Source organism: Leptosomus discolor, chromosome 19, assembly GCF_034619465.1.
Source record: "Leptosomus discolor isolate bLepDis1 chromosome 19, bLepDis1.hap2, whole genome shotgun sequence".
NCBI lineage: Eukaryota > Metazoa > Chordata > Aves > Leptosomiformes > Leptosomidae > Leptosomus > Leptosomus discolor.
The window spans coordinates 11,822,091-11,930,601 of record NC_141409.1 but is presented as its reverse complement, the minus strand read 5'-3'; the positions used below and the strand labels follow the sequence as shown (position 1 = coordinate 11,930,601).

General features: G+C 41.7%; 3 protein-coding genes across 4 annotated transcripts; 2 read left to right on the top strand and 1 right to left on the bottom strand.

Moving 5' to 3' along the window:
• Window positions 1–14,609: 14,609 nt before the first annotated feature.
• On the top strand, window positions 14,610–23,005 carry RAB14 (RAB14, member RAS oncogene family). The gene is made up of 8 exons (XM_009959325.2): window positions 14,610–14,633; window positions 16,213–16,271; window positions 17,562–17,615; window positions 18,990–19,167; window positions 20,339–20,405; window positions 21,311–21,398; window positions 21,726–21,756; window positions 22,618–23,005. The coding sequence occupies exons 2-8, from the start codon at window positions 16,220–16,222 to the stop codon at window positions 22,793–22,795; spliced, it is 648 nt and encodes a 215-aa protein (XP_009957627.1). The 5' UTR covers window positions 14,610–14,633; window positions 16,213–16,219; the 3' UTR covers window positions 22,796–23,005.
• Window positions 23,006–26,436: 3,431 nt separating this feature from the next.
• On the bottom strand, window positions 26,437–60,165 carry CNTRL (centriolin). The gene is made up of 42 exons (XM_086475908.1): window positions 59,943–60,165; window positions 59,377–59,510; window positions 58,701–58,831; window positions 57,234–57,375; window positions 56,214–56,400; window positions 55,922–56,115; window positions 54,051–54,170; window positions 52,958–53,183; window positions 52,364–52,473; window positions 51,013–51,207; window positions 48,275–48,428; window positions 47,383–47,603; window positions 46,579–46,755; window positions 45,495–45,629; window positions 44,417–44,562; window positions 43,781–43,961; window positions 42,641–42,820; window positions 42,164–42,343; window positions 41,473–41,589; window positions 40,919–41,060; window positions 39,988–40,127; window positions 39,315–39,501; window positions 38,703–39,010; window positions 38,176–38,384; window positions 37,802–37,994; window positions 37,294–37,424; window positions 37,019–37,159; window positions 36,777–36,903; window positions 36,130–36,294; window positions 35,213–35,372; window positions 34,392–34,507; window positions 33,489–33,706; window positions 32,918–33,075; window positions 32,587–32,660; window positions 31,725–31,913; window positions 30,138–30,363; window positions 29,620–29,825; window positions 29,225–29,365; window positions 27,809–28,084; window positions 27,636–27,698; window positions 26,847–27,050; window positions 26,437–26,535 (listed from the first exon to the last, which is right to left on the bottom strand). Exons 1-42 carry the CDS (start codon window positions 60,163–60,165, stop codon window positions 26,437–26,439), a joined length of 7,026 nt encoding a protein of 2,341 aa, XP_086332034.1.
• Window positions 60,166–63,610: 3,445 nt separating this feature from the next.
• On the top strand, window positions 63,611–91,139 carry C5 (complement C5). 2 transcript variants are annotated; one of them, XM_009950584.2, is made up of 41 exons: window positions 63,611–63,675; window positions 64,680–64,872; window positions 65,789–65,951; window positions 66,556–66,626; window positions 67,233–67,324; window positions 69,201–69,283; window positions 69,742–69,832; window positions 70,156–70,261; window positions 70,948–71,074; window positions 71,439–71,554; window positions 71,778–71,978; window positions 72,568–72,771; window positions 73,251–73,460; window positions 73,628–73,777; window positions 74,625–74,754; window positions 75,058–75,123; window positions 75,715–75,915; window positions 76,526–76,616; window positions 77,022–77,098; window positions 77,732–77,871; window positions 78,553–78,774; window positions 79,316–79,376; window positions 79,985–80,074; window positions 80,337–80,549; window positions 80,699–80,774; window positions 81,646–81,805; window positions 82,288–82,383; window positions 82,658–82,829; window positions 83,449–83,654; window positions 84,430–84,582; window positions 84,939–85,001; window positions 85,823–85,904; window positions 86,629–86,680; window positions 87,385–87,487; window positions 88,188–88,262; window positions 88,359–88,464; window positions 88,672–88,758; window positions 89,142–89,231; window positions 89,746–89,829; window positions 90,599–90,737; window positions 91,010–91,139. In XM_009950584.2, exons 1-41 carry the CDS (start codon window positions 63,611–63,613, stop codon window positions 91,137–91,139), a joined length of 5,037 nt encoding a protein of 1,678 aa, XP_009948886.2. The 2 variants fall into 2 exon arrangements, with proteins under 2 accessions (XP_009948886.2, XP_086331718.1); XM_086475592.1 differs by having other exon boundaries at window positions 86,623–86,680.
• The last annotated feature ends 17,372 nt before the right edge of the window (window positions 91,140–108,511 follow it).

Sequence of the window (108,511 nt, the reverse complement as noted above, 5' to 3'; positions counted from 1 at the left end):
TGCAGTGGAGGGAGGCAGGACCGGCAGTACTGGTGGGACCAGCACTGGCGATTGCCTTGGAGGCCAACAACAGCTTCCTTCCTGTCAGCTTTTTATAGAACCCCCCTCCCTCCAGCCTGCTCTCCAGGACACGGTGCATGTGCATGCACAGATACGTGTGTGTGTACCTGGAGATGTCTTTTGGGCCCTCAGCCATGGGCAGATGATGTTTGATGCTTGCTGACTGCCAGGTACCTCAGAATGTCTTTGCAAGAGTGAGTGCCCCTGGGCATAGCTCGTATATGAATCTGGTAAACAAACTGTGATGACACGGGTAACAGAAGTTATAATTATTGATTAGATATCCCATTTAAGCTCCTAAGAAATTTAACGTAATGTTTAATTTCCAAAGTCTATCAGCCACAGATGGGTTATAGCAGTACACCCACAAAGACATGGACTTTATGGCTGGTGGGCTTGGTATCTGTCACCTAGAGCAGCTTCCTTCCTCCTGTCTGTATGTTTGAAGCTCTAGAAAGGAACAGGATCCTTAAAATCCATGTACTATTAACCGGTTTTTGTGTAGCATTATATGCAGTAACACATCTGAGAACTAGTAATGTATTTTCAACATCACTCAGAAACAACTGAAATTCCTAACTTCTTGCACTTTTAATGCAGTTTTTCCTAGATACTACAAGGGCGTTGTGGTAAGTCTGCGACAGGCAGGCAGGCCACAGGCGGCTGTTGTTTTTCTTTCTCTTTCTACATCATGTAATCAGAGAACTGTCTTGTGTTCTTGAGAGCAGCATTGTACCGAGGCAGTGCCACCCTGGTGTGGGCTTTGACAAAAACAGTTTCTATGCCGTCAACAATGCCTTCAGCTGCTGCTGGAATTGCACAGACGTGTAACAATGACATGGTTAATGACAAAAGCCCCTGGTCAGTATTTCTCCTTTGTCATCACTGTAACTGAAGAGGATTGCTGTTACCCTTTTGTTTTACGGGAACATTATTATCCAGAATATTTCAGAAGGACTAAAAGCTATCTGTCGTTTGGATTCTGTGTTCTGGTAGAACTGTGCATAACCAGGGCAGTGGTAGGGCTTTCATTCAGTCAGGAACGTACATCACAAAGAGGTTACACAGTCACACGGATTCTGTTTTCACAACTTGAATTATCTGCTTGATGTTCTGCATCACGTTCATATCAAGCAAAGGTGCTATTCAGAGCTGCGAGGGGACTGGCTCCTCGTTAAAGCTAATAACTACGGGAAATTCTGCTCTTTCAAAATGCGCTTTCATTCCAAATGTAAATGTTTAATTCTGTTCTTAGTTAAAAATAGAGACAAATTACAATGCATAATACGACCTGCCTTTCTAACATGATCGTTGCACAGCTAAACTGAAAAGTCTTTAACTGTCAATCAAATATGATTAACATAAAATAATTCAACCTTTTGAAACGGCTCTGTTCTATTTATTTGGTTATTTCTTGAAAGTATTGTTAAAACTGTAATGTTTCCTTGGAAACATTAGGTCCCAGTTTCCACAACAAACCTATTCAACTGGAAATGCAGCTACAGCTGTGGTGTTGACCGTATTAAAAAGCGAGCCTGGCGTGCTGAAACAGTTGAGAGAGTTTCAGGAGGAACCGTCTCTCGCCACAGAGAGAGTGGGGTGTGCAGTTACGTCTGTATCCAAGGCAGAATCGAGACAACGCGTTGATGTGGGGAAGAGCCTCTGGATTCACTGTGAATAGGAAGGGTGGAAACTTTTCGAGGCAAACTGTTGTGCTGTGCCAGCCTTACGTTCTGCACTTGCAAAGTACTGCTAATCCCTGTCCTTCGGCTAGAAAATATCTGGAAATTGTGCCCAAATATCTAAAGGTATCGATTGTTCACTTCAAGCATTTCTTTCTGTTCACGAGAAGCTCTGCATGGGTGTTGACTTGCGCAAGGCGATGGGCTCATACCTTCTTTCACCACATTTAAGATTTGGTCTATTAGTATGTTGTCATATCACCCAGGAAAACCACACAACCCATGTCTTTCAAAGGCTGATGCTGGTATTTTGCAGACAGTTCTATTGCTGTAACCATTTTTTTTTGGTGCTAAAATCTGAGCTGCTGGCTAATGATGCATCCACATTGAATGCCGCATGGAAGATTAAGCTACAGGAGACGTGAACCAGACGTCAGAGTTGAAATGTGATCTCCAAAATAAGTCAAATAAACCCAGTGCAGCTCAGCTTTATCTTTAGTCAGGATAAAAGGAGTCGTGCTGAGCACTGACCCCGTCAGCTGGAGTTGGTGCTACGTGTGCTGGAAAGCCATGCTTGAAAGGTGGTGTCGGCAGGCAGGCAGGCAAAGGGCCGTACTTCCCGTTTGTGCTCCCGTTCCTGGCCTTCAGTGAAGTATAAAGTTAACAGAGAATCTAGCTGAGCTGTATGTACCCACCCCAGAGTTACTGTTGGCCCAATTTTTCTTACATTAAGTTTAATTTGAAGCTTTGAGGTTGTGTAAGTGCCAATGAAAACATGATTTTGGGCTACCTATTTCACAAGAGATGAAGGAACTAAAAACAGATAAAGAAGGAACTAAAAAATAAGTTGACCACAGGGACATTTCTACAGACACCACAAAAATGAAATGAGAAGATGTGAAAGAAGAACCTAGCAACTCAGAATTAAAATACGAGACCGATTAGTCACATCAGACCAATCCAGTGTTGCACGATCAGCCCTCTCACGGAAGTATAGTTCAAAATAAGTCTTGAAAAATCCCACACTTCTTGCCTACGTACACGCAAACAAAGCCAGAAAAAGATGTTGGGGTTCAGGGGAAGCAGACAGACAGACAAACCAATCTGGACAAGCGTACTGTACTTTAGGTACCTTCTATTGACTGTGTTGTGATGTGACAGTTTAAATTCTGGCAATCTGGTCATTGCTGCTGCTGGGTAGCTCAGATTTTCCTAACCGTTGCTAATTACTGCTTCCACGTTGCCTTGTGTTCTGTAGCTGCGCTTTATGGGTCATTTCCAGCGTAACAAGGTTTCTGCTGCACTGTAGGAAGAGGCATCTCCCGTAGGATAAGCAAACCTGTGGTGGTGGTAGCGATAGCGAGAACTGTGCTGTGACCTCGCTGTTTGACACTTGCTTGCACTCTGAGCTGCTGGGCTGCTCTGCCACACACTGCTCCCTGGTTTTTCCATGGATGCAGCGGGCTGGCAGGCCCACGGCCTCTGTGATCTCCAGTGTGTTTTGGGACTTGGTTGTTTCTCCACTTCTGTGGTGTTGTCACCTCTTAGCATTTTCAGATGCTGATGGGCGTGTGAAAATTTCTGGGTTGCAAGGGAAAGACGAATGCTCACCAGCTGAATGGAGCCTCCCTCGCTGTTCCTCGTGAAGGAATTGTAGGTCTGTAGATCTGCGAAGTAGCTGAGTAAATTAGCCACCTCTCAGGGGCATTAAAAGATCTTTATCATGGAGTGCCTCAAGCTTCTTCTGTGAACAATGTTATCGATGCTTGTGATGTTTTTATTTTTTTTTTCAGTTTTCTTTGTGAAATTCTATTTGAATAAGGAAACTAAAAATTGACTGAGACGCAACGATTTGTTTAAAGCGACAGTCCCACCGAAGTCGGAGTGTAGCCACAGTTTGAACAGGGATTTGGGAGTCGGAGAGCCTGGCTCATTTTTCTGTCTTCTTGGTGTGTTTGTGTCCTAGGGCAAGGCCCCCAGCCAAACCGTTCTTCGGATTTTGTAGTTGTAGCATGAGGATTAGAATACTTCCCTTCACAGGAATGCTGGGAGGATTATGTTTTGGTTTGTTTTGAAAGCACTTACTTGGAGTTATATAATAATAAAAACCTATTACTGACAAAACTATTAATCATAGGTAGATCAGATACATTTCATTACACTGAAGGTAGAGAATTGTGACAATATAAGAAGTAATATTATGTTTTCAGAGAGTGTCTGGAACAATACTAGGAAAGGAGGCTGTTGTAGGATTGCAATAGTGCAGCGTTGGCAGGTTTTACCAGTAGGGATACGAAATGCCAAAGAGTCTAGCTAAAAGGAATTGGGTGGTTAGAGTATTTTAAGGCAGCTCGTTGCAGAGGGGTCCCTGAGTGTTTCTCTTAGGAGCAGCTATAAAGCTGATATTCATTTTTCATTGCCCACTAGTCCTTGGGCTGAGCTACAATAAAAGTCCTGGAGAGGTTCAGTGACTCTTCTCCTCCAGTCTCAGAAACACGTGTGCCAAGGGAGCTGGGCCAGGAATCCTGGGGCCAGGAATTGAGAGAGCTGCATTTTGCCCCCCGGTGACTTTGGGGGTAGCAGGATCGTGCGGAGGTCGCTGACAGCAGACCTTGGCAAGGACGGAACAGATTGGAGGAGGACCAAAACTTCCCAGCCTGGAGGTGTCTCTGCCCCAGTGGAGCTGTTAAAGCAAGCGTTCTTACTGCCGTCTTCGGTAAAAAGAAAGTGTTTTGGATAAAAACTGACTGTAACTTTGTGTACTGTTCAGTCCCGCGTTCTTCACAAATGCTGACGTGTAACTTAATCATTATTTTAAAAGTACTTTACAAGGATGCGTTCTAAAACAGGGAAGCAGATATTATAGATCATTGTATGTAATTTATTTGAAAAGAACAGAATCCTCAAACCTTCTATCAACTGTATTAACTCCAAGTCTTTACTTTCCCTGGGGTTTGTGGTAAAAATATAAACCCAAGAGCAATGCTCATGTGACCAGATAATGTGGCTGCCGTTCGTTCTTGACAGAGACTTCAGAAAGAGACACATAGCAAAGGCTTTTCAAGAGCAGGCGGTATTGACCCAGCAGCAATCCACAAAGAAGGGTGGGACGACAGGCAGTACTCCATCTCGAGCAATTTGGTATTGTTACCCATTTAGTGGGTTTTAATTACTGTTGTTAGGTTCTGCACAGATGTTCAGAATGAATAGGCTGAAGTCAGCCTTTTCTCAATAACTGTTGTTGAAAAACTGCTGCAGGCTTCGAAGCACTCACAAGAATGGAAGAATCAAAGAAGAAATGTAGATGCCATTGCTCAATCTTCTGTCTTGTTCACATCTTTTGTGTAAACTTTATAGGAATAGTTGGTAAAAGCACACAAAACGATTCAAAGCCAGAACCTTTAAAGCAAATCTGTTTTGCCTTTTACCTCATCTGAGAAATGAAGACAGTTTTATATAAAATAGGTTTGGGAGTTTCAGATTAAAAAGACTGATCTTACTCATAGTTAGCTAATGGCTTCTAACTTTGTTGCCGATAAGAAATACAGTAATTATATTCCAAAACTACTTTTGATTTCTGTTCAGGATTAAAATACGCTCTCCACAACTCAGAGTTCTGATTAAAGTGATTCTGAGAGTTGTTGAGTATCCTGAAGATGTGTGTGGCCACTGGAGGGGAGAATTCCTGTCCTGTTGGGGTCAGCGGAGAGGGGCACTGTTCTGCTCTGTATTAGGGGCAATTCCTGAAGCCGGTGGGAAGGCCAGCGGCAGCGTGGGGGCTTGCAGAGTGGAAGGGCCAGGGCTGCGCTGAACGCTCTCTGGAAGGGCAGACCCAGCGCCGAGCGGCTGCGTACGCCCTTGGCAGGCTGTGCGCTTTGCCACCCTTCCCAGGGCATCCCGGCGGTGATCACCTGTCGGGAATTCCAGCCTGTGGAAACAGGGAAGTTAACGCCGTTTGGCTAACGCTAACAACACTAAACCATAAATAGAAAAGTAGTCAGGGGATTTTTGTGTGATTTTTTTTGAATTTTAAAACCTGTTAAGCGAATGTTATAGTGTCCGTGTTAATAGAATAATATTTGGAGAAATACCAAGTGCTTAAAGGAACTGTATTTTTTTTTAAAGACAGTAAACCAGGGTGTAACTGGGTCAAAATAGTCAGATCATTTTCCGTTTAAAGACTCCCTCTTGTGGAAATCATTCTTAGTGACTTGTTTTGACCTATTTTTCTAGTAAAAGTCACTCCATATAAGGGATTGCAAAACTTGAAACCGGTTCTGTGGCGCGGCGTTATCCGTTTGAAAGTCAGGACCCTGACAGTAACTGACAGTAGTCGTACAGCTGGAGTAGACTGCTAGCAGATTTTGTATGTCTGCTGAGTCCTTGCTTTTTATTATTCAGGTATTTATTTATTTATTATGTAGATGAAAAAAAAATCTAATTGTCTTTCATCTGTGCTTTTCACCCTGTGTAAGAGACTTCTGCTCAGATGACGTGGAGTGCAGCATCCAGTGCCTCCCTGGTAGGGGCTGAGCAATAATGAGGGGGATGGAGAGCAGTCACTGCTGAAAGCAGCGGATTCCCTGTACATTGCTACACTAAGAAAATGGAATTAGTAATGTCATAGTAACGGGAATGGAAGATGCCCATTCTCAAGAGTTGTTTCCGTAGGAATGTTAGTGTCAGTGGCATGCTGCCCTATGGGAAAGGGCAATCTGAGCCTTGGACACTGATGCACAACAGAATTTGTTGCTTCCATAACGTGTGGGACTGAAATAAAATCCTTATTTTCCTCTAGTAGTCTGTTAGGAGAGGAAATCACATTATTTAGATTCAATGTCTAATACGTATTTGGGCAGGAAGAACCATTAGCTCTTTTCAATCACACTTAAGCCCTAATCAGCTCTCAATTCTAAAATAAGTAGAATCCCTCCACTTGCTTTAATGGTAGCTCTTGGCACCACAGCTGACAGAGCATCCTGTTCCTTCTCGGCAGCAGCAGGCACCCACTGCGAACACGCTGTGCGGCTGCCCTCTAGCAGCTCCTCGGGTAATTTCTCTTTAAATAGAGCTGTAACTACCCTTAAATTGTCGTAGGCCCTAAAGCTTCCAAAAAGACAATCTCAAAGGAGTTGCGGTTAAAGACAGTATGAAACAGAAAATCTGAATATTAACCTCAATACCAGGAGTCATGATTTTTAACGTCTGGACTCATTAACTGTATTATAGTATATGATACAGTATATATAATATATAATAATATAATATATAATACAGTATATATAAGTATATAACACTATAATTTCTGCATTCATGTAAGGAAAGTTTGTATGTTGAGCTGAGAATCTGGGTAAGCTTATTGAATTGGAGAAGCCTTCATAATGTTACTTTTATCACATTTTTTTCATCTCTTGAACCACTGAATTATTTTTTTTTAATCTCATGAGCTGTGAGATTCATGCAGCATCTTGCATTTTTAGGTCTTTAGTTCTGCCTGCCACAAGTGTTTAAAAAGCCTATTTAAAAAAGTCAAAGCCAAAATTAACCAACTGGTTAGCGTTTCACAGGACATTGTAAAAGACATGAAATACGTTAATTTTACTGGAAACAGAAAAACAGAGCTCTCTACCGTTCCTTAAGAGATTCTGGATATTGGGCTACGCTGGAGCACAAATGCCCTGAGTGCCTGTACCTTGCCGGGCTGTTCCTGTTCGTATCTTCTCCAGAACAAATAATTGTCCCTCAGGAATGATGAGATTTCGTCGTTCCAACCGGGAAAACCCGAGATTTTCTCCAGCGTTAACGCCCCCCCCCCCCCCCCGCGCTCCGCCGGGAGCCGCCGCGGGCCCCTGAGGCGCGAGCACGGCGCCGCCTGAGGGGGCGCGCGCCGAGGGGCGGGCGGGAAAGCGGTGGGCGGGGCGGGCGCTCCCGCCCCGCCCACCGCTTTCCCGCCCGCCCCTCGGCGCGCGCCCAAGCCACGGGGAGCGCGGGCGCGCGGCCGCCTCACGCCCTTCCCTTCCCCGCCCCTCCCGGCCAGACCCCGCCCCCGCACGCCGGCTGGGAGGCGGGGCGGCTCCGTGGAGCGGCCTCCGCGATTGGTTCCGGCCCGGCCTCTCGCGCCCACCTTTGTGCAGCCCCGGCGCCCGTCGAGAGTGGGAGGGGAAACCCCGTGCGAGGGGCGCCGCCATCTTGGATAAGGAGGGGGGTGATGGGGGCGCAGTGGAGCCAGCGGAGCCGAGCCTGAGGGAGCCCCGGAGAGAGGCGGAGACCCGGCCCGGTCGTTGCCTAGCCTGAAGCAGAGCGCTTACAGTGCCCGCAGGGGGGGGGAACCGGGCTGCCGCCGACAGAGCCACGCTGCACAGCCAACCGCTCCCCGAGCCCAGGTACGGAGGGGGCCGGGGAGGGGCGACCCTCCGCCCGGCTGGGCCTAGAGCACTAGGCCCCGCGCCGGTGCCCGGCCGCCGGTGGGCTCCGCTCGGGCAGGTGCGCCGCCCTCTCGCCGGCAGGCCGGGGTAGGCTCACGGCCGCTACCCAGCCGGGGTGGCGACGCTTCCTTCTCCTGCTGCTGCTGCCCGGAGCCGGGGCCTAGTCGGGACCGCGCTCCTCGGCAGTGTGCCGCTGCCCACCTCCGAGGCCGGTGCGGGCTGGCCCCCAGCCTCGGCGGGTCTGGCCGCTCTCGCTCCTGGCGGCGGGCAGAAAGAGGAGGGGGCCGCTAGTCCGCTGAGGCTGAGGAGGGTGAGGCTGGCTGAGCAGGAGCTAGGCCGCTGCTGCACTGTTTGTCGCCACCGCCTCCCGTTCCTCCTCTGCACTGCTCACTCCCTGTGTAACACGCCACCACCGAGTAATGTCGATGTGCCCCTTACTAGTTGTTGCAGTTGCATGTCGGGTGTTTACTGTATGTATATATTTTACTCTGTGTGTGTGGCTGATGTGCAGTGTTATGTGTCCTTTTGATTCTTACGTTGGCCTGTGCTGTCATGAACTTCGATAGAAAAATAACTTTCATGAGGGCTGAGGGACGGGCCGCTTCCTAGTGGAGAAAGTGACAAAAGTTCTAGACTTGTTCTCTGCTTTCTCTTGTTTATCCGGGCTGAAGAGAAGAATGAAGTTCTGTTCTTTCACATCCTCGTATATTGCCCGTTTGCGGTACATGCTTAAGGTTTCTGTAACATCTGTGGACAGCTTTGTCCTGAATTAGAATGGTACTGAGCTACCCTTGCAGAAAAGCCAGGAAAAGGTGTTTGTCTGCATTGGGACCTCTCTGGCAACAGCTCTATTGCTCTGGAGATTACTTGATGTAGACTTTGTTTTCTAGGCCTCTGAAGCAGAGCGGATCTGTGTTGTGTGACATTTTTTTGCAGAGGTAAAAGTACCCCTTTGTGAGCGGGATTTACTCAGGCAGTCTGTATCCCACATCACTTCAAACCCCAAGTCAGAAGTCTTCACTTTTCTGTATCTAGATGTTATCATATGGAATGCATTGGGTTTGGGGTTGATTTCTATCGTGGTTTGGATCGAGGGCCTCTCGTGCTTGGGCATTACTCAGGAATGGGAAGAAAATCCCAACCTTGAGGGGGGGACTTAATAACTAAATATCATATAGCTTAATATGGATCAAAAAGGAATTTGGTAGCTTCCTGTAGGAATTTGAAAGTGTTATAAATCTGAGTGGAAGGAAAGAAGCTCATATTTTCCTCTTCCATTTTATGAATAAAAAAAGTTATTGTGAAGGGCGGCAGCAGTTTGAAAGCAAACCTGTTATGCTGGAGGTACTAGGATTTAAAATGTAAATAGGTGTTTTAAAATTACTTGCTTGCTCCTGTGCGTCTAATGGAATGTGCTTATGATTGGTTCTTTGCTGTACCTTTCTGAAACAAAGGAGGTAGACCTTACTTAATTTTGTTCAGAAATGCGTTTGTGACTTGTATCTTCCAAGATGATGACTCCAGACAGTTACATATTGTTCTGATTTATTAGACTGACAACAAAACTCTGCTGGCTTCTGTATATATTGTCCCTAAACTTATCTGATACCTCTGGAACTTGGTTTTCTGGCTACAAATGCAGACACATGCTACAGGTTAGACTCTTGCAGGAAGAGGAAGATAGGATAAATGATAATATAAAACAGATAAAGAACTATGGCTGAGGGAGTGGGCATCAGAGAAAGTGCTGTTACTGATGAGGACAGGTATGCAATATTTAATGTAGCTATGGTGCTAGGGTGTGGTTAGTAAGAAGTGAGGTGTGTACATACACATGCAGGAAGTTTAGGAAACAAAATGGAGGAGCTTAATGGAGCAGGATGTGAAGCCATTAAAAGGCTAACCAGCACTGTGTGTGTGCCTGGATTGCTGTTGAGGAACATCAGAAAGTGAAGATAGTATGGTACGTAGTCTTGACTTGAAAATAAGTTCTCGTATAGAAAGAGAAGTGGAGGCCTATGAATTCTTTAGAAATACTACCTGGGCCTTGGGCTGAGTTAAGGTGTTTTATGTGATTAAAGGATATAGCAAGTGCATTTCTTCAAGAACAGGCTGAAATGGGGCCCTGCACGGCTGAAGCCTGTTAGTCTGAGCCCAGAAGCGTGCAGGCCTTGTGTGCTTTCAGAGAAAGAGTAACTGGACATGGAAACAGTAAGGAAGTGCAAAGTGATCTTCAACAGCAGATCAGGAGAAGCTTGCTGGGCTGCCATCTGATCAAAGATCTGTTCAGTCAAATTTACTGCCTTGTGCTAATGAGATGCTTTAATGAAATCCAAATGGGGAAAGCTAGAGAGGATGACTCTAGAAGAGCTGAAGAATAAGGAACTGGCCAGCAACAAGTAATGTTGTCAGACAGATGTGAAAGTACTGGGCTGCTAGCAAGCTGCTAATGAGACTCCTCAGGGATCAGTCTCGGAAGAGGGCTTTTTAAAGGCAAGCTTGCAAAAATAAACAAACAGTCCAGGGATGCTGTGGGGCTATCAGCTTAAGGAGGACTGAGATGTTTATGTGTTTAGGAAGACCTCAATGTCCTTGATGTGTGGAAGTCACAGAACCACAATGGAACTTCATTGGAATAGACCTCAGAGCTTGCTGTGGACAGCAGACTTAGGGGAACTCACTGCTTGGGTGTATTAATTGGTAACAAATCTGTTGTTACCTTCCAGTATGGTGTGATTTTTACAGAAGACCACAACTGAAGCAATTAGACTGTATTTCCAGCAGCCTTCTAAAGTAAGGTACCAGTTAGACTGTCATTTGGTGTGCTTGACAAAAGCCTTCATCAGGGGAATAGTGCAATTATGGACTGAAACAATTCTACCTCTCCCCAGTTCTTTCCCTACTTACTGATCTCTCTTCTCAGTGTTCACTGTTAACTAACATCTAAGTGAATATGCAGGGAAGAGAAGCAAGATTGTGTCCTCAGAAAGAGGGTAACTATCTATTCATTTTGTGTGGAGATTTAGAAGCTGTTCTAAATAATCGTTACTGGTTGCATACAGTTCCTCTTGTACACAGCTAATGTTTACTTCCAAATGGGGAAAAATCCTCTTTAAAAGCTGTTTCAGTTTATGAAAGGAATGATATGATGGCATTCCCTTTTATAGAAGGGAACTGGACTTCAACTGTGAGATCCTTTCCTGTTGCGTATCCTTGGGGAATGACCGCAAGAACACCTGGATGGCCAGATGACACACAAAATGCCTCTTGCTTCACCCTAACTAAACAGTGTCCTCTGGCTGCGGAGTGGTATGTGTTTAGGAGGAACCTGTAATAATTAGACACTCCTGTCTTTGAAGCTGATGGCTGTTTTCAGAGGTACCACCTCTGTGGATAGGCCAGCGGATGGCATTAACCACATGCAGCGTCTAATGAAGCCTGTGCATGCAGGTTCCAGGCTCTTCTGATAACTGCCTGCTTCGTGCCGAGCACAGAGGTATGAAATTTCTCTATGCAAATGGTATCCAGTGAAGAATTAAAATTGACTTATGTCCTTGGGCTGAGCTAGAAGGAGCTGCGTAGGTCTCAGGAAAGTTGGGATGGGTATGATGTTTACAGTTGTGTTATTCTGATACAGAATGTTTCGGCAGTGTGCCTAGAACAACCTTATCTCAGTTTGTACAGATGTATGCTGATACTTGAAATAAGGCTTCAGTCAGATGTCAAAATACCGGTGTAGGGCTTGTTGATTAGAGGAGGAAATGTAGGTGTACTATTATCTCATTATGGTAATCTTTAACTTTTTATAAATTAAAAAAAAAAAAAAGCCTCTAAGGGAGAAGTTGATACATGGAAAATGGATTATGGTGACACTCTTCACTATAAAATTTCTGCTCCTGATTGTAATACAGAAATTAGTTGTACAGGCTTTGAAAGCAGCAGTAATCTGTGTACAGTGAAGCATGATCCTCTGGCTAGTTGCCATTCTGAAATAATGCTCTAAACTCTGGGGAAGTGTTACCTCTGAAAAAGGAGCCAAAACTTGTTCAAAGTTGGCAGGCTTTCCTAGAAGAAAGATGTCAGGTAGACCAAGCTTCCAGACTGAACTACTTTTACTATCTCTTAACTGTAAGTTCACAGTTGGTTAACTTTGGTGTCACATTGTATAATAGCAGCAGTGACTGAAGGTAAGTTGCGTATACGTGTAGGCAGCTTTCTCAGTCCTGCAGTTCTTCCCCCAAGAGGAAAAGCACAGCCCCCCATATGGGGATTATTAAGGTTCATGTGCCTGGAACAGGGCCGTGAAGTGGAGGCAGAACTTGTTTCTGCAGATGGGTGATGCTGTCAATGTGTATTAACCCCTTGCCTTAACCCCTTGCATTAACAGGCAGCTGATGTTTTTGTTTATCGAATCCTGTTGTGCCCCATTCCTGTCTAGACTGCCTTCTTTCGTCTGTAGTAAATGCTGAGAATGTCCGTTTTCTAAGGCTGAATTCTCACCATGGCTTCTGTGTTTAGTTTGTTGCGTTTATTTTTCCCCTTCAGCACAGAGTCTTTCTAGAATATTGATTTTATTCTGAGATCTGAGTACAGTTTGAATTCCTGCTAATCCTTACTGGAATTCGAGTGTTTAAAAGTTTGGGGTTTGGTTGTGGTTTTTTCTTCTTTTTTTAAAAGTCATCTGTTCTCCAGGAAAGATTCCTGACCTTTAGTAATAATTCGGAGTATTTCAGAATCTTTCTGTAACATGACCCTTGGAATAAATGTACCAAAGTGTTGCTTTATTTTTTCAGTTTAACTCCAGAAACTGTGTTTAGTACCTGTGTTTCTGCAAGCTTTCAGTAGATGTCTGTCAGTCACAACGACTTCTCAGCAACTCTGGGATTTGAGAGGTCTAGACTCACCATGTGGCTGAATTTCTGTGTTGGTATTGCTATTAATAATCTGTTTCTTTAAGCTGTGGAGAGCGTGTGCATGCTAGGTCTGGCTGTATGCAGGGGGGTGTGTGGTATCTCACCTTTAGGGGCCTGATGTCGCTGTACGAATGAGGGTGAAGTTTTAGCAATGAGATGAGGCTTGAAGTTAGTCCTCCCGTCCCGCCTATTTCTTAACAAGCTGTTGCTAAGCACAGAATTTGGTTTTCTAACTCTCACTTTGAAGTGGGAACCAGTTTTGATGCGTACGTTGCAAAGCAGTGACAGTTTCTTCTATATAGAAATAGGATAGTTAGACTGCTTTATGTGGAGTATCATGAAAATTGACATATCTTAGCGAGTAAAAACAGTCTGTCAAATAAACAGATGTAAGTTTAGCAGTAAAGGTTCTAGTTAAGAGACTCATTTCAAATTCAGTTTGTGATGTAGCCTCCACAGAGTTCCTAGTTTGTCCATTCTTTAAAAAAGTTCTTCCTCACCCCCCAGTGACGCTGCTTGGATAGTAGGACGTGTTCCCCTCACTGGTTGTGTACAGCAATATTGGGAAGTCAGGTGCTCGGAAACGTGAAACTTCTTTGAGTAATTCTGAGTACTTGGGGTTCCTTAGCCAGCTGGTGTGGTGGAGGGAGAGAGGGCCACCTAGGCTTTGCAGGACAGATTTCGTGGTAGCACAGATGGTTCCCTATCTTGCAGTTTACAATGCTGAAATTTTTTAAAACCAGTGTGAGTTACTAGATAGTACCATCCTCAGGGCGCACTGTAGGTCTTCCAAAGTAGATGTGCTATTGCTCTCGGTGTCTTCACCTTTCTTCATTGTGGCTGTAGCACCCATTCTTTTCTGTGGGAAATAGCGCAGTTGATGCTATCCTCCTGAAGTACTTGCACGTATAAATTGGCCTTTTCAAGCTTTTTTTTTTGTACTTCCATTTACATACCTCGTAATCCTCCAGTTTAGCCTTGCCTGCTATCAAACTGAACTGAGCTGTGAACGTAGTCCTCCTGGCTGTACTCGGAAAGGAAGTGGCAAGTTAAGTCTCCTGTAAAAACAAGTGCATTGGATCAAAAGATGCTCAGTTTGAATGTTACTGCTTTGGGGATGTGTATGAGAAGAACAACACATTGTCTGAATGCCTCTTTGTACATTATCGAGTATTGGACATTTCCACAGTGACACATTAATTTTGAACTCTGTATGGAGCAGTTACTTGTCTTTATTTGCTGGTGTTGAAAATAATCAGTGCACATGTTGAAGCTGATGCTGTAACTCTGGGATCTTCCGCTTCCAGGGAATAAAGCAGTGAAGCTGCTGGCTTGCTTGGTGAAGAGCAGTGCATTTTCAGCCCCAGATGTGAGTTCTTGCCCAGTACAGCCGTAAGAAGGGGTCTGTCCACTGAGCGGTTATTTGCCGGAGATTGAGGACGACAAAAGGGGTGGGGGATGGCTGCGTGAGATCTCTCTGAACTACGGCAGAAGTTTCCTCTCAGACTTGCGTGATTGACCTGGCTGTTCTTGGAACCTGTGCAGCGCTTGGTGTGAGTTCTGTTGTGCCAACACATACAGGAATTACTGTCCAAAATGGTCTTTTGATTACTGTCTTGAGTTAAACTTGGTTTACTAGAACAGTGGGGGTGTGTATGTGTAGGACCTAGTGTGGATGCTTTGTGTGCTGCTCGGGATAGAAGGACTTGAGAGTTTCCGTATCCTGAGCCAAGCACGAAGGAAAGGCGAGGTGCTGATCAGCGGCTGGCACGCAGTAAACCCTTCTTAACGGCCCGTGGAGTTGTTCTCCCTCCAAGGTCTAGATAAGAGCGTTTGCTTTAAAGCTCTGCCATGTGAAGCAGTGGCTGTTGGCCGTGTGCTGTGAATGAGATTTGCTGTCAGGCACCTTCTTTCTTATGACTGCAGCTCACTATTAAGGAGTTACTGTGGTTGAGGAAACAATACTTTGCTTTTGAAAAAGTTACAGGCTTGCAAGCTTTCCTGTGTTTTTATTTGTTCACAGTACTGGTTCGTTTGTCATGTGGATGACACATGACTGAATGAAAATCTTTCTAGGCTGGAGCAATGTACTTCATAAAAAGTACCATGTTCTTCTAACGGCTGGCTGGCTGCCATGCAGGAGCAGGAAAGGAAATAGTGAATTCCTAGCAGAAATTTTCCACTTGCTTAACTGATCACACTTTATGTAGTTTAACTTAAAACCTGGGACAAAAGCAGGCGTTTTGCATCCTGTATGTTAACTGTCAGTATCTGGCCTGTATAGACCTGTAATCCCAGTTAACTGGTGTATTAGTTGGTAAGTCAGCTGTTGCTCCTTGCAGGTTCACACAGCTGAATCCAGCTTTCATTCCTCTTGCATCTAGGAAAGCACAGGAAAACTCTGGAATATTGGAAATACTTACCCCGATCTAATTTTGACTGTCGCTTAAAAAAGAGAAATTGCTAAGCCTTGCTGTACCGCTGCTGTGCTGACAAAGCCGCAGAGATGTTAACTCACTTCCTGAACATCTGATTTGTGGCTCGTACCGCTTTTCTGACATGGGCATGTAGCAGTCCAGACCCCAGTTCAGGCTCTGCACCCATTGTTCAAGTGATTCGTAGCTGTTTGATGCAAGTTGCCTCGACTCCTTTGTTCCTGTTGCAAGTCTCAAAAGTGTGAGGTAATAGTTACAGATTTTTGGTTTTGTTAAACCTCTTTAGATTTTTCTTTTGGGTCAGATTTTACTTTCATTTCATGTATCAGCTGTTTGGTGAGTGAGTGCTGGTCCACACAGTGACTCTCTACAAAGCAAGAAGCTACTGGAGCCTTTCAACAGCTTTAAGTCTTTCTGGATAAAATCGAAAGGGTATCAATACTGCACAGAGCACGGTTCTACTTGGGGACCTTCCTGACGGGTTCAGAGCAAACGATGGGGGAGTTTTGTTGCATGTCTGTGGCCCTCATTCAGTGCCTTGGGGAAGCACGCAGCCTTCAACTGTGGATGGAAGGGTAGCTGGGGGGAGAGGAAGGGATTTTGTTTGCTTGTGTAAACTAAATTGGATGAATTGGGTTGAGTTTGGTGAACAAGTAGCAGTTCTGATGTCTTCTGTTTTTGTGTTTTTTTGTTTCAGTGCCACAATGGCAACTGCACCTTACAACTATTCCTACATCTTTAAGTACATCATCATCGGTGAGTATCGCGGGGCCTGCGCCTGCCTGTGTCGGTGCGTGGGTGCGTGACGGCCTGCCCCCAGCCCTCGGGCTCTGTGGCCGTTGGCTTCTCTTGCACGCTGCTTGCCGTACAGTGGGGGTTCTTCTGGTAGTTCCTCATCCAGCCTCAGTCCCTCGCAGATCACCCCACTTGCTCTAAAGCTGTAGCAGCTGACAGCATAAAGGGACAGGTCTTTGCATGCCTCAGAGCGAGAGCGGTGGGAGTTGGGGCAAGTACCAGTGCCTGCGTTGAGCTCGCTGTGTGGCTGAGTTACTGTTAAAAATAACTGTTCTTCTCGAAATACGTGTTTGGGTATTCTTGAACGTCTTCACTGTTAGGGCCAAAATGCTCAGCCCTCTGCGTGGCACTGGGGAAAAAAAAAAGGCATTGTAAAGACACGTGCAAGTGTTCCCTTTCTCCCCAAATCAAGTTTATATTTAGAAATCCATTGGAAATGGCGGAAAAACTTAATGGGAGTCAACACAATGGGGGTGTGTAGATTCAGGTTTGCGGCAGCACTTTGCATCACTAGTCTCAAAGGTTTTAGAACTGATGTTGATGCACAAGTGCTAATTGGGATCCGTTGCTTCAGCCAGGCTTATAAACCTCTGTCGGGCTGTGGTTTTGGGTTTAAACGTTGCTTTTGGCTGCAGCTTTCTTGGCTGTTCAGAGTCAGGGCCTTGATTGCATTACTGTCCTGGGAGAACTGGTCTTGCTGTTAATTGTTCAATTCTTAATGACCTTGTGTAGGTGTAGGTGATCTGTGATCTTATTGTCATGGTTTGTCAGTCAGGCTGCTGCGACAGCCTCAGCCTGTGGAAAAGGTAGTTCTTGAAAGATCTTGCTATTTCTCGCTGTTGGCATTGTGTAAGTGACTCAGTGGGAGTGAAGCAATTTCTTGGTGTGTTCTGGTTGGTTGTCTGCATTTTTGATGCCCTTACCGGGACTTGCAAGTAAGACAGGAGGAGGGCAAACACTCAAAAGGTTTCTTGCAGGTCTGCTTCTCAGCCTTGTGAAATACCATTGTCAAATCAGTCATACAGGTTAACTTCTCTCTTGGGTTTTCTGCTCCATCCTTGCTTGCAACCCTGTTGCCAGAACTGTGGTGCAAAAGTTGATGCACTTAAGGACTGGCCAGTACAGAACACTGCCCGCTAGACCTGAGAAAGGAGCGGCTGCCAGTCGTGTGCCATTGTTGGGTGGGATGAAGAAAACGTGCTTGTTGCAACAGTGATGTGGTGTCAGCCTTAACTCTTCTTTCTGTAACAGGGGACATGGGTGTAGGAAAGTCCTGTTTGCTTCATCAGTTTACAGAAAAGAAGTGTGAGTATTTCAGTTCACAATATTTACTCACTGGTATACTTCATCCCTCTTTCCTGCCTTTTTGCTTCTGTCATGCATGAGCTCCATGTGTCAGTCTCAATCTACGGGTTTGGGTTGTACTTCAGATTCCGAGGAATGCTGGTACAGAACAAAGTGAAATTTCTTGCCTGAAATTTGCATGTTTTCAATATTGGTGTAACTTGAAACAAGCAGTTGGAGGCTTTCAGTGCTGTTAAGGACTTCAAAAAAAAAAAATTCATTTTTCTTTAGCTCTTTGCAGACATAAGTAGCATTGTCACTTTCTGTAGCTCCTGTGACTCGTGACACTTGGATTGCCCCGTGCGATGGTGTTTAAGGCTTACTGCAGTCTAGCTCAACACTTTTCCATGTATGCTGTCATGACTAATTAAGAATTAGCTTCAGTTCTGCTTAATGTGTGTTGCCCTGGAGTTTGCAGTGGCTGTTGGCTCCAACTTTCCACGTAGCTCACACCCAGTGGCGAAGTCCGTAGGTGTGTGTTAGTACAGACTTAGTCTTCACCGTGTGCCGCTTGAGATGTGGCAATAAGCAGGTAGGAGCCACCGTTAAAAATATTCCTATTTTCTAATAGAAATAGGATTTTTTTAGCTGTTGCTTTTAATTAAAATCCAGTATCAGCCAGTTATTTCAATGCTACTTTGCATACAGTCGAATTCTTGATGAGGCCGTGGCTTGTTCTTAGTCTGTCAGTGTTAAGGTGAAGCAGTACAACCCAACTAACATGCCAAACACCTCTGCTGTAGATAGCTTGAATAGGTACTCACCCTTTCTGTATTTTCTTGGTCTTTCTTAAAGATGAGCTGATTAAGATGAGTTTGTTATAACTACAAGACGCCTTTTTGGTTCTGATTTGCTGTGTCGACAGCTGCTTATGAAACTGCCTTTTTTCCTGTGGACAGTCATGTTATTACCCTGTCTGAAACAACCTCGGTACTTGTTTTTGAAGCTGTGTTACAGACTTTTAACTGTATCTTGGCAATTCCCTAAAAGTTATCTTTTCCTACTGCGTTAAAATAGTTAACCGTTTCTGCAAGGATAGACTGAGAATCAGCTGACTTGATACCTTCTGATATATACGGCCAAACAGCATCAGTGTACATGCATCAGAGAAGGCAAGGAATTTTACAACTGTTTTTAGAACTAACAGCAGTTCAGGAAAGTCTTCATTTTATTTCTGGTTAAGTGATACAGTTTGGGTGCTGTAACTGTAAAAATGCTTTCTTAGAGACTGAAGATCTGGTAGAGATAACTGAAAACTTGTGATAGTAATATCTTTGTAGGAAGGAGACCTTGTACTAGAAAGATCTGATCTTTACTCTTATTTTTTTGTGGCAGTTATGGCAGACTGTCCCCACACAATTGGTGTTGAATTTGGCACAAGAATAATTGAAGTTAGTGGCCAAAAAATTAAACTACAGATTTGGGATACAGCAGGACAAGAGAGATTCAGGGCTGTCACACGAAGCTACTACAGAGGCGCAGCAGGAGCTCTCATGGTCTACGACATTACCAGGTAAGGCGCTGCTGGCGGGTGCACCCCGTGTCATCTCTTTGAGTGGTTTGGGTGCCGCAGCCTTGCATGTAGGGTCTTGTCTGTCCCCTTGGCTTGGATCAAGGGGACTGTGTCTCTGGATGGATGGATTTGTGCCCTCTTGTGTGCAGCTTACCATGCTTTATCGAAATACTTTAAGCATTTAAAGAGCTGCAGATGAAGCGTAGGGATCTCCAGAGGTCCCTCCAAGCCCCGCCATGCTGCGGCTCTGTAATTGTGAGCTGCTTTTCTTGGAAAACGTCGCTGCCGACGGGCCTGAGGATTGTGCCCTTTCAGGCCTTGACTGCCTCTGGTGAGGCTGTTCAAAGAACTGACTTTGTCCTTAAAATCTGCTCTTTGGTACGTGGATTTTTTTTTCTTCCTGGGAGGCAATGGCTACTGCTGCTTACCTGGCAGGAATGGGCACGGGACAGAATATTACCTCCGTGGCAGTGGGCTACGTAAACGTGCCTAACGACTGCGTGTAGGTGAGAGCGTTGCCGAAGGCTGACTTCTGGGCCTCTTCACGGGCTGGTCCTCCAACGAAATGAGACTGCATAGCGGCTACCCTGTCTCCCTTTTATAGGTGAAAATTAAAGGTGCTGCTAAAAGAGTAATTAACCAGATGTGCAACACGAAATACTTACGCTTTCACGTGTCTCTCGTCCTCCTCTGGGGCTGTTCTTGATACTCTTCAGTCACCTCTTTTGTGGTGGGTTTTTTTTTGTGTGCATATATAGATACCTTTCCTGTTTGCTTAGATCTTGAGTAAAACATAATCTTGTGTCCTGTTTGTTGCCGAAGAGCTGTTCCACTGTACGCTGTTCTGTAAGAGTGTTCAGCAGGAAAGCCTTTAATGTGTTCTGTGCAAAACCAGGTAAATGTTGTCCTTGTGAAGCCGGTAACGCTACCACCTACTGGAAGTGTGAGCTGGTCTCTGTTGCCACCTGTGGAGTTGTGCTGGGGGTTTAAAGTTGACTTGTTGAAATCCTGGTCTGAGTCCAAACAAGATGCTGCTGCTTTGTCTTTCTTGAGGTTGGGGAGAAGAGCAGGGCTGGCAGACGCCCGTGGGTTTAATGGGTGCTGACTGTTGGCACTTGGGTGGTTTAAAAAAACGCGGTAGCTAAAACCGTACTCGCTTGATTCTTTGCAGAAGAAGTACATATAATCACTTAAGCAGCTGGCTGACAGATGCAAGGAACCTCACCAATCCAAATACTGTAAGTTGGACTTTATTTAGCTTGAAAGCGAGAGTGCTTATCTCTGAGCAAGAGGTGGAAGGCTTAGGCCAAAGCATCTGCAGTGTTCTCTTAAATAAGCTGCCTGTGTCTTCTCAGCTGCTTAGCTCCGAGTTATCCTTGTTGTCCCCGCTTGCAGTACCCCCGTGACTCTTCCCTTGCTGCAGCTGGAGCAAAGGCGGGGGCTCCTGTGCAGGAAAGCGGGGGTTTCTTCTCGCGGTCTGGTGCTGCCCATCTTGCAGGGGCCTGCTTTCAGCACTTGGAGACAAAATGGTGATTAACTCTGGACAAACCTTAACTTCTGTTACTAGGGCTGCTTGCTTTGTGGTTACAGTAATGGGGTGGACGCGCTCTCATCTGGGGTTGGAATATAAATTGGATCTTCAGCAAAAGCTGCCCGGATCTGGAGGGGTGGGGGGAGAAGGTTCTGCTGTGTCTCTTTGACCATACCACAAAACTGGTGTCCTTCAGTCTTTTTCTGGGTGCCCTTAGAATACCCAGAATAGAATGCCCCAAGCTCAGGGGAAGACTCTGCTGGGATGAAAGAAAACTGATTTTTTAAGATTTTGGCTGGATTAGCAGATGATGAAACAAATACAGGAAGTGGTTTGGAGCATATGTGCAGTAACTCTCGTGAACAAAGAGCAGGACTGCTGCTTTTTAGGAGTTCATCTGACGGGAACAGCCTAAAAAAGGGACAGCCGGAGGTGTTACCCCTGACTTCACGGGGGGTGCTGCTAGAGCAGTGTGTTCCTGAAGATGGGGGGGCTTCTGCGGTTGAACTTTTCTGCTTATTTCCTTTCAGGTGTTTTGTCTCACAATGACAAGGGTGGTAGTAAAAAGCTAATAAGCTTTTTCCCAGACTAATTTTCTCTCTTCTGAACTAGGTGATAATCCTCATAGGAAATAAAGCAGACCTGGAAGCACAGAGGGATGTTACATATGAAGAAGCCAAACAATTTGCTGAAGAAAATGGTGTGTTTTTTCTCTTGAGCTGTTGCATTTCCTACAAGATAGCGATGTTAAAGTGCACCCTCAGCATTGATAGCTGCAAGCTTACACTTCTGAAGTAACGTAATTATACGTACAGACTTCTGCTGTGCCTCAGTCTGGCTTAACTCTAAAGCTGTGCTTAGAAATCAGCTCTAGGAATCAGCTTCTGTGGTGATGCCTTGACTTGGTCATAAAGGACCATTTAGTACCAAAATAGTGTCTTGCATGTGATCTGAAGGTCATAATGGGACTGACTTGGGGCTATGTGAAGTACACTGCATTGACCACTAACCCTCTGTTTCTGAACAGGTTTATTGTTCCTTGAAGCAAGTGCAAAAACGTAAGTTACTTTTGTCTGAAGTCATGATTCCAATGTGATCTGTTTAAGGGGAATAGCTTGGTTATGACTAAGTACAGCCACAGAGTTCAGGTATAGTAGGGTTTTAGAAGAGAGGGGGAAAAAAAAAAACATTTTTGAGTTCTCTTGGAGTGTAAGGTATGTATTGGCAGTTTCAATCATGTCAGCTTTGACTTGAAGGTAAGTTGGGAATCAGACCTCTCGCTACCTCTCGGGCAAATGAGCTGAATTGGTTTTAAGGCATCACCTGAGCTTAGAACGTGTGTGAGGGGCTCTGAGATGTCCCTTCCGTGGACGGTTTGAGCTGTGAGCAGGTTCTGTAGCGAACAGCCACTCCCTTCAGTGGCTGAGGGAAGTCACCGCACCGTATTTGTGGTCATCTCTGCTGGCTGGGGAGCCTCTCAGAACGCAGGGGATCAGACTTCCAGTGTCACCAGTAAACGTGGTTCCAACTGGCACCTGGCCTAGTGGAACTCTTTAACAGCAGGGTTGTGGTTGATAGTGGCTCCCCTGTCTTTAAGCCTCTGTCAGAACCGCTCAGCGCACGTGGCTCAACGCTTTAGCTTATTTCTGCAGCGTTTTGGCACGTATTTCTTATTCCTGGTCAGTCCTGGTGGGTTTAGTGGCTGGGGAGCGAAGTGCCCTGTCAAAGGCTGTCCCGAGGTCACCCAACTTCGTGACATGGCCGCTTTAAGCACTCAAGTGCAAGAAAAGCTGAAAGCAGCAACTGCTCCTGCTCGGTGACCTGTCAAATCCCAGTGAGGGGGTCCAGCCAGCCGCCTCCATCGCCTGCGTTGCTTTGCTGAAACGTAGCCTAAGTAACTCCTGCTGCTCTCTTCGTAGTGGGGAGAACGTTGAGGATGCGTTCCTGGAGGCTGCCAAGAAAATCTACCAGAATATCCAAGACGGAAGCCTGGATCTGAACGCTGCAGAGTCGGGTGTACAGCACAAACCGTCAGCTCCGCAGGGCGGGCGACTAACCAGTGAACCCCAGCCCCAGAGAGAAGGCTGTGGCTGCTAGTGACCTCTGTTTCATGGCTCCATTTCTGACCTTTCACCTCTGTCTGTTGGAAGCGATGCTTTTGACTGCTTCCCTGTCTTCTGTACATCTTCTTGGGTTTAATTAAAACTCTGAGACAAGTTTAACACAGTACTAAACTGCTAAACAACTTTAGATGTAATCAGGTTATCAAAGGCAAGTAGAGTAATAAAACCTCTCCTGCATGGTAAATCTAGAAGTTTTTTTTCCTTGATTGTCCTTGTGATAGTGTCACGGATACATAATTTAAACTGAGCACTGATGCCGGACTCATGATTTTACACTTTTGCAGGGCTTTGTCTTGTACGGTTTAATTTTATGGTTCTTTGGCCTTTCTTCCCCACCTCTGATGTCTAGAGCTGTCCCTAGTAAAGGAGAAGTTTTTGCTGTGAGATGAATTCCGATGGTAGCGAGGGGCTCTGTAACGATGTGCTTTTGTGGAAAGAATTCCCCGTGGTGTGTGTGGTGGGGGGCGGGGCGGGCTGGCGCAGGAGCGTGCGACTTGCACAGGGAAACAATCCACTCCTTCTTGTGCTCATAGCTTTAACGTCATTTTTTGGCCACTTTTATCCTTTACATTTGTTAACAGAACGTAAATATGTATAAAATCTGAAGGAACTGAGCTAACCGTTAAATACATCCTGTGTATATGATTTTAATGAAGAAAATGATTACTGGCATTAGGACAGTATGTAAGAAAATACCCGTTTGTACAGTCTGACCCGGAGGTGACCGCGCTGCCCCGCTGGCCCAGACCTCGCTGTGATGCCGAGCGCTACCCTCGGCTTAACTCCGTGGCGTGTGTCAGCAGTGGACCTCGGGCGGGGGATGCCGCTCCCGGGGCAGACGTTAACACTACCGGGACCGGTCTCCCTTGCGCTGGGGTTATGCCCCTGCCCCGTCCCTAACCCCGTCCCGCGCAGCGGCAGCGCTAACCCGCTTTGCCTTCTTGAGCTTCATCACCCGCCTCGCAGCGCCTACAAAGGCTGGTTCTCTTGCACATCTTGCGCTTTTCTACCTGTAACTTGTTGAATGGTCAGAGGCTGAACTGGACAGTCAGAATGCCACCTGTGCTCTCTAGGGATTTTTGAACTACTGTTGTATTTTTTTTAACAGCCCCGTGCAAGGGTTTCTCTTAAGACTTGGGCTTTTTCGTCAAGCCTTCGAGTGCATCCCTCAGGGGGGTGACACAGCCTGTAACGCTCGTGCGAAGGGGGCGTCCGAGCGGGGACGTGCACCCACGGGGGTGTTGCTGAACCACGGGTGGGCTTTGCTGTGGCGTCGGGCGGGATGTGGAGCTCTACGTGCGGCATGGCTGTACCTCAGGCAAAGCTGCACGCAGAAAACACCACGTGTGGTTTAAAAATGGAAGGGGGCGGGTGCTTAACCGTGACGAAATGTCCAACTTGTCTTACTGCGGTTTTTAAAATACAAAGTAGTCTTAAAATCCCTCTCTAGACACTAAAACTATACCATGTAAGTAAACAGTGGTACCAGAGTATTGTACAGTCAATGTTAAATAAAAGCCAAAACTGGAATGTGCAGACAATAGGATTTGGGTAACTTGTGCACTGTCCCTTTGTTTTGTCTGGTTAGTCCTTTTTTAACTGATACTCTTACGTAGATGGGTATGTTCACGATCTACAGCTCATGCACCCTGCTTAAACCGAGGTTGCACCGCAGAGGGTTTGCCCAGGGACCAGGACCTGCTGCTGACGCGAAGTACGTGTTGTAACGACTACAGCTTGTTGAGGTGCAATACCCGTGCTCCCGGAGTAAGTTACAGTTGGTCTTATTGTTTCTGTCACAGAAAGGATTTGTTTGGGCTGCTGTACTCCTCATTTGATGTAACAATGCTATTAATCTAAATATTTGTAAATAAAGTACCTGTATCTAGATAAGCTCCTGTGGCTTGTGTTCTTTGCTCTGGCCTTCTCTGCTGGGGTGAATTCCCAGTGCCCTTGGAGCTCCCCTCCTCACCCCAGATGGCTGGGGCTGCTGCTCTCCTGCTCCCTGGCCTTTGGTTCTTGAGAGAAATACCTGGTTAAATGGGTGGAAGAGGACTGTGACTGCTACCCCAGACTGCAGGAATTCCTGGGGGGGGGGGGGGGGGGGGTGTGCTTTAACTGCTCCTGTTCAACCTTGAAGAGGTAAAAACCTCAGGAGGAGGCTGCCAGGCTGGGCCAGGGCCTGGGCCAGAACAGCTGCCCAGGGCTGGGTTGTGCTTTTTGCTACCAGGGAAATGTGATGTTGTTGCACAGAGAAGGCTCAGTAGTGATAACGGGGAGGGGAAGGGGGAAGACTGAGTGATTCCAAAGCCAGGCTGGAGGGAGGGAGTAGGGAGGGCTGGGAGAGATCCCCCCCAGGCATCTTTCCTGCCCTAGGGTGCAGATGGTTCTGCAGGGCAGGGCTGGGCGCTGTGATGGGACCTCTGACTCTTCAGGGGAAGAAGCCTTCCTCTTCAGCGCGGTTGTTCCACCCCTGATTAAGAGCAAACTGCTCGGCGCTTGTTGCAGAACCATTAGCCAGAGGCTGCTGAACGGTGCTGCAGCCCAGCCTCAGAGGGGTGGGGGCCAGTCCCAGGTACCCAAGTGCCACCTCCTGCCGGTAGGAGCCAGCAGCACCTGGGATGTCCTTGAGAGCAACTTCAAACTAAATAAAAACAACAAAACACAACCAGCCAAAGCACAGATAGAAACAAGCATTAACCCCTGAAGTTTATTTGAAGGAGGTACTAAAAAAATCACCACATTTAAACCAGCCCTGTGTTTGACAGCAGGTGAAGGGACAGCTCAGTCCTTGGGACAAGTTTTCTTTGAAGTGGAAGTTACAAATACCTACCCTTAAATAGGAGAAATTTTTTTGGACACATTTAAATCCACATTTTAAAAAACCCCAAACACTTATATACATAAAGCTCAACTATTCAATCGTACAAAACCTTCACAGTGCAGAGCAGGCTCTGAGCCGCTGTGCGGTGGCAAACGCCTGTTTAGACGAGGCCTGCGCAGCGGTGAGGTAGAGGTCTGCGGCGGCGGTACCGGCACTGGCTGGCACACAGGGGAGGAGGCCGGCGTTGCCTGGAAGAGAGCGGAGGTGAGTGGTTCTGCCCCGCGACAAGGGACCGTGGGGTGCTGGGGCCCGTTCTGGCAGCGTTTACAGCCCCACGGCCCAGCCCAGGCTGGCTGGGGCTTCCTGGAGCAGCTGTCGCTGCGCTTAAAGCTTTACTGCTCACGTAGGGCAGCTCCTGCCGTCCTGAATCTTCAACTTAAACGATTACAAAACAGCACTGATGTACCTGGTGCTGTAACCAACACTGTACGTTTATTAAGGCGTTACTGGAAGATGAGGGACGGCAGGAGCTTAACACTTACGTTGGTCCCCACAGTAATTTCTGTGTCATGAGAGTTCACAAGCAGCTCTCACCCAGAGTTCGTTCGAAAACTCACATTGAAGAGCCAGAACAGCATCATGCGTGAGGACACCCCAGGGCTGCTCCTGCTGGAAAGGGCCAACACCCTCCCCGAAGCCACCCCTGGGCTACCGCCGCCTACGAGCCTCAACCTCCCGCTCCTGCCTCAGCGAAGCTCCGTGGGGCTGGCGCCGCGTCTCACCTCTGGGCTTTACTGAGAAACTCCTCGCGAGCAGGAACGCGGCGGCTGCGACCCCACGGGGACAGCGGGCGGCCGGCCGGGGACCTGCGCCGAGCCCGTCAGAGCGGCCTGCAAAAAGCAGCAGAAGACAGCCTGAGCAACACCTGCACGTCCTCAGTTTGCAGAGACACATTAATCTTTAAAAGCCAAAAATACAAATTTTAAAGAATAAAAGGTAAGACAAAGTAAAAAACCAACCCAACCCTTTGAGGAAATCCGACCCTTTCCAAACGTGCTACCTCCTGCCAGCGTAACTACGTACCGCACGAGCGCCCTGCCCTGCCGCTCCCATGGCGAGCAGAGGGCTGAAGTAGGCTACCAGTGAGCTAAAAATTAAAACCAACCCAAATCCAGAATTCCTGTAGACAGCAGAGCATTACCCGTCGTTTTGTTAACTTCCCAGTGTCGTGAAGAGATACTAGACTTGAGCTGTGGGCCAGAAACAGCGAATCTGAAGCCGTGCTGCTGACTAGGTCATCCAGTGCATCCACCTGTCGCTTCAAGCTGTGAAGGGTGCCTTCTGTTTGCTGTTTTCCTCTGATTAACACTTCCACTTGCTTGGACATGCACTGCCGGAGCCGAGCCTAAATAAATCATTAGCTCTATTTATATCCAGCCAGCGTCACCTTCGAGACTGTATTTAAAAACTCTGATGACCTTAAAGTCAAGCCGTAGGGGACGTGCTGTTGGAAAGTCTCAAACCATGCGCAGATGGCAACGGGTTTGCAAATTATTTTTAAATAATAAACCCCTCCCAAGTCAGAAATAAGCTGCTTTCATGGCCTTGAGCATGAACTTGCTGAAGGGAGAGCAGCAGACAGGCTCTAACTGAACTTGGCCACCACCCGGACCTACAGTGGTCACGGGTGCTCCTCAACTGCCATTGGTCACGTTGCTGATACACCACAGTATGATGTAAATGAGGGGGTCTGACTGGAATACTCAAAAAATCCCAGTAACTGTTAATTACAATTATTCATCTTGATACAACACGCAGCTGGCTGGGCTTTCTTTTACTGTCCCCACCCAAAGACACTCTGTAGCCCCTCTCACTGTGCCCAGTATGGCCAGGCCGGAGCTGGAGAAGGGTCCCCCACGCCCCTGGGTTTAGATGATTTCTAGAAGGGACCCAGCGGCTGCACTGGTGTGACCAGAACAAGATGTGCCACCTTCAGCCGATCCTCATGATGCTGCAGTTTCTCTCGGAGAGCCTCTCCACGCCACTGTTCGTCCTTCTGGAAACAAAAGCACAGGCAGCAACTGAGCGTTACAGCCGAAGGGACCGACAACCGACCGGCTCGGCTGCGGCACGAGCAGCAGCAGCTTTTCAAAAGCTTTTTACCATTAAGAAAACTTTAGAAAAGTTCAACTTTTCTTCCCATGAGAGGAGTCTCTTGGCAGCAGCAGCAAACGGATCAGCCTCCTCCAGGTTATCCGAGTCACACTGCAGCCTTCCCTTGACTTCAGACGACGCTTCCCAATCTTCCGACAGTTCTAGAGAAGATGTGCTCGAAGACTGAAATCCCATCCTGATTCCATCCTCTACCTCCAGCTTAAGCAACGTTGCTGCGTTCTCCATTTCCCTTTGCCACGTCTCCCATTCTTCGTGAGTTTTGACCTGCACCACAGAACAGTCTCACCCCGGGGCCGCCCGGTTAAAAATGCAGCATCAGTCCCGAGGGATTTAACGGCCCAAGGCTTATTTCTGCAACGCTCACCCCGGGACTACTGCGGTCGGGAACTGCAGGACCTCCGAACAGACCAGCCCCAATTCTGACACGAACTGTGCCCCGGCAGCCGCTCGGAGGGTCCGAGAGGCAACTCGAGTTACCAGGACACAACCTGTTAACTTGAACCTGTGCATGCTCTGATCCTGCACGGTCTCCCTTGGATGCTTTCTAGTTGCCAACAGCGTTCCTCTCTGAAGGACCTGATTTTTAAAGGACTTAGAAACAACTTACAAAGGATTTATTAAAGGACCAGCAGGAGTCGGGCCGTGCGGAATCACCTTTTAATTTAAAGTCAGTCTCAAAGGAACAACGTGCTGGCCCAGGTTGGCACTAACAAGTTGTTAAGGGCCTAGTGAGTAGCTCTGAACCTCGATTACAGAGATCTGCATTAATTCTGACTCTAATTATGCCAAGTTCCTAGTGCCAAATCGTAACGTTAACAGGAGCCCGAGGCCTAATTCTGGACTGAAGCACTGCCTGAAGTGAGCCGACAGCAAGCGTCTTGGTGCATTTGCTGTACCCTGGGAGCATCCAAATGCAGTTACTCGTAACAAAAAGCAAGGACTGGACCCTCAGCCCCCCTCCCCAGAACACCGTCTCTTTTGCAGGCACCGTTTTACCGGGACAAGGGGGGTTTGATCCATTAGAACTGGCCTAAACAGCACCTGGAAGTCTCCACCACGGGATGGGGAGGCAACCGTGCGGCTCTGCCAGGGCCTTCAAGATTTGAGGACTGAAGTGCTGCTTCAGAGCCTGGCAGCCCTGCGCCGAGGACTCCGCACGCGACTGAGTGGCTGGAGTTGGTTTGTTCATTTCTAAACCAGGATTACCGAGCTGCCTGGTCCTACCGACGGTTAACGACGCTTAACTTCTCCCAGACTGGGGAAAATCGCACGGCGCTTTTAAGTAGGTCTATGTCCAACTGTGATAAGGCAGAGAGGAGGAGATGCCAAACCAAGACAGCGTCCGCTTGCCTGGAAGACCCGGCTGCCCCTCCAGCCCGCCTGCCCCCGGCCACTCTGTCGTACCTGGGTTTGGAGATCCCTGGAGTCCTGTTGGATCTGGCCAAGGTCCTTCACAAGGCACTTGGCTCGTTCGTGGTTACTGCGTGCTACTTGTTCAGCGGTTGCTGTATCGTTCTGCAAACAGTTATTTGCATGCTTTTGTTCCTAGGAAAAGGCAGAAATGCCCGTTACTGTGAGCATCCGCTGCAGAAAACCCCATCAAGAGAGCACAGGTAACCATTTCCTCAAGGCAAAAGGCAGAAACAGCATTAAACAGGAGCAACTAGAGGTGTTTGCAGCACAACCTAGACGTACCAGAGTCTGGTTGCCTCAAGTTCTGTCTAGTCATGAAGTTAATGCATTACTTTGTTTAAAAATACCCCAAATCCCCAAACGTTCTCCCCTCAGCCAGGACTTACGCGCAGTTTTCTTTCAAGCTGGATCCTTTGCTTTTCCATCGTTTCTTTCAAACTCAAGATTTGTTTTTCTGCCTTCTTCCTCTCTGATGCCATCTGACCTTGGACATGGTTTAGCTCGGACTTGGAGGCTTCCAGTTCTTTTTGAAGAGACAGTATTTCTCCGTTTTTCTGTTGTAATTGTAATTCTTTTTCTGAGAGCTGATGTTCTGTAATCAACATTTTTTAAGAACAATTCCGATTAGCAGAAACATGAAGCCTCCTGGCACTTTTCATACACATTAGGTATTTTTCAAATGCATTAATCTGCTGAGCAATGGTTTGTAAAAACACCGACACGAGGCGAGAGGGGACGGAACACCAGTTGGCTTTAGAATTTCAGTTCTTTGAGGAAGACAATGATTGAGAGTCAATCCCTGGTGCTGCATTAGAAACCAAGTGAGATTGACCAAAATATTTGGTGGTTTCATTAGACTTAGAACCCACAGACGGTAACAACTGATCCGTGCAAGGAATCTTACTGCTTTTCCTGACAGTTTCTTCAAGCGCTGCACATCGGGACTCCTCCTTTTCCAGATTCCTGAGGTTTTCTTCTGCCAGCCTTACTTTTGCTACTGCCTGCTCCAGCTTCTTTTGTTGATCTGTCAGTTCCTTTTCCAATAGTATTTTCTCATCTTTCACTTTAGCAGTACATTCTTCCAGTTTTTTTCCTTCACGCTCTGAATTTTGCTTGAGGCGATGAAGAATCTGCCAAAAACCCACCACTTCAAGCTTTAACTAGTACCAACTCACTGAGAACAAGCACCATCACCAAAAGACAACATGGAAGTTAACGCAGCGCAAATTCAAAAGAACTGTTGTCTCATACTCCCTACTGACAAAAAAAAAAGGTTCATGACTTTTTCTTGCCTCTCCGTTTCAGTCCAGCTCCCTCAGTTTTTCTTTTGGTTCACACTTTGCTGAAACTGCTCAGCCAACATAAGTTAACTTTACTACAGGAGAATATGATTAAGCCCCGATTTTCATGAACAGCTGGTGGGCTTTGCACAGAAACACCGTAGAAGAGAAGACCAAAAGCTAGCTGCCAGTAGTGGTCCACTCAAAATCAAAAGGAAACCTCAGGATAAAAAAGCCCTGAGATTGTTAAAAACTGTTAAATCCAATTTAGTCTCTGTACCTATCTGTGTGTGTGTTTGTGTGTACGATTTGATTTAGGAAGCTATCATCTATCTCGTGTAAATCCGGCCATTCTCCAGTCTTTAACCAAGCTGCCTTGTTGATTGCAGTAAACTTTGTAAAATCACCCTAATAATTGTCTAACAGTGTTGTTAAAATCGCGCAATTTAATCCAGCGACTTGCCATAACGACGTTAACAAATCCTGAATTACTGTTGTGTAGGATCCCCCTATTCCCTCACCCCTTCCACCTCCAACCCCTCCACAAATCATCCTGACTCCAGTGTAGTGCAATTCTCCCATGTCCTTCTTCCAAGGAGTAGTTAATACGGTGAACCTTGCCATCAAATTGAACCTTTGTAAGTCTCTGCTAAACTTAGTTAAATTCCATCAAATTCATTGAACTCTGTCAAATTAGCACTCCATCTCAACAAAACACATTCTGCTCCGAGCGAGGCGCGTTCCGCTCGTGCTGCGCAAGCAGGATCCTCCATCAGGATTCCGCGACAAGCGCCTGAAGTCATTTAAACCACTCGGCCACGACCGGCAGCTGACAAAACAGAATGGCCGGGCAGGATCTAGTCCATCATCTCCCCTGTCAGCTACACCAGCGGCCAGGACACGGCACTGCACGGCGGCGCCTCCCGCTAACCAGCCCCTCTCACCCTCGGCCGCCGATTTCACAGCGGTTTAGTTACCAGTTCAGCGTGGCCCTGCCAAGGAGGCAGACACAGTCCTTTGTGGTGACACGCGAGTTTTCACTAAAACATAAGGGAATGTTGGAGCTTTTTGTTCACTACTATTCCTCTCAAATGAGGCTTCATGTTTCCTACAGCACCGGTACGTTATTTGTAAACTTGCACCCAAAACTTCTCGGCCTGCGTTATTTCTAGAGGACAGGAGAAAGTGAGGCAAGCCGGCCGGCTCCTTACCGCTTCTTGTTTGGCCAGTTCTGCTTCCTTCTTGTCAATCTCCCTCTGGAGCTGCTGCAGTCGGTTCTCCCGCTTTTTCTGTCTCTCTTGGCAATCCTTACGTTTCTTTAAATACCGCAGGATATCTTCTTTCAGGGTCGCCTGCTCTCTAAGCAGCTCATCCTGGTGCCTTGTATTATTTTTCAAATCCTGCAATAGGAAACAAAATCAAGTGACATCACCAGCTGGTGAGAGTAACGGCTCCCTGGCTGAAAGGCTCGCGTATGAAAGGACGTAACCGGTCAGCCCTAATCACACTGAAGATTATCCTTCCATTTGACCCAGCCACTGAGTGAATCAACACAGTAGGAACCAAGAGAAAAAGCTAAAAGATGCCCTTTTTTTTAAAAAAAAAAAAAAAAAAAAAAAAATCTTCTTCCTAAAACCCCAATAAAACAGGGTGATTTTGTCTCTGTGTCTGGATTGTTTTCTAGGAAGAAGATAAATCCCAAACCAAACAAATCCACAAAAAAACGCTCCAAACCCCCACCAAACCGAACAACCCAAGACCAGAACAGCCACACGCTCCAAGCTGGGAAGAACAATCCGACTGGGAGACCACCGCAGTTGCCACTTCAGAAAAGCCAGACCAGAACTCTCACTCGGTTGGGTACCTACTGCGATCCAACCACCCCCAACTCGGCAAGAGCGAGGCCATAAACCCGCCGTTGGTTATGAGCTCTGCGAGGGGCTGGTTTCGAGCTCCTGTGCCTCGCTGAAACGGGCGATGGTCCGTCCGCTGCTGTGACAAGGGACACCCCTCATTGCTGTGCCACCATCTACTCACTGCGTGAAAGCAAGTACGGATTTCACCAAAACTGACCTGTTCTACCAGCTGAAGCTGTTGCCTGGAGTCATTTAATTCTCCTTTCAGCATTTCTAGTTCTTCCTTTTTTTCTAGAAAAATATTTGGCAACAGAGAGAGATTTTCAATCAGCAATCTGAAACACCTATACAAATAAATTACCTCTTTTCATAAATGAAGAATAAACAATAGAAAAACAGTTTCTAAACTTTCCATCTTTTCAACATGTCAGATACCTTCTGCCTGTAGATATCTGAGCACGTTGAGTATTTAATATCACCCAGTGTGTCTTTTAACACCACTTCTCTTAAAATTTATTACAGTTTAAAACCAAAAAATGACTTTTTACCTTGAAGATCCTTCTGTACAACAGTGATGTCTCCATTCAGTGATTTTTTTTGTTTGTTCAGTACATCGACCTCCTGCTGAAGGCTTTTAACATCCAGTTCCATTTTTTCTACATTGGACAATGCGGTTCTGCTGCTCTCCTCAGTCGCAGTTAAGTCTCTGTAAAACGGGAACACAGACCCTCGGTTTGTTGGCGGTACCTGCGGAGGGCTCTAAAAACCAGCTGCATTTCAGTAAAAGTTGTCTCAGCTCAAGGGGATGCTGCCGAGCAGTCGTGAGAGCAGGACAGCCGTCCTGCTCCGAGACTTTAACGTTCTGCTTTGCACAACACTTCTCACTGCATTGCCACGATATAACAAACGCTGTTGCATTCATCAGCTTCATTGCTGAGTATTTTCTCTGAGTCTGCTGTAGATGTGCTTAAAATAAAGCCTCCAAGGATGTAAGAAACAGCATATTCTGTATAATTAGCCACCTCAAAGTTATAGCTGTATTTTTAATTACAGTAAACAGACATTCAAGGCACTTCCCATCACTTCTGATCTTTGCAGAAAACAACATTCCCCCCCCACCTTCTGGTTTGTGACAACTTCTTTTCCAAACTCTGACAGTCTTCTTCAAGCTTTTCCTTTTCCTTATTCAGAGCGTCGATATTATTTTGCAGCGTGCGCATTTGAGAAACCAGATGTTCGTTTTCCCGACGGTCTTTCTCCAGTAGTTGTTCCTGCCAATCCACTTCCCCTTGCTGACACTGAAATAATCTCTGAATATTCTCCAATTTTAACTTCTCCTATGAAAGAAGGCATTGTGAACAACACAATTACACGGTCAAGAAGCAGAACAAGTTACTAACATCTTTAGCTGCAGCCATTTAAAACCCTTTTCATTCACAGAGAGCACATGCAGGCTAGAGCAGCCCACGGAGCTGCTGCGTTACGACGGGAAGAACTGCTTCAAGTGCCAGATTAATCTCAGAGTATTTATGATGAAGGTTATGATGAGTGTGAGCATGAGGACTGGAAGACTGGGGTGCAATTCTTTGTTTCATCATAGTCCAACCCCCATTTTCCCCCCATCTGTAAGAGCAGCACATCGCTTCATCGCAGGGATGTTAAGGGAATGGCCGCTTTACGGGCTGTGAGGTGCGCAGGTGGTGTAGGAAGGTGGCCAGTTTAGGGGTGGTAGCAGAAAGGCACCAGGCGTATCGACTCTGGAAGCTAACGCTAAGAAAACAGTATTCATCGCTCCGCAGCCACAGGAGAGCCTTCTGTCTTTCTGCCCTCTCTCCCTCACTTGTGCCAAAAAACCCCCAGTCTTTAAAAGGCGGAAGCAGACGGAAGACTTTTCTGTGACAAGCTGAAATCAGACTCCAAACGGATTGATTTGGAAGTGTGGGGACTCGGATCTTAACAGAACCGCAGGATGTGCAGGTCTCTTACTCCAGTTACTGTGTCAGCTACAGAAGAAATACTTACTTCTAGAATTGCAACCCGAGCCTTTTCTAGCTCATTGACCTTCTGGTCATGTTGTAGTTTCAAGCTTTGAAGTTCATTATTTTCAAGCTCCAGCATTTCCAGAACATGTTTCAGTTCTAGTAAGAGGAAAGAAAGAAAAGGTTATTACAAGCACATCAACGTATTCTATTTGCAGGAAAAAAAAAAGCACTAAGGAAAAATCTGAGAGGCACTATACTGACGTCATCCCTGTAAGAACTCTTTCACCTGCTGCATCAGACACACCAGGTATCACCCCTGATGCTGTCCTACCAGCAAGCTGCAGGTCCCTCGGGAGTCAGCCTGGGACAGAGCATCTGACCGATAAACAACAAAATAAAATATTTCAGGAAACGTACAAAACTTGCAAACTGCTGCTGTTTGTACTTCCCACAAGCTGACGGGACGTGACCGCTTGGGAGGCGATTCCTCCACCTCCCCACACATCCCGGTGTCGAATTCTTCTCCTGTGAATGCGGCGCCAGTCGCGGATGTCTCCTGACCCCACGGGGCTCGAGCGTGAACTCAACCCATCAGCCCTGACAGCGGGTTTGTTCACGTTTCTCTCCGGCATGAAACGCTCCCGTCCCAGCTACAAAGCAGCGCGAAGCACCTGCCTCAGCTTCAGCAACGGGTGTCTGTCAGCTCGGTGTGAACTACGAGAGTTACAGGAACTCCAGCTCTGCAGTCAGTCACAGTATTGTGAAAGCAGCGAGGAACAGAAGACTGCAGCAACGTACAACAAAGAGCTCAAAGTGTTCTTCTTTCCCATCTGCACAAAACACTATCTCCTAAAGACATACCTCTCTTATGCCTGGTAATTTGCCCAAGTATCCCTTGAAGGTTTTCTTCCTCTTTTCCAATATCCTTCTTTATGAAGGAAAGCTGTGCTCTCTTCTCATTCATCTGGGCATCCAGCTCTTTCCTCTCAACATTAAGCTGTTCCAGAAGTAGTTTTATTTCCTGTGGAAATATATCAGCGTTACGAGGAATGCCATTATTTGCCATTTAAAATAAAGTTTTCCCTTAAATAGAAGCTCTAACTCATACAATTTGACAAGTCTGTCAACACCACTCCGGCCAATTTCATTCCAGTTTATAGTTATAGTTAATGGTGTGAACAAACAAAACAGATGTCATAGTTAGGTTAAAGTCTTGTTTGTTGACAATTTAGAGTAGTAATATTGCAAAGATTTTGCTCTACAAGTCTGACCACAACACGGTCATTCAAGTGAGAAATCAGTGGGCCTTAAAGTGGGAAGTCAGACAAGCAGCCCCCCAAAATACCACGAACCCCGATACCTCCTTTCAGAAAGGAACTACAGAATCCTTTAAGTAAATGTGGGTGGAGACACACAGCTGGCTTCCCCCGGCTTTGCTGGGTTTTACACACCCCGACCAGACTGATTTGCTGGAGCAGCTGCTTGTCTCGGCGACAGAAAGTGACTCAGAGACTTTGATGTAGCACAATTTAAGTGTCAAGGGACCAATTCTGTAAGCATGCCTGGAACTAGGGAGTTCTACTTCTTATTTGTGCAGCTGGACCAAGCTCTTCGTCACACAAAACTGTAAACTTGCTGGTTCTATTTTTCAGTGGGTTTGGGGAGGTCATAGAAAGCAAAACTGATTTTGTGGAAACTTTATGGGATGTTTTTGATACTTTCATTCTTTCGCTATTCTTCAGAGATAAAATGAACTGCAAACTCATTTGAAAAGTTACTCTTATTTGGTGTAGTTTTTCGTTTGCTTCAGTCTCTCCATCTCGAAGAGCTTCTTTGAGGTCACCTCTCTTTTGAGAAATACAGTCTTGAAGGACACGGAGCTCTTCTTTTCTTTGATTTAACTGTTGCTCCAGAAACAAGAGCTCTTGTTGCTGAGCAGTAATCTACAACGTAGAAATTAAACAGAAAAAACATCTGAAGGCTTTTATTTTTGTAGCTACAGACATGCACACGAACACGTGCAGGACACTGCTCCCTCCAGAGGTTTCTCTGAACTACGTAACACGTAAGGATCCCCTCACAGCAAGGAGCTTCATTTGCTAAACCTGTACAATAAAGCCGACACTACAGACCAAGTTCTGATCCGGACACTGCGGCCTTCTGCCTCGGGGAGTGAAGTTTCTCATTCTGAAACGCACCAAGGACTGTCACAGAGAACTCTGCACCAGCATTTATTATGCAGAAACACCAGTGTGACTGGGATCGTGCTATTACGAGACAAACCAAAGACAATTCAATCACCCCCATTAAAACAAACTTAAGAATTAAATTCTTCAGACAAGGCAGTTCAGAACTTAAGACTCAGCTTTCAGTAACATTAAAACCAACAAAATGGACAGTCCAGAGTTAATAAGACAAGCCTTACCTGATCTTTCAATCTTTCCAGTTCAGTTTTCTTGCCTTGAAGAAGGCCTTCTGCTTCTCTAAGGATCTGGAGATGATGTTCTTCATTACCTTCTGCAACGTGAATATCTCCTTGAAGCTTCTGAAGACTGACAGTGAGGGCAAAAACCATGACTCAGAAGAAAGCAGATTACCTTAGGCAGTAACTTCTTGGAGGAGGACATCTTTACCCAACACCATTTATGGTAAATTAAAAATACTTACCTTTCAGTCAGCATCTCTATCTTCTGGTTTAATGACTGAAACTCAGAGTCTCTTGCAGCCACCATTTTGTTGATTTCCTTCAAAATACCTTCTTGTTCCCTCTTATGTTGTTCTAAATCCCTTGTATCCGCCTGTAATAACCTAAAGAAGCATTTATGCCTTTTCATATTAACATTTTAACAGCTCTTCCTCTCAAAAGCACTACCTTGATGTTGGTAAGAACCTTGTTCTCCTCATCCCCACTTGACACAAACTCTCAAGAGCCTCAAGTGTACCTTAACTGCTGATCTGCTTGCACAAGTTTAACGGCCGTTTCCCGAGCCCTTCGCTCCAGCTCCTTCGCCTCAGTTTCAGTACGGGACAAATGCTGTTTGGCACGATTGTACTTTTGAATAGTTTCTTTAGTCTAGAGCAAAAATCAAAGGTTACTGAGACAATACATTCCCACCTTATGCTTTCCAATTCCACAACCTCCAGGTTTAAAGATGACCTCCTCCCGGCTTGAATATTCCACCTGAGCTTTCTCCCTCTCTATACCACAAAGTAGAACCTTTTCTCCTCTCTTGTCCAGAGCAGAAAAGCTTCCACCTCTTTGGCAAGGAGTGAAACATTTTCTTTTAGCACAAGTTATCCCACGATTTATTTTCCTATAGAAGCATTTTAAGAGGCTTCAGGTTATCCAAGTGAAAATAAACCGCTTACGCAAACAAAAATCCTCTGCTTAAAACAGTCTTAACACAACACACAAATCCTTCTGCACTTAAGAGTTACGGCTTTACTTACTTTCCCTCGGGTGCTCTCAAGTTCCACCTCAGCTTCTGAAAGCAGCCTGTCTGCCTCTCGGAGCTCAGCTCGTCGTTTCAGAAGAGTCTTCTCTATACATTCAACTTCATCTGCAATGCCTTCATGACGTTTAAGAGACTTTTCTAACTCCCATTCTGCAACAAGGTTGTCAGTGTACCCTTCAATGAAGTCCCTAAAAGGTCAGGAAGAAAGACAGGGAATTAAAATACAACATGCCAGAGGCCCAGAGCCTCTTGAAGTTCTAGTCCGTTTACGTTAACTGTAAATGAGTCAAAACTGACTTTTATTGGAAAAAAAAAGTGGAGGTATTTCCACATGCTTACTTTAAGCACATTCTAGTGCAACATCCTTACTTGCGTTTGTTATGTTTTTGAGCCGCTCTTCGTAGCTCTGCTATTTCATGTTCCAGCTCTTCTCTTTCACGCAGAAGTTCTTCAACGTTTTGATGCAGTTTTTCCACCTCTTTTTTGTATTTATGCTCAGCTGCCTCCGACCATTTATCTTTGTATTTCCGCGACTTTAAATAATACACAGTGTCTTCTAGCCTCAACACTTCACTCTCCTACATACAGGAAACAGAACGACTTCAATCAAGACTTATTTTCTACTTCAATCCTCCTGAGACACAGGAGCAGCTACAGCCAGCCAAGACCGGACTATCAGCACCGAAGGCAGAGCACTCGTATCACCAAGCTCCCTCAGGCCCAGAACCTTCCTAGCAGGGACCTTTAAAAACAAACCAAACCAACAAACTTCACTAATCTGTGAAAATGAGGTTTTTGTTTCTTGCATTTTTTTGAGAAAGCCTATGTTAAGGGCTGTTGCTAATCCGATCAGAAGCCAGTTGCCCATGGTGAGACCTGCAGGACGCCGCTCTTACCAAATCATGATGTTCAGGCACGTTGCAGTGAAGCACTCCGACAGGAATGAGCGGGACAGTGAAGTTTGGAGGAAGAGGGCCGTAAACAACCTGGGCTCCCGCAGGAGGTGGGCCATAGATAACAGATCCTGGAGCAACCGAACCTCCGCTTGCTGCTGCAGGAGGGGGGCCATAAACCACAGTTCCCTGAGGTACGGGGGCGCCATCTGGAAGGACTGTGTAAATAACTGTGCCAGGTGGCGGTACGAAGGGAGGGTCTTTGGGAACACGAGTTTCTTCATTTCCTTCACTATCTTCTTTCGCTCCATCTTTAAAAAAAAACATAATTTTTTTAATCACTTTTTCAGTAAAAGGGATTCTTCAAATGCACATTTTAAATTCTCCGTCACGTACAACAACGTAATAAACACTGCTTAAACTGAGTAATGAGTTTATAACCTCATTATATAGGTTATAATAATAATAACCTATATAATAATAAACATTTTATATTATATAATATAATAAACATTTATAATTCACTCATGCACATCAAAAAAATTCACTATGAGCCCTAAGCAAGTCCACCTTTAACATGTTCCTAAACATTCTGAGACCACGAGACTGACTTACCTTGACCAGAATTTGTTTTGTACAACCTGTTTCTGACTGGTGAATAAACCCAACATCCTCCCGGATTCGGCAAGTCTTCCTCCCCGCCCTGCCTGTCCTGCCCACACCCTCTCCTGGGTGGGGATGGGCCAGAACACCGTGAACAAACTCCAGAATCTTTTGTGCTGTGGGAAGCAGGAGTTGAAGCCTAAAGAAAAAAAAAACAAACCACAATATGAGCTAATCTAGAAATAACAAATCACATCAAAAATTATTTGTTGTAGATATTCTAAAGCACTGATTTCTCAAGAACAGGCTTTACAAACTCTGCTTTCTCTCACATCCAAGCATCACGCCACTTTAAAAGACAGCACTAAATACATTTTAACTATATTTCTCTTAAATTCAGACAAATGCTATTTTGCAAGAAATGCTTGTCTGTAACGTCCCCTTTTAACCTTTACCTAAACGAATTTACAGCACTGCATTTTGAATAGTTGTCTCCAAATTTTATGTGCAGTAGATTGCTCCACAGCAATAGGCTTTATCAAGGGACACTTGTCTGTGTTGTTTCAGTATTTCTATTATATGCCAGCCAGTATTTTTTTCTTGAGTTTCTCCCAGACCGAGGAAGTTTATAATGGCCTTTCCCACATCAAATGGCTTTCCACATAATATAATTTTTATTTCTGACCTGTGATGATGGCATGTAATACCAGTATCCCCTTCTTTTCAATGGATCTGCTATACTGGTGATGTAATCGTTCTGGTATGAAAGTGCATTTTTGAGTGCTGCAATTTCATCTTGTAAATTGTCGATTTCATCTTTGTTACCTGTAAATTAATCACAGTTTTATAGGCATATAAGGCAAACAATTAAGTGATAAATACTGCACTAGGCTTTTCCCTCATTATGATCCTGTTGCTCTGAAACAATACCAAAAAAAAAAAAAAAAAAAAAAAAAGAAAAGAATTGCCAGGGGAAACAAACGAAACGTTATTGTGTAGTGATGCAGATACACACTGACCCTTGCCAGTTTGTTGTTTTAAGACCATAGAAATACAAGTTCATATACAGGTAACTGCTGATCATTTTTCCTTATATAGAGATCTCTGACAGCGTTCTAGAGCAGTACAAAGTGACTGCATAGCCCAATTAGCGTTTTGTAAACAGTGTTGTTAACACACACTAATGAAAACTAACACGCTGCCATTCTGATTTTCAAACTGAGGAAAAACTTAACTAAATTTCCCAAGGTCACATTGCACATTAACTGGCAAAGCTAGCAAGCTAGAAGTACTTGGGCCACTGCTGGTCCTTAACCATGCATTTCCTCCGTTCTTCATTATCTGAAGAAGCAAACACTTCACATAACTGCACTTTGGCTTGCTGTTTGCTTCGTATTCGTAGATACAGAGAATCCACGAAGCACAGTGATTTAAGGACTCCATGATTCCTCTACAGGAATGGTACAGGAAGGTATCCTGAACAGTTTTTTTTCTCCTAGAATAAAATTCCAGAGCTCTGAACAGCTTCTCAGATCAAATAACGAGAAATATGGAGAAGAAAGTGGTCTTCTGCATCCATGCTGATCTGCAAGAAGTGGAGGGAAAAGAGAGATTACCTGTCCCCTTATCCAACAACCATCTTAAACGGTCAATTTCTGCCTTTTGTTGCTCCATAGCTTCGTTTAATTTATCAATTTCAAACTTCCGAGAGCTTGACGCAACAGTCTTCTCGCCGGCTTTCTCCATCTCATGCTGAAACTATTTAAAATGTAAGTTTAAATCAAAGCACTTGTTTAAATTAGATTGTGCTAGAACTTGTTCAACCGCGCCCATCCCTCCCTACAGAAACGCTCATTCAGCAAAACACAGGTACCACTTCGATGCAACAGAATTTGTCTTCCCATTCCTCGCACGACCGAGGCTTACAGTCGTAGCCATGTAAAGGCATTTAAGTGAACAGGTGATAGTTTTACTTAAAAGTCAGCTTCCCTAGCCAGTGAGGTTTTCATTTTGTTCCTTGGCAGACATCAGGGAAGGGAAAAACATTGTGACTTGGGAAAACAGCAGGGCAGACACCTCTAAATACGGCAGTTTCAGAAACTCACTGAACAAATATACCTAAGAATTTATCCTCCTCATATAATACAGAGCAAACATCACTGCAACCTACTTGTTCTTCCTTCTCCTTGAGGAGTTGTTGTAACAATTCTATTTCTGCTTCTGCTCTGGCAAGATCCCGGGCTGCACGAGCTGCCTCAGCACAGAACTCTTCGGCTTCCTCAATCTCCTAAAATTGACATTTTACTTTGAGCTTTAGTTTGCAAGAATACTTCACAGGCTTGCAGATGTCTCACACAGCTTTGTGAAAAGCTGACTAAGAAGAAGCATCAGCACTTGTCTGTTCTCCAGTTCCAGAAAACTGGCAACGTTTATGTAAAATAATGTTTCTCCTTTAACTTCACAGTATTTCTATACAGGAGATGTTAGTACGTAGCCAAAAATGGTTCCCAGTTTTAAAAGCTTGGAAGTACAAGAACAAACTTCCATGGCCCCTTTTGCTTTTCTCTTTTGTAACAACGTATTATCTATTGTTGGACTTTCAGTTAGTAAGAGATTAAACTTGCCTCTCCCTTAGCTTCTAACAGGCAGCAAGAATGCCTGTCAATACCCAAATTTACTCAGGCATTCATCTACTCTATTTCAAGATGAGACTCTGCTCAGAAAGAGCTCCTGTGCAGCTCGACAACTCAGAATAAAGCTCTGAAGCTGAATTTAAAAGACAACACCAGGACTGCTCCCATTAGGATGGCATTAGAAAGCACTGCTTCTATACAGGCAATTAATTACCAATGTTGATTTACCTCAGCTCGCTCCTGATTAATTCGGAGAACAGTCCCATGAAGAGCCTTTAGCTGATTTTTAGCGAAGGAGAGCTCTGTGGCTGCCAGTTTATCGGAAGTGATGACCGCTCTCTTTAAGTCCTTCAGTTCTTTATCTAGGCTGACAAATTGCATTTGTGCCCTGGCATCTTCTAGTTTCTTCTGAAACCAGGAAAACAATAGGTTTTGTAAGTTTTAAGGAAAAAGCACAAGGGAAGAAAGGCTTTGTGTTGGTATGACTTTTTCCCCCGCACATACCCGATTTTGTGTTGTATGCATAGAAGTAATACACAAAAAAAACCACCCAAAGCAAGAACAGCCAATAAAATTTAAGGAAAACAAAGATGTTATATTTAACCTCTCTGTTCCTTCCTGTATTTGATCTACCTTAGAAACCAAAGTAATTCATAAGTTTTGAGAGCACACACAGTGCATGGACTTGTCCTTACTCATTCTTACCCTTTTCTCTAAATCTTCCAGTTGAGCAAGAATAGTCTCTTTCTCTTCATCCGCCTCTTGGAGCTGTTGATCAGCAAGGCCCTGAATTTCTTCCATGCTCTTTATTTTTTCATGTAAATGTTGATTTTCATTCTCTAATTGATGGACCTTGTTCTTATTCTGCCTGTTTTCAGCTTTAAGCTATAAGTGAAATGAATGAGAATGAGTAGCCAGAAATAGATTATTTTTTTTTTTCAACCAAAAGCAACCCTGTTTTAATGATTTAAAGAAACAACTTCTTGGGAAGTGTAGTTACCAGCATATTTTGTACCAGAAGATGAACAGAAAACAACTGCTTTGCCACTGTAACTATTACATTTTAAGAGTGCCCAAGTTATTTGGCTATGGTATGTATGGTTACTGGCTATATTCTTCCACCTATAATTAAACACTTTTTTTGCCTCAGAGTTATATCACAGAGTCCAAATTCTAATTCACCAAATAAGCAGGCAAAAAACATGAGGACTATTAACAAAAAAGATAAAAATTCGGACTCCACTGTTACATGAACATCAAAAAGCGGGTCTCTCCTTGTTTTCGTTCAGCTAAAATTCCTTGTGGAAGTCTCAATGCGCATTAAACCCTCCTCCTCCAAGCAACATTTTTTGCAAGCTCAATATAATAAAAGGCAACAAAAGGTTGCAAAGGAGCATGTGTCCTGTCAAATATTCACTTCAGCACATATCAAAAGAAAGCAAGAATGACTGGTGTGCTTCACTACTTTAACCAGAATTTCACAGTACACACAGCACAGAACTGGTCAATTATTTGTTTTCCCTCCTCAGAAGCTTTTGCCTGCTTCAACAGTTTCATTATCATGAAAATTATTACATGACATACGTCGGTGCACAACAGGAAAATCAAAACTCTGATAATGGGTAGTATTCCTATCTAATCACAAGTAACAGCATCCTGCTCTGATGGAAGTTGTCAACAAGAAATGTATTCAGTATGTCTACCTTCAGTAAAGTTATACTCTTCTGAGAGATGGAGGGCAGCAAAGCTACATCTGTAGTCAAACTTGATCCTTCAGCTGCAAGTTACATTTTTTAGGCTAAGCTGAAATAGTCTTACTCTTGCTTTTGTGGTTTTGATACGTGCCTGTCTATATTTCTCCTGTACTTCTTCCAGTTTTTCCTGCTGGGATATCATTTCTTCCTGCAATTGTCTCTGTCTAGCCCATGCTTTCTCTTTTTCCCTCTGAGCATCAGCAAGGATGTCATTACATTCTTTCTGCAGATTTGCAAGGCTTTTCCCTAAAACATCAGCTGAATTCTGACATCTGAAAGAGAAACAATCCAGGTTCCAAGACAGAAAAATAGTGATTTTTAAATTGTGATACCAGATACTGAAATAATGAAGCCTAAGACAACAGTACAAGTTTAAGACATCCAGTGTAAAAGAATTCAGGTGCAGCACTGAACACATGGCACGGCACAGACAGACCTCCGCCCTGGCTCTGTTTATACCATTCTGTCTTTGTGGCTGGGGACAAAGGGGGCTGGAAAGTCTGCCCCGTCCCTTACAACGAAACCCGAGAGAACTGCCTATTTCCTTCAGTAATGTCATTACCGAGCTCAGGTGATGTTCCCTTCACCACCGGGCGCTGAAGTTCGTGTTTGAACTGCCCCAAGTTGCACTCAGTAGGATACAGCACAGGTACCTTGTTACTGTCTCATGTACCTGCCACTTTCACAGGCACAAAGCTAACACTGTTTGTACTTTCATTTTACTCACTTAATCTCTCCAACTCCTGTCTGAAGCTTTTGCTTGAGTTCATTTATACGAGCTGAGACTTCCTCAGGATGAATTAAGTTACCAACCGCATGGTTTAGCTGATTCTGAAGATCTTTAAGCTGTTGTTTCAGGAGGTTATTGTCTCCCTAAAACCAGAAAACAGATAATAAAAATCCCCCACACACACAACCATAAGCAAACACACACAAACAATAAAAGCTAGAATTTTTAATACCTAGATCTGGTTGGGGGGGTTTGTTGCTGTTGCTGGGTTTGGGGGGGTGGGGTGGGGGGGTTTTTCTGTTTTTTAAATGAAGACTCCAAACATTTTTTTCAGCCTGAACCAGTATCAGCAACAAAATAAGAACACCCCAAACAATCTTTGCCTTTCAGCTTCCTTTATGTTGAAAAGTATTTACATGCCAGTTCAAGAATTACCTCATCCTTTCCCTAAACTAATAAATTTACATAAACAAAGCCCAGTGACATACAGAAGCCTGTCACACTGTCTATCCATAACAGAGGACAGAACAATTGCAGACACTGTCCCAGACACTGGACCAAGGAGTCACACTTGTCCTGGCCCCAGCGGTCTTGAACTCTTCTCCGCACACTGGCAAGCTTCAGCCAAAACAATAGTGCTAATGCCTGGTGAGGGTCCTTTATAAGCTCCTCCTGAAGCGGTCAGGCAGCTGGACTAGATGTTCGTTGCAGATCCCTTCCAAATGAACCATTCTACTCTATTCTGGTGGTCATTGTATGCTCCGAGGAGTATGTGAGATGGGAAAAAGGGATCTGATGGATACAGAGGACTGAACCCATCCTTCCCACAATGACGGAAACTGCTATAACCACCCAGCACTTTAAAAAAAATAAAAATCTAAACCAGACAGATAAAAGATTTTAACTTTCTTGTCCAGGGACCCCACACCAAAGCCAGAAAAAGTCATAAATACTACTGAACTTCAAAACAAGATTCATACAGAATCCTTTAAAATTCTTATCGCTTTCTCCTTAGGGGAGTGGGGAAAAATTCTGTGTATCGAGTAACTTTTAAAAAGCAACAAATTAACTTCACCTGCAATTGTTTGAACTGAGAAAGGAGCTTATAATTTTGTTGTTCCTTCTCTTCTGCTAGTTGTGCTTTGGTCAGGGCATTCTCTAATGCTTGCCTTTCTTTTTCAAGTTCAGCTTGCAGGGCTGACAGTTCCATCTACAGACACAAAAATCCCTTCAGATTAATATCCCCAACTCCCAACCCCCACCTGTCACCCAGATACACAACAGATGTATTTCTTAAAACAACCTGAAAATACCTCCTAAAAAAACCCAACAGAACAACCCCAATCATCCCAAATCAACTCATCACCATATATACATAACAGGTGTATTTCCTAAAACATTATCATCATCAGGACTTGTGCTGTAAATCCTAATCTAGACCTATCGTGAGCATGTCCGACCCACCAGGTAACTCACAGATTTACACTTTATCAGTGTTCTACAGAGAGCTTTCGAGTTTCTCCTGAAACATCAAAACTAAAAGACTTGGAATGGCTGGGGACAGAACACCACCCTTTACTGGTTTGCATTCTGCCTGCAGCTGGAATATGTCTTGCAAAAAAACTCCACCACGTTGATTTCTGAATGAATGGCAATGGTAGTTGTTATTAGTAGTTATTGTACATTATCATCATGCACGAATCCAAATGAGAATCTCCAACAGCAAGACAAAATGGGACTGCACACATTAAAGCATACATCGTTCTTCCCCCACAGAAAGCTACCACTTTATAATACAATACAAAATTTTTAAAAAAGTATTTGCTATAGCACTCCATTTCTACTACAAAGAGTAAAGGCAAACTTTGTCTTTCACCTGCTACTTTAGTGTCATTTCTTTGATGCAAGCATGGTTATCTCTTCCATGCAGATTATTATTTTCCCTTTAAATACGGTGAATATTCTCTATAGGGTCCCCAAATGATCTGTACCCTGCTTCAGTGCAGTTATAAATCCTAGCAAACTGACACCACCTCCCATTTCGGGGCATACCTAAACCAACAATTATGTGCAAGCCCACATTGGAGATGTCGGATGGAGGAAAGTTTGGTCACCCCTCGTCCCAGGGTCGATCGGCAGCACAAGAGCTCTGTTCCTACCTGGCTAAGTTGCTTCAGTCTTTCCAATTCTTCTTTTTGCTGATTGGCTTCAGCGTCTCTGTCTCTCAGCTGGGCTTCCAGTTCGGCCTCATAGGCGCTGATGTCCCTTTGTGCATCTCTGAGCGACTCATTTAGTTCTCGCTGCTCTCGGAGTGCACCTTCTAGCACTGTAATTTCCTGGAATTTTACATTTGTTTTAGAAATATACACACAGGAGAGCCAGGATTTCTTAGAGTACCTTGCCTCTCTTCCTCTGGAACTCACCGTCAATGTGACAGCAGATAGATCAAAACAGACCCGAACCCTATCACTAACTGTTAAAGCTACCTGGCACTACTACATACAAAGGTCAGGTCAGCAATGCTACTGTGACAGGCTGCACAAAAATCTACACTCAAATTAAGAAGGTGTAGCTTAAAGTGATACACATTTGTCCCTGCTATTAAGGTTTCCACAAAACTTATCAGGCTACTAAGACAGCTCTCTAGGTCATCGGCTGATAGGGCAGACGCAAGGTAATAACACACACGTCCTCGGCTGGTGTCCAGACAGTTTTCACTAATGCAATTCCCTATGATATCAACTGCAAATCCACTTTTAGTAGTGTCTGAAAAGTAAAGCCTGCATTTCTGAGACATCTTCCATAAAGTACAGATTTACTGTGTGTCTCTTGCAACTGGTTTTAAAGGCCAAATTCTGTTCTTAATGTGCGTGGGAACATCTAATTGAAGTTACCATATCAAAAGATTATTTTACCCAAGAAACTGCACTTTGCTATTCCCATAACATAGTAGTAAGCCTTACTTTTCTCATATTTTCTGCATCCATGGCAACTATTTCCAGGTTGTTTCTTTCCTCCTCTATATCTGCCAATCTTTGTAGCAAAGATTCTTTATCCTTCTGCAACTCCTTACATTCATCATTGGCCCGTTTTGCCTGACACTTAACACTTTCCAGGTATTCCTGTAATCCAGTGATAATACTTTCTAAATCCCTTTTCAGTGCTTCATTTGTTGCTATCTGACCTGCAGAAAAGCAGAACAAATTTAAGATAGTTAAGAAACCACACTTATGTACAAAACAAACAAAACTGCCTTTCCTAATCTTCTTTGAGATGTTCACCTATTGGAATACACAGTAACAACAAGTAACTAGAACTCAGCCAGAAAACGACTCGGCTGTGTTTTACAGGCTAGGAGTTCCCCTGTTTCCATATGACCTGACCACTGGAAGAGTTAAAAAGAAACTGCAGTTCTTTGTGCATTCCTGCCCCCAATCTAAGATAACATTCGCTACCTTTACACCTAAATCAATTTTGTTTCTGTTTTTCTATTCATATTCTTTTCTGGAGTATTTACTTTCACATAGACTAGGTGTATAGTAAGCATAAACATAAATGTAGCTCATTGACTTTAAGTTTCCAAAACTTACCCCCCACTTTAAGAAAAAAACAAACCAACCAACCAAAAAACCCCACTGTAAACTACCTTCCTCAACCATATACAGGGGAGTTGAACATTAACTAAAGACAAATTTACCTAAAGTCTCCTTTTAGACCAGTTAAGGATAGTTTTTCAACCTTTTCCTACACATTCAGTATTTCATTTAAGCAAAGATAAACACAACTGAATCCTCAACTCAATTGTCACATTATCCTAAATCCAAGAAATACTGTAAGGCAAAAAGAAAACTTTACCATCAGTGAGCTGTTGCTCCAAGTCCTTGATTTCCTCAGTTTCCTTCGCAATCCTAGAGAGCATTTCATCCAGGCGACTCTCAAGCTGTTTGTAATGTTTGTTCATCACATCAAACTGCTGTTCTTTACTCACTTTTTGAGCTTTCATGTGAGCCTGTAAATTAACAGTTGGAAAGGTAAAGTGGGACAACATCAATATAGACTTAAAAAGTCAAATCAGTATTTGAGCTCAGTTCTGCAGTGCCTTACTACCAGCAGTAAAAGCCACAAGTGCAGGAATTGTTGTGGTGCTTGGTTGTTTTTTTCTTTCCTCATTACTGCCCCACAAAGAATCCCAGATAGACAAGCAATCTGCGTGACTAACAGCATTGTTAGCAATCTCTCCCTTGCCCAGGCACGCTGAATAAGGCCTGCATTTATAAATTATTACTCATGGCTACTACTTTTCTTCCTGCCTTTACTTTTTGTTATACCATTTCTTCTTTCAGTCAAGAACAAACATGATTTCTACAGAAGCTTTCATCCTGTCATCCTGCATTGCCTTCACAGCATCTGATGCTTTAGAACATGTCAGGTCACCACCTTAAGGAAAAGACTCTGAACAACCAGCAAGTCAAGCCAACTTTATAGCCAAGATTTACTTAAAGCAGAATATTTATTTATTTTTAAATATTTCTGGGAAATACACCGTTACCTGCAGCTCACAGACTTTGGTCAGGACTTCAGGCATTTGTTATGAATTTAGCTGAATCATCTAAATTCACAACAAATGCCTGAAGTCCTGACCAAAGTCTGTGAGCTGCAGGTACAGTTTCAGCTGTATACAAAACTTGGTTATCAACAAACATAGTGCTCTCTTTCTCTGGTATGAAATTAATCAAGCGTCTCAAATGGCAGAAAACTTGGAAAAATAGAGAATTCTACTGTGATGATAAACTGCACCGTTTTCTTACTACTCAGAAAGCAAAATCCAGCTAGCAGTAGAAACTTTAAACACAAGTTCTCAGAAAAATCACTTCTGAAGTTGCTTCTGTGACAAAAGTAACGGTTAGAACCAGCTTCCCGCGCTTCTCGGTAAGTTTTAAACCGGAAGTTATTTTTAACATTCACGTTAGTACAATTCAACTCATCACCTTGTTAAAGACAAACTGCCGTCTGGCTTTCCCAAATGAAATTTCCACAAGTAAAACCCAAGCAGAGGCGCTGCTGCTGCTGAGTCACTTGACTGCAGCTGCCGAGAGTCCCGGCGAGAGCGCCGGTGACAAAACCCAACACTTACAGCTTTGCCTTTGTCTTTTCTTCCGGCGGGACCGTTTGCAAAACGCCCCACCCCCGATCTAGAAGTCATTGGACTAAAGAACCGAGCTCTTCAGCACAGAAAGCAGTTGGGGAGGGGGGGGGGTGTCTCCCGTCGTCTCGGAAGGCGGCTGTGGCCGCAGCAGCCCCGGAGGGGGCAGGGCCGGGGCTCCCCGGGCGATGGCCCCGGCCGATGGCCCCGGCCGGCGCTTCCTGGGCCGCGGCTCGGAGCGAGGGCGGCCCCGGGAAGGGCCGGGCGGCGCCGGCGGGGGCTGGCGGGGAGCCCGGCAGGCACACGGCCCTGCTGCTCCTCCGCCGCTGCCAGGAAAAAAATTAAAAAAAAAAAAAAAAAAAAAGGCATTTTTTAAAAGTGTTTGCAGGCCTCGGGTGAAAACAGGTCGCAAGCACAGTCTTTGCATGCTTAAAAGCGCCGAGCCGGCCTGAAAAGCTCTCATTTAAAGACACAAGCTTTTTAAAAGCGCTATTAAAAAAGTAATTTCGTTTGGTTTAAAATGTCTATAAATATTTGCTGTATCTGAACACAGTCAACTCGGAAATAAAGAATTTGCTTCCCTGGAGGTCAAAAAAGGAGATGCTCAAGCGAGAGCTTCCCGGCACATCCCGCTTCGCCCCAACCCCATAACACAGGACCTCCAAGGCCTTGTTGAATCTATCAGTATTGACAGGACTACGGGACAGCAGAGAAAGAGCATTAGTCTCTACCAAAAAGGCAGTACGAATCTTCTTTTCTACCAAAAAGGCAGTACGAATCTTTTCAGAATTAGGACTATCTATTGAAAACGGATTCTAGTTTTAGGATGCCCGACTACTGCGTAAAGCCAAAGCTGCCGCCGCCTTTGGCTGCCCACAGCTCATGGGCTGGCACACCGATATGAGCTGTCCCCACTTCGGCCAGGTCAGCTCGCCTGCTACTCCAGTTTTTCTACACCCACCTCTTGCAAACAGACCTTTGTGCCAACACAAGAGCTCTGACAAAGCAGGACCTCAGCTATAGGCCTGCAGCAGTTACACAGGACTTTTAAAAATCTTTAAGGCCAGATTCTACAAAAAGATGCATTAAGGGTTTCTTACACAGGAATTGTCTCCAAGGCTCTGCATACGGCATGTTCTGGCAAACCATAAAGACCTGGTTCCTAACGTGCTGTACAGCAACTGCACTGAAAATTAGTTGCCCAATTACCAGAGTTGGGATTTTGTTTGGGTTTTTTGGTTTGGGTTTTCTTTAAATATTTTTTTTTTAATTGTGAGTTGTATGTTTTTCAAATAATAACAGCTAACGAAACTGATAAATAGCAAAAGAATATATATATTTCATGAAACAGGCACAACTGAATGGTAATCTGTTAGAGCAGCCTTTACTACATTTTTCAGTACATGAAGATACGCAGTACATGAAAATTTAAGATTTCAGCTTTACTTACATGTCTTGGATCTTCAGGATTTACAGATGCAAGCGAACTCTGCAGGTCTTCAAGCTCCTTCTGCTTTTTCCCTATTTCTCTTTTCTGTTTCTCCATTTGTTTTTCCAGTTCCAAAGCCTCCTTGTGCAGCTGATGCAGGATTTGTATCTTTTCACTCAATTGCTGTTCAAGACCTTCCCTGTTGGCCTGTGAGACCTGGAGATCATTAGGAGAGTGGGTAAAACAGTTTAATTGGGAATACAAGAACATTTTTAAAAGTTAAATCAGACTGCTAGTTTAGCCTAAGAGGTTGCCTAAAAATGATCCATTCATGGGTTTGAATCGTCTTTATCTTCTTCAGATTAACAAAACCTCAGGATTTTCTCAAAAAGAGAAAATAGACAGACAGTCTGCTTATGGCAACTAGAAGTTTCATGGTGTTAGTCTACCGTACCAGGATACACCAGAACCCTTGTTTTGACCATCATTCTAAAGTGTTTGTTTTCAAACAAGATTTCAAAAGTCTCTTATATAATTCCTTCCTGCAGTCTTAAAAAGACTACCTGGGATGTCTCTTTCTCCCCTCCCACAGCTATGACTTCTTAAGTTAAAATAGGGAAGATCCTGGTCACTGATTTTAAATCAAGTTTAAAGACTAAAGATAGCAAGAAATCACGATAGTTGTTGAAGAAACGGAAGATTCAATTTTAGTTTAATGCTTATAAATGTTTTAAAATTAATTCTTGCTGCCAATTATGTAGCTACATTGTTTATTATTAGCTGCACAACTGAACCTACACAGTAACAGTCCTTCCTGAAAAGGCCTTTTACGATAAGTCAGAACATACCCAATCCCTACAATTATATTGAGAGGTTCAGGTGAAACTTCCTTTCTCGTGAACACGTATGTCATGTCACCAGCACTGCTTATGATGGTGTCCCATCACTCTGTTACTTTCTGCTCTATGAAGCCTTTAAGGAGCTACGAGCTTATGGTCACTGGAACTGGGCAGAAATGATAAAATTCAAATCCGAGTCTCCTGCTGCATAACGCAGTGAGCCCTGACTGTCCCCTACTGCAGTACTCAAAGCTGTACTGATGTTCTTCCAAAGCCTTCCGGGGAAAGTTAACAATCAGCAGCAGCATCCCATGGAACACGTTTAGATGCAATTAATTGTACTACGACTCTGACAGCTTATTTATAAACAAGCTATCTAAAACCTCTAAGTTTTCTTATGCATGACAAATGGATTTACAGATGTACAGTGACCCCTTTAAAAACAGAATGGGGAGAAAAACAGTTATATTTTCTACATCAACATTGCTTTGAATGCTTTCCCTTGCTATCCACGTAGCAACTTCTTTGCATACTTTTTTCTGAGCCAGCGCATCCTCCAGTTGTTGCAGTTCCCCTGTTACTTTCAAAACTTGTTGCTCTGCATTTTCTATTGCACTTTGCAGTTCTTCTAATCTCCTTTGTGCTGCAGACAAAAAAAACCCAAAACACATCACCACACTCACAAACCCACAAAATACATTAGAATATTCTGTGTAACATCGACACGCATGTTTTCTGTTGGCACATTAATCACAATGCATTTTCTTAAAACAATGATAATCAAAGTTGATACATTTTGAGAAGCCAGAATGTATGTCTAAAGTTTTTTTAACAAGCCCTATACAATAAAATTAATGCATCACATATGAAACTTCCCTAGCATTCTCTTTTCAATAACACTTAATCCTTTCATCCTGAGTTATGTCTAAATACTAGCAAAAAGAAATGTTAACAGTTTTGACCCAAAACGCATTAAGTACAGTGTTGAGAAGTCACAGCACTGACAGCCTTTGACACACTACTTATAGCTATTCTTATATCAAATACACACCAAGCATTTAATCAGTGGAATAAACTACATTATGACACATATTTTATTTTTTAGTTGATAAAAATTAAGATTTTACCTGAATTAATCTTTTTTTCTTTACCCTCTAGTAGTTCATCTAGAGCTTGGAGCTGTAATTTCAGCTGGGGTTTCCTACCGAAGTCATCTTCATCTAGTTGCATCTTACCAATCTCCACCTGCTGAGCTTTGTTAGCAATGTAGCCTTCTCTTATAAACATATTTCTTTTATACCTGGCCTTACCAATGTAGGGGCTTTCACCAGGTACATTATCAAGTTCGACGTCCTGAAATGTACGAATCAATATGTCTTTATGTCTACCTCAGAAGGATGTCTGCAGTTTGTACATTTAATTCTCTTAACAAGCATATAAAGGAAAAGCAATTTGAAGTTAGAATAATTAGAAGAAAGCAGACTACCTTTAACTTGTTTGGCCTTGAACATGGTTGTTATTTTATAATGGAATTAAAAACAAATAAACCCAACTGGGGTAGGATCAGTTTGTTGCAAATGGGTAATTCAAGTGGATATTTAACTAGAGGAATTTTTCTTAGTACCTTACACTTAAGGGTAACAGATTATACTTAGTCCATTACATTGTTGCACTTAAACGTAAACTTAAAAAATCATGCAGAGTTAATAACTACTGATCTTTACATTTCTTGTGCAGACTCCTTTCAGTCAGGCATCTCTACCATTTTTTTTGCAAGTATGACAGAGGTTAGCTCTACTAGGAGAAAAAAAACAACAGAAAAAGGACAGAAATTCTAATATTCTAAAAAAAATTTAACTCCAGACCATTCTGGCTTGTGGAATTTCTCCAAGTGAAAGGGACTCCGAAATCAAGCTAGAAGAAAAGACTGTCATTTGTTTGGCTAATAATAGGAATGAAATGTTTGTTCACTGACTCTGCTTAGCTAAAACATATGTGTATAGGTATGTATTCTAATATCCAACACACGTCACTCAGACTCAGTTTAATTCAAATCTTATAAAAATTTCATTTTAAAATCATAAGTTACATTTCATAACTAAAACCTCTTAATAAAGCACTATTTATTACACTTACAGAGAAACTATCAAGTTTTCTATTTTCCAAGATGAAAAGCAAGAGAAACAGCAATGAAAAGATCCATTATTTTAAAATTATTACCTCTGATGGAAAATAATTTAACGGCTCAAATTTTGCATCAATCTTATAAAACGCCAGTTCCTGCTCCAGCTCATACTGCTTCTGGCAAGCTCGGGTCAGCTCCACTGTCTTCTGCTTTAACTGATAAACCAGTACACAAAGTGAAGTGCGTTCATTCGAGCGTCATCATGATCACATGCATCTCAGTTCAGTAGAGAGCAAGGCAAAGACATTAACTTTGAAACAGAGCTCACATCAGAAAAAGTTAAGGTGGTGTTTTTTGGATCAAGAATTATCACAAAGTGCAACTTTATTACAAGGTACAATATGACAACTAAGAGCAGACAAGAACCCCACAATTAATAGAACACAAATGATCACATGAAAGGCCTTTTAAGTTTACATCCAAAAGTTTGAAAATAAACTCGTCACTAACTTAGGATAAAAAATAATTTGGGTACAATCCTTTAGCAAAACCTATGCCAAATAATGAGTGTATGTACTGCTACTAACGAGCAGTGAGAACTGTTAACACTCATTGTCTGTAGAAGAAATAAAATATCTCAATTTCAAGTATATAGAGCCTATGCATTCCATTTTAGCTTAACATTGTGCTAGTTTGGTTTTGAGGTGGTTTGGGTTTTTTGTTTTTAAATAAAGGTCCATCATGTGACTTCTTTTTAAATCAACTTTTCACACTGAATACCTGAGGGAGAACATGCAGCAAAACTCCAACAGACAGTGGAAAGCAGGACTAACAGAGGAAAAGAAATAGAACAGACTGGAATAAAGGAAAGGCTTAAAGAAAGATTTTTTAAACCAGTATGTCAAGCAAAAATTAACTGTGTTTCAGAGAAAATTTAAAAAAAAAAAAAACACCACCAAAATCAAGAAAAATTGTATCCAAAACCCACAGTGAATACACAGCATCACTGAAACACTTCATACAAAATGTTCCTACTTCAATAAACATGCAAATAAATCCTAGAAATAAAAGAAACCATGCAACCCAGGAGCACAGTGGGGCTACCTTTAGTGAGGAATAAAGGCTCTGCGGAAAGGGAACTGTGACAAACCAACACACCAGCTAAAGGAAGAAAGAAGCAAGCGAAGTTTGTCATCCAAAGGATAAGAGTGGTTAAGTTGCAAAATATACGCTGCTAAATCTCACTATACTGAAAGCTACATTTCAAAAACAGGCTGCTGGTTAGTGTGTGTGTTCCCAGATGAAACAGCTACAGAGAGATTCTGGAGGATAAAGTTTTAGACAAGTAAGACCAAAGCCATACATTAAGTTCCCATCAGGTCATTCACAACCAAGCACTCTCAAGTCAGTAGGACTTTTCTTGCATTTTAGAGCTACCAATGAAAGATACTTGTCGAAGCTAGGATTTTAGGAGGATGTCAATAAAGTACAAGTAAACTAATGGATATTACCCAAAATAATAACCAAGGTGTATCACTGACATACAACTTGTATGCACACCGTGTTTTTGTAAAAGCATTTAATCTTCTCCCTTATTGCAGCAGCACTTTAAAGTCCAAACAACACTGGAGACTCAGTACATCAGCAGTTTAGCAGCTAGAGGACACTTAACCTTTCATCAACTGACAGAATTTTAAACAAACAAGTTACTAGAGACAAACAAATAAGTTACTATGAACTATAAATTACAAGAGCGATACTGATTGCTGGCTCAATATACTTACTTTTTCCACAGAAAGAATATTGAAGAACTGGTCAAGGACTAATCTAAAAGTTGAAGTGCCTAAACTTTGCGTTTCTTAATTTTAAACATAAATCTCCAGCCCTTTGAACTCTCACATTGACAACTCTATTTCTGATAACAAAACTATTCCAAATATTTACTTAGTGCAAGTGATTATCTTACCAATTCATTTTTGGTGTCCAGGTACCCTTGTAGGTCTTCATAGCTTTGTTTCTGTTGCAATGTCTTTTCTTTTAATGATTTATTGACCTCATCTTGATGACGAAGCTGCTCAAGCATTTTGCACTGGTTAAGTTTAAGGTTCTCCACCTCCTTTACCGTGTTCTCCAACTCTTTTTCTAACTTTTCTATCTCTTCTGAAAAACAAAGTAACAAAAACATTCAAATAGAAAATCTTTTCCATCTAAACTTCAAGTTGGTGTCATTCACTATAGTTCTAACGTATCACTATTACCTAAATTAAACCTCTCCAGAGCTTCCTGCCTGTCACGATTGGTCACAGGCTGTCCGTCCAAGTTCTCCAGCGCTCGCAAGTGGAATACGGTGTACAAGCGGTAGTGAGGCAGACTTACCACGGGATTACCAGCAAGGAATAAAGAAGTCAGATCTTGTAGAGGCTTTAGTTTAGCTATATCATGGAGCTAAATCAACGATAAATGGAACAATGATTAAACATCCTTCCAAGAACAATTAAACTCCCATTACTGAACTTCTGATTGTATAGAACGTCTTATGTTAGGTCCATCTCAAAGGATCTATTTTAACGTTTATGCTAAAGCAGAATCTCTAAAAACCTACCAAAAGACACAGTATTACGACTAAAGTAACTGCCTAAAATCAAATTGTTTCTTCTATGAAAAAAGATGACTGCAAAGAAGGCAAATTTCATCATGCTTGACCTTGGAAATTTCAAGATAACAAGGCCTATGGATATACATAAACTTCCATTCCCCCAGACTTGGAAGAAAAGGGAGCTTTTATCATGACTAGTACTCAAAGCAAGCTGGCTCATCTCTGCTCCCAAGTAGCATGACTCCTCCAGGAATTGCATTAAGTGATCTCTACCCTTTTGTAGCTGCAAAATGTGGAAATTAGCCTGGACCACAGAAGTAAATCTAGTCATGTCCTAAATACAAAATATAAGCAAACAGATTATTTACAGGTCTCCAAAACCGTATCATTAACTTATCGTAAGGGACACCACCAACAACATGCAAAAGTCTTCACATTTTCACCAAGTTTTTCCTGAGTTTCCAGAAAGTTGCGCTTTTCTGAACAACATAATGTAGGTTCATGCTTTGAATACCTGGGACAAAAGGAGAGGCTTTCCTGATAAACAACTTCACTAGGCTCACAACAGCTGTATTTCACAACAGACTTTGTGGAAAGACACTCAGAGTAAGTCAATCAACGCAAATATACCAGTTCACAAAAAGATTCTGAACAATTATTGTGCCTAACTGTAATCACTTACTGACGATACTTTATTCTGTTTCAAATTAAGGATGCGCAGGGATCTCAGTTTCTTCCCTACCCACACAGGAATATGCTCAATCTCATTCCCTGCAAGGTTCAGCTTTTGTAGATTCTGCATATGTTCTATACCTTCAATTTTACTGAAAATAAGAAGAAAAATGCAACTTATCAGGAACCGTAGCACATTTACAGTGTAACTGAGGCATTATGGATAAACTACAGCAAAATCTGTCTCAAATAACTATCATCCCAGAGATAAGCAAAATCAGTTGTTTACTGCCATGGACTCAATTCAAATTACATTATTACACCATCTTACTTCCAAGTACTACATTAAGACAAGGAAAAAAAAAAAATCACAGCAAGACTTTCTTGCTCTCTGTGGCAAAACCTTTTCTTTTACATATCTTCATTTTAGTATTAAAATTATTTAATGAGTGGTAATTTCATTTTAATATATAATTTATTTTTTTTTTTCTCCTGAGAACGTTATAGGACACAGATGAAACAAAATAAAGATGTTTTGGGTTTTTTTTTACCATACAAAGGAAGGATAATCTCTGAACTGGAAGCATTCAGAATGACATTTTTTGGTATTTTCCTTAAAACACTAAATAGCTAATGAGGAAAACATGCTAGGTTTTAGATAAATGCCCAAGTATACTAAAGATATAAGTATTGTAGCAAAGTACAGTAGAACGTGCTCTTGTGACCGTCCTACTTTTTTAGTATACACCAAGTGTACATAACTGAAGTCTGAAACCACACAGCAGTAGATAAAAGCTACTCGGACCTTTTCAGTTCTGTTGAGAGGAAGTTGTGTGAATGCCGCATGTAGAAACACTAGTGTCTTGCTCACTTCCTATTGTTAACTTCCCTGCTGAAACTGCAGCTTGTCTGCTGCAGTCAGTCTTGTGTAAAGACTGTAATTCACCAACAGAAAAATTAAAGGAAACAATCCTGTCATTGCGTGCACCATTACCCTTCAACATTTTTATAGGACTCGGACAAGATACCAGACTCTCAAAACAGGGACAGTGAAAAAGCAACTTAGTGAGTTTATGGCCTGACTGACGAAGCCCATTCAGCTTCTTCCACCCAAAGAAAACTCGTTGTATTACCTGTGATAATATGCAGTAAAAATTTAATTACGTTTTGAATGCATTTAATTGGGTTATGGTACACTCTTCATTATGATATCTAGAAACTTGCATTTCTGGCTTTGTTCCCTAGAAAAACAAGTTTAACTGCAGCCACGGTATGCTACCAGCACCTTCCAGAACGATTTATCCTTGTAATACCTTGTGCTTTTTAAGAAGATCTCACCAAAGCCTGTTAGTCTTGATATACAACTGATGGGAAATTCACCTTCACTGCTCACACCTGTGAGAGAACTCCCTTGAACTACAAGAGGATGTAGCTTCATTTTGTCTGGGCTTACCAAACCGTTAGTGTTTCTGCTTACCTGATTTTGTTGCAAGACAAATTGAGCTCACGCAACTTCATCAGTTTATCCAACTTCTCAATCTTCTCTATTTGGTTGTTACTAAGATTTAGTGTCTCTAGTTTAGAGCACTTTTCCAAATTTTCTATGTACTAAAGAACAGAAAATTAATCCCTTAGCGCTGCAGCTTGGGTTTGTTTTTTTTTTTTTTAAGAGAAAGGCAAAGTTCTATTCTTAGCAACTCCCTATATGTTAAAAAATACAAATTATTCTAACATTTTATTAGTCACAGTTTCACTGCTGCACTCTAAAACCCTGCTTTAGGTACAGTCTTCTATAGCGTTGGAAGAGGAAAACTAGAATTTATATTTACAGTGGACCAGTCTCATCTACACAAAAGGGAACTTGCCATTAAAAAAAAGAAAATAAAAACCCAAACCAGCCCAATCCAAAAGCTAAAAAATTACACAAATGGACGGCATTCTAAACTTCATTCTGAGCAAAAATTTTTTCTTTTACACAATCCTCCACTGACAGTTGTTTGATCTTTTTTTTCTTTTTAGCAGAAGCTGTTTGTAGAACTAGGCTAACAGAATTAGGATATAGCTGTTTACACCCACTTAAAATTAGACCTTTACTAAAAAATAAATCAAAATTAATTTTTAACTTTAATTACCAGGTGTTTTCAGTAACTTACCTTAAATTTCTTGTCCCCATCCTTTGGGGAAGAAAGATTCAATGAGCTTATCCATGCCAAATTTTCTTGTTTTGACAGCCCTTTTATAAGGGGTTCGGTAATGTACCTAACTCCTGGACTAATACCATTTTCATCTGAAATAAAGAAAGAGAAACTACCTTCGGTAATGAAAGAATTGGTGATTTTTATATTAGTTTTTAGTTCACACTGAATACTGGAGAGAACATTGAAAATTATCCCCCCTCGGGGATGAGAAGAAACAGCACAGCAGAAGCATTCAGAGGAAGTGACATGTTAGAGCGAGCGGGTACAGCCTTTTGAAAAAGGCACAGTGTGCATCTCCCTTTGCCAGTCTTCCCCCCGGCACAGGACATAAGCAGCGAAAGCCTCATTATTCTAAACAGCTTTCATTACTGTAATTTCCACATTTGAGTACCAAAAGAGGAAAGCAAATTTTTCAGGGTTCTTCCCAACAGAACCTACATCTTTAATCATACAGTTCACAGAACAGTGGCTTTTTATGCTTTTAGGATGTGCTTTTATACCAGCAGTTATTTATACAATACCTTTATGAAACGTACACTGGAAAGCAGCGTCTACATTTTCTGCTGTAACATCAAGTTGTTGGTGTCTCCGCTCCATGCTTTTGCAAGCAGATGGAGATGTCTGTTGGCTAAGAGGAGAGGGCAATCTGGTACTTGAACTGACAGGAGACACTGGACTAGGCGTCCGAGAAGCTGACATCTGTGTTCTTCTACATAATGCTTTTCTTACGGAGCCTTTCTTCATTGCCAAGAATGCAGAATATCATGTGACCAATACCTGGAAGAACAGAAATAAACATCAGTCTGTACATGAATCTTAATGGCGTGCATGCCAACAAAGGTGCTGCAGAAGCATGTGGTTTAAGGATGTTAGGTGCTTCTTGTCTCCGTATCCATGTGCTTGACACAATTTATCACTTCAGATGAGACAGTTTGGGACACCACAGAGGTGATACTTGAAAAATTGTCTTTTTAGCGTAAGAAAGTAGTTCCAACAAGGATATGTTGCCAAAACACCACATCCAAGCCAATTTTCCAATGGGTGACAGCTTCCAGTTTTCACGGGCTAGCACACATCAGAGGAATGATGTTTACTTACACCGTTCCACAACAAACACATTAGGAAATGGCTGAACCGCTTTCTGTTTTGCGACTCATCTTGGTAACTGTCCTGCAATTAATGGTTTACACAAAATCTGTCAGGTCTGGAGAAACTCTCAACTCATAGTTGGCAGAGGACAGAAAGAGAGGACTCGGATCCCAACTGTTTTCTATCAAAGCTAGAAATCACCCACTTTGGAGCTAGAAAAGCAAATACAAGCAAGAAAAGGCAACAGAGAAAAAAAAAAATTATTAAAATCAGTCTAGCACTGGCAGTCCTTCAGTGTTCCCCTTTCTGCAAATAAGTTATTCCGTGTCTGCCTGGGAAATTCCAGAGAATGTTAACAGAAACTTCCCCCCATGACAAATGTATTTCCCTAGGGGTAAGGGTAGAAAGAGTCATGTACGCATTCTGTGTGTCAAAGCCCTCGTAGCAACCATCTTCAAAGGACAGCTCTATACTAAAACCTAGCCCCAGTAATCAAGAAGCACATTTTAAGGTATTATTTAAGATAGAAATGTATGCTTTTGAGGGAAGTTTGAGCTATATGAGTGATTACATTGTGTCTTGAGATTTTCTTCATTAAAATGGATTTTTTTTCCCCTGAATCTTCAAAAAGAAAGAAGGAAAGAGCCACTCTTCAATACTTGGAGGCACAACTCATTCAGGGCCAGGGAAGTGAGACTGGAAGGGGCAGGAGAGGGAGGAAGATGACGGTGAGCTAGTGAAAAGCTACTCTGAGGAGTTTCTTCGTGTTTTAAGGAGAGCAATTAGCCATTTTAATGCGTTTTCTTGAGAACGGATCGTGCTTTTGCAATGAAAACCACAAGAAAAATCGCGTTAGAACAGGCGGGGAAGGGGGGAGCGTTGAGCCGACCTGGCCGCGGAGGTGACCCCTGGGCGTACCCCGCGCCCCGGCGGGGAGCAGACGGGCCCCCGGTACCGCCAGCTCCCGCCGCCACCTCCCCGGTTAACGCACCCAGCCGGGCCCCGGCCTCTCCCCGCCCTCCCGCCGCGGCCGGCCCGCACCTGCCTGGATGGCGACCACCCAGCGCGGAGCCGGCTGAGCCCCGGGCGGAGCTCCCCTCCACCGGGCCGCGCTGCGGGGCCGCGCCGCGCCCTCAGCCCGCTGTGAGGCGGCGGGGGAGCGGCGATGCTCGCCGAAGGGGGATCCCGGTTCCCGCCGAGGGCGGTTCCCCTCAGGCCTCCCCTTTGATTACCTGCGTTGACATGGTAACGCCGTTTCACCGCTCGCCGCCGGGGCAGTGGCGGGCAGGGCGGCCTCCGGACCACCCCAAGTGAAGGCACTGGCTCTCAACACACCTCTCTCCCGCCTCTCTTCTTCCGCCGAGCGATCGTCGTCTCCACCAACCGCCAGGCCCGAGGTGCTGCGGCTCCTTTAAGAGCCCGGCGTGAGGAGCTGACCCGACGCCATTTTGTCTGATTGTTGGCCGCCGGCGGGTGAGGGGAGTCGAGGGAGGGGCGGGGCAGACCCTCGCGAAGCCACGCCCCTCCCCAGCGCAGCTTTCCCGCCGGTGGCGGCCCTTGCGGCGCATGCGCTGCTTTTCCCGCCGCCAGTGGCGCTGTACCTCAGGGCTGGGCAGCAGGAGCGGCGGCCCTCAGCTGTGGGAGGGTCGGTTCTGAGAGGTTTAGTTCTGGTTAAAGCCTCAGTCGCTGTATGAAGAGCAAAGCCTGCTCTGGTGATGGCGGGCTTTTGTTGTTGTTTTTTTTCTTTTTTGTGGGTGTCTGTGCTTGGTATCTGTACGTATGTATGACGTGTACTCTGGAATGTTGTGTGTGGTATGGGAAATATGTGCTACATACTGCATGTGATGGTGATAAGCTCCATGCAGTAGGCCTAAACTGCCACTGTTTCCACAGAGGTGTTTAAATAAATCTCATGTAATGGTTTTGGGCTCTGTACACCTGGGTGTGAGATGTGGGGTTGAAAAATCTGTAGGCTGGATCTGAAAAAGAGTGTAGGGACAAGGCATAATTGGGTTTTAAAAAGCTTTGTTTTGGAATAGTGTTAGACTTTCAAAAGTGCTTTCCAATGTTCTTCGCTGTTTGCTCCTTATGTTCACATATCACCTGCTTAAACTTAGCTGTGATTTCTCATTGGTATTTAGTAATATGTATTTGGGTCATATTTTTTGATAATATTAAGCACTGTACATTTGATAAGATTTTATTCTATGTATTCTTGCTTCCATTGTAGTTTATTACATCTGTTGAGAAGCCCAAGCTGGCTGCCTTGTAATTTAGTTTTATATTGATCAGGAATAGTTTAGTAAATGTCTTTCCCGTAAAGGTTGGCTGCAGTATTTGTTCAAACTTCAGAAGTCTTGCACAACTTCAGTTTAACGTTACATAAACTTATTTGTTGAGGTCCTATGCTTAGATATCGGGCACGCAGAGGTTTTGTCACCAACTTTTTTTTGCAAATCCTGTTTAAAATAGTACATGTTAGAGATGTATTGTGCCCTCGTGTTTTCATATCGCAGTTTCATTTGTAATGGAAGTACTCAGTCAGTTGGCAGCATCAGGAATACAAATGGCTAATAGAAACTTGCAAGTGAAGAGTTATTTTAAAACAAAAAAAAATTGAAACTTCTAGTTTAAACGTATCAGTGAATTATGTTTGATATAATTCAAATGCTTTATTTCCTTCAGATGCAAATTTAAAATCACTTTGATTTAAATAAAAATTGTTTTCTGAAGGACAAACTTAATCTTGTTTGTTTGTTTGTTTCTTGGATTGTTTTTTTTTGGTTTTTTGTGGGTTTTTTTGCTACCTCTGAAAATTATTTTTTAATGCAGGTATCCTACAGAGAGAAAGTTAGGACTGACACAGGATTGTTCTGGACATACTCAAAAATTGAAATCCTGAATTTAAAAATTCCTAAGTTTAGCTGTTCTGGCTTGCTTGGGTGGGCGTGATAATGTTTTAGTAAAACAGTCTGCAATTAATTATTAACTGTCGGTGAAATGTGTTGGTGGTATTTTTGTTCATCCACAGCAGAAGCCAAATACAGTTTAATCCAGAATCGTTACCGTCTATGGGTTGCTCTTTGTCCTCCTAGACGCTATGACTATTTTAATATATCTTTTTGTTTTGTTATTTTCTGGAACAACTTTTAGCCAAGAGAAAACGTAAGTAAAGCAAATAACAATTTACTGGAAATCTTACGCGATTGTTGTTGTCTATTTTGGGTAAATAGACACAGAATTTAGAGCCAATACGAAAGGCAATATCCAAATTGATGTGTTTTCACAAGCAAAGTTCTCACTAGTGTTTGTGGGACTGACGCTAGAAAAAGGACTGATGCTTCTGGAATTACTGTATTTGCTGGTCGTCTCCTTGCGTGCCACAAGATAAACATGCAAAAAAGTTCAGAAATAAAGCTGGTACTGTTTAGCTTTTCTGTATTGCCTGAAGACAGATGCTTTGCTAGAAGTTTGATGAAAGCTCTTACTTAACTGTGTATTTTACAATAGTACTTAGTGCTTTTTTGATTCATGTATCTGTTAACAATGTTATATAGAAAGCAGCCAACCGAAGTGGTTTTGGTACTTCAGAAAAAGAAGGCGCACGTACATCAAATGGTTTGTTCAGTGGCACTTCATGTGTATTCCGGAGACATTATGTGGTCTGGTGCTAAAGCCTGGCTTGTGCTTTTGTGCAATGATACCTGCTTCGGTTTGTAAAGCACTGAAGAAATTAGAGTAATTCTGCAAATATTTATTCCTATTTGCCTTTACTGTAAGTTGCCCTGTTCATTTCTGCAGGAACTTTACTGGTGGGGAAACTACCCAAATGTACTGTTTGGAAGATTAGTGTTTCGGGGTTTAATTTGGCAAAAGGAGTAGTTGTTTCCATGTAAATAGGCTCTTCTAGTAGGCATGGTTTTGTGTGTCTACAAAATCAGATCTATAAACATTACTCTACCTAAGCTGTTGTTTGGTAATACTACAGTTTTTGTAAAAATTATTCTGACTGGGGCTGTACTGTTTTTTAACTAGTGCCTTACAGTAGCTTAGCCTGAATATCTTGTTTGCTCTAATGGTGTGTACATAAGTGAATGACAAACAGAAGTTAGAAATCCAAAAGAAAAATAGTTCCACTACTCTTTTATTGGTTTATATTCCATATACAGATATGTCCTTACAGCACCAAAGATCTTGCGAGTTGGGTCATCTCAGAAAGTTGTAGTTCAAGCTTTTGGTTATGAGGAGGAATTTCCAGTCAATGTTGCCATAAGAAGCTTTCCGGATAAGCTTGCTCTTTATTCTTCTGGCCGTATTTCTTTAACTCCAGCCAACAAATTCCAGGATGCTGTAACTTTAACAGTAAGACTTTTCTTTTTAATTGTCACCTTTAGTTATGAGTGTTAAAATAAGATTAAGTTTTCTGTTGTTTAAACTGGGGAGGGAAGCTTAACACCCCGATTTCTCAGTTTGCCATATGTAGTTTATTTCATCTTAGTTTGTCTGAAATTGAAATTACATTGGATAAAGTTAGTGTAAAGGAATGACGTGAAACTTAAACATATAATCAAACTATTTTAGAAACATGATCATAGTCACATAACTTTAAAAAATAAAAAGGGGGAGAATGAAGAAGTGTTGAAAGTGGACAAGATGTGTCACCTGAGTGTTCAGAGTAAGCCAAAATGGTAACTAAACCGAGGTTCAAGACTTGGTCTTGTTTGTCAGTGACAAGCTCCAAAGGGGCCCAGATTTCACCATGAAGCTTTGTGTAACTAATTTGCTTGAAGCAAACAGTGCAGGAAGTTAAACAGATTTTTGCTGAAAGCCGATGACCAAGAAGGTCACTTGGGATGATGCCTCCCAGGAGGTGCTTCTTGCCCAGTTTTCCTTTTCAGCCCAAATAGCTATTCCACCAAACTACCATCCACACCAGCAACTTTGGTGTGGCCAAGAGAAATCATGTGTAGAAATGGAAGTCGGATACCTTGTACTCTCGTAGCCTCATAACTGGGCTTTGCACTTTGCTCTTTTAGTTCTGGACATAAATAAAATGCAATATTTCAAAATATCCATTTGCAGCTTAATACTCCGGACCGTTGTCTATGATGTAAGCACGAATAAACCCTTGTGGTAGGTGATTTTTTTATTTAATGATAATTAACAACGGCATAGAAATTCCTGTTCAGATATTCTTCTCAACAAAAAATACTGTAGGGAAAAAATATTTGAAAAATATTTTGATATTCTTTAAAAATCTTTGTTTCATCTCCCCTAGCTTCAACCAACAGATTTGCCAAGAACAGAGAATTCGGTCACATATGTGTATTTGGAAGCTGTTTCTCCGCATTTTACGAGGTTAAAAAAAATTCCCGTTTCCTATGAGAATGGGTTTCTTTTTATTCACACAGACAAACCAATTTATACTCCTGATCAGTCAGGTAAATAATGTTTCTTTCTCTTGGCTGTTATTTAATTTCTGAAGTCTGTTGACTTTGTGAAGGAATTAGGATTTAAATGTCCTTTAAGCTCTTGGTTATGTTGTATTGCAATCACCTGCTATTTAATTTTTTGATCAGCAGAATAATATTTTGAACTACTTGATCATAGTGTAAAAATTAATCACTTCTCCCAATATCCTCTCAGTCACTGACCTCTACACCCGAAATTACTGATCTGTGGCACAGAGTGAAAGATTTTCCTGAGATTATGTTGAAAATATGTGAAGAAATGATGATTGAATCATTGCTTTCATGTAGATTGAGCTCTTTTACTACAAAAGTGACATGCTAGAATTGTGATGGTAAAAAATTATATTGCACTGTGATGATTCAGTGTGAAAGAGTGGTGTTGCTAGCATAAATAAATACTGTTTGGACACCATAGTGACAAAAGGTCAAGAGCATTCTATGAATATTAACAACTTCACAAAATTAGTAGGGATAAAAGGTTTTGGGGGTTTTTTTGGTTGGTTGTTGGGTTGTTGTTGTTTTTTAAATCTCGGGAATGGTGTGACTTTGAGATTTATTGTAATAATTTGTACAGTGAAAGTCAGGGTTTATGCTCTGAATGAAGAACTGAAGCCAGCTCAGCGAGAAACTGTCCTAACTTTCGTGGTAAGTTGTGACTGAGTTTAATATTAATATTCCGTAGATCACAAAACCAACACGTGTAGTTAGATGGTAAATCAGTGTTGCAATCAATTTTTAATAAAACGCTTAGATGTTTTTGCAGGTAGCCAGACATCTTTTAACAGATCTTCAGATGTCTTTGCACAGTTGGATAGAGGTTTTCAGGTCCCAGATCTAAAGTTGTTACAGAATGGAAAAAAATCTTTAAAATTCCCTTATAAATTCTTTATCCAGATATTAATAACACATGATTTTCATACTGTTTGTTTCATTTAAGATATAAAAATAATCAGTATCTTCTATACTGTATTTTTTAGCCTTTAATGATAGGCTTGTCACTACAGTAACTTTTCAGCAATTTTAAGCATTGTGGAGTAGCAGCTTTCAGTTGTTGAAACCACAGCAAAATGTTTTATCGGAATTTCAGTCTGATTTGTTTCTAAAAATGTTTGTGTTTTCATGCTATGAAATGGGCAAAACTCTTAAGAAAAATATATTACGGCCAGGCTCCCACTGAAATCAGAGAATTAAAATTTTCCTTTTGATAGGAATGATCTGTAACTGCCGATTCTTTCTTGGTATCATTTAAAGGATCCTGAAGGAGTAAAAGTGGATATTATAGAAGAAAATGATTTTACTGGAATAGTTTCTTTTCCTGACTTCAAGATTCCTCCTAATCCTAAGTAGGTTTGTTTAATGCTTTTTGAGCATTATTAACATAATCCTGATTTTCTTAAAGACTGTCACAGTGTCTTTTGCTTGATACACAGAGTGTGCATGACTTAAAACTTGGAGACTTCTAACATTTCACATCACATGTAACTATGGTGTAACTAAGGAACTTAGGACCAAGTATTCTTCTTTTCAGTTGATTTCCAAACCAACATTTGTCTCCTAAAGCCAAGTGGGAAGCTTACTCTCTGCGTTTGCAAATAGATGGCATATGCTCACTGTAATGAGAGGAAGTGAGGAGATGTAGTGAGTGAAAATACTGGTGATAAAACTGAAATTAAAGGACAGTTACAGGTAGGTTTGTCAGGCTCAATTAAAAAGGGAGGTTAATAAAAAGTATAGCTTTCTAGCATAGAGATAGCAACAGTGTCAAAGATGTATTGATTTCAAGCAGGGGAAACATTCATATTTCATACATCTATTCATACAAATCACCAGCATTTTTCCAGTAACAACAGCATATAAAGTAAGTATCTCGTCAGTTCTCCTTTCAGTCTTGAGAGGGTGCTGAAGATTCACTGAGTTGGCAGAAGGATGCTAGCAGGTGCTTGAAGAAATTATTTTTGACTGATTTACTTTTCAGTAGGAAATAAGCAATAATTTCAGTCTGAGTAAAAATTAATTTTGTATCCTTCTTGGAACTGAGTGTCTGTTAACAGTAGACTTTTTATCATGATGCTGTATGGCCAAAAGATTGCAGGAACTGATTTTCTGTCAATTATTATCTAAATTGCAGTTGTGCCTCAGTGCTCTAGTCAGAGAGAAGGCCCCTAATAGAAGTCTGCATGAGTCCTTTTGAGCATTTTCGTGGCTGATCTATGTTGCAAATACATTTTTCAGTGCAGATATGTGTACCCGTTCTGTGTCTACACAAGAAGTTAACTACAGCGCTTAATTCTTTTTTATAGTATGTATATGTCAAATTATTGTTCATTCCTTGATCTAGCTTGAACTCTGAATGTTTCCTTATAACAAACTTATTTGCTTTTTTGTGGAATTTCTGAATTCTTTATTACTGTGCTTTATAACCTTATAAATAGGATAAGTGTGTTGAGTTTGCCTTAGTTAACCAAAGAATAGATAATTGGTCGTACCCTCTGGCCTTGTTTTTGTTGTTAGGGGAAAAGGTTGAATTTTTCACTTACATTGAGCAAATTTAGCTACGTTACAGAGCTGGCAAAGATGAAATGGGTGTAGAGTGTAAATTAAAGCAAGCAGGGTCAAGTTTCTTTGAGCGGTAAGATATTTAAGTACGCTCTGCACAGAGAAGTTCTGTGGGTTTAAGTAAAGCAATTTGAAATGAAGCAAATGCCTTCTGAGTGCTTCTAGTGGCAAAGAAAAATCATCCTAATTATGGTAAATCAGGTAGGTGATAAATGCTAATCCTGCTCACTGCATTGCAACAGACTTGTAGCCACAAACAGGAGTTTGTCTAACCTCAGGAGTGGTTGGCAAGTGAAAGTTCACTTGGCAAGTGGAAGAAGCTAACAAATAACGTCTTAATGACCCTGGTTACATTTGCGGTCTTCAAAACGTGCCTCTGCTTGTGACTCCAAAACAAAAAATTCTGATGCTAGTCATAATATAAATAATGGCATATTCTTTTCCAATTTGTTTCAGTGGTTTAAAGTAAATTTCAAGAAAATATAAAAATATGAAAGCAGAATCTTCTCAAAGTAGGCATTGAACATGTGCAAAAACTTGGTGCAGAATTTTTCTCTCTAATCAACATGAAATATTGTTATGCAGTAATAATAATATTAGTCTTTGACATTAATTTTCATCTTAAAAAAGTGTTTGGTTGTTGACATTGTTTACATTTTTTAGGTATGGAATTTGGAAGATTGAAGCCAAGTTTAAGAAGAATTTTGTAACCTCGGCTGTTGCAACCTTTGAAGTTAAGGAATATGGTAAGGTGTACCCGTACTGTGAATCTTAATTTTTATGTTTGCCTAGTGAAATGTGTAGAGGACAGCTATACCACACAGAGGAAAAGCCCAGGAAAAGCAGAAATTCCTGAGGGAGCACTGGGATGCAGTGAGATGCCAAGTGGCAACGTCAGTTGTAGCTCATCAGTCATAGCGGTCTAAGACTGTGTTAAAACAACTTGCCTCTATGTAGAGATATTTAGTTTGCTGGGTCATCTTGGCATAGCTGCACTGATGCAAATCATGGAGCCAGGGCAACTGCAGGTAACCTGGGGCTTTGGAGCTTGTGCTTCACTGTGGACAATGTATTTTGGGGCTATAATATTGTAATTCAAATCACTTGAGACCAACATGATTCTTTGGCTGTACAGGGGCGTCTGTCTTCTGGCTTAATGTATAGAAACACATCTAAGTGGCTTTCTTTTCTACTCAATTTCTAGCAATGCCAAGCTTTTCTGTCATCATAGAGCCAGAAAGTAACTTTATTAGTTCTGACAAATTTGAGAACTTCAGGATTGTTGTCAAAGCTAGGTAAGGAAATTTGGCTTTGATTTCTAAATGTGTGTGTGTCTCTTCTTCTTTCACCTGAAGAATGATTTTCCCGTGTCCACTAGTTTCCTCTCTTACTTCCTCAAGAAGCCCTATCGTCACAATCCTTTCTGCTCTGTAGGAGAACTAAGTGACCCTTTTTAAAATTCTTACAAAGCAATTGTTTTTCAACAGAAGAGTTTAAAGCTACACAGACATTTCTTTTCCATCCTTTGCCTTGGAAATTACTCTTCTTCAAAAACGAATGCTTTGCTGCAGCCATTAGAGTAATCTTAAAAGCATTTATATTATTGTTTTGTTCTCAGCTATTTTTATAATAAAAAGCTTGCAAGTGCTGATGTTTTTCTTCGTTTTGGAATAATTGAAGAAACTGGAAAAAGAATGATGCCTCGTGCAATGCATGTAACTAGGGTAAGAAGAAGCAATCCTAGCTTGTGTAGATTTCATATGCTTAGTTTGGGACTCATCCAATTGCACTGAAGTTTTTCCTTTAAATTTGATGGGAATGGGTCCCAACTCCCAGTTTGCATTGGGAGCTGTTCAGTGTCAGCTTTTCCATGTAGTACTGTCATCGGGGTCGTAGGGATGCACTTTAAAATGAAACTCAGAGGCAGCATCTGAGACAATTTGAATCTGGTTCAGTTACTCACTTGAGTGAACTGTGTGGTTGAAATTTCTATGAAATAACTTTTATGCTGTTACAGAATAAACCAAAGAAATCTAATGGAGACAAACAGATCAAAATGATATTGATGTATTATGGGGAGTCTGTTCTCCACCAGTTATCCCCCTCTCATGTGGTCTGGCCATTTTGATTTAGTCGTTGAAGAATGCTAGGAGGCATTGTCTTTCCTCTTTAGTGAAGATATCGCTGTGTTATTCCTCTCTTGTTGGACCTGCACGCAGACTTTGCCATATGTGCCACTGGTTGACAAATTGTCAATAATTTTAGGGAATAAAGAATTCTTCTCCTCCTTTGATTTCCTCTAAAAATAGACAATAAACAGAAACATTGAAGTTAGAATTTGTGTATAATGTATCTATATATTATTTCTAAATTATCGACTATAAAGTAATGATTTATATTTCACTTCCAGATTGAAAATGGAGTTGCTGAGATCAATTTTAACAGTAAGAATGCGGTGGGTTTTATAGGGTTTCAAAGTCTAGAAGAATTGGATGGGTCATATTTATATATTGTGGCATCAGTATTGGAGTCTACGGGTAAGTTGCTTTTTCATTGATTTTTTTTTTGTTTTGTTTTGTTTTAACGTATCTGTCAATGTAACAGAACTAGAAGACAAAATTATATGGATAACTTCCTTAGTATCAGACTTTCTTTGGTATTCAGAAGTCCTTCTTCCAAAAACTTACAAGGAAGAACAGCCCATCTGTCACATGTAAAAATGTTTTAAGGATTAAACTCTTTTTTTGGCTGTTTGTTTTCACAACAGCACTAGTAGTTGTCTCTTTAGGTGCAATGACTTCACTATAACAGACAGATTGTGCTGCCGTGTGAAGGCAAGTGGAGAAAACATAGGCTTTAGGATGTGATTTTTTTTTTTAAAGGGGCATAATATTTTGCTAGGTGGCCTCAGCGGTGAAGCAGAATTTACTGGAGTCAGATTTGCTGTATCTCCTTACAAAGTGGGGTTGATTGCTACTCCTCTCTTTGTGAAGCCTGGACTTCCGTTCATCATTAAGGTTAGTTAACATAAGCCGTGGTGCTGTGCACTGGAACACAAAACCCATCATGCAGAACCGTTACTGGGTTTTGTAGGTATCACTGGAAGTCTTAACCTGGTTTTATGACTTTTTACATTTTTTTAACTTGGTATTGTAGAAGAAGCTTAGCAGCCTGGAAGTTTTCTCCTTGAAAAATGTCACTGTGCACGTAAGGAATATTGTTATCTATTCTGATGAACAGGTACAGGTGAAAGACACAGGAGATCGCTTTGTTGGAAATGTCCCTATAACTGTCACTGCAAAATCATTTAGTGAGCAGATGGGTGAGACTAAGCTGATATCAGAGGGTTCGGAAGCTGGGAGAAGAAAAACAAGCATGAGTGATGGAACTGCTTTGTTTGTTGTTAATATCCCATCTGATAGCAAAATGTTGGAGTTTCAAGTGAGTTAAACCATTCCAATAATTTATTTCTTCGAGTATTTAATTCTGCACTTTTGCAAAAGTACAATGCTAGTAGATGTTACGCTCAAAAGTTAAGAGTTTATAAACTTAGAGACGGTTATGAATAATCAGTTACAAAATGCACATGCTGTAATGAAACATTACTTCTCTATTAAAGTGTTCATTAAATTGTTCTGAAACAAAATATCCTGATTTGTCACATTTGTTTCATAATAATTACTACATAAAAAATTAGATAAATTTTTCAAAACCAAATCCCTGAGAGTGCTTCCCTTGCTATGTAGGGAGGCATATCATTAACCTTTTCTGCTCTTTTTATTTATCTACGTGCTTCTACACTGCCATTTAATATTTGACTTAATATTCATAGGTCTTTTTATTAAAGAAAACATGAAAGTCTTCATTTGGCTTTTATTAATCCCTCTGAATGCTGTATTGCAGAATGCTTTTAATGTTGTAGTTATTTTCTTAAGTATAATTCTGTACTTAAACTATTAAGAAGTCAAGACACACAGTTTTTGTTTCCTCCTTTACTAAAAAATTTTCAGACATTTTATTATCTTTTCAGGTAAAAACCGCAGATCCACATCTTTCAGCTGAAAACCAAGCAAGTAAAACCTATGAAGCAAGAGCTTATTCATCACTGAGTCAGAGTTATCTATATATTGACTGGGCTTCTAACCACAAAGTAGTAGAAGTAGGGGATTTAATAAATATTAATGTGTATCCACATAGTCACTATGTTCATAACATACATCACTACAGCTATTTGGTAAGTAACAGATGTTTCCACATAAAATATTAAATTGTGATTTAATATATGGTCATAGATGGAAAACCTCAGCAATCAAGAACTACCCTCAGCACAGAATACATGCAGCTCAGACAGCTGCTCCTTCCATACACAATCTGTCAGTCTCATAGTAAAAAATTGTTAAGTCGCATGTTTAAATTATATATTAAGTCTCCATTGTTTTGAATTCTCATCTAACTTAGACTGGGTTTAAGAACAAGTAGTGCTGCTCTCAAGAGCTATTTCAGGAGTTGAAATATAGAGGAAGAGAAGGATGTGCAGAGACAGCACTTCTTTTGGGGGGATGAGGGAGAAGCTACCTTGCCTTGAAGTAGTCCCACTGGCCCAAAGGCATTTTTGTGTGTGCTGGATTATATCTAAATGCAAGTAATTATTACATGTAAGAAACATATTGAACATAAAATTTGACTTTATTTGCCGTGATTTTTCTATTATAGATCACTTCAAAAGGGAAAATAGTAAGCTTTGGAACTCAGAAGAGAAATAAGGATTTGGAATACGAACATCTAACTTTTCAGATCACTCAAGAAATGGTTCCTTCAGCACGTCTTATTGTTTACTACATAGTCAGGGGAGAAGAAACTGCGGAGTTAGTAGCTGATTCAGTTTGGCTGAATGTGGAACAGAAATGTGGGAATAGTCTTGATGTGAGTAGCAAAACAGGCACTAAAATTTGTGGGTGGGGATTCATTTTGTGGTCAGATTTTAACTTGGACTTACCAGAGTTCTTCAATGCTTCCTCGATGTGTCTGCCTTCAGATGGATTTATTTTGGAACAATGTGCTTTTAAAATTACCTATATTTGTTTTCATAGATTAAGCTGCAATCAAGAAAAGAGACACTGAATCCAGCAGAAGTTGTATCGCTTAACATGAAAACACAGTTCGATTCCTCTGTTGCTTTGTCATCTATTGACAAGGCAGTATATGGAGTCACAGGAAGAGGAAGGCGAGCAATGGAAAAAGCTGAGTAGCAGCCAAGTTCCTATTTGTTTTGTGCTCGTATTCAGATAACTATTACGTGTCATGCATTCGGTAAGCCTGAAAATAGGCAGAAGAGCGATTCAATCTGAAGTAAAAGTTGCTGACAGTTCAAAATTATAAAAAGAATTCATTTACAGTATTTTGATTTCCAGTAAAAGTACATTGTGGTTTTAAAGGCAGATCTAAATGTCTCATCGGAACCCTTCAGACTTGGCCAAAAATAGGTTGCAGTGTTAGAGAGCTCTTTGATCGATGAGGCATGGAGGCTACATTCTTCTCCTTAGTTGTTCCTATAATCTTTTCAGATTCTATTTTTATTTTTTTACTGGTAGAATGATACAGCAAATGCTATTTTATTCAGTGGGTTATAGAGGTTTTCAGTCCTTGTAGAATTTTACATACGTGTGTATGTAAGTAAAACCTGTGTGTCATCTGTCACTGAAAATTCCATTCATCTGGTAAAACACAGCAGTTTTTTAATACTTCAGAAGAGTCAGCTACAAAATACGTAGGGGAATAGTTGCACCAACTCTTGAATCATTTGGGTTTGTTTCATAGGGCTGTTGAATTGGTTTTAAACAAGGTAGTCTGGGTATTGGAACCGTTATAAACACGTTAGTGAAGCTTCCACCTTTGTTCATCTGCATCAGTCTAACCCCGGTGTGGGCTACGTGGAAGCGGCTGTGTTGGTGCTTGAATTGGCTCCAGTATTGCTAAATGGTGTGTTGTGGGGGCATCTTCCAGACTAAAGTGGCCTTTCTGCAAGTCTAATTCTCTCATTCATCGTATTCCACATTTTGGTTAGCTGCTGCTGTGGTTTCTCCTCAGATAATGCTACATTTGGAAAAGAGCGACCTTGGGTGTGGTGCTGGAGGAGGACGGAACAACGTTGATGTATTCCGAATGGCTGGGCTTACTTTTTTAACTAATGCAAATGCTGATGATTCAAATGAAGCAGGTATATTGTTTTGTTTTAAGCATGAAATTGTGGATTTTTCCAGAAATGTTCTATTGTGACTTGCAGTTATTGTGTTGGAACTTAATTAAATAGATAAGGAGTGCATATACTAATGACTTTTGAGGGAGGAATGACTTGGGGATCAGTTACTGTAATTGAAATGAATGTAGTTTTATGTAATTAAAATAGTTAACAGAAAAAGTCTCCCAAATTTGGAATGTGATTTTATAGAATTATTTTTAAGTTGACTATGCTATTACAAAAAAGGTCATGTCTTCTGTACTCATTTGTTTTTTTGAACAGATGAAACTTGCCATGAAGTTTTAAGAACCAAACGGTCTGACTTCAAGGAGAAGATACTCAAAGAAGGTGTTTAAAAATTTTTTTTTAAATGTATATAATTATGAAAAAAAATCCCGCATCCATTAGAAATCAGGAATCTGTGTGTTTGCTTAGTACTTTTAATTATTATTAACTTAATGCAGTGAAGAGAGACAGGCTTATAAATATGGAAGATTACTTTAGAGAGGACCCCATTTGTAAAGCCTCTTAAGCATATGCTGGATTTGCCATCAGCAAGATTTAAGTACCCATTGAAAATCCAGCATATGTTTAAGATCTCTTCTTTTTCTGAAAAGACGTAGCCTGAAAACTCACGGTACTACCGTATGCCAGTCTTGCCCGGTGTCTGCCTGCCAGGGACCAAGCCTGTCAGAAGAACCTTTTACTCTTTATCTTAAAATGTACTACAACTCCTCTTACATAATTTACATTTTTTAATGAATAGTAGTGATTAAGTCTGTGACACTAGCTTCTGAAAAATGTTTGTGTTCATCCTCAAATCTGTACCTTCACTGAAATTCTGCAAATTTAAAAAATACGTTCCATGTAACAAGTTAAGATGCATTGGGAAATAAAAACTTCATCTCAAGGAAGGGAGTTATTTTATTATTATTTCAGCATCCAAATACGTACATCCAGAAATTCGAAAATGCTGCATGGCTGGAGTAAGAGAGCATCCACTCACTGAGACTTGTCAGGATAGAACTAAGCGAATTCGGCATAATGAAAAGTGCATTTCTGCATTCAGAAATTGCTGTGAATATGCAAACAGACTGCGGGAGGAAGAGCCTAGCAAGCTTCTAATATTGGCGAGAATGCGTAAGTACGAGAGGTTTAACTCTCCTGTGGACGTGTGGTGAGACACTTCCAGCAGAATATGGGTAAATATAGAGGTGATAGCTTTGTTAATCTATTAACCCCTCTCTACTACCTGTCAGGGTTTTTACCAGTCTCCAAAGACTTTGGCTCTATAACCCTAAAGAGGGGTAGGAGGGCAGCTCTTAACCATTCCGTTAAGAGCTATATTCTGCTCACTCATGTTTAGGACAAGCAGAACTGCAATAAGAGAGCATCCTGTGAAGGCAATGTAAAATTTTAATCCTTTGCCCAGGCCCAAAGCAGCCAATGGGTAACATCTCAGAAAAGATCAGTGGGAGTGTGAAATTTCTTATCTCCCATTCTCTCCCTGTAACTGCTTGTTAACAGGTTAATCTCTCTGGATATTGGACAAGTATTCACATGTTTAAATAGATTAAACAGACTTTTGTTTGAGGGTTCAGATACATGAAAAAAAGGTATCGGGACTAACCTGAGGCAAATAAGCAGAATACAGTATCACAAAAGAGAAAGCTAATGATTTTGAAGGCTTTGGTGGAAGGCTGTTGGCAAGTGGTTGGGTTTTTTTACTTGCTTTATTTATGTTCTTCAGATTTTGAGGCTGGCTTGGAACTGGATGAGCCAGAAGTTCGTAGCTACTTCCCTGAAAGCTGGTTATGGGAAGTCCACCAAGTTTCACCGAGGTACTACTTTTCTCAAATCAGTTACCAACATTTGACTTAGTCTTCAATTTTATAGAAAAATGCTAAAATTGAGGTGGAGTGGGTAGCCTTAGTTGTACTTGAGAAGTGTGCTAAAATGCAGTCTTGCACAAACAAACTATTCCTGCCATGTTTTCCTCCCTGCAGGATGTGCTGTCTGGTGCCCAGATTGAGTCACTTTTCCTTTCACTTTCGACCTTACTAAACGCCAGCTTCTTTAAAGTTGTCTAAAACCAAGTTTATTCAAACAAAAAATCGTGAAGTCCTGTCTTCTAAATATATTCTCATATCTTGACTTAGCGAAGTCTCTCTTAGATACAGGAGTTGCTCTGGGCATGTGCTGTCTTCATGTTGATTAGCTGTTGGTGTTGACACTTCTAAACACAGGTCAAAAACTCTGTCCATCACCTTGCCTGATTCGCTGACTACCTGGGAAGTACAAGGTGTTGGCATTTCTGATAAAGGTAAGTCCTGCAACCTGATCAGATTGTAGCTAAAGAATTAGGGAGCTTTTCCATTTGGATTTTGGAGAACCTCTAATTGCAGTTCACAAGTGTGTTCTAAAATGTTCATTGTCTGGTTGATAAACAGGAAAAGAAAGTATCAAAATATGTGTTTTAGGGAAAGGAAATCACTTCATCTCCTGTTATGCATATAAGTGGCTGCAAAACCAGCCTGCCTTGTGTTTGACAGTGGCCCGTAATAAACGACTGAAAAGAAATAGTGAGTGACTCTTCCCTAGCGCAGCTTTACAGTGCCCTGCTATCGATAGCTCAGGGACTTGAGGAGAGGAAGGAACAAATTTTCCGATGGATGTGTTAGTCCAAAGAGAAAATTGGTTTCTGGCTTTTGGAAGAAGGAAAAGCAGCCCAAAGGACTGGTATGTCCGCATACAGTGTGTGTGAAGAGTGGGAGAGAGCAACTTGGAACAGGAAGGGAGAGCTTGGCCACTTTTAAAAAAGCTTGGATGATTTCAGAGTACATAGTGAAAAATGATAAGTCATCAGTAAAGGTGGGAGGTATGTGAAGACTTTTTCGAACTTGCTCATCAGAAGGGTGGATAAGAGAGTCTGCTTTTATGTTTTTAATTTTCTTAGGTATATGTGTTGCTGCACCATTGGAAGTGCAAGTTGTAAAAGATATCTTCCTGAGTGTTTATGTTCCTTACTCTGTGGTGCGAGGAGAACAAATTGAGTTAAAAGGATCGGTTTATAACCATAGAGCTTCTCCAGTTAAGGTAATTTGTGGTCTTCATGAGTACTATGGAAAGACTTAACAGCATAAACTGAAAAAGCATTTCACCTGTGAGTATCCAGTATGAACAGATCCTTGGATCAGGTTTCTCCAGTCCTTTGGCTGGTGTTAGGTGTGCTCTATGTACCGATGTAACAATGAAATCCGATCGTTAATTGTTTCGTTACCAGCCATTCCACTGATTACAGCGCTGTCAGGCTCTGGCCTCGCAACTTTGCCTTGTGAAAGTTAAAATACAACTTTTCTACTCCAGTTGTTTGGACGCAGTGTGCAACAAGTGATAGAATTTTTTGAATGACCTGCTCCAGAACTCACAGATTACATTGTCTAGGGATTTGATAGAAAAGGACTGTTTTTAAGGAAATACGCGAAATGCAAAATTCTTATTGAAAAAATTCAAGTCAAGTATGCAAAGGTATGTGTATGAAGCCGGTCTGTGTGTGAAGCCTAGTATAGTGGTGCCCTGGTGTTGCTAATGAACATTTGTTAGTGTGTCTCTAGTGCAAGTAGGAGTAGTTCCAAAGGTGAGAACACTTGCTCGTTGTAAACAGAAACGTACCAGTACAGTAACAGAATACTCTTATAATATTGCAGTGGCTTTAATATTTCTCTGGAGTTGTACCTGTCATGGAGGTGAAACATGTAAAATCTTTCAACCTTTCAGTTCTGTGTTAAAATAGCAGCTGGGAATGGAATCTGTTCTTTTGGAGATTCTGCAAATACTCGGTCGAGGATCTACAATTGTAATTTTAAGAATCTAGATGGCGGTTCTTCATCACCAGTGACATTCAGAATACTTCCTTTGGAATTAGGTCTTCACACTATCAACTTTACCTTGCTGACAGCCAGGAACAGTGAAACTGTAGTTAAAACTTTACGTGTAATGGTAAGGAAAAAATCAGAATGTTTGTAGTGACTTTTAATTTCATATTCATAAAAATATATTGAATCAACATATAAATGTTGCTTTAATATTATCAGAATACAAAATATGACATGATGTCTATGAATTCACTGAGGTGTGTGCAGTGGAAAAACGTATGAGCGTGTATTTGAGCACACACATTTTTAAACCTTGATTATAAGAATTGTCAGAAAGATTATGTATATAAACAGGTTATAACTTAGTAAGCAAGGAGAATAATGTAAGTTATTTGGGTCAGATTTTCAACTGCGTAAGCATGCTTCACTGAAAGACACTTTTTTGTAATTTTATAACGTCCTAAGTTTTTACTTAAATATTTTGGGGGAGGGGGTTAAGAATTTTGGGAGGTAGAACACTAGCTTAAATGTATGAATAGATGTAGAACAGTTAAGTAAAATTCAACTACAGAGAAGGATTTAGAACGCAAGAATACCATGCTTCTAAATTGTTGATTAAGCAAAAGTGTTTTCATTTTCTACTTCTTTCCCCTTCATGATTTCAGCCAGAAGGCATTAAAAAAGAACTTCATGCAGGTTTCACTTTGGATCCACAGGGTGTTTACGGTAAGAGAATTGATCATATATGTCTTGACTTTGTTCATTTTTTTCATAGTCTTGATTCGTGATGATCAGGTTTTCTGTAATGTGAAAAAAATTGGCAGTTCTCCTTCTTGAAACATTCTTCGTATGTCCCTTACGAGGATTTCCTCTCCTTTCATTGACTAACAAATCTGTCTCAAAATAGCTAGTCTTTCAAAAAAGTACTTGGATTAATTTCTTAAAGGAACAGTTATATGTAATCTTACTATGATATAATACTAAGCTTTTCTCAGTGTGCTTGAAACCCAGTTAGCAGGTGCTTTATTAACAAGTATAGAATATGTTCTCATTTAACCAGAGACTAATCTGAAACCACAAAGTTTAGGTCCAGATCAGATTTTTTTTTTTTACTATAAAAGGCAAAAGGAGGATTAAGTGTTTTCATCTGTTCTTTTTCAAAGGTTGATACTGTTTGCATGTGCATTTGGGCATATTTCTAGTTTTCAAGCTATCATAGGTATTTTTGTTGCTGACATTTCAGATTAGTTGTAACCTTTAAATCCGGATATTGCGTCTGAATCTTCTATTGGTTTAGACTGTGCAGTATGATATATGTGCATTTTCAATTATAGGCTCACTCAAGAGACGACAAGAATTTCGATACAAAATCCCACTAAATCTGGTCCCTAAAACACATATTGATAGAAGTGTCAGTGTAAAAGGTAAATCGAATCGAAACTTTGAGTCTACTGCATCTGTACTCTCTGTATGTATATACCCTCCTATTTCATATTCCTGTGTTTAAACTTACCTGAATTTATTCCTAGGTTCTCCTTTCTCAAAGGGCTTTGCCAACTCCCTTTTTGTGTAGAATTTTAGATACTTCATATAGAATGATTTCTTATAAGTGTCATTCAGATTCTGCCCCTGGATTCACTTTCACGAACTCTCATTTAAATACATTTTATTTTTTTCCTTCCACAGGACATCTCATGGGTGAAACGATTGCCACAGTCCTCAGTCCTGATGGTCTTAGTATTCTTGCTAACCTGCCAAAGGGCAGTGCAGAGGCAGAGTTGATGAGTATTGCCCCAGTATTTTATGTGTTTCACTACTTGGAAGAGTCAAATAACTGGCATTTACTGGGTCCTGAAACCTTAACTTCAAGAACTCAAATGAGGAGGAAGATGAAAGAAGGTAGAAAAATATAGCTGCTTCTCTTGCTTCCAAGTTGTAGAGGTGCATAAACTTTGCTGAATGAGAAAGATAGTATATCTGAGTGAGCAAATACAATTTTAATATAAATCTCTTCTCATAACTTATTTTCTGCTTGATATATCCATTAGGGATTGTGAGCGTCTTGTCATTCAGAAATTCTGACTTCTCATATAGCATGTGGAAGAATAGCCAAGCTAGCACGTGGTGAGTTAAAAAGATCTTTTGGTTAGAATGGACGGAAAAGGCTTGTTTCACTCCTTTGCTGTCATACTATAACTGGTTTATAAAGGGTCATACTTTCTAGGAAGCATGAGAGGTGAGCTTGATGGTAAGCACCATTGAAATCTACAACTTTGAATAATAAAAATTCTTTTGATTCTTTGCTTTCACTTGCTAAATCTATTGTTTATGTTCATAGTTCACACCATTACACCGAAGTGGGGACAATGGTTAGGAACAGACATGCCTGAGAACTTGTAGGATTTTGCTCAGTTTTGAAACTTCTTCTTTGGGCTTGGAATTTTACAAAAGGACTTGGTTCCCTGCAGAAGTCATAAGCTCAGGTGCAGTGTGCACCCCAAGTTTGAAGAAGGAGAGCTAAGTACAGGGACATGAGCAAGGGCAAAGTAGACATAGCTCTTGTTCACACAAATATGGTATTTAAAGGCTACCAAACAGGAGGGGTAGTAACATTTATGGAAAACAGAATCTGCCATTGGAAATTGGGCAAAATACATAGTCACTGTCTTGCCTTTCAGAATGGCAAGTGCAGTGGCTTATAGAAGGAAGGAAGACAATGCTTCAAAGGCATCTTCCTTAAGTTCGTGCATATGAAAAAGTAATCTTTTGGGGCTGAGTTCATAGCCTGAAACATGGAAATTGATCCTAGTTTAAAATTGAATAATTATTGCCCATTTGTGAAGTTAAATTTAAAATTAATCTGCAATATTTCTTTGAGCTGTGGGAGCGTATAGCGTGCCTAAATCGTAAATAGTGCAAATTTGTGTCTAACCTCTGGCAGCATGGTAGTATCTGCTAATAAAAACAAATATAATCTGTTTGATTTCCTTGGCAGGTTGACAGCTTTTGCTTTAAGGATTCTTGGACAAGTTAGTCAGTACATAAATCTTGATCAAATTTCTGTTTGTAATTCACTTCTGTGGTTGATTGATAACTGTCAAATGCCAGATGGGTCGTTCGGTGAATTTTCAACTTATCAACCAGTGAAACTACAGGTATGGAAACCAAACATTTTCTGTGCACATACAGTAAAAGATGAAGTCACCAGGAGGTAATGTGGTTTATGACTGCAAGATGTTTTCAACTGCATTTCACCAGAACACCTGTTCAAAAGACAATTGGGCTAGATTTGCCTTTTTCTAAATTCATTTAGAGAATGGCACGATCTTGCGAACCTTTCTGTTTTCCTGCTAAAAGTAGCTGTTTGCCCCTTCTTAATATTTAGAAAGAAAAAAAAAAAAAGGAAGTTGATTTTACAATACAATAGTCCTGGTTTGCCAACAGCTTCATCTATTTTTGTCTCTGTTTTAAAAATAAGCTGTTACCTTCAAAAGAGTCAATATATTCTCAGGTTAAAACAAATTGGTATTTCTTACAGGAATTTTTATTTGTTTCCTCACCTAAACTGTAGAAAGTTCTGTTTGTTTAAATTAACTGTTGTTTCTATTTAATTATATTTACATATCCGATTTTGTAGGGTACGTTACCTGGAGAAGCTAAAGAAAAAACTTTGTATCTCACAGCATTTTCTGTTATTGGAATTGAGAAGTCCATTAAAATATGTCCCACTCAGGTAAATTATATTTTTATTTCTGCGTGTTCTGAGATTCTAATTTCTTCTATTTTCTTTAATGTTTGCTCAAAGAAATCAAGAGGCTTTTTTCAGTTTCAAAGATTTAAGATTTATTTGGTTTGTTAGTCTTTGTCTTTTAAAATGAAATTGTGGATCACTTTTTATTATGAGGTACATTGTAGAAGCTATTAGATATACCTATATTGTCTTGATAGATGTGTTTCCTTAAAAATAAGTCTAACAGATGTAAGCTGTAACCTGTTCATCTTTTCAGAGAGTCCATGATGCTAAAAATAAAGCAGGGGATTACTTGATGAAAAACGCGCACTCTGCTCAAAGCCCCTTTACTCTGGCGATAACTTCGTACGCGTTAGCCCTTGTGGATGTGAACCATCAGGCTGCGCGATCAGCGTTCTCTGAGCTGAAGAAGGAAGAAACTGTCACAGGTATTACTGAATTCTCTGAGTCTGTAGTGTAGGTGGCTCTCGAGTAGGCTGTTCTTTTAGTATTTTAATTCTCTAATGTGATGGCACTGCTTGGAGAGTGAATTTCAGTGGTGCTTGCTTTGGCATAAGCGAATTTTCGGTCTTGTGTGGCCTCGTATTTTGCTCGGTTGAATCCTGCTTCCAGCTTTTCGAAGCGCAGTTCCGTGAGCAGTACGCAGGTCAGCTGAGCGGCTGTCGTCCCCGTTGTAGCAGTCTGTTCTGTCTGTAGGCTTTCCTTTCCCGCAGGTGTCCATAGCGGATGACTTTGGTCTGCCTCATCCTGATGATGTGTCCGCTCTCTTTGTTGCCTCAGAGAGGAATTTTGGTGGCTCACAGGCTGCTGCCCTCACTTCTGTTGTGTTCAGTTTTCTTCTCAGTTTCTCACTGGTTGATGAGGGACTTTGTGGTCTCTTGTGAATGGTGTTCCTTTGTAGTGTCATAGGGGAGGGACTCAAACTGTTCTCTGGCAAGAAACGATTTCTACTGCAATAGAAAAGCTTTGTCTTGTCTGTTGAAAGTGGCTTACCAAGAGAGCAGCTGCTGTATTTCAAGCTGAAACCTTCCTTTTATACTTGTGTAGGTGACCCTCCTATTTACCGATTTTGGAAAGGTACTTTCAAAGTCCTAGACCAACACATTCCCAGCTCTGTTACTGCACAAATGGTTGAAACTACAGCATATGCCTTGCTTACTGCTTTGCTAAGAGGAGACAAAAGCTATGCTAATCCGATCATCAGATGGTTGTCGGAAGAACAAAGATATGGTGGAGGATTTTATTCAACTCAGGTGAGCTTTTAAATATTTTGTTATCATTCCTCAAGTACCAAAATCTGAGATGTCTGAAGAGGGTAATACCATCAGATGACCACACTGACAACTTAACGTTCTATGTATGGGTTCAGTATCAAATGACCGTTGCCGTGATATTCTTTGTTGCTGGGAAGTACGACTTCTCTTCATGACATGCGTTACACATAGAAACTTGCAAGCTAATTCCACTGACTTCAGGTCTGATAAACGAAAAGAATCGGAGGAGGAAAACTGGTTTCCCAAGTTTTTTATAAAACAGAGTATTCCATTTCATGCCATGACGTTTGGGTTTGTTTTCCACAAAAATGGAACGCGGTGTAGGAAGGTATGCGTCTCTTCATTGTAAAGCCTGGGTTAGTATGCAGGAGTAGACTAAAAGGCAAGTGAAAGTTGCCAGATTTCCAGTATGCTATCAGTGAGTCACACTATCTAGAATATTCCAATTCATGCAACCTGCCATTTTTTAAATTATTAAAAATCTGTGAAGAAACTGAGTGCTGTGTCTGTTCACTGCTGTTTCCTTGCTTCCTTTTTAGTACTTGCATGCATTTCTTTAAACCGCACCAATATGTCTGTGGTTGTAATGTTAAATATGTTACCACCATGTTAAGCGTAGTGCTAAGCTGTTTAGCCAGTAATGGTTACTGTTATTTGTAATCGCATTTAAGTGGCAGAAAATCAATTGCTTTGTAATACATTTTCACACCTTTTTAATATCTGGAATTAATTCTTTATAATTGTTTTCTGGCAGGACACAATTACTGCCCTTGAGGCCTTGACTGAATATTCCCTTCTTGTCAAACGGCTCAATTTGGACATGAATGTTAAGGTGGCTTACAAAAACCATGGAAACCTTAATGTATTTAAACTGACAGAAGATAGTTTCGTGGGAAGAACTGTGACAGTGAGTGAAGAGTATTGCTTTTGAAAAGTGAAAGCAGAATTCTTACCAACTTTGGTAGAAATTGAACTTTGAAATTGCTACTGAAGTAGCTTTTCCTTTTAATAAACTGGTAGTAATTTGGTATAGCAAATGCTTGAGGACTTTGTTTATCTGCTAAATGTAATGTATTTGAATATTCGTTTAAATTTAGTATCTCTGCTTGCTCCTATGAAGTATTTTTATAGACTCCGTAGCATCAGATCTTAATATGTATTTAAAGTATAGAAAAGACAAGCAGATCATGTGACCTGAATTGTTGCTAATAGCACTGTCTTTATTATTAACGTAAAACTTTTTGTTTAACATCAATCCTTTAGGTACCTTTGGATGATGACATATATGTGAGCACTGGCAGCAGCACTGGCATAGCTACAGTAAATGTAAGCATGCAACTGATGTTTTTAAATGGCATCTCTGGGTCGTTAATATCAACATTGAAAAAGAAACTGAAATCTCTCATGAGCTATTCGATGCGTTGCCCTTACCCTTAGACTGAAGCGATGGATGTCATCATGGCTGTACGTTCGACTAAGTACAAGCCATTGTGTGACTTACGGCTAATGAGAGAGAAGTTGTGAAGTTTCTTCCTTTACGTTGGAGGCTTTCTGTTCCGTAAATCTGAATAGATGATCCACTTCGTTTCAATGCTCATCAGCTGTTACTATCTCTGCTTAGGCAGCGCAACGGGGAAGACCCAAATTAGTGATCAATTTTGAGAAGTTGCTAAATTCTCTGTTATTCTGGTGTTCACTCTTCGTTTATTAAGCGATGTCATTGAAACACTGTTTTCTTGCAATATTTAAAGGAATACTTTTTGTGTGCCTAAATATTAAGCTGTTGCCGTGATATATTTTCTTCTAATCTTTCATAGCCTCTTCTAGCATCAGGCTTAACATCTGAAAAGTACATATTCTTGTGTACTAGTATGTATATTCTTAAAATATCAGGAGTTGTTTGGATAATACTTTGAGTGTTGTAAATATGACAAGCAAGACTGGTGTGGTTTTGCTCAAGAATTCCCCATTTCTTTCTGTGCTGGTCATTTATTTACTCTGTTTTGCATCCATCAAAGCATATCATGATGTACAGACCTGGTTTTAGTGGCATTATATTCTCTATATTAGGAGTTTTCAGAATTTAATGCCAGTTTTGAGGATTGTTTACTGTTTCTGTTTTGTCTGTTTTATTTGTATGTGCGTAGGTGAGGACAGTATATAACACAATCGGTACTTCTGAAGAGTCATGTAACTTTGAATTGAAGATTGTTCCAAAGAGAGATGATGGTAAAAATGTTAATATGGTTTTAAATATTACTACTCAGGTTAGTGCAAGGGAGGGAGGGAAAAAAACCTTACTTTGTTTAACAAACTGTTTCTTGTTAAGAATGAAACTGTAACAAATTCAGCCACTTTCTAAATGCAAAACTTGCTAGAACCCTTTTTAGTCCTGCTTGAAGCTATTGCCATTTTGTGACTAGAGTTAATTTTTCATGTATTTCTGTTAGGTGCATTTATACTCTAGGTGGTCCTGCTTTGGCAGGGGGGTTGGACTAGATGGTCTGTCGAGGTCCCTTCTAACCCCTGACATTCTGTGATTTATGGAAGAGTTTTTGCAGTTGTGGGGCTGAGGAATACAAACTCTTAGCAGAAGAAAGAAAAATGATGGAGCACGGGGCAGGGGGGTTACAGTGAGTTTTACAAGGTACTGAGAGTTCTAGTCCAGTTACAACAGGGAATATAACGACGTTCGGAGCTTTTGCCGTGAAGTAGTTTTAATAACATAAGTACACGATATCCTACGTTATGCATTAAAGCTTTCATTTCACCTGAATTATAAAAGAAGTAGAATGTTACTTGTTTGTGGCTAGACAATGAGTTCCTATAAAAATAGCCACTAAAACAGTTGAAAGAATTATCTTTCAGTTATGAAAATGCTTTATGAGAATTTTGGATTGCTGCTTCCACGGGGTTATAAAATCACTTATTTGACTCTACTTGATGTGAAAAGGTTCCAGGAGACAAGATGGTGAGCCGCTTGGGCGCTTAGAGGCTTGTGCAAAGTAAGTCCAGCTGATGGGGTGTTTGCTTGGGTGGTTGGGCTTTTTCTTTCTCCGGTCATTGAGCCAATGTTTTGCGTTTAAAGGTTTCATTTAACTAAATGCTGGTTCTAAATGATCTGGATTTCCTAATTCCAACGCTCCTCCTTGTAAAGGTGGAATTCCCAGTTGACATCTTAAGGAGCTGGAGCAGTGCAAAGCAAATGCACTGTGGGTCTACATCTGCGTTATGAAATTAATCTCAGAATGTTACAAAGGCTTTCTGGTCTTATGGTTTCTCTTAGTTATTGTTTAAATAGTCTATTAACTGACAAATTTATATCAAATTTCTTTCATTTTCAAGAGATTAAAATGTTTTTGTTTGTTAATAATTGCACCTGGTCTTCTGATCTTCTTTTCTTCCTGTTTCTTCACTTTCATGTATGTGTGGAAACAGATTTAGTGCCAAAGGTCACAGTCTTTTTGGGAGGGAGCTTTTCATTAATCTGTATATGGGTTCTCCTGGAACATAAGTATTAAGAAAAGCTTCTTTATGCGTAATATTGGCATAAATCTGAAATGATTCATCTAGACTATTTTGCTTCATTATCTGTTTACTGTGGTCTAAATGTTGATAGAATTTTCCTTAGGTTTTTCTGGGATCACAGTTGAAGATTTCTTTTTAATTTCAATTATGTTTAACTACTATCATTTTTAATCTATTTTAGGTACAGGCCCAGTGTGAGAGAGCCGCCGTCAGGGTCTGCTCATACTGTGATGGACATAGGTTTGGTTAGTGGATTGGAAGCAAATACAGAAGACTTAAATACTGTAAGTGTTAGAGAACTTCTTTCTTTTTCTGAAGTTTTTTTTGATAGAACTAGAATATTTACTGTTCTTCATCTTTTCCTGTTAGAGTAGTGGGGCACATTTATAACATTATATCCTCATTGCTTCTAAACACTTCTATTGAGAATAACCTACTTAGGTCTAGATTATGGATTTTTGGAAGAGTCAAAAGATAGACATCTAGTTAAAGTTTGACATCCAGGCTCCATCTGTGCTATGGTAGTGGGACTCGGCCTCTGGAGATGCTGATTCTGCCAGGTAGGAAGGGAACACTGTTAGTGTGCACACCTACCTGTGAGCTGGCTACAGTCTGCGAACTGAATCTGAACTGCAGGGCTTGTGCTCACCCAGCTCATACGGATAAGCATGTGAGTTAGTTAAAGGCAACTAGAGATACACTTACAGGATTAAATAGGATACTATACATGGACTCAAGTATTTTCTTAAGGATAACTAGCTCTTCAAGTCTTTATTATCTTCATGTAATGAGTAAAAGGATAATTTCCTTAAAAGAAAACCAAAAAAACAAGTGAGAGTATGAGCATTATAAAGGGGCAACCCTAAAATAAGGGCTTTTTACATCTCAGAATTGTGTTAAAGCTACTGATTACGAAACCTTGAAGATCATCCAAAAATGTTTAACTTGTATAAAAGACTTTCTCTGTTTTTTTCTCCCCTACAGCTTGCAAGTGGAGTTGATCAGTTGATAGCAGATTATGAGATAAAAGATGGGCATGTTATTCTGCAGATAGACTCTGTATGTTACCTTTTTCCTAACTGTAAGCATTACTTTAACTCTTTGGAATAATTTTGTTTCCTTTAGAGCTCCTTAATTCATGTGTCTTTCAAATAGGTGCCAGCTAATAATTTTCTCTGTGTTGAGTTCCGAATAAGTGAGCTTTTCCAGGTTGGAATGCTAAGCCCCGCCACATTTACTGTATATGAATATCATGCGCCAGGTATGTGTTCCTTGTCTTCAAATTCATGTTTACAGCTTAGCTCTTTTATTTCTCCTTAAAGACTACATTTTTCCTTCTTCAACAGCTTTTTAATCATTGTTATTTTAAGCTCAGGTAACGTTAGACTCACAAAGTTTCAGTGCTGACTTCTTGGACTTTGGTTTTCTATATGTGGTTTTTTTTTTCTTTTTTTTTTGGACCTTCTAGATAAAAGGTGCACTATGCTTTATAACCCCTATGGAAATGAAAAACTTGTAAGATTGTGTGAAGGAGATGAATGCAAATGCATGGAAGGTAAACTTTTTTTAAGATGTTTTCCCATTTCACTTGGCGGGAAAACGCGGGGTAGTGCTTTGGACAAAACCACACTAAACACAAGGGAAAAAAAATCCTCAGAACAACACAGCTGTTCTCTCCAAATTTTACCTTTAAAAAAAAAAAAAAAAAATTGAAAAAAGTGTGTGCAGTATAATCACGGTTGTCTGACTGAATTAAGTTCAGGTGACTGAGGGTGTTATTTTGTATTTTAAATATTCATTGTTCCAGCATGCAATCCCAGAATTACAGTGTTTCTCAGTTAGAGCAGATTACCCCAAACAGGTAGAGGTTCATGATGTTTTATTTGAGGATGTGTAATGACATTGCCTTAACGCTGGCTTTTTTCTTTCTCGATGTAGCTGAGTGTAGTAAAGCACGAGAGAGGCTGGATCGGTCGGTAACTGCTGATGCCAGGAGAGAGGCGGCATGCCAGCACGATATTGCATATGGTAATATTTGAATTGCCAGTACCGATTCCGAGCGTTCTGACCAAAATGTTTACTTGTTCACTGCTGCTGTAAAACACTTTGTTCCAATTAGATCTTTAGTGATGAAAATTCGGTAGGCTTGACAGTGGCATACAGTATCTGAAAGTGACATATCGAAGCAGAGAAGAGTAAGTGCTGCCCATACCCTCTGCTGAAGTAGTCACAAAATCAGGGGTAGTGCACCAGTGAGCCTGATCTGATGAGTTCTGCTAATAAGCCCCGTGTTTCTCTTGCCTGGTACCATTCTAACGTGATCATGTGGCTTTGGGGTTGGAGGAAGTTGTGGGGCATCAGGTGACCATGGGTAGAACGTTGAATGTTTCTTAGCCCTACAATGTATAGCTGTAGCCGCCACTTTTCCATGAATTAGTATTGTAAAAGGATATTACGTTTTCCACCTGAGCGTCTGTAAGACATTTAGTATGTATTGCAGGAACAAGGAATAATAAAAATTTTGGTTTGTGTCGTTCTGCAGTTTATAAAGTGAAAATCTTATCTCGCAGTGAAGAAGGTTATTTTGTAAAGTATTCTGCAACTCTTCTGGGTCTCTATAAAAGAGGTGAGTGTCCTGTTCTTAGACTATTTCACAATTTATTTACAGTAAAAGCTGTCTGGTTGAGACCACTGAAGCAGCTGACAAAAATCAGCAGTCAAATTTCATGGGAGTAGAAAACCGTAGTCTCAAATACAGCCTTTGAGAATTCTGTTGTGCCCTGGGAAGGGCAGTCTTTGATGTTAGCTGTTGTCACAAACCTCAGTCATTAAATGTCTCTTATGTGACAAGATAAGGTGAACCTATTCCGTAATCAGTTAATGCAGTTGTGTGCTGTTGTTTAAATGTCTCGTTCATTCCAGAGAATACCCTCCCTTACTGTATATACATGATTGAAGTGCAGGGATATCCCATGCCTTAACTTTTCGCAGATTTCTGTAGGCTGGTCATGTTTCTGCTTCTCAGAGAAAGGACTTTAGAATGTTCTTGAGCACTCACTGTCTTACCTTTGGGAGAGGTAGCTGCTCGTAGTCCTGTGGAACTGAAGCCGATATTCGCTCATTTTTCCTCTGAGTTGAAGCACCCAGTATGTCCTTACAATTACTAGAATATAAAATTATTTAATGTGCATGCGGCTCACTTACCATTCAGATTTAATTTAAAAAATGTTTTACAAGAAACACATTTTTATATAATCAGATTTTCCTTTTATATAACTAGTGGCAAATAGATCCCTTGGTTGTGCTGTACTGTAGAACATGTTGGTGGTTTCTGTCTAATATATGTTACTGGAAATTCTTTGTGACATTTTCCAATTCTTGACGTTCTACTTCAGGGCAGGATTTTGCTCCAAAAAATAATGAAATAACATTTGTTAAAAAGAAGACCTGTACAGATGTTGAACTGAGCCCAGGAGAGCAGTACTTGATCATGGGAAAAGAAGCCTTAAAGATAAGCATTGGTTACAATTTCAAGTAAGTAATTCCCCGTCAGAACATGCAGAGATTTGATGGTAAAGTGTGCTGTGAAGTGGCAAGGGTTTGTGTGTAATAATCCTTATGTTATATATAGTTGATTGAATTTTTTAAGTATTAGTTTGACCAATAGTTACACAATGTGTTTTCAGATATGTACATTTAAAACAGGGTTCTGAACACAAAGCGAGCCATTTCATGGTATAATTTTTGTTTGCCATTGTCCTCCCCAAATGTTAGCAGCAAATGATCATTTTCTCTTGTCTACTTAGATTCCAGTACCCTTTGGACTCCAGCACTTGGATTGAGTGGTGGCCTTCAACAATAGCATGTACATTTTGTCGGGAGTTTGTAAATACTATGGAGGATTTTGCCGAAGATCTCCTCATCAGTGGCTGTTGATTTACTTGGAGAATTTTCAAATTGAAAACATAGATCAAATCTCATATAAAAAAAAAAATCCTCACCTGTTTAGTAATTCTTTCCCAAGCTTAACATTCCTTAATAGTTCATCTTGAAAAAGGGCCTTTGCTTGTATTTCATAGCCCTGTTCTTACAACATAGTAATGTCTGAAGTATGATCTTTAAGCTTGCATGGGAGAAGAACGCAGAATACTGCAAAGACATTTGAAGTCAGAGAGAGTGGACTGACTGTAAAAACAAACACCGAAAGTACTGTCTTGTGCCAGAATAACACTTAGCAGCGTTAAAAACTGGTATCTTATTAAAACATAACCCTTCCTTCCTTAAGAAAAAAAAAGGAAAAATAAAATTGTTTATCAAGTTATCTTGTTACAACTTCAATTTCCAAGCAAATTAAAAAAATAAAATTTAAAAAAAAAAATCTGTCTAACCTAGCCCAACAGCATCCAAGTACTTAGGACAAAAGCCTTCCTGCAGCCCCGGTTCCTTTATAGTGCCTAGTTTAAATGTTCAGCTTCCAGCTTCATTAAAGTACTGTAGTGTCAGAATGAGGGAAGACGACTCCTAAAGGTAGGTGAGATTATGCCAAAAGCCATACTGAAGCCAGGTACTCCTGACCCCATTGTGCTTTTTTAGTTCCATTAGACCTGCAGGTGACAAAATCTGGCTCTTCTTGCCCCAGCTAGTATCCATGCATTTATCTTAACATGTTGAGTGACATTTTTCATTCAACATGTGGTTGGAGTAATAGATTTTTAAACTAAACAGTCCTGAAGATTTACTAAGCTTTAATAAATCAGCTCCTTCCAGTTCACGGCTGAAATGCAAAAAATGTACTTTAACAGTGTACAGAAACATGGTGAAAGTGTCTCAAACAAACAGCCCCCAGCCTCTGCAGTGGAAGCGAAACATGTCAGAAACTTACGGGTCGTATTCTATAGGTTGAAACTGTGAATGGGCAACTTAACTCTTTACTTTTTTGTAAATAAACAAACTCAATTTATGGTGTTAAAAACCAGCCAGGAAGATCTTAACTATACCTGGTGACATTTCAGTTATGAAGTGATGCTTATATGTGGTGAAGATACTCCCATTTGCCAAGCATTTTGGCCTGGAAATTCTCCAGATAAATAAAACATTCAATAAGAAGCTTTTAAAAATTTTATTTGTGTTTGAAAGAGAGAACTTTCATTCCAAGTTGGTTGAATCTGCCCAGGCAGGTATTATTTGTGAGGTGGCAGTAGTATATTCAGAGGATTAACAGTGTTTTCACAGGAATTTTTTTGAGAAGAGGCAACAGAATGATTTGGACATGCTGTGACAATTTGTTTGATGAGACAAAAAGCATTTTTCTCAAGTGCTGCATAGGTATTCTGCGGAAGTAAACCTATTCTTCATAAAAACATTGATATTTTACAAATAATGAAGTTGCACAATGACTTTGCACTCATCCTGAACTTAGGAAGATCTTATGGGGTGTGTTAGTTTACTGAAGAATTCTTTGGCAAGTCTGTTACATGTATTAAACCAAGCTGGGCAGTCTGCTACCTTGTCGGCCTTGCTTAGGTTAGATAGAAGACTGCTAATTGTTTTGCTTAAATGTCATCTTCAAATCAGGCCTGTTATGATGAAAAAAAATGAATGTGCCTCTGCTTTATGAGAGGTATTTTTTAATTAATTCTGATACTCAGAATACAGTAACTATTTTGTAACTTGCATGTTCACAAAGGTGGAACTGCCTGTGACTGACTTCTCTGCAAAACCATTATCAGGAAATTTCATCTTTTCTGTATTTTTGGATGTCAGAAGTAGAAATGATACCCTCTTGCAGCTGATTCAGTCTCTTAGTGATAAGTGAAAAATCCCCTTAATGTTGTTAGTCTAAGGTTAAAAGATGGCAGTCTTAAACCAAGTATTAAAGAGAAACAGTCATGCTACTACAATGAAAAAACAAGCATGTGATACAGGGGAATCCCGTGCTAAGAGAGATTAAATCTAGTGTTTCCCCTTGCTGATGATGTGCTGAGAATTTCAGGCATTAACCAGTTTGGTAAGTCCTCTTTCCAGAAATTGTTAATTATTATTTGTTATATGAGAGATTTCAACCAATTCTAAATATTTTTGATGTCCTTACATTTGGTGTTTCTTCTGATAGATCGTGTTGCTATGTCATCTGAGCCGAGGAAATAGAGGATTTTAAAACTGGTAGTGTGTTTCTCACTGCTTGTATTTTAGAAAGACCATATTTTGGATATTAACCCTGCAGTCTTGATAAAAACTGTTTGAACAATTGTGATAGTAAATAACAATAGGGTAACTTAAATTACAATAATATTCAGAACTCCTGTGGAATTATCTTTATTTTTTTTTAGTATTCTTAATGGAACAGACTTTTATGTTAATTTAAAGAAAGCCCAGGTATGTCCATGGCATTGTATCATGCATAAAAGCTGGATTTCAAGATAGATAATGCTTTTTATCCTTAATTTTTACACCATGCTTCTCTATTTTTGAAAATTCTTTTGCTGGGAGAAATGACTCTGCTTTTTATTTAGTCATGAGTATTTCTTACTGTATATGAAGGAATAGGCACAGCTCTTGAAACTCTCCCGGTTTTCCACTGTGATAGAAACAGCAGAGGGAGCACAAGAACATCATTTTCGTATAGGTCCTGTAAATATTAGTACTTTACTTCCCCCCCTGCCCCCCACCTCGCCCAAACCCCAAACTTTTACAAGACATTTTTCAAAAGTTCAGCTACTGAAGATGCTGCATCCGTTTCCGAATGGATGGAAACCCCCGGTATTTTAACCTGTAGTGCCAATCTCTGAGACTCTTGGGCAAATTTTAGATTTACCAGAGATGGTCCCATAGTCAGGGCAGAGGATGCAAAGCCTTTTCTCATCAGTCTGGAGTTGTGAGCACACGAGAGGCTGCAAGCAGCCGTACAGCTGGTAGGTCAGGGTGCAGTGCTCATTTTAAGAATCGCATAATTACCCCATTTCTGCCCACGGAGAAATTGGTAGAAATTTGAGAACTCAGAATGGGAAACATACTGCTTTCTGTCTTTTACAGAGATAAAGTAGTCTAAATGCAGCTTAAAACCACAGAAATAAGGAAAATCAGCCTAGCAAAGTCCTCCTTTTCTTGAATTAACCTGCGTGTTTTCTGGCATGTGCATCACAGACCTGGTAGCATGTAGTGAGTGACACTTAAGCTACGAGTTAAAACCTATTATATGAAACGGAAGACCTTTCCCTTTTAGAATTTCCTGGAGTTTGTGATTTTAGCACAGACACCTGATGATTTTTCAGCAGACTGGGTTACCTGGTGGTTTAATTTTATACGGTCAGCTCACTTCAAAATCTTCTTACCACTGTGTACATTGTGCTGATAACGACATTGTGACTTTCTCAAAATTGTTAGTCTTGCAGTAAGACATTGATTCAGAAGCACAAGTAGGGATGCTTAATGTAATTCCTTTGCATGAAGGAATCTTGCAATGCTAAAAAGTATTGGTAGCAAAATAAGTGCAGTAACAGCCCAGAGAAACAACATATAAACTAATAAAACCTGTATGAAATAGGTATAAGGAACAGAAATTAGGGAAACGAAAAACAATAAACCAAAATCTAGAACTATAGAAGGGCAGCCTGTTCCTAAATTCATGAGAGCTAACCACAGAGTCTCGTTTGCAATGCTGTCGTGTCGCTCTTGCACTCCTCCAGCCTGTCACTTCTGTCTTGAAATCTCTACTCCTGTGCAGGATTTACCAGAATAAGATTTCTGAGGCAGCTCCCCTGAGGCTCTTGTTTTTAGGGCAACATACGAAAGATGCCTATTAGAGAATACTAATTACTGCTTTTCTCATCTTTCCTCTTAATTCGGTTTGTGTCTTCACAACTCAGATTTGTATGTTTGGCAATGAACGAGTCGGTATTTTTCCAGCCTTCTCATTGGTTTGGTTAGATAAATCCTTACTGCAATCCTTCGATTCTTCGACCTGCATTTAAGTGTGCTGTTAGTGCATGTTGATTGACTGGCAGTTTAGATTAGTGTATGCCCAATGCTAAATTTTTTTTTTTTTTTTTTTTTTCATTTTCTTCAGCATTATCTTAACATCTGCAGTTTAACTCCAATTGTAACAGCAAAAGCCAGTGATGGCTTTGGTCTAAAGTTTTCAGTTTCTCTTCATAAGCGAACGTACAGCACCTCTGTGTTTGGAAGATCTGATGTCAAGCATTGGTGCATAAGCCATGAGTAGCTCACGTGCCTCTGAAGAACCCGTGGAACAGTACAGGAGCAATGCTGCTTCCACATGCATCTGTCCTCTGTGCAAAACGTTTCTGCGGAATCCAGCACAGGTACCGTGTGGGCACAGATACTGTGTGTCCTGTGTCACCTGGCTATTAAGGTAATTCTATTATACAAACCACTGATATTGAATATTTTCGGTGTTCCCCAATCACTGCAAACACAACTGCTGTGCCTAGATGTCATGTTTATGCAGCATTTGTAAAACCCATGGGGTTGAAGGGGCTCTGACCTTCTGGCTAGTGGCTGTCCTGCCTTGCAGTGACCACCTTCTGCTCAGTCCTGGTGGAGGAGCTGGAGGTTAAGGAGGTGCGGAGAGTCTTGCTCCTCTGCTAGTGTGGATAATCTTTGCCTGCTGGTATAAAATTATGTTGGTGCAGCTTTGTAAATATATGCACCCGCTTCATATGCCCTCCGTGAAAGAAATTATTTTATTACCTAAGTTTTCCTTTTGTACTCTTTTTTTTATTTAATTCCTGCATTTCTATTGCTGACACTGATGCTATTTTTATGCTCTGCTTTCTTGTTTAAAAAAAAAAGTTCCTAAATAATATGCATGCCATTCATTATTTGTATTTTAAAACACAGTAGATTGAAACAATGTCTACTGTGAGTTAGGTGGATTTACAACAAATATTGCTTTGGCATTTGATGACTGAATTTGAGAGTTAAAAAGCTTGCCTTGCCTCCAGGAAAGTGGCGGATGAAGGGCCAAATTTCCTTCTTATGGAAAGGCACAAATCAGCTTGGTTCCCAGTAAAACTGAGAAGAGAGTTTGATACAAAGTACAGTTGCACTCATTTTTATTTTTATTGAATAGTTGCCCAAAAGCAGCACGTCCAAGAGCTTTCAAATTACTGTTTTCCCTCTCTCTTAGGAATATCCTTGATCCAGAGTGTTTAATATGTGGAAAGAAGATAGTCACAGTTGATGCAATTTTTAATTTTGCCTCTGTGAGTATTTTATTTTTTTTAATCCTCCAAACTTTTCTAAGCAGCCTAAGAAGATACTAGTTATTGTGTCCAATGCTAACTGGATATAAATTCAAATTGCAGAGAGAAGTACATCTCAATGCTTAGTGAGGTTGTCTAGGCAGTCCATCTGTAAACATTTCTACTTCAGAAGTGTACAATATTGTTGTGAGGGCAACTGTGTATTATGGGACCTTATTATATCTCAAGAGTGATACATCTTCTCATAAACTCCTGTTTCTCACATCTGATTATAAACACAGAGATATTGACTCAACTATCCCTGCTAAGGTGGAACCCGAAGAATTCTTTGAAGCACAATGATGTCATTGTACAAAAAAGATCAAACCCCATTCTATGATCCTATGATCTATCTATATTGAGATCACTAAAATATTTTGTATAGATGTATTTTATATGTGTATATTTTGATAGATATTTAGCCATGCGTGGTATGGAGGTGTGTATATATATATACCAGTGTAGGAAGATTTACCTTCCTCATGTGGCATGGCATGACTTTCATATGAAAACCACGTGGGGGAAGGGTATATCTATGTCTTCATCTGTTTCAGACATGCAGATTACGTTGGCAGATTTCCATCGGATCTAGGTAGTAAGACAAGAGAAGAAATGACTGGTTTTAGAACCTACTGCCATACTAACCTTACTCATTTGTAGTCAGAGAGTTCTGAGGTACTAAGCAACTCCCAGGATTAAACCCAGCAAAAATGGAAATTCTTGGAATGATCACTGCTTAGATGACTCATCTGTATTATGAAATGGAAATTATTTCAAAACACATTCTGTACTTCCATGCTTACTGGGGATTCTGGACACCAGAAAGGTCCTTTTATATCTGAATTGTACATAGTGTTTTTCCCCTGGTTGTTTATATACGTGGTGTGCAAGTCCCCAAATGTTCCAGGCTTTGAACCACGGGCTAACAGCTTTAGTGGTTCCAGAAAAACATGCAGTTGACTGCTACACTTCTGCAGTCTACCCAAAGGCCGGCCAGCCCCTGTGTAGGGGATGGCTGGTCTGCCTGCATGTTAATGCACTTGCCCAGAAAGCTGTGTACTTTAGTCCGAATTTATTCTCCTGTCTCCTAGAATAGAGATGACTGGCCTTGCCTGCCAATTCTGATGAGATGCCAAGGGCCATATATAAACAGGATTTTTATTGTCATTTATTGATAAAATAGCACGTCATAGTCAACCTAGTCCTCAAAGTGAACTTCAGAGTTGCTCCTAGTGATATGCACAGGTAATCTCTGAAAGCAAGAGCTACTAAAGTCAATTAAATTAGTTTGGTCATTATACTTTTATTCTTTTTTTAATATATTCCCCAGATCAGCCTTTGAATAAGAAAATTCATCAGATACCATTCTAACGTGATTCTCCCTGAATACTCTTGGCAGATACGTAAGACCTGAATTGATTGAATTCCTGAGATGACAACAATTCTAAGGGTTAATACTATGTAATCTTTTTAGTTCTTTTAAAAAAATATACATTTCTGTAAGTTTCCATCTGTGTTTTACTGGTTTTTAGATAGCTAAGTGTTACAAAATGAACTGATTTCTCTCTTCACTTCATTGCAACCAGAAATTAATCTAATTGATCCCAGCTAGTAAGTGACTTGAATAGACCAAATTCCACCCTATTATGCACAGTGACACATGAAACTCGCACCCTTTTGGTCTGGGCATGAAAGCTGCTGTGCTGCGCCCAACTACTGTGACTAATTTAGGAAGAGAGCCAAACGGTGCCATTCTCTGGCCATTGTTTTACTAGCAGTGCAGAAATGATTTTGTGTATATAATCTTTCAGGGTATGCCACAAGCTCTAAGTAGCCTTAGCCAGACAAGTGCTCTGTCAACAATGTTTTTGAATTTGGAACACCCTACAATTTTAGAAAAGGAATGCTAAATCCCTGTGGCAGGTTAATATTCTTGCTTTTTAATACCTTAATACCTTTAAGTGACTGTCATAATTCTGCATTGGCTGACCTGAAAACATATTAAATACTAGGGGAAAGAGAAAATTGCTTACATGAGCTAGTAGGATGCAAGTCCGAGTAACCACGTAATTTTTATTTTGTTACGATGGTACACTGAGAATCTGAAATCATCTGGAAGAGGAGAAATATTCGCTTCATCATGATGAATTGTTTGTTCAGTGTATTTGGGCAATGTAAAGCCAGAATATCACACTGAAATTATTTTCTTTGTATATCCATGAAAATGTTCACTATAGGCACAACCTCTCTTCTGAGTCAGCAGGTGGGATCCTGTATTGGGTAGAGCAATACAAAATCCTAGAATTGAATCCTTGGTAAGATTCCTGCAAAGGTTAAAAAATGTTTTTTCATAAATAATCTCAAACTCCAATTTCCACAAATAAAGAACTGTGGAATCTACTGACAGGGGTCAGTAAATTCATTTATAGTAGGGATGTGGAGGAGATGGGTGAAAACATACAAAGGAAATCCTTTTTTTGTTTTAAGTGACTATTATTTTGTAATTAAAAAAAAAATCACTCTTTTTTTTCAAAGAGCTGCCAATTTGGTGTTCATCCATCATGAGTTGTCTCGCTTGGCCCTACCTACAGAGGCTTATTTTCATTCTATGTAAATGTTAATGTTTATGCATGTCTCCTAGCAAAATGTGTTCTTAATCTCCTGCTGAATTCTTACATCAGAACACACTGAAATTTGGCATGGCCATCAGTTATTTTCCAGTAAAAAACCACCTTATAGGAGTTACATATGCTTTCAATTTTTAAGATATTTAATAATGTTTTCACCTTTAATTAGGAGAAATATCTGGGTTTGGCTCTGTCATTCTCCTGGGAACGAAGGGTTTGGTTTTGCCAGTTGCTGGGTCGTTACAAAATTCCATTCCTCGTGTTAAATTTTGCTTTTCAAGTTCTGAATGAACTTGGAATTTGGATACATGTTTAAGCAGCAACTGATTTCCTAGAAAATATTGAACTGAATTAAACACCACAACTGTCATAAAAACAACATTCAAGTTTAGAAAACAATAGCAGGGAAAGCTTGACTAAAAATTGCTGTATTCAACCCTTTCTTTTCTGTCCCAGGAAATACTTGTTACACACAGGTGGTTATTTATAAAATAGTTATATTTACCCATATTCATAGCTAGAAGTCATGAAATGCAGATTATTCCTAAGGTGCCACTGTTCAGACTGTATTTATTTATTTGCTACTTGACAACTAAAATGACAATTTCTTTTGCAAGTAAAGCAAACAAAAAGTTGTATTTGATGCCCTTTGAATCAGCTGAGATATTAAACCACAAAAATTGGGGTTTACAATGGAAAATCAATTTTCTTTTAATGGCAGCAGCCCCACTGGCGCCGGTTAAACGTACTCCAAAAGAAACAGTGAGAGGTTCAGAGTCTGGGTTTCGTACACTGCAAGCTGGTTTCAAGGAGCTCTGTCATGGACGTGCATTGTCTAATTTGGCTTTACAAGAGTAACCTCAACAGTGCATTCTTTCCACTGGCTATTATGTGTTCTCTGCAGTTTACACTGTGAGGCCATGGAGCACATCCTCAGCTAACGCAAGGCAGTGTCGTTGCAGTTATTTTGGAGGAGCTGTACTTTTTACACTTGATATCTGGACCTGTAGATATAGTATTTCTTTAGCCAAATCACAAAAAGTAAATGTGAAAATTTCTTTCCAAAGAGAAAATATTTGATAAACATCTCTCATGTCCGCACACAAGGAGATTCACGTTTCACTGTGCCAGTTTATACCCGCTGAAATGTGATTTACAATATATAGACATCGGTGCTAGTGTTGGTGATGAATTGGGCATAAACTACAGCCCAACTGAAGACTTGCACTTACTGCATGGCTGCATTGTCTGTCTCTGCCAGAGTCTGATTAGCCAATACTCCTTCATTATTTATAAAAAGCAATATGCCATAAAAATGTCATTTTCACTGCCCAAATCATAAAATTTTCCATAAAAGGCTACTGCTGTAAGCTCCTAGAGAATATTCATTCCCAGGTTCTGACAGCTAGGTAGAAATAGGTATTAGTTTCCACCATTAGTATAATTCCAAAATCTTGGAGTCGCCAGTCTATGCAATATTGAAAGGTGTTTTGTTTCTAGCCCCAGTTAGCTGGGATACGTTAGAATAACACGTACTGAATAATGGTTTTAAGAAGTGTTTGCAGTTGCTTTTGGTGCAAGGCGGGGTGATCCAGAGATGCAGTTATAAAACTGATCTGGTTTGGTCCAGATTTTCACTAAACTTTCACTACACATCCTTCATGCCATGTTCAACAACGCTTTTTGGGAGAACTATCTTGGGTGATAATCACAGCGTTAATCCCCAGAGTTCAGTGTTTGCTGTCAGGTAAGAGCTTTCGAAGCGGCCACTGAAAAGCCTTACCTTAGAGAAATTTAGACCAGGGTGCACGGTACTCCCATAGACAAGAAAAGTCTGGAGGTATATTTGTGGCAGAGATCTCAGTTACTGGGATGAATCTCTCTGTGCATAGTGAATGAAAAGGCAGCACATGGGTTGGTTTTTTTCCTGCACCAAGTACCTACACGTAGTCAGAGATGTATTTTCACGCTAAAACTTCAAACTCCGTGAAACTTGCCCAACTTGTGGTTATGCACAATTACTCAACCTAGGCTGATGGGGGAATCTTCTTTATGTCCCTGGTGTCATTTGTGGCTTCCTATCAAGGCTAAATAACTTCATTGTTTCACAGTTTCCATATGACATTGAAGAAGCCTGGCAGGATCAGCTAAACGTCTGGTTTGGTCAGGAATCTCAAAAACAAGCTAGGATCAAAAACTCCTTTGGAAACGCGAGGGGTCAAATTAATCTGTGAGCTAACAGAATTCCATGGATTTATACCAGAAATTGGGGGAACATATCTAAACCCACATGAGTTCAAAGTAAATTCTTAGAAAGCCCCTCTCTTGTGTATCCCCTATCTGCGTCCGCTGGCCCCATGTCCAGGGTGATCCTGCCGATCTCCCTGCCCAGTTCTGAACAGCTCTGGGGCGAGTCCCAGCAGAGGGCAGCCCAGACCAGAAACACTTCCCAGGGCCTTGCCTGCCAGTCCTTGGGCTTTGAAGCAAAATATTTGTGATATGAAAAAGCATTAGATATTATTTTAGATAACCAGATTAAAGAAATGCTGAATTTCCTTCCTGTGCATATCTTGCCACAAAGAAAATACATCCTTAGGTTGTGAAAACTTGCCACAATTCTGAACTGTTGCACTACGAAGCCAATCTGTATTTTGATTTCTTCTAGGATGACCCATTGTTACTGAACCTGAACAGATGGGAGTATTCATTGCCTAAGCACTTTGTGCCCGCTTCGCTTGCTTTGGGATTTCGACATCCAATTTGTGATGCAGATGTTCGACACGGAGCTACAAGGTTTGTTTTCTTGGCTGAACTCCAAGGACGCTGCTGGGAACTTGTATGTGATGATGGGCTTTTGGAGTCCTATCACTGGCAAAGCTGCCAAGATGCTCGGCCTCCTGAGAGGACTCTTTCTATTCAGGAATTTGAGCACTAAGCCTGCTTACCTCTGTTCAGAATTTAGACCTGTCTTTCTCCATGCCTGTGCTCTCCCACTTCCAACTTCACTTTTTCATTCAGGCTTCTTCTATGCTTCAGATTCCTCCTTAAAAAAATCTTCATTTGTGAACACTCAGGAGTTTTCTTTCTCTAGCAATGTTTTGGTGGGGGCTTTGGTTTCCTGTACAGCACCATTTTCCTTCTGTGAAACCTTGGCTAATGCTTGGAACTTGTGTGTTCCCTGGGTTTGTTGCCCATGAAGTACAGGTACAAATAGACATTGTCAGTGGTGATGTGGAAATTATGCAGGTTTATGAACCATGCTGAAAAATAGTATTGGAAAGAAAAGCCCGATGCTATTAGTTACTCTACAAGTGAATTATGATCTCAGTGGATGAGAGATGCAAGTTCGTGCATAGTCAATCTCTTTCTGCTTCTGTTACATGTGAAAGAACCTCCTCTTAAAACATCTAAATTTTTTGCTCTTATTAGCAAAATGAGTAACTTCTGAAAGGGTTAGTGGAGATTTACCATAGCCTTCAGTCTCCCCTCAAATCTCTTCGTTAATGAGAATTAATGAAGACATTATTAAAGAAACCTGTTGTTTCCTTTTTCTGTTTCCACTAATTAGTCCTACTAAAATATACTGAGTTCTCTGGTAATTGTGTAGATTTCTATAGCACACTGTGCAAGTGACCTGAGCTATCAATAGAATATCCGTATTTTGCAGCTGTTTTATAGTCCAAAGATGTTGAATCTGAACTTGTTTTTTCATGTTACATCCAGGGCTTTGGAAGAGCGTTTTGGCGGGGTTCCCGGTGGGCATGGCTCCCATTCCCAGAGTTCTCTCCAAAGCATTAAGAATGGAAATAAGCAGCTAAGAATTTTCCAGTTTAGATCAGGCTCTGTGTACGTTAAGAGAAACAGAAGCATAACCACAAGTACCAGCATAAGCCCTTAATGTAGACAGGCTGCAACAGAAAGCAGAGCTTAATCTGGTGAAACTGTCATAAAATGGTCCATGGCAGCTTCACACGTCTGAACCCCGTGTTTGTCCTGGTACGGAGACGGTGACCGAGACAGGCAGACCACCAAGAAGCTGCTTAATGTGAAGAAGGTCTCCCTAGTTAGGTCGCCTAAAATCAGAGACAAGCTCAGTAATCTTTTAACGATGTTTTACTCTGAAGTAGTATTGCTTACAGGAAACTATCAAGGCCACTATGGCAGAGAGAAACACTTTAGTTTTCTTTAGCCTCTTCAGGGTGATTCCTTGGCTTGTATTGTGGAAACCGCTTTAGTGAGCGACTGAGATAAGATAAATGGTATGTAGTGTCCATTTCATGGGTGCTTTTTTTCTGATAAATGCTGAAGAGGTGCTCGAGACACCTATTGCTTGGAGGGGGGAAAAAAATAAATTACTAGGAAGCTGAGGGTAATACTATGTTAGAGAAAACAGGATCTGGAAAAAATCTTGAGGCAGAGCAGGGATGAAGAAAAAAAAAAATTGATTCCTGATGTCTCTTTGAGGATTACAGTCCAACTCTTATGGAAGTTAGCGGGAAACTTTCTGTCTCCTGTAATACGAGTTGGGCTGGGTCTTCAGGATATCACCGTAACAAAGCGGAGCTGCAACTGGTGGTAGGCACAGGCAGATGGAACAAAACCATTTTAAAAGATGGTAGACAAGAGACTGAATTGTGGCAAAGCTGTCAAGTTTGCTGAGGATAACAATGTATCAAATTTCATTATTTTTCTTCTTTTTTTATCTTGAAGATGAATTGATGAAATCTCATAGCTACTCTGTTGTACTCCTATTTTTTGGGTAGTTTAAGTCAGAAAAGAAGTAACAGCAGCACAGAAGTTATAGAACTACTTAATATCAGAGCTATGAGCAGGCAGGAATCCTGACTTGGAGCACTCTGCTCCAGTTCCTAGAAGTCCTGCGTCTCATAGGGACTGGATCTTCTTTTACTAACAAGTTTTCCTTCCTGTATTTTACCAGTTTTTCAGGGTTTCCTAGAACATGTGCACATTTCCAGATAGTTTATAGTAACTGAAAATTATGTTTTCATAGAATGAGACATCCCTATCTTAAGCATCTCTCTGAAATGAAATTCTCAGCCCTGGAAATACTATTTGCACTTTGACTACAGTCTTTAAAGCACTTAGCATCTGAGCCTAAATTCCATTTTTAAATGTACCGAGAAATCTGTTTCATTACAAGTCTCAAGCCCTTGGATTATTTTAACAAGATAATACTCATATTAAATATATTCCCATATGAGTTTTTTGTCTTGGATGTAAAAGTGATCATTCACCTTAAATAGTAACACAGTGCCCTGCAATGCTAAGCATCAGTGGAATGGCTCTACAATGAAGTTAAGCTTCAAATTTTAATCTCTCTCTGAGCCACATCCTGTTTTCGGTTAACTGATCTCATATGGGGGAAATTTACCAGAGGAAATATCTCTAGTTTGGAAAGTACCAAAAACTTAGCTTTAGTTTCTTTGTGTAATTCAGCACCTTTTAAGACAGAGGTGTAATACTTTCGAGAAGTCTCAAAGCAAAAGAGAAGGGGCAAGCTAACAGCACAGAAAGGAGGCCCGTAGATGCCCCTTCATCCCGAAACAGAAACTGGCCCACTGGTGTAACGCTGATCTTTCTGAAATTATTAACTTACACCTCTTTAGATGCCAAAAGCTTAAAAAGCCATGTTCAGAAATATTTAAAAAACTTTTTCAGAAAGTAACTGACTTCCTGACAGAAACTGCGTGTGCCAGATTAACTTGCCATTGACAACCCTAACCATAAAACACCAAAAGCAAATGTTTCAGGCTGTGAGGGCTGCTAAGACTGTGTCACACTTTCCCCGCAGACTTTTGACTTTAATTAATACATGGCCCTGATGACTCTGCACTTAGAGCATCTGCAAATAAGTTTACAGCACGGAGAAGTCGAGAGAAGGAAGTGGAAATGGAGAGACACTACATGTGATCCTGCAAGCATTAGTAGGGACAGTCTCGCTCAGAGAGGTGGGTGCTGACATTTAAACTGGAAGCCTTAAAAATGACTTGAATAAAACTGACATCCTTTTCCTCTTGCACTAGATTCATCACCAAATCTGATTAACGTCCTGGCTTTTAAGGAAAGGGTACAGGTGCAGGTGCCAGGGCTGGGTGCGATCAGATGCTTGCACACCCACATTGCGAAGTCAGTCGTGTTCTTGTGCTGTGACAGCGTTACTGAACTGCACGTGGTGCTTTTCGTTTGGTGAGATCCAAGTGTCTTACAAGAGGAAGCAGATGTTATTGCCTCTTTACAGAGGAAGGTGGAAGCATTTACTAGGCTAGTGGTTTATCTAAGAACACTCCGGTGATGTGTGGCAGTAAGCCAGATGGACACCCTAAAACTGATGCTGCAGTTGGCTCCGTCAGACTTATCTTTACTTCCCTCTATGACAAGAATTTCCTTTACATCATCACTTTTAAACTGTTAAAGCCTTCTGAAAAAGATCACGTCACTTGGCAAAGGCCTGTCTAATTTAAAGGAAAGTAAATAAAGGATTTTCTGACAAAGTGAAGGATCAAATCCTTCTTTTGGAAACAGTCTGGCATCCTGATTCCTCTGGGACTGCAGGGTGGAACTGAAGATAGCATTTGGCCCATAGGTGGATTTTTACTAGAACAGTTAAAGAAATTGTGGACATAAATGTAGGAAACTTCCTGGATAAACTGCTTGCAAGAATGAGACTTCTATTATTAAAAATCCTAGCCACCAGAAGATGGTCATGATTTGTCTCCAAGTCCCACAAACGAGCTAGCATACGGCTGTGAAAAGACATTGCCCGTGCAGCAAATGAGTCAAGTGTCTTCTGTTACAGGCAGCAGAGCTTGAAAGGGTAAAGAAAACCAAGCAGCTATCTGCCTTAAAGGGACCAGGTACCTTCTTACTGTGTTCTGAGTATATTTTTAATACTTCCTGTTATTTTCAATTCACCGCAAAGACAATTGAAATTTGCAATCCCGATTATTTTGTATAAATATTTTTCATCCTGTTTTTTTTTGTAATACGATGTGTTTCTTCAGCCTCTCTTCTGCAAACAGTGCCAGGCTCCGTGCTTATAATATCTTCACAGTGCTGTATACTTACAAGATTAATTTTTCCTGTGTGTACGCAGACTTCCAGTATATGGTCTCTATAAAGGATGAATATATATCCTACCCGTGGACCTGGCTGTCTTTTTAGAGGTTTTTTCCTTAGGTGTATTTGGTTTTAAACTAAACTGCCCTTTTGAAGTCTAGAAAAATGTTTTGTTTATTCTTGCTTTGTTTGACATGGTCCTTGTGAGACAAAAAAGTAGAAGTTTAATGGATTTCTTTTTTTTTTTTTTTTTCTCCTGGGAAATCTTCAATAAACACAGTCTGTGTGTAGCAGAAGAACGCATGAAAAAGGATAATGTTATATCAGCCAGGCAGGCATCAGGGCTGTGTCACACAAACAGCTCTGTGAGCAGGGTTTATAGATATTCTTTCTTTATGAAAACATCAACATAGCTGTTTATAACAATGTGAAGAGAAAAAAGTTGGTGGATGAATTCCAGTATTTCTGTTAGCAGTGCAACAAAGCACTTCACTTGCTTGAAGAAGGGCTCTGTCTTGATCCCAGAAGCTGCCCTCCCTCCCCTCTCTGTCGATCTCGCTATAGGCTGTTTGGTATTGTATTTGGGAACCTGTAAGCATGGTGGGGGGCAGTCACCTAGGGCAGCTGTTCCAGATGTGGAACTATTATCTGTGCACACGCAACACAGGAAGGTGTCAGGCTCACTGATGGGCAATAACCTTCTCCTCAACTTTCCCACAGTCATCAGGTACCTGGATGGGGACGCTGCTGTAAGCGCAGCAGAACAACGCGCCAAGAGAAGCACCTCGAGAACCACCTCCACTTCTTAATTTGCAGCTAGGGCTCGCCCCCAGTGGTGTTCCCCAAGTTTCTTTCACAAGGAAGAGCTGACAGATTTGCGTCTGCCACTTTCTCTCTTCTGACCGAATCCTCGTAGGTAGGGTGTAGCATGTGATTTCATAGTCAGGGGGAAAAATAACCTTCTGATAGTGAAACTTCCCTTTGCGGATATCTTTACTGCACTGCAGGCATCGTAAAATGATTTGCATTCATTACTCAACTTGCCTGGTGCTGTAAATATTACCTGCAGGTGAGGGCGAGGCACAGCGAGGTGTGCTGGAGGCTTCTCCAGGGGGAGGGTCGAGTCTCCCGCTCCCTTGCACGGGGCAGCGGCTTTCCCCCGAGCAGGCAGAGGTGGGGAGGGGGCGGCTTTCACTGTAATCCTGCTCTGCGTAGGCAGGAGTTTCTGTCCGAGTTCCAGGGCCGGGTCACCGTGTCACATTGCCATCATCCCCCCCAGTTTCAGGAACTAGCTACACCAACCCATTCTCCGTTTCAGCTGTCCTGGGGGAATTGGCTCCCTCGGGCCTTTCCTTAGTCCATTCCCCACCCCTGTTCCCGCGGGTCGGTGCCGGTCAGCCTTCCTGGGGGCTGGGGAGAGCCCTGCGGCGGCCCTTCACCACCCGGGCCACCGCTGCCTCCCGCCCGGACCCGGGCTCGTTCCCTCGGCCGGGGTAAGGCCCGCTTCTCCCCGGCCCCAGGGCCGCATTTCGGGTTTCCCGCTCCTCCCGGCCTCAGCGAGGCAGCAGTCGCCGAAATTCAGACGAGCCGCCCGGCTGCATTTCCTCTGCCGGCGGCACCGCCGGCCTCCGACCCCGGTAAGCACCGCCGCGGCCGCCTCGCTCGGCGCCCGGGGGGGCCAGCACCGGCCCGCCGGCCGGCCCGCTCCCCCCAGCCGCCCTCCCGCCCCCGGGGCTCCTGCCCGCTCCGCGCTGCGGGGCCTGGCGGGCTCAGGTAAGGGGAGCGGGAGGGAGGGAGAGCGGGGAGGGGGGGGCGGACCCCGCCTCAGCCACCGCCGCCGCCGCGCCCCGGCCCCCGCGGAGGGTGAACCGGCCGTGGGCCCTCGGCCTCCCAGGGCCTGGGCCCCGCAGCGAGCCCCGGGGAGCACCCGGAGGGCAGCGGCGGGGGGCCTGCCCGGCCCCCGAGGCATCCCCCCGGGGATCGTGGTCACCCTCGCTGCTGCCGGCCCTCCGCCCTGCTGGGCCGGGGATGGGGACGGAGGGTGCCAGCCGAGCCGGGGCCCGCCAGACCCGCTCCCCGCCCTAGGGCTGCCGTTGTACCGGGCGTTACCGACACACAGCACCCGCGGGGGTGGGCTGCCAGCCCCCCCGGAGGCGTCGGGCTCGGTTAGCCCGGCCAGCGCTCCGGCAGAACCCAGCGGGCGGCTCGTCTGCCCCGTCCTCGCCTGGGTACCGACCCCCTTGCGCCTCTGACCCCGCTTCGTTCACTGGCGGGTGCACGTTTAGCGTCACCAGTTTTAATTTATGGTTCTTGGCAGATTGGGCAGCCCCCGTGTTTGTTG

Coding starts and splice junctions, on each gene's coding strand:
- CNTRL (XM_086475908.1), bottom strand. CDS start 60,165: ATGAAGAAAGGCTCCGTAAGAAAAGCATTATGTAGAAGAACACAGATG. Junction 41,061..41,472: donor TCAAGGAGAAGGAAGAACAA/GTAGGTTGCAGT, acceptor CATTTTAAATAG/TTTCAGCATGAGATGGAGAA. Junction 27,699..27,808: donor TTTCTAAAGTTTTCTTAATG/GTAAAAAGCTTT, acceptor TGTTTCCAGAAG/GACGAACAGTGGCGTGGAGA.
- C5 (XM_086475592.1), top strand. CDS start 63,611: ATGACTATTTTAATATATCTTTTTGTTTTGTTATTTTCTGGAACAACT. Junction 71,979..72,567: donor GCAAAATGTTGGAGTTTCAA/GTGAGTTAAACC, acceptor TTATCTTTTCAG/GTAAAAACCGCAGATCCACA. Junction 84,583..84,938: donor TCGTGGGAAGAACTGTGACA/GTGAGTGAAGAG, acceptor TCAATCCTTTAG/GTACCTTTGGATGATGACAT.
- RAB14 (XM_009959325.2), top strand. CDS start 16,220: ATGGCAACTGCACCTTACAACTATTCCTACATCTTTAAGTACATCATC. Junction 16,272..17,561: donor CTTTAAGTACATCATCATCG/GTGAGTATCGCG, acceptor TTTCTGTAACAG/GGGACATGGGTGTAGGAAAG. Junction 21,399..21,725: donor ACAATTTGCTGAAGAAAATG/GTGTGTTTTTTC, acceptor GTTTCTGAACAG/GTTTATTGTTCCTTGAAGCA.